This window comes from Aricia agestis, chromosome 8, assembly GCF_905147365.1.
Source record: "Aricia agestis chromosome 8, ilAriAges1.1, whole genome shotgun sequence".
Lineage (NCBI taxonomy): Eukaryota > Metazoa > Arthropoda > Insecta > Lepidoptera > Lycaenidae > Aricia > Aricia agestis.
Genome location: NC_056413.1, coordinates 1,674,080 through 1,797,658, shown reverse-complemented (window position 1 = coordinate 1,797,658; position 123,579 = coordinate 1,674,080). Strand labels below are relative to the sequence as shown.

Here is a 123,579-nt window from a genome sequence, read left to right as displayed (position 1 = left end):
AACCCCGAGAGAGCCCTGACTGTATACAGAACATCATCATCAATCAGTCTCTGGACAAGTCATGCAGCCCCACGAAAGTCACCTTAACGAGAGAAGCTATGGAGCAGCTTGATGATCAACATTATACCATAATTTTCCCAAGGCCGACTAAGATTCAACTACAATGCGAACGAAAGGAGTACAAAACGATATCCGGCAGCTTCCTGGCTACGATACCCCGTGGATGTTCCCTGCGGACAGATTCGTTCAACATCATTAACAATAACGACGAGATCAAAGGACAACCCCTGAAGATCGCCGAAGTTCGAGACAACCTTGCAGTCGCAGACAAAGATATTCCCCATATGACCCTCAATTCTTTCGACCTGAAGAATCTACATAGCCTGGAAGACCAAATAATTCTACAGAGCCCTGTCCATCTAAATCAAGTATCTTCTTCACTGTACCATACAACGTTGCCCTTATACACGTTAGTACTTGGTATAGTTACAATTTCCCTTATTCTTATCATCCGACGTCGCCAGTTGCGTCGACAAAAGGACAGTGGTCTAAATGAGGGTGTCACTCCAACCAGCCAAGCTGATCAACCAGTCTACGCAGTTCCTGTAAAGAATCAAGAATCTCTGCCAGCAACTTTCTCGCTCAAAGTCCTCAAATAGTTGCTGCTCTGGGGGTGGAGGAATTACGCACGGACCCCTAAAGGGGAATGCTGATGCAGCCACACGTGCCCGGTCAACGCCATCGTCTTCGAGGAAACACATCAGCAGTTTCAGCATAACCGCGTTTTCGTAGTTATTCCGATTATATCAAAAAATTGTCATTCCATTCCGGTCTAGGATCGATCGCGGAACAATTATTGTAAATTAAATATAAGTTAGTTTTAATAAATTTCTTAAATAATTTTTGGTTTTTTTTGGAAGCCCAGGCTGCCGAATTCGTAATTCGCTACGGAGACATCAACATAATATTATTGTCAATAACAAGTGAATCTTACAGCCACTAAAACGATTTCATTATGGTAACAACACAATACTTATCTTCCCAAAGCAATAATCCTGAAATATTTTAGTACCAAGCAAGTACGGTTTGTCAACAAAATATGGTGTATTATATCACCAAATAGGTACGTTTTATCACCAAAAGGAAACAAAGAACAATGTTAAGTACACAATTAATGTTGACTCGATACAAAATTGTGACGATTTTACAGCCTGTTTATGTGGCTTTGATGTTCAGTATCTTGTTTGTAGAACTTTAAAATGTTTCACTGAGAAATTTAATGTTGGTTTCTTTTAAAAGATGGCGTGTAATTTAATGTAATTATATGACAATCAGTTAGAAATTAAAATTCAATTTGTGAAAATTCACTTTATAAACAATTTGTTTTAATTATGGGGAAATCCACTTAGATGAAAATATGTTGAGAATAATTTTAATAGAATTTGATGTAGATTAGACGGCTTCCCAGGTTTAAAGTTTTTTTTTTGCTGGAAAGTACATGGTTCCTTTGGAATTTTATTTTAAGCGCACGTAGTCTCAAGCAACATCTACTACAGCGATTCTCAATGTGTGCTTCACGGACATTTGGGTCTCCGCAAAGCTTGCATAGCGGCTTCGCGAGCGGTTTATGCATTGGTTTTAGATATATCATTAAACACCAGTATAGACTATGGTGTCCTTTTTCGAAATAATGCCACTTAATGATTTTTTTGCTGAATCCGAGATCAACATTTATCTACACAGCTAATTCTTGATAATATGGCTTTTATTTTAGGGTTCCCCTAAAAAAATACTTTTAAATTGGTTCCGCCACGAAAAATTTTTAAGAACCGCTGACTTAATAAAATGATTATTCACTTACTTGTGAATCAATGATGGTCATGGACGATCTCAAATGATTCTGTAACAAAAACCTACCGTCCATCATTTGTGACGAAGCACTCTCGTTAATAACGAAACGGCGGCAAATCCCCGGCGATCGTATAAGGTACAAGCGACTACAGATATTAAATACCAGATTTGAACTTTAATCCACAGAGATAAGATCCAAACATGGTACACTTCCATCGGCTGTACAAACGGCGAACAATTCCCAACTTGGATCGACGCATTTATTTAACTACGTACATTTTACATGTCTATTTTGTTGGGCCATTATCGTTCTGTTGGGCTTTTCTTAGGCTTGAAAGAGGAATTGTCTTGGAAGATGGAGCATGCTTCGCTTATTTTAGTGTCCTATGGAAACACTTTTATAGTTTAATGTTTTAAATGTGTTAGTACGTTACAACTAATATACAAATTAAACACCAATATTCAAACAAAATCTTCCATCTCCTGAGCAAATAACCTTGACCATACATTTGCCTCATTGCCGAGATCGCGCCATAATCCTATTTTGTTACTTATCTTAGTTCAAAATTGACCTAAAAAAATTCAAATGGGTATATTTGTAGTTAATGAAATTGTCGATTAATTAGCGTGTGTTTCAAATAAGTAACCATAATTTGTAAATAATAGGGAGATACTGAATATGTTATGCTTAAATTTAAATTATTTAGTATTACTTTGGAAGCTGATATCATGAGCATAATAAAAAAAATTAGGAAATTATTAAATATGAAAGGAACGTTCATATACTGAAGATTATTGCTGTATTTTTATTATAATTTTGTTGCTTTCAAATTATGAGTTCATAAGGCTGTAAAAACGGTAAATTACGGCATCTCCGTATGGGGAGCGTCTTAATCACAGAACTGACGCAAACATCCACTAGTTTGGGGCGTAAAGTTTAAGTCACGATGAAAATAACATTATAAGAAAATCGGTCAAGTGCAAGTTGGACGTGCACGAAGGGCTCCGTACGACCTAAATATTGCTTTTTAGAGATACCGAGCATTCAAACGTTTTTGGTGGTATAGACATGACCTTGTGAAAGAGACAAAAAGTCATGTAGTAAAGAAGTCGACATATGATAATCCCAAACAATATTTTTTCACCGTTTTCGACGACAAATGTCGGAGTCTGTCCCTGATATATGAGTTGTTCCGCGCGACATTACCATTTCCCACACAAAATCCAATAACTTACTGTAAGTACCTTGGCTTTTGTATTTCTGCGTAGATATTGGGCCTCAATTTGAGTTTTACTACAAATCCGTTGCGCCAAATTAGTTTATCGCGTGAAATCCTATGTCCATTCCGGGGACTTAAAGTGTTACCTACCATACATAATTTCAGTAAAATTGGTTCAGCTATTTTGACGTGTGATAATAATAATAACTCCCACACCGGTTTCGGTGACGGTGGCCGGCTTCATTGAAACCAGGCCAGTTACGCAGGAGTAATTATATAGTGCCCAAATATGTGCGCAGTACACAAGAGCACTCTCTGTTCCTTTTACTCTCATAACCCAGTGGGACGGAAGACCGACACGACTGGCGAGAGATCAGGCGCAGGACCGACTTTTTACATGCCCATCCGACGCATGGATCATTTTACTTGTCAGACAATCAGGTGATCAGCCTGCATTGTTCTAACCAAACTTAGAAACAATATCTTTCCAACGCGGGAATCGAACCCACTATTTCCGAGTCAAGAGCCATGACCTGGCCACTGGACCACGGTGTCATTTGACGTGTAAGTGACAGACAGAGAGACAGACAGACGCACTTTCTCGTTTACAATATTATTAGTACTTATTTAAATTTACGACAGTGTACTGTCTGGGAAGGACGTTTTATTATTACTTAAATTGGTGTAAGTCTGATCAAGGTTGTATAATGGGTAGGTATAAAAAGTTAAACCGGGCGAGTTATGATATAGAAAATATTTTACTTGTAAAGCTATAATAAACTGCTTCCATTTGGAATTACCGCACTCAAAATGGAATGTTAAAATGACAGTATTTATCTACGAAACTAATTTAGAATGTGAGCACGCCATTTGGACTAATAAACCGTTCGTCATTTGCCAACTACTTAAAAAAAATTAAATCGGTGAGAAAAAAAGTTACCTTAATTTGTTCCATAATTGTGAAAATTGCACTTTATTATGTAACTCGAGACGAAAACGTTTTAATTGCTGTTTTACAGCACACCCCGACGTTAAATGTAATAATTAGACTACCCAATTACTAAGAATTTCGCTAAAGGATTATTATTTTCATATTTCAGTATTATATCTTAACTAGCTATTTGACCGAGCTTTGCTCGGTATTCGATAAAACAAGAATATAATGACATTTTCTAAAAATGATTCCTAGCTAGATCGATTTATCGCCCCCGAAACCCCCTATACACTAAACTTCATTGATCATCAGAGCCGATTGCGAGATTCCAATAATTTATAATATATATATATACTAGCTGTTGCCCGCGACTTCGTCCGCGTTAGGAAAATGTGATAACAAAGACAATGAAAAAGAATAAATTTTCCCTTTTTAAACAGTAGTTTTTCCGGGACAAAATGTATCCTATGTTCTTTTTCGGGACTCAAAGTATCTTTATACCGAATTTCAGCAAAATGGGTCCAGCCGTTTACGCGTGATATCGTGACCACGCGAAATATAACGTTCCGCGCAGCTTCGCCCGCGTAAATTAGATATTTCACAGACAAATTAGTCCACAAAAAATAGCCTATGATCCTTCACGTGGTCTAATTCTTACCTGTGCCAAATATCAGAAAAATTGCTCCAGTAGTTCATGAGATAAGCCCTTTCAAATAATTTCTCCGGTTTTTTCCACATTTTTCTCTATTTCTTCGCTCTCATTAGTCTTAGCATGATAAAATGTAACCTACAGCCTTTTTTGATAAATTGGCTATTTAACACTGAAAAAACTTTTCAAATATAAGCCATTTCAAATAATTTCTCCCGTTTTTTCCACACTTTTATCTATTTCTTCTCTCTTATTAGCCTTAGCGCAATAAAATATAACCTATATTTTACTCGATAAAATATTTTCTCCCGTTTTTCCCACACTTTTCTCTATTTTTTCACTCCCATTAGTTTTAGCGGGATAAAATATAGCCTATAGCCTTCCTTGATAAACAGGCTATCTAACACTGAAAGAATTTTTCAAATCGGACCAGTAGTTCCTGAGATTAGCGCGTTTAAATAAGCTCTTTCAAATAATTTCCTCCCGTTTTTTCCACACTTTCCTCTACTTCTTCGCTCCTATTAGTATTAGCGTGATAAAATATAGCCTATAGCCTTCCTCGATAAATGGGCTATCTAACACTGAAAGAATTTTTCAAATCGGACCAGTAGTTCCTGAGCGCGTTCAAACAAACAAACTAACAAACTCTTCCGCTTTATAATATTATATTATAGTATAGATGATATTAAATTGCTATAGTATGAAGATTAAAATGTGTTGTATTGAAGTAGCTGGTAGTAATATTGCATTATTGATTTAAACTTTTCAGAATCGTAGCTCTGCTACGAATTTGTAGACATAAGTTGTGTTCCCACTTTTGTCCACAGCCGCCGTCACCAGACCGTCACCGAGAACGAGATTATTTCGGGATGATAAATATAGCGACTGTATGTCGGGTGAGGCCAAACTAGCGTAATTTTGTGAGTCGTGAGTCGCAATACTTCGATCGCGTAAATTATTATTTTTCATACTAATCACAAACTCACTCACAAAGTTACGCTATTAATGAAGTAGGATTTTTTATGAAACTGAATGCAACAGAATTATATGACTCACGACTCACAAATATAATATAATATTATAATACCCTCACACGGGTTTCGGTGACGGTGGCTGGTTTCATTGAAATTAGGCCAGGTACGCAGGAGTAATTTTATAGTGCCCAAGTGTGGGCAAGGTATAGAGAATATACAATATACTCTCTATACCTTTACTCTCATAACCCACTGGGACGGAAGACCAACACGACCGGCGAGAGAGCAGGCGCAGGACCGACTTTTTACATGCCCATCCGACGCATGGATCATCTTACTTGTACTCTGGACCACAGAGGCGTTCAAAAAAAGGCGGACACACAAATTACGATCGTTTGGCTTCACTCTTAGTGTCTAAACACACTAGGCTGAATTACGCTGGCGTAATTTCCGCCGCAAATATCAAACGCATACAGAACGCGACGTAATAGTGTGTCACCCCTCCTATTCGGCCCGTATTTTGTATGCAATTTAAACGCGGCGTAAACGCGGCAGAATTTACGCCGGCGTCATTCAGCCTAATCTGTTTAGAGCCATTGGCTACAGATTTCATTTTTTCGGCTGGACATTGGTCCAGCGACCCATGCCGCCACTGCATTGTAGTGGCGTAGAACAAAATTTCTGAATCTACAAATTGGTATTCTTTTCTGAATGTCATACATAAAAAGCCGTGTCCCTGTTAACCAGGGAGTGAAAATATATTAAGTGAAATTAAAACACATATAATTTGGTGCTAAAATTCGCTATCATTGACCAGCAGTGATTAACATAGTTTAATTAAAACACGAAGCTTTAAATTACTCCAATAAAGCCCCTCGATTAAAACGAAAAACAAAATCCGGCTGACCGACATTTTGTAAATCAATGCATAGGTTTGACTGTGTGTAATTTTTAGAAAAACACACGAGTATTTTATATAGTAAATGAACCGGTGGATTTCTTGAAGCTTAGACTTCCACGAACGGAATTGTCGGTCTGTCTGCCTGCCTGTTAACTCTTCACGCTCAAATAACTGAATCCTGAAACTGTTGTTTGGCATCGAGATACTTTGAGTTTCGGGGAAGGATATCGGATACTTTTTATGCCGGAAAAATATAAAGATTCCGCGCGATACATGAATTTTGGTGCAATGGAGTTACGGCCTAGTTATCTAGTTTTAAAATATTTTTCGAAAACAAAACAAGAAAGTATTAAAAAAAAAGTTAATATTAAAAGAAAAAAAATCTACAGGTGAAAATGGGTCAAAATTAGAGGTCATAGCTAATTGTATAAATATTAACCTCGATAACTCCGACCAGCGGAATCGACCTCAATGGGCATGCATAAAATATAAATACTCGAATAATCTGATTAAAGATACCGTCGATGTTGTATAATATACAAGATGTTCCAAAAAAAAAAAAATACTTTGGGTGTGTATGAATCCCCTTAATATAGAGTTCACTTTCAATGAAATGAAAGAAAAAGTTTTTAAATTTTTAATGGGCAAATTCATGACGCCCTCTGGGGTTCTTGCCAATGGTTTCAGAAATAAAAATATATAATAAATTGGATACTGCAAATAGACCTATGATAAGAGGCTATTCATACTGATATTATAAATGTTAAAATTTGTTCTCTTCTCTTTTACCTCGTCTAGCCCAAACCACTGAACCGATTTTGTTGAAATATGGTATGGAGATACTTTGAGTCCCAGAAAAGGACATAGGATATTTTATTTTAGAAAAATGTGTGCTTCGTGCGCGAATTTTGGCGCAATAATGTTGCGGGCGTTATGTAATTTTAAAATATTTTTCGAATATAAAACAACAACTTTTTATTGGCATTTAATCAGCATCTAGTATCTGACATCATGATGTCCACCGCAAGCCTTTATCAAACCAAACGACGCCTACCCAAAAATACCCCGACCTTCGGAAGGGTTGTAATGTAAACACCGAAGGTTTAGGATTAGCACATGATGGAATGTTATGACCTGGAAGCATCTTTTCATTGATAGGTTCACACATAACATTATTTTATGTAGCATTTGTTTTATGAATGTGTATTGTGTACGCTTTTCAATCCATATAATATTATAGCTAATAATGTTTCGGAGAACGGTATTCGGTATTTGGAAATATTATTACGTAGATCGATGTCAAAGCGTGTGGTCTATGAGAGTAGCTTAGGTATTTTATATTAGGAGCAAAATATCCTAGAAGAGTATAATATTACAATTTTTATTTCAACACGATGGTATTTTCAGGCGTAACAGAAATTGCCTTGAAAACAGACGAACGGACAACCAATTCATGATATTATATACTTTAGCTCCGTTTTCCTCTTATGTTTGAAACCCTACAAATTTAAATCCATTTTATAACTCCTGTACTACCATTGCAAGTCAGTATCATTATACTAAGGGGCATAACGTCGTAATAATTGCAACCAAGTTTCTCGGCGGACTTTCTAAATTTTCGACCATCGAGATCGCAATCTTCGGAATTAAGAGCGCATTACGAGCGCGCTGAATCCAAAACGCCCTATTAACCTTCCTCCCAATTAAGCTGGACGTTTTAACGACCTCGGCTTTGAAATATAATTCTATTGTTTACTTTTAAATGGCGTTAATTCTCGAAATACATTCGGCCCTTAAAAGTTCGTCTGACCCTTTCGCGGTTACACTTTGGCAATAAATTTATTTAGCTTTTATGAGAAAAAAGATTTTTTTAGAAAGCACCTCGTGTGATTTTTCTGAGGATGTGTCTCCTTTGTCTCATCTAGGTATGTCATGGAAATTTCTTAGCAGTCCGAATCCGTATACGCGTGGTGGCTGCAAAGGAATATCTTCCGACCGAGGGAGGTAGTATGCTCGGTTGCTCACGTGCCCACGCACTAGAAAAAGTTGGTAGCACGATGCAGGACTATGGCTCTAATTATAGGTACTGCCACAAATAGGATTTAGACACTCACTGCGCTTTCAAGCCACTACAAGCTGCAGTCCAAGTATACAACAGCTACTTCTCTTCTGGGTCATTGTTTTGTTTTAATTGCAAGTTTTTAAATCTGGTCGATGGATTACTTTGATCTTATACGCAGGCGGTTTTTCTTTTGGTCTTATATGAGTCAATTCGTTCGTATTTATTATGCCAGGAAAGTCCTAATTCATGTTTTAAACTTTTTCACTGACTGTGACTAAATACTCAATTCAGAATGCAAAGAAAAATATACATTTTTCTCTACACTTTTCCACTCATGATAAAGGATGCAAAACGCATATAAAATAAGAAAATAAACAAGACAAATCTGCACTAGCATTTGCATACAGTAACAGTGTATTTTCACAGCAAAAATGCTTGCCACCCTAAATTGTTCGTAGAAATCTCGACGACTACACAACGCATTTTAGAAATAAAGAGTCTCGGTGATTTTAACTTTTCATGGATATCATATTTTTAATATCAAAAATGTGCAGTTTTGGTGTTATTAATGTTTTGATAACTTTAATAAAAATGACTAGTAGACCCAGTGAACTTTGCATCAATTTTAATATAAACCTTTTCTGGACTTCCACAGACTAAAATTAGTCAAATCGGTTCAGCCCTTTTCAATTTTCGAGGAGACTTACAAAAGATACAATTATTTTTTATCAAAATAGATAACAACAGCCCCGCGATCCCTTCGCAAAAAAGTCGTTATTTTAATCACTTACTTAGTCACATTTTAAAATAGATATTTTGATGTAAGTTGTAACATTTATATTTTTTTTGTAACGGAACAGTGCACTTGAAACTTTTCTGATATTGCGGGTGGGTGTCCATGGACGACGGTAGTCGCTTTCTATCAGATGTTTGCTCGTTTGCCCCAAATTTTATACAAAAAAAAAGTTTTGGACAAAAGAGACTTCTTTAAATTTTACTACATTTTGCTCACAATATAATATTATCCTTACTTATCTCAAGTTATTTTAAACAGTGATGAGCATTACAATATTATATAAATTGAAGGTTTGGCTCCATCTGGATCACTAAACTTGAATTTTCATTCGCGGAAAAGTCCGACCTACTCAGAAGGATAAAGTCGAATTTATTTAACAGCTCATATTTGTTATTATTTTAATATGCTAAAATCGTTTCTTTTTAGCTGCAATTTTCAAATAAAACATTTGAAATTGCTGCTACTCAAAAATCTATTGATTGGTTTTGGGGCTCTATAATATTTATTTATATTTATATTATTTATTATATTATTTATATGAAGACCACGTGAAAATATTATATTACTAGATAACGCCCTCAACTTCTTTGCGCCAAAATTATTTTATCGCGGGAATCGTACATTTTCCGGGGTAAAATGTATCCTTTATCCTTTCCCGGGACTCAAAGTATCTTCATACCAAATTTCAGTAAAATAGATAGATTTAGCGGTTTGGGCGTGAAGAGGTAACAGACAGATTGATACACTAATTACTTATAGTATTAAGTATAGTAGTATAATATAGTATGGATTATTCTTACGCCCGTAATCAGAGAGTTTAATGAAGATTTTGATGAAAATTTATAGATTTTCTGCATTTTAATTCATCAATCACCCATATGGTCACCGGTGAACGAGACACAATAGGGTCAATTCAGACCGCAGATGCGACGCGTAGATGCATTTCTATTTGTACTGAATTGACAGATTTCGTGAGCGTGCTGACGTCTTGCAAACCTGTCAAATCCATACTTTAGAAATGCATCTAACGCATCGCGTTGCGGTCTGAATTAACCCTAATAGAATATCTATTGTATATCGTTTTCCCACGATCGACGGGTTAATTATAGTTAAGTTTTCGTTAAATGCAGAGACATTTTAACCCATCACAAGTGAAAACGTATTTGGGGTTTCACAAGACCCCAAGTTCTGTGGGAACAAATTATACCCTTTTTAGGTTAGGCATGTTTATGTATTGTGATTCCCCGTCCTTACTACTATCGGCTTATCAATAATTGCCTGCCTTAGGCTATTGAAGATTTTGTTTATGTTATAGAGGGTTAACATCACCCACGATACCAATCCAGTTATCAAATCCAGCGACGGATTGGTACGGGAATAAAACGGGCACTGGAATACAATTCAGTGCTATTCAATGCATTCCAGCGTCCGTAGACTTTATTCGAGTACTGGATTGGAATAAAGTAAAACAGGCATATTAGATAATAATTTCAACTTATAAGGTTCCAGTTCCAATTTAGTTTAAGTGTGATTTAATATTACATCACTGAAACGGTTTTTCGCGATAAAAAGCACGAACCAAAATATGTCTTGATACAATTTCTGAGTGATCCGCGGGCAAAAGCTCGTATTACATAATATCTACTACAGCTACATCTAAAGTCTTATTTTTACTCTGCTTTGAGATGATCTGGCAGTGAGAAGCAACTGTTATAAGTGTCCGGCAGCGGGAGACGAAATTCCTACAGTGATCTCGAAGAAAATACGATTAAAAATTTGGATTTTTACTTGATCGAAGGTTATGTAGACCTTCAGAACTGGAAACCTCCTAAAGTAACCGCGACCGAAACTCCATAGTTGCTAGTCGTTCTTACCTTTAAAGAGGTCATATAAATGAAAACTTTCAGCTTTTATAAAATGACGAAAATCTGGCTGTCGTTGGCTAAAACTTATAATACTAAACTCGAACTCAAACATTTTTATTCAGAGTAAATTTTTTTCAAATCTTTTCTGAACGTTGATACTACTGGTGCCTACCACCAGGTAAAGGTAGAATACTTTATTTTACTATACCTAGTATAGTTAAGGATTGCTACTTTTCATCAGACATCTTCAATATATTGTATACAAAGTAGCGGGTAAAAGCTAGTTATTTATATAACAACAATGGCGTAATTTCCACTCGTAATTCTAATCCCGCGGCTCCCTTTGAAGTAGTTAACAGGGATATTAAGTTTAATCACTTTTCCCTCAATTTTGGTACTATTCTTGAATCGTGACTTCCTTCTTCCTTATTGCCTCTCAGCTTTGGAGTGGATTTGGAGTGGCATACATCATCATAATCGATACACTATTACGGATTGGTGAAGGAATTGGAAGACATTGTAATGGAGGCAAGACTGAAAACTGAAAAGCAGCTAGCGCTCAAAATAAAGTGTTTATTTCGGTGGCGGTCACTGGTTTTATTTTATCCAGTCCAGTTAGTTACGCAGGAGTAATCTTAAAATGTCAAAATGTGTGCGCAATGCACAAGAGCATTCTCTCTCATCCTTTAGTACCTAACCCAGTGGGACGGAACACCGACACGACTGGCGAGAGATCAGGCGCAGGACCGAATTTTTATATGCTCATCCGACGTAGGATCATCTTATTTGATGAGCATTAGGATTCACATCTTCATACGTACGTGACAAATAACGGGTTGTCATTATAAAAAAAAGTGAACCAAGTGACTAACAAGTTCCACTGTTCCACTGATTCACAAGTTGATTATGGTCTGAAAATTCTGAATCGAGGCATCAAAATAGATTGAACTGTCAGCTGCGAACATAAATTAATAGACTGTCTGTTTGGTAATTAAAATTGATCGCGTGAAGGTTTTATTAGTGCTGTACATGGGCACTTAATATATTACATTAAAAACTCTTAACTAGCTGATCTGGTAAACGTGTGAATATGTCACTGCTTGGTCAAAATACGTTCGCCAGTTTGGATAGGAAAGTTATGCTGGCTTCTCACGGCGCGTAATATCACGAGCGGCGAGCCGCGCCGATTTGTACGAGCGAGCACGAGCAAACAGGCGAATTCGCACTACCCGTAGCTCTACCATGAGTTTACAGTTATAGTATTTATCGATACTCGTTACCGACTACATACATTTTTAGTATGGCAAATCTTACAGCGGCTCTAGCGGTCACTTGCGGAACTAAAATCGCCATACTAAATATTTACGTAGTCGGTATCGAGTATCGATAAATACCATAGCTTTAAACTCATGGTAGAGCTACCGTTCTCACGGCACGTAATATCATGAGCTACTCGAGCCGCGCCGAGCCGCGCTTTTGAAGTTGCCGACTTCAATCGGACCAGACGCGCTTATTCGAGCCAGCCCGCTCCACCTCGAGTCACCCTCCTTCACACGGCGCGTGGCTCGAGCTGGCGCGGCGTGGCTCGTGATATTACGCGCCATGAGAAGCCAGTATTTGATGTAAAAATATATTATGGGATTTGAGATAACGCATGGCAAGCCCATGGGCCATGACACTTGGCGATACGGTATGTATACGGTTTCTATGGTAATTTCGCTTTCTAAACTAGCGAATACGTTTTGTCTAATAACTGAGAGCCATTATTTCTGACTTTGTCGTGTAGGACATGTTTGAATTGTCAAGCCGATATTGATACTTCGATATCGATTCAGTATTGTGCTCTGGGGCCTTACTCCCGAAACTGATATCGATTTCGATTTTCGATTTCAACGGTTTTTTGACATTTTTTAGACATATTTTATATATACACCTGATTAGCTACAAAAATATTTCGAGGATGGAAAATTGATGTTAGCCGAATCTAAGACCCTCATGACAAGCATAATAAATTAAAAAATTATCAGGGAATATTACGAAATGGTCTGAGCAGGGGACATACAAAAATAAAACGACCAAAATTCGACATGTTGCATGCGTCATGTCGTGTAGTATTGACGAAAACGTTGTCGAAGGTCAAACAAAACTTTTTGCTTGATGTCTATGTTGATGCTGCCTCTAGTGTGAAAACGTTGCAGTAACATATCGTATCGATTAGTCAGATTGTACATGGGATTCTATTAATCGTCACCTTTAAAGCCCCCTTTTCTCAGACAAATGGTGACCTCATTACCCCGATTTTTCCATCACAGGTAAATCTGGCAATCAATAGTCGACGTTGATGGAACAACGACTATTACTTAGTCCCGGTATATTAGATACTGACATATTACACGTATTTAGCACCGGGACAAATACGCTACTTATGTTAAGGTGCGTACATGTTGGTGAATGTCGGAACGATATATCGTATACTACATGTCGTTGAATCGAAGCGATATTATGTCGTCAGTGTATTTAGCGATTGGATTTCTAATTAAATGAAACTTAATTTGAGAAATATAGATTTAAGGTTTGCACTACGCTTTTAAGATACTTATAATCCAAAACCCTGAATGCTGGTGACAATTTTCGACATAAAATAGAGATGTATATCCATACTTTCATAGAAATATTATAAATGTGAAAGTGTGTATGTCTGTCTGACTGTTACCTCTTCACGCCCAAACCGCTTAATCGATTTTTCTGAAATTCGGTATGAAGATGCTTTGAATCCCGGGAAAGGACATAGACTTTTTATTCCGAAAAAAGTACGGTTCCCACGCAATAAACGAATTTTGGCGCAACGGAGTTGCTGGCGTCTTCTAGTCGACAATAAAATATCTCAATTTTGATTTTGGCATTTGGATCAACACTCAAATTGTGTTAAATTTTCAGCTGTCAATTTTTAGCATCAGACCACCAAATATCCAAAATACCTACGAATAATAAAAAATAAGGAAACGTAACTCCCATACTATTACCGTTTTTTTGGTTCCTTTTGAATTGTCATGTAACCTCAGCCTGATAACTGAAGGCCACCTAAATACCTATCTATTGCAAATGTATTGAAAATGTGTACCTAGGTACCTACACATTTTTGACAAGTATTGTAGAATAATATGTTTTTTGACGGAGTTACTTTTCCTTAGTTTTTATTATTCGTAGCTCCTAGCTAGAGTCTAAATGGCGCATACGGACACAAAACTTTAACAAAATACGAGTTTCAAAATTCGCATATTTGCATGTGCCCAGTCTTGTCATTTTGATAGGAACACCATGTATAGAATATTTACCACGAAACTCCCCGTCATTCCTTCATTCATGGTACAGCAATCAGCGTGAATGATCGACGATTGTGCCTTCATTGTGGTCGTTAATGACGAACACTCAAAAAGACTCACCTTGAACTAAAGCTTAAAGCGACTGACTAGTCTTGATATTTGAATATTTAGTGATTTTGAAAAACCTGGTTAATAAGGCTTATTGTCAAAAGATAAAAATAAACCTTTTACAATCAATAATAAAGGCCTATGGGGGATTTTGTATGGACCCCGTCCCTTCCCCGACCCTTCAACAGTCATGGGTTGCATCTCGATTTGTTCACTGTGACCCAGAAAAGTCTTAAGTACCAGTGTCAGTTTCAAAATCAATGGGGTTTATTAAAAAAATTAACTTTTCTCCGAAAAAAAGGTGTTTATTTTTGAACAAAAAAATACTTTTTTCTACAAACAAAAAGCATATCAGGGTTCCGTAGTCAACAAGGAACCCTTATAGTTTCTGTCTGTCCGTCCGTCTGTGTGTCTGTCGTTCTGTCCGCGGTTTTTCTCAGAGACTATAAAACTGTAATTGGGCATGTATGCATATTATCTTAATGATGGCGACAAAATGGCATATATTTTTTTTTTATGGTACCTCCCTATACACATCAAGCTGGGGTGTTTTTTTTTCCGCGTCCATCCTATCGTGTGGGGTATCGTGGTGTACGTTTTTAAAAAATATTATTCAGAGTATTCAAAGGTCATTTTTCGATTTGGGGATCCACTTGACAATATTTACACTACGCGACTTTGTTTGATAGGTATTTTACATGACTCGTTTAAGTTTGGAACGCCATTTTTCGGAAGTTTCACCCTGAATAGGGGCGCACGGTGCACCATTCGCGTCACCGGGACACTGTGCAGCGTCGCACCGTGTCAGGGTGGCGGCGTCGTGTCATGGCACGATGACGACGCCGCGCCAAGTTTGATGGAATTGCACTGTAACCCCACATATTTGACAGATGTCGCCATAGTAAAAAATTCTCTATTCTAGTAGATTTTTCGAATCACACCTGTTTCTGCTCTGTTGGTTGGTGGGGACGTTTCTTCTTATAGTCCTTTGACATCATATTATTGTAGTAAATGTAGTACAGGAAAAATTATAATATGTCTTCAATAAACATGTTCTAATTATTTTTTTATTAGTTTCAATTTTAACCTTTACATTGTAATTTCTTAATTTAAATAAAAATGTTGGATCACCGAGAGGAAGCATTTAAGCGAGCATTGTGTAATAGTTGTAAAATAACAAATACATCAATATTTGGGCAAAACATTTCAATTTTATATTTTTTTTGTTGTTTCTAAAATTTTTAAAGTATCAAGATTATTCAGTTCACAAACCATATAAAATATAAATAACACCCTGTACACTGAAAAGCTGAACTCAGTCTGATTCACCACACTCCAGTAGTTAGTATCTAGTACGCACTATAGCTGGTAGATGCACGATGAGTAGTGAAAATCGCTGGAAAAACCTCAAAAGTGTAGCGCAAAATGTGGAGAAACTACGAAGCGCTGTCGAAATTAGTGTATGTAGTAGTAAGGGTGAGTTTATTTTTAATTTCGAATCGTACAGGCTGGTTATAATTGAAATGCTAAAAATGTTGTTAGTATATTTGGTAAATTATTGTAAGTTATGGCTCTCCCACGTATATCATACGTGGGAGAGCCATGCTTCGGCACGAATGGGCCGGCTCGACCGGATAAATACCACGTTCTCACAGAAAACCGGCGTGAAACAGCGCTTGCACTGTGTTTCGCCGAGTGAGTGAGTTTACCGGAGGTCCAATCCCCTAACCCCTACCCTATTCCCTTCCCTTCCCTTCCCTACCCTCCCCTATTACCCTATTCCCTCTTAAAAGGCCGGCAACACACTTGCAGCTCTTCTGATGCTGCGAGTGTCCATGGGCGACGGAAGTTGCTTTCCATCAGGTGACCCGTTTGCTCGTTTGCCCCCTTATTTCATTAAAAAAAAAAAGTTGGTCACAATGAGTCGTATCGAGATTTTTTTAATAAGAATTATGTGACAAGTGTTAATTTTTTTTTAATAAATTAATCCTTCGATTCGAACATAGCGTGCAGTGACGTTACAGGCACGATATTCATATCGTCGATATAAAAGCGTTGCACATTGATTAATTAGTCTGATAATATGTCAGGTATAAATGGCAAAAAAACGGGTACAATATGTTTTTGTTTTTGGCACATAGACCCTTTTTTATTTCCAGTAATCAATTTAATTATTGTCAATGAAATACGTCAAAGCGGGAGGGCGGGGCCGCACATGGCGCACGTATCCATGTGGAGTTTGGTAGGATAACTTTCGCAAGCTAGTTCTCAACATTTTAGTACTGACTGATTATAAAATAAAAAATACGTGTATTTTTATTTTTAACAAGGATCAATATAACCATATTTGGCAATTGGCCGGAAGGTTACATTGCACCCTGTATAAAGCATAGCCTCATACTATTACGCTCTACAACGTGTAACAAACACAGTGATAATACTTTTGGGTGTACGAGTCCCCTGTATGGATTTCATTGTGAAAGCAGCAGCGCTGAAAGGGTAACTATTTTTTAAACGTTTCTATGGGAAAACTCATCGCGCTAGGGCGCTTGCTCATACAAATCCCAAAAAAAATTTTTGTCTTTCAGCGCTGCTATTTTTACAGTGAAATCTATACAGAGAACCCATATACACCCTAAACTCTAAAGTATTATCAATTATCATTTATCACGTAGTTTTGTTACACCTTGTTTATGCGATATCGTATCGCATAATATGAAAACGCCTCCATCTTTGAAATTCTCCATATTTTAGCATACGTCAATATTTTATAAAGGCAGTTACACATGTCCACCAGTATGACAGGTATGAACAACGTAACTGGTCAGTAAAAAGCTATATAAAAGCTCTGACGTAAAACGGATTTCCATTTATTTTATTAGAGCTTTTTCGTTCCAAATTTAAAAGCTGTCATCAAACGTCTCCGAGCTATAAAGCTTTATCTATAAAGATAAGGTCTTGCAAATGCGAGTTTTAGTACGTTTTGACTTCTAAGAAAAATTTTAAGAAGCCAAGGCTGAAGGCTTTTAAAAACACATGATCTCAAACTACTAGTATATTTTATAATACAATTCTTGATGACATTACAATATATCCATACAAGGAAGTCCAAAATTGGAACTAGCGCCGGCATTTTTACTGCCACTTGCAAGTCCTTCTGTCACTGTCAGTTACGTACCATTTTGCATGTGGCCAAATTACTTAATTGTTGTAGCTGGGCTTGATTTGCGTGACATCTGTTCCACCCATGTATTTATCATTCAGGTAAGTGGTAAAATAATCCTTGTAAGCCTGTATTGACCACTTTAGACAATATGTTATAATATCAGTCAGTAGACTGATGGGCGCCGAAAAAATGGTAGTGCTAAAACCAGCCCTGTGTAGTAACACAGGGCTGGTTTTAGCACTACCATTTTTTCGGCGCCCATGGTGCTGATTTGGCGCCCCCTTTTGTTTGCCTTCAGCGCGCCTTTTGTTCGACCTCGGCGCCCGGGGCGCCGGATAAACAGCCCCTCTCCCCCCTAACGCCTCTACTGCTACTACAGTCTACAACGAATTAGGTTTTAGCGCATCAAATCATTCTCGTAGGCCTACATTGACTACATGAGACACGATATAATATACTAGACGACGCCCGAAACTCCGTTGCGCCAAAATTAAACTGTAAATCGTACATTTTTCCGGGATAAAAAATATCATATGTCCTTTCTCGGGACTCAAAGTATCTCGATACCAAATTTCAGCAAAATCAGTTCAGCGGTTTGGGCGTGAAGAGGAAATAGACAGACAACCTATTATGTTTTAGGCTCGAATCTCGATTTATAAAGGTCCGCGCGATAGAGCGGATCGTCTGTTACACAGCGAAATCACAAATATTTAAATCGCGACCGCGGCGCTAGTTAAATAAATCTTTACATACGCATAGCATCGCTTGTAATCTCGTTGTGTAGCGGCCAAACCTCTCTATCCCGAGGACGCATATCGAGCTCGTTAAAGGATCCGCGTAGACGTAGACGTTTATTATACGTAGGAGAGCCATGCTTCGGCACGAATGGGCTGGCTCGACCGGAGAAATACCACGTTCTCAAAGAAAACCGGCGTGAAACAGCGCTTGCGCTGTGTTTCGCCGAGTGAGTGAGTTTACCGGAGGCCCGATCCCCTGCCCTATTCCCTTCCCTACCCTCCCCTTCCCTTCCCTACCCTCCCCTATTATCCTATTCCCTCTTAGAAGGCCGGCAACGCACTTGCAGCTCTTATGATGCTGCGAGTATCTATGGGCGACGGAAGTTGCTTTCCATCAGGTGACCCGTTTGCTCGTTTGCCCCTTTATTTCATAGAAAAAAAAACCATTGACCACTTAATTTCATATCAGTCCGCTGCAACTAATTGAATTTATGTTTTAGCTCGTAATTCTCAATAAGCCCTCGACCAAATAAGCAATTAGGTCGACCTATAAATTGGTATTATATATTTTATCAAATTTGGTTTATGCCGATGCCTGCGGCTTTACTTAAATATAATGACGGTGAATATGAAAATTTATATGCCCCCGATTAATACTGAACTTTTAGAGACTTGTGTAAAACAACGATGACCGCGCGTTGACGTATATTTATTTTTTTATAAAATAAAGGGGCAAACGAGCAAACGGGTCACCTGACGGAAAGCAACTTCCGTCGCCCACGGACACTCGCAACATCAGAAGAGCTAAACTCACTCACTCGGCGAAACACAGCGATCCTTCACGCCGGTTTTCTTTGAGCCCGTGGTATTTCCCCGGTCGAGCCCGCCCATTCGTGCTGAAGCATGGCTCTCCCACTGTAACTATAGGCAAAAAGAAAATATGTAATGTGTCGAAGTTAGGGCCATGAGTCATGAGTCATGACCGACGTCATAGCCGATGTCGTCTGCATACTGCCTCATGATGACAATCATAGTTATTCATCGCGGTCCAGAAGACAAGAAGGCTTTTGAGATAGTAATGATACTAGAAGTATATCATAATATAAATTATATTATTATTGTGTTATCTTGATATTACGTAAGCTATAATTTTGTGAAGTTTCATCTAATTCTATTTAGCAGTTTTTAAAATATAAAGCTATAAACATCGTTACAAACTTTTGTCTTTATAATATTAACTAGCTGTGCCGGCAAACTTTGTGTTGCCATCAAATGATTTTCCCTGTTTTCCTGCTTTTCTCTTGAAGTTTTTTCTGATTTTTTTTTCTATGGACCTCACGGAGCCTGAGACCTTTCCAACGAATGCAAAACCGCGGAAATCGGTTCGTGCGTTCTGAAGTTATAGCGTCAGGAAGAAAAACCCTAATCCGACTTATTTTTATACATTAAGATTTTAATATTTAGTTTTTACACGATAATTATAATTTCACAGTCACAACTATCAGCTACTTACAACACAAAATAGTTTTGATACCAAGGTATTAATATCAAGCCTACATGAAATGGAATATTAAAAAAGTTTTCTGGCTAGAAAATATTAATTCGCGAAAATTCATCCCGTATTCCAACTTTATCCACCTTATTGTAGCAATCAAAGGCAAATGTTACGGAATGCCCTCTATATGACCACAATAACAGAGACGAGTATTTTCGGTTATAAAACCTTTGTTGTAAAGCCTAAAAGGTCACTTCGGAGGACTGTTTGAATGAGAAAAGATGTCCCAAAGCCGGGCTAAACTCACATCAAACGTACGAGAGCGCCACACATAAATGTCTTTGTAAAATTTTATTAAAGATTTTTATCGTCGAAGAGATGAAATTCATCCTTTTGTTGGACGTTTTTCCAGTTAAATGGGGGTCCTATTTTATTTTTACTTCCGGAAAATCTCTCCTAGAAAGTTTATACAATAGGTACACAATACAAGTACCTACCTAGTTATTTTAGGATCCATGGTTCAGTTTTGAAATTCTTAACTTCTTAAATGCCGCACTCAGAGAATTGTAATGAACACTAAACTTTAAGTTAATTAAGAGTTTGGCAGAATGTGCATGGAGTTTAACGTCAAAATTTTTATTAAAATAATTTTATGTCCGTGAACGCGGCTGTAGGAGGCATAATATTATAGCTGCCATACACGCTACGGTCTACCGGAGAGGTCCACCTGTGCAGGTATGCCTGCCGGAATGTGTGTGGGAATAGACCTGTGCAGTTTACATGCGCAGGCAGCCGGCGCAGAATCGAAAACCAATTCTTTCGAGTGACACCTGCGCAGGCATAACTGCACGGGTGACCTCTCCGGTAGACCATAGCGTGTATGGCTTACATAATATTAGTCACTTTTTTAATACTTTAGCCACATATACTTGCCACTATGTAAAATCTATTTCGTATAGTAAAAAGGCCCAAAAAAGCGTAGGAATCAATTTGAAGGCCACACCTGCCGTCCCCGCATGCATGCCTGAATATTTAGCGGGCAAAATCACGATTTGCATAAGCATTTTGTGCCACAATGTGTTTGCTTTCAGAATTATTTTACCATTTGCGGTGTTCGCACCTTCATTGTTATTTATCGTTTTGCATAATGCATGCATGCAACTTCACATATTAGTCAGGCGTTTCCGAAGACACTGTTCTAAGTTTAAATGGATCAGCTGACGAGGTTTCTAGTGTATAATAAGACGCCGTCTTCGGAGACCAAAATGAGCCATCCGAAAGAGAAGAGAGAAGATGAGAAGAACAAGGATAGCGATATGGATAAGCATCTTCTGCTGCTTTCACCGGTGATGATGAGGTCTTCGGAAGGTAAGGTTTTATGCATGTTAACTCACGAGTAAATTGTTTTATGCATGTTAATTCTAACTTCACAAACTTTGTTTTTAATACTAAACTAGATGATGTCGCGCCAAAACTCGTTTGCCGCGAAGGAACCGTACATTTTCCGGTATAAAAGTATCCTATGTTCCCGGGACGCAAAATATTTCCATACGAACTTTCAGCAAAATCGGTTTTGTGGTTTGACTTTTGAGTGTGAAAGAGGTAACAGACAGACAAACGCACTTTCGCATTAATAATATTAGTAAGGATAGTAAGGATTACCTCTACTGGGAATTTAAGTTTAGCCATTCATTATTTGAATCCTTACGTCGCTTACGACTGATTTTAATTTGACCCACTTTTGCTAGTCTGGGTATAACTTGATCATGACGTGTCCTTTTGTAATTTTGGAGGTGGCGGTAATGTTGTGGACGGCCGCGGTAAAACGATAACATATAAAGTAAAATGTATGCAAATAAGTATATTATTATGAAGAAGCTTTTAAATTTCCGTCGACGATAACAATTTAACGTGCACGTTAGAGGACATCACGACGTCTACACTCTTCTGAACCGGACAAAACGTCGGCGGTGCGTAAAATCAAAAGGGCATTTAACGTACCCAATGTTTAAAGTCGGCGTCCACGATAGCGCGACGCCCGAAATTATAAAAGCGCACAATCGTGGATTAAAAATTATGTTATGTTTACAGAAAAGGTACAATATTTTAACTCAGGTGTAACTCTGCTCGGTGCAAGTGGACCTAAGAGAACCTAAAAGCCACGCAATGCATCAATGTATGCGTCATCAATCATTATTGTCACTTTTATAACAAACACAATTTAGAACTTACTTTTTCAGAACCTACAGCGACGTTTTCTTTGTCGCTTCTTTATAGAATCGCCGATCAAAATGTATGGAATTAACATTAGACGAGTCGAACGTCAACTTGATATTGACGAACGCTTATGTCAACACCATACATTTTGATCGGCGATTCTAAAGCCGTATCCACACATGGCGCCGGCTTATACCGCCGGGTTTGCCACCGGCTTTCAGACTGCCTTGCCGCCGAAGCCGGTGGCAAGTGTGGTTAGCCGGCGGCCGCGCCACCGACCACGTCGCCGTGCCGGTATAAGCCGGCGGCATGTGTAGATACGGCATTAAAAGAATCCATAAAGAAAGAGCCAGCTTTCATTATATTACACATTGCATCAAGTAACTCTCATGTCACTTTCAAAAAAGGTTTGGCATCCTACTTACATTTTCAGCTAACGCGAATTCTCATAAGCTGTGTAATATGTATAACCGTTTCGTAATATCCGCGTACATCGCTTGCGGGCGCAACAATTACCGCCGCTTATCAACGCGATTACGTGCCAGCTATTATACCTTAACGTTTGGTGCAAGTTACAAGTAGATTTTAAGAGGATTCCACACCGCCCTTTTTTCCATACAAACGTTGTCCCCTGTTTCCTCCCTGGATAATGCTAGTAGAGTTATAATTTTTTGCCTGAATATCTACGGCCACTAATACAATGTCCCTATGTTTTCTTTTTTTTCATAATTTATTTATTAAATAAGATATGAACGTTCAAAAACCCAAAAAAATGGCCAGATTTTTCACTGTGTTCAAACGTCCAGAAAACAGATTTGGCTAGATTATACAAAAAAAGCAAAACATAGGAACACAGCTCAAGCCTTTTTTTAATCTTTAATGAAAAAAGTACTTAAATCGGTTAAGTTTTGGAGAAGGAATCAGGGGACAACGAATCGTTGATTTTCTGGATTTTCTGCAGTTGTCTCTATCGCGTTCTGCGGTATAGGCTTGAGGTAAGGGAGACAGCTATAGATATTACACGTACTTTTTTTTCATTTCTCTAGCCCCTGTTGTATCCTCTTAAGCTATTGGATAGCTTATCATCGTAGACTTTGAGTGCACTTTTAGTGAGGAGCAAGAAAATCCGTAACGAAAATAAACCTAAGACGGGGGGTCTTAGGTTTATTTTCGTTACGGATTATTTTGTTACGGAGACTCCGACTCCGGCGGCATTGCCATGCATCGTCTATTGCAAATGCCCAGGCCACACCTGAGTAGTGCTTCGTGCTTAAAACGATACCATTGGACGATCTGCGTGTATCGTCCAATGGTATCGTCGTAGCACGAAGCTTCGTACGATAGACGCATGTGCAGCCGCGGCATTAGACTAAACGTATGCGAATTTTAATTGCATAAATTGGTAAAAAATGCTATACAGTGTGTTTGTGTAAATACCGTTATCCTTGAAACCATCAAATTAGACCGTCAAAATGAACAACTTTTTCTATGAGAACAATGCCGGGAACTCAAAAAAATCCGTCTTCATACCCATACAAATTGCCGATTCGAGCATCCGTATGGGTATGAAGACGGCATTTTTTTTTTAAATTCCCAGCATTGTTCTCATCGAAAAAGTTGTTCGTTTTGACGGTCTCACTTGATGGTTTCAAGGATAACGGTGTTTACACTAACACACTGTATAATAGTTTTACCGTGGCTGCCCCCGAGTTTCTTCTTGAAGGTTTGCACTTTGCATGTCGTGTTGGTAAGACTGCAGGCTACCCGCTATCGAAGCATGCACCCGGCATGCACGTCATGCATATTGCCTTCTTCTTGGTGCAAGTAAAAAAATTGGCTGATTTGACTTGACTAGAAAGCCAAAAATGATTTCGGCAGTTTATATCGCCAAGTGGGGCTTTACAACCCACCATGTTTTTACAAAATATTAATCTGGAGTCCTACAGGCTACAGCGAAACCGTTTTGAGACCCAAACGATCGAGTTCTACTCTAACAACGTCTATTCACGTTTGTTAGCGTAGGACGCGGCATTCCGATTCGTTCCATTGAGTCTCAAAACGGTTTCGTTATACGACCCCTGGTTTCAGGGTTGACTACACAACATGAATTGTATTTTTCGTTAAGAGGATACACCAGGGGCGAGAGAAATTGAAAATAGGTATTTGAAAATGTATTGCTGTCTCACCAATCTCAAGTCTCCCACCGCAGAGCGCGATAGAGACAATACGACAAAAGTTCTAATAAAAGAACAGAAAATCTTCGATTCGTTGTCCGCTGATTCCTTCTCCAAAACTTAACCGATTTAAGTACTTTTTTCATTAAGAATTAAAGCAAGGCTTGAGCTATGTTCCTATGTTTTATTTTATTTTTTGTATATCTAGCCAGTTTTGTTTTCTGGGTGTTTGAACACAGAGGAAAATCTGGCCATTTTTTTTGAGTATTTGGACGTTCTTATCTTTTTTAATAATAAAATTATGAAAAAAAAAAGAAAACATAGAGACATGCTAATAGTGGCCATAGATATTCAGGAAAAAAATCATAACTCTACCGGCATTATCCAGGGAGGAAACAGGGGACAACGTTTGTATGAAAAAACGGTGGTGTGGACTCCTCTTAAGGCCATCCCCTGAGCAAACGACCTTGACCATACATTTGGCGCGTTGCCGAGATCGCATCAAAATCCTATTTTTTTTACTTAACTTAGTTCAAAATTGACCTAAAAAATTTCAAACAGCAAAATATATTATGTACTTAATGAAGTTGTTGATCTATTGGCGTGTGTTTCAAAGAAACGTAATTTGTAATTACTGGGGAGATACTGAATGTATGCTTGAATTTAAATAAACTGTTATATCTTTGGAAGCTGATATCATGAGTATAATAAACAAAATTGGAAATTAATAACGGAGGAAGGAATGTTCATAATTATGCTGTTGCTGTATTTTTATTATAATTTTGTACCTTTCAAATTATGAGTCAATAATACTCTAAAAACGGTAAATTACGGCATCTCCGTAGGGGGAGCGCCTTAAGTAAATCGCGTCATAGTAGGTCTAAATTAAACCAAAATTTCCAGAGTTCTAGCTGGACCTTGTGTGCGCGATGCAGGAATGTTAGGCTGTAATTGTGGGTACAACTTGTTTGAGGTAGCCAACGTATTATTGTTACAATATTTTCTAATTAAAAAAGTTTTTTTTTACATTATCACGAAAACAAACAGAAGTTATAACAGTCATAAAACTAGCTCATTATAAACAGGGAACTGCTGCAGGGTAGCTGTGAATTGGTGAGCTGAAATATTAAAAAAGTTCGCTAACAACTTTTAGTTACCAAATTTCACGAAAAATTCATACATGCTTACAAAGGTCAAAAATGTTTTCTGCGAGAATCGTGCTTTTCAAAAATGTTGGATCCCTAGAGGATCGTCGGAATTAATATTGTGTACGTAACATAATCGTTGTGAAGCGAGTAGCTATACAAAATACATCCTTACTAATATTGCAAATGCGAAAGTATGTTTGTCTGTCTGTCTATCTATCTGTCTATCACTTCTTTACGCCCAAGCCAAATATTATAGTGGAACTGACAGAAAAAAGGTTTTTTTGTCAGTTCTACTGTTTTAGCATTTAATTCTATATACAAATTATACTTATTCTAACAATAAACAATAATAGACTACAATAAAAGCGAAAAATTTAAATTCTTAGTCGTCTCATAATAATATTATCAAGAATTTCCCTCTCAATTCTCATGTACAAAAACATTCAACCGACTGATTGCCTTTCAGAATACCAATTCTAGCCAAATAGACATCTCCAAATATCATTTTTGCTTTATCTCATTAATAAGCTTCTAATGTGCCAGGCTCCAGGCTCCTGTCATCTCGTGTTCACATGAAGATGGACGCTGGCAACCTTCCAAATATTTCTTTGTATCAGCAACTTTTGTTCCGATGCTAAGTAGTCTGTCAAATTAGCAAAGTATTGAATTATCTTACTGATTAATTTGTTGTTGTTTTATGCTTAAGAAACTTTTTGTGATTTGAAGTTATAGGCTTGTTTTAATAATAATAACTGTAGATAAAAAGAATTGTTGAATAATATTATTTATTGTTGAATCTTGAGGAGCTGTTAAGTACCATTGTAAATACGTCTATAATCACGGTATTATCCACGTAACAAAATATAAACAATACTGTAGTCTGTACCTTATTTTGTTTCTCATAGACTTAAAATTCACAATTCTCGTAGAACATGATACGCTCTGGAAAAAAGCAACCGTTTAAATTTAATTTTTTTATGAAGTAAGGGAGCAAACGAGCAAACGGGTCACCTGATGGATAGCAACTTCCGTCGCCCATGGACACTCGCAGCATCAGAAGAGCTGCAGGTGCGTTGCTGGCCTTCTAAGAGGGAATAGGGTAATAGGGGAGGGTAGGGATGGGAAGGGAAGGGAATAAGGGAGGGTAGGGAAGGGAATAGGGTAGGGGATTGGGCCTCCGGTAAACTCACTCACTCGGCGAAACACAGCGCAAGCGCAGCTGTTTCACCTCGTTTTTGTGTGAGAACGTGGTATTTCTCCAGTCGAGCCGGGCCATTCGTGCCGAAGCAGGGCTCTTCCACGTCTTGTTATTATATATAGCTAATTGACCGAGATTTGCTCGGTATTTGATAAAACAAGAATAAAATGACATTTTAAAAATGATTCCTAGCTAGATCGATTTACCGCCCCCGAAACCCCCTATATAAACCCCCTATATAAGAATTGCTCGTTTAAAGATATAAGATTCGGTTTAGATTAGGATTCCACATAGAGGTTAAAAACTTGAAATCGCTGGCGCCTGTGCATTAATTGCGTAAGTTAGGTTAAGTCATCGGCTTAGTGTTACAGTGTTAGACTCACGCCGCGCCCGTCAAGTCCCAGCCATGGATGAAGAGTATATGGAGATAAAACCCAGGGGTTTGTGTTTTATTACGTGTGTTATTCCGGGTGTAACAACTTAGGGTGTGTATATTGTGTTCCTTATGTTTAGTTCAGTGTGAAAGTGGCAGCGCTGAAAGTGCATTTTTTTTGTATGAAAAAATGCACGACGCTTGGACGCTTGTTCATACAAAATGTAAAAAAGTTTGTGCTTTCTCAGCGCTGCTATTTTCACAGTGAGGTCTAGGGGACATATACACGCCATAATTTTTTAATTATTATCATTAGGTTTTGTTACACCTTATATAATAAAATACTTGAATGTTATGAGTATGTGTAGTATAAAAATATTATGGTGATTAGCTATGTCCACACTATGCGCTTTCGTCTTCAATTTTCGTCATCTTCTTTCATTTAACTTTCGTTTTAGCGCATTCAATAATTGAATGCGTCAACGAACGCAACGCCAACTGTAATTTTTAATAACAAAGCGAAAGTTTTGGATACGGTCAGAGGGAATGCGTCGCGGGCATGCCTCACGTTCGCTGTTGACTGCGCTATAACGCATGCCCTTGACGAACAGAAAAAGGCACAGTGTGGACAAAGCTTTTCGTCTTCAATTTTCGTCATCTTTCATTTTGCCGTATTCAATAATTGAATGCGTCAACGAACGCAACGCCAACATTGTCATTTTTGTTTTTTTGAAACGGTCAGAGGGAATGCGTCGCGGGCATGCCTCACGTTCGCTGTTGACTGCGCTATAACGCATGCCCTTGACGAACAGAAAAAGGCACAGTGTGGACAAAGCTTTTCGTCTTCAATTTTCGTCATCTTTCATTTTGCCGTATTCAATAATTGAATGCGTCAACGAACGCAACGCCAACATTGTCATTTTTGTTTTTTTGGATACGGTCAGAGGGAATGCGTCGCGGGCATGCCTCACGTTCCCTGTTGACTGCGCTATAACGCATGCCCTTGACGAACAGAAAAAGGCACAGTGTGGACAAAGCTATTATGATGCCCGCAACGGAGTTGCGTCAAAATTCGTTTATCGCGGGGAAAACTTAATTTTTTCACTACAAATGTATCCTACGTCCTTTTCCGGGTTTTAACGTATCTCCACGTTAAATTTCATCAAAATCGGTACGGCGCTTTAGGCGTGAAGAGGTAACTGACAGACGGACACATTTTCGCATTTATAATACTTAAGGGTGTATATTTGCCCCTTATATTATTATGTATAGAGTTCACTGAGAAAGAAGCAGCGCTGAACGAAAAAAAAATTGGGTTTTTTATCGGCAAGCGCCCAAACGTTATGAATTTCCCCATACAAAAAATTTTAAAAAGTTTATTTTTCAGTACTGCTACTTTCACTGGGGACTTTGTACAGAAGACTCTTACACGCCCCTTAAGTTTTTTTGTCACATCTTGTTACTGTATAGTAAAAATCTTAAAAATGTGCAATATAAAAATACCTATTATTGGTAAAAAGTCGGACCCGTGCGAGTTTCTTATGCCGGTTCTTCTCGCCGGGGTAGTTCCCGAACCGGTGGTAGGCATCAGGTAGACATTCTGAAAAAAATTGATTCAAATTTACTCAGAAATAAAACATTTTTTATTTTATTTTATTTTATTTATTTTATGTATTAGCGTGGTCTCATATTCGTAACACGCTTTCTTCGAAAAGTTAGCTCTGTTAACATTCGATTTTTTGTTGTTATGTTGTTATTTCACTTATAATAATTATTATAACAACTATAATTGTATGTTTTGAACGTATGCATACTAAATAGCACGAGAAAAAAAAACAAAAAACGTCGGAATAATTTACTGAGAACAATGTTCAAAAATTTTATACGTAGAATTCATTTACAATATTAAATATGCACGAACAGTCCAACACTTTTGAAATAGATTTTTTCATTGAAAAAATATTTAGTCATCAATCAAAACCCTTTTTAGAGCAATTCAAATGAAAGATTATAAAATATTTGGAATTCTAAAATTCGTTAACATTTCATTTATGTCACAGCTGTATATTGCTGTGTATGGTATACTTATTATAATTTAAGTCTATCTGACTATGGAAAAAGTATAATATTTATTAAACTGAGTGTAATCCAACCAAAAACATGAAATGTAGACAGCCAAGTCTCTCTATGCAAGCCTCTAATTTTAACGTAAAAAGTTTTCAGATAAAAGGCAAGTCATGTTAAGTTGAATTATTTTATAATTTTAAATCACCATTCAGTCACAGTATCGACCATTTTTTTAATAATTATAGTGACTTGGCAATAAGCACTCGGACAGAAACAAACATAAAAGTGCATTTTTAGAGGAGTTGATAGTACACATACCGAACACGTAAATTATTCTAAGTATGTATTGGTACATGTGGTCGATGGTGCCCATAAAAACCAATTAGTAGTATGAAAGTATTATGAAAGTAGTGTGAGCTTCTTACACTGGTTCCTTTCGCCGGGTTAGTTCCCGAATCGGCGGTGGTAATAGTTTCTGAACGTCGTTACTATTGTAACGACATTCAGAAAATATTTGTAAAAAATATTTTGGATAAAAAAGTTTGAGTTTATAAACCTCATAAATATCAGCCTCATAGATAGGTTAGGACCTAAATTTTTACAATAACTTTTATATACATCAAATTATTTCTAATTCACATCGCTAATTAAACAGCATTAATCAAGCCAAGCTCAAAGCAACTATCAATTAATCCTTCAATTCGCTCCTTGATTTTTGCCACCGACTCCATATGAAGTGTCGACAGTTGCATCGCGCCCATCATATCCGTGATCTCCAGCTGGTCTTTCAGTGCCTCTTTAAAGTTAGCTGATTCCTCATTCTTTCTAAGCAAAATACTTAAAGCCATGACTGACATCGTCAGCACTTGCTTCGCGTATCTCATCAAATCGGAGTCCAACTTATCCCTCGGATACACGTTGTTGACTCTGAGGCCGAAGTTGAACAGTGACTTTTCGAGCTGGGCGTGGTAGTGGTCGAGCCACTCATGGTAGTGGCTAGCCCGCATCTCGTAGTCCGTGCACATGAAAATCAGGTACAAGATATCGATAACTGGCATCGACTCAACCGCTAACTGATAATCTATAAATATGCAGTCAGTCGTTTTGTCACCCTGCAAATAAATAACAATAAATATACCTCGTACAGGGATGTGTATTGTATAATATAACACGGTGAAAAACTTTAGGGTATTTAAGTATATAAAGTTAACAGTTAAAAATAGCTGCACTGAAAGAGTTACTTTTGACTTTTGTTTGTAAGATATTATTATACAAAGTCGATGTCATGAATTTGCCCATATTTTTTCAAATATATACGATTTTGCATGACTACTTTCACAGTGAATCCTACTTTTTGTTACATTCCCGTTTAAAATAAAACATTACTTACATCTAGTCTGAAAAGGATGTTATTAGTCCACAAATCACCATGAATTATAACGGAATATTTAGATCCGGCATCCGCTTCTTTTAACTTCTTTATTTTCTCCATACTTTTCATAGTGAACAATTGTTTCACAATATTTTTGTATTTTTCTATATCAAATATTTGGCTGAAACCTTCTCCCAACATATTATATCCAATCATATCTTCTTGGCCCATCACGTCATTCATATCGATTAGTCTTTCAGTATACTTTTTAAACTTGTCCGGTGATTCATTTTTTAAAGCATAGGAAAGTGAGTGGTAATCAGCTAGACTAGTCAGCACTAGTTTTATTATTTCGTTTGATAGGGGCTTATATTTATCTAGCATAGTATATCCCTCTTTCGATAAATCTTCTAATAATATGATTTCTTGCTGACTCTCATTACTGAATCCGAAGCAGGTCGCGAATTGGTAGGCATTCTGCAACGCGACGCCTGCCTTCTCCTGAAGTTCCGACATGGTAGGCAGAACTTCCACATACATTGTAATCTCATTGTTGAAGAACACTGGAGTGAGACTACTCATTTTACCATGTCCGGGATCACCTAGCTTCGTAATGATTCTGACGTCATTTTTTTCATCTTCATCTTTGACCTTGATAACTCTCACATCGGCAACGTAATTGTCTCCAGCTGCCCCTAACGGCTCAATGGTCACTTCCTTCTCTTTAAGTTTTAAATCTTCTAACACAATATAAATAAGATTTAATCGTGATTCACTCAGAAAACTCGCATCACTTAAACTTACGGCCATTTTCAAAGTAATAAAAAGGCGTTTGTGTAAATTTTGTTTTATATAAGGCACGTTATCATTTATATCTATTATTTTAAAACCAATGCTATCAAAGTGCAATTACTATACCTGTATAGAAAGATAATATTGATATACTAAGATTAAAAATAAAAAGATAAATTATTAATAAGTATGACGCTATCTCAATATTTTCGACCAGAATAATAACATGTAGATCAATTCAGTTTTTACATTCATTAATTATTAAAAACTTAAAAAAATGTGTAAAGAATTAATGGTGCCATTTAGGGATCAACTAAATGATAAATAAAATTAGTCTTTATTTTACAGCAAAGGGTCTAATAAAATCGAGAGGCCAAGATAAAGTGTTAGACATATTGGATTAATGGCACATTTGAGACTAGCATTGAAAACATTTCAAATAATGTCGATCGTTGCTATTGGTGGTTTTGGAGGACAAAGATCGAATGATCATTAGTCACACAAGATTTTCGTACATTCTAACTTCAAAAACACAAAATGCTGCAGATTTCATTAAGTTAGTAAAAAGTTCTGGTCACGCAAAAAATTGAGATATTACCAACAGACCAGTACCCGGGATTGAATTAAAAAAAATTCAAAGACTTTTTGGCTGATAATGAAGTAAAAATATTTTTTACTGCTGTTGATACTCCGTTTTCAAACGGTCTCAATGAGAGATTGAACCAAACACTTATAAATAAAACAAGAGTGAATAGATAACTATAAACAAGTCAGAAACTGAACACTCAGTGACTGGCTTTGCACCAGTATAATTATTAGAAGGAAACGTCACTAGTATCTTAAAACAAGAATTACAACATCCAATAAATACAGAAACTTGAATTAAAGATAGGAAAGAAGAATTAGAAAGAACAATAAATGAAAGAGGAAAAAAATGGATGATTAAAGAATCGGCCCATTTGAAATAATAGACAAAATATCAATTACAATTTACAATATACAAAATAAACACAGGTAGAACAAAAAAAGAAACAAAAGTTATACCATGTGACAAAACTTATCTGGATGGAAGACAAAATAAATGATAAACATGATAAATAATAGGTGTACGTCTTATAATGAAAATTACAGGAGTAATCCTCAACCCGGAGGAGGGAGATGTAAAGAAAATGCTTTCGTTAATTTGAATATACGCGCGCACCATTAGTTCAAGAGTAATCCGTTATGCGTGGCGCGTCAATCTGGCTGCCCTTCTCAATATGCCGTCAATGAAAAAGACAAATTATGCTGAGTTCATTTGATTTTTTTTATAATTTTTGAAGTTCCTAATTAATTTTGTAGTTATAGGTCTACCAAAATCTGACGGCAAAAAGTGAAAAATAAATTTACTCTAGCAATACTGGGGTAATTGGAATAAACATTTTGATCCTTTTTTTTCTTATAGCCCTGCGGCTGATTCTGTGTGTTAAACATGCATACCTAATATATAAAAATTTATCCAATGATCAAGGATACAATATTTTGAAAGTCTGCTGTCAAAAATTGCCATCAGATTCTGGAAGACCTATAATAATTAAGCTGTGTCAAATGAGAAGTGAAAACAATAAAATTTTGTTGTCGTTTCTTTGTTTACAGGTAAAATGTGTTAGTTATGTAAAGAACTATAGTGTTATGATTCTGTAATCCAGTGTTTTTCAATCTTTTTAAAATTAAAATATACTGGCGACCCCCTCGTATCATAGAAAGCCAAAGAAATCATTTTATATATTTATACCTTTTATATATATATATATATATATATAAAAGGCTTTTTATTAAACCTAAGTCAGGTAATGTTTTTTTTTTCTAGTTTGGTATATGTATTTTATATATAGTACGTCAGCTTTTTCTTTTTGTCGGCGACCCCCTGAGTAAGGCTTCACGACCCCCCTAGGGGTCGTGACCCACAGATTGAAAAACACTGCTTTAATCTATTTGATAGTTTTTTTTTTTTTATTATTATTTTTTTGCATAGAATGTTTTTAATAAAAGATCTTAAAGTATAGGTGCAGTAGCAAACATTCTGCTTTTGAAGCATGCAAAATATATTTTAGCTTATACAACTATTTTACATTTTAAGTTCACTAATTAAATTATTTGAAGACAACCATACAATAATAATTTAAATTAATGAAAAGGAATAAGATAATTAAAAAAGTTCACTGTCAGAATATGATGAGGAAAAAGAAAAGAAAAAAAAAAACTTGTACATCATGTGTCATTGTTTTGAGGTTATGTCTTATCAAATCTGCAATGTCCATACTACTTTATGTTACTGGCCATGTGGCATTATGCAAGACAATGTTTATTTTTACGGAGAAACACATTGAAGTTAATATTATTAAGAGCTCACCTGACTCTAAAAATCAAACATCGTCCTTCTCTCTTCACACTCACGCCCGTCTTTCATATGCCAGGTGAAAAAGGACGGCGCGGAATCATCGTCGATTTAGTTTTACTTGAATAAAAGACGAACTATAATGATTATGAAAAAAGTGTTTTGAGCAAATTTAGGTTTTATCAATACCTTTTTAGATATTAAAAAATATTAAAGAAAAGACAGCAAACTTCGAAGATCCAAGCAAAAATGTGTCTAAAACAAGGTTTTTTGTAAAAAAGAAACTATCGAGCATTTTTTGAGTAATCGTGTTTTCGTCTTGAGCATTTAATCTTTATGAACTGAAGTTACTTGTGTCAAAAAATCAGTTTTCTAGACCTTACAGATTTTGAGATCTAGGTTAATGTATGTAGTCAAGTTAGGGTCATATGGGCTCTTAATTAATCTCTTGGTACCGTATTGAATCACAATTATTAATCGTCTTATAAATGTATTTCTTTTTTAACAAATTACTCATAATATTACAACTTCGACAATTCGAGTCCCCAAAGATAACGTTTATCGGTTACGTACACTTTACATTAGTAAGTACCTATTTTATCGCTCATTATCTGACTCATAAAATATTTAGATTAAATTAATAGTAATATTGATTATTGCTTCTTTGAATGACCTTAACTTTTAACAACGTATAGAATAAGTATAAATAAAAATTGTTTTATTTCTGAGTAAATTTGAATCAAATCTTCTAAGAATGTCGACGTGATGACTGATGAATGATGATAGCTACACCTACTAACTAACCCGGCGAGAAGAACTGGCGTAAAAACTCGCACGGGGCCTACTTTTTACCAAAAGGGTTGGAAAAATTAGTCTTATATGAAAATCACAATGTAAAAATAATAATAACTTTTTAGGGTTCCGTAGCCAAATGGCAAAAAACGAAACCCTTATAGATTCGTCATGTTATAATGTCTATCTGTCTGTCTGTCCGTCCGTATGTCACAGGCACTTTTCTCTGTTACTATAAGAGCTATCCTATTGAAACTTGATAAGTAGATGTAGTCTGTGAACCGCATTAAGACTTTCATAAAAAAATGGAAAAATTATTAAAAAATGTAGGTACAACTGAAACAAAAAATATTTTTTTTCATCGCACCTATGCATGTGGGGTATCTATGGATAGGTCTTCAAAAATCATATTGAGGTTTCTACTATATTTTTTTCTAACCTGAATAGTTTGCGAGACAGACTCTTCCAAAGTGGTAAAATGTGCCCCCTCCCCCTCTAACTTCTAAAGTATCTATGATAATTCTAAAAAAAATATATGATACTATAAAAACTACAAAGGAAAATTGATTTGAACGAGATCTAGTTAGTTACTTTATAGTACGTCATAAATAGTAAACATTAATTTAACTTTCATTAAATCAACTGAAATATAAAAATAAAGGCTCATCTTGGCGGGGGCACTACCGCGCCCCCAGATCAAAAGCCTTTTAATTTCATAAATAAATAAAATAGGTATATTTTTATTCAAAATGGGTATCATGATACACTTTTTGAAAGTCGAACGAAGAAACTACGTTGCCTACCACCGGTTCGGGAACTACCCCGCCGAGAAGAACCGGCGTAAGAAACATAGAAATAAACCCTTCATGGGCGGGCCCAACTCGCACTTGGCCGGTTTTTTTGACGTATGTTTCTGTACTATGTACAATATATTTTACTAACGCGTTTAGCTGACGTCAAAATTTGTTGGCCAATCAACTACGCAATTGAGTAGATAAACTCCCGTCAGAAACCAGCCATTAATAAAATTGATGTTCGACAAAAGGTTTGCAAAATTAAAGGTATCAGAGTGATATTGCTTGCGGTATCAAATTAAGGGCCAATACATCTTTTTAATAGGCCCTAGAGGCCTTAGGGACTATCCCAGGAAATATAATGCAAAGATTTGAAACTAAGGGCCCATTATGTTTCGTATTTCAAGTTAACCCTTTCTTATGAGGGTGGAATGTAACTTAAAACTCTTGGGGTCCTAATGACCCATAATCTTAATTTTAATGATTCGTATATTTGGGTATAATATGGCTAAATCTCTTACGCACTTGGCGGCTTTGTTGCCATTGCCTCTGCAGCCAGGGAATATTTGAAGACATAAGTGGTTGGTTACTTACAATTTGAAGTCGTTTATTTTGCATTAATGGAGGCTTTAAGACTACGAAAATTATTTGAAATCAAATAAATGTGGACATTATGTGTAGTCCAGATACTATTATATAAGTATATAATGATGAGGAATAGCTATAAGTTACAAAGTTTTTTTTTCAAATTATAAGGAAAAAAAGTAATTGTTCCTGTCAAGCCCCAAGCCGTCAAATCCGACCGCGATAACAATAGAATAACAATAGATTTCCAAGAATCCGCGATCGAGGGATAGTTATAAATATTTTATAATGTAGCATTTATGTATCTAATTTAAAAAATTATAACATAACATCCATTTACGTCTTCAGTTGCTGGCAGTTGGCACAGACAGATTGACAGAAAGACAGACAAACAAACCGGTCGTGTTTTTATCTTTATAATAATAAATTTAATGAATATAATGAAAAAAGTGCACGTAAATTTTTGTTTTAATTGTGCTTAAAATTAATTTCCACCAAGAACCGACAGTACATTCAATCTATACTAATATTATAAATGCGAAAGTATCTCTGTCTGTCTGTCTGTCTGTCTGTCTGTCTGTCTGTCTGTCTCGCTTTCACGCCAAAACTACTGAACCGATTGTAATGAAATTTTGTACACATATAGTCTAAAGCCTGAGAAAGGACATAGGCTACTTTTTAACTGGAAAAGGGGGTTGTAAGGGGGTGAAAATGCGTAAATTTGGTCAAATTATGTTAGTTCCAAAAACTCAAAATAGATGGCGCCAACAGTCCCCTAGATCGCGCTATTGCTTGCTCATGCGTATTTCTATAAGAGGTGGTACCATGTTCAGTTACGCTTTTCGATTCTTTCGATTGTTATACACGTTCTATACTAATATTATAAATGCGAAAGTATCTCTGTCTGTCTGTCTGTCTGTCTGTCTGTCTCGCTTTCACGCCAAAAGTCAAAACTACTAAACCGATTGTAATGAAATTTTGTACACAGATAGTCTAAAGCCTGAGAAAGGACATAGGCTCTCTAGATACTATAATCTATACTAATATTATAAAATATTAAATAATTATACACTTTCCTTGCACTTATTCCACTTTATTTTAATATATTTATTACAAAATTGTTAAATACACGATCGGTTTCGAAAAAATCATCATCAGGTGTTTTTTCGAAACCGGTCGTGTATTTAACAATTTTGTAATAAATATATTAAAATAAAGTGGAATAAGTGCAAGGAAAGTGTATAATTATTTAATATTGAAGATGAATTTCCACCAAGAAGTGACAGTACATTCAATAGCATATCTAATATTATAAATGCGAAAGTATCTCTGTCTGTCTGTCTGTCTCGCTTTCACGCCAAAACTACTGAACCGATTGTAATGAAATTTTGTACACATATAGATTAAAGCCTGAGAAAGGACATAGGCTACTTTTTTACTGGAAAAGGGGGTTGTAAGGGGGTGAAAATGCGTAAATTTTGTCAAATTAAGTTAGTTCCAAAAACGCAAAATAGATGGCGCCAACAGTCCCCTAGATCGCGCTATTGCTTGCTCATGCGTATTTCTATAAGAGGTGGTACCATGTTAAGTTAGGTTTTTCGATTCTTTCGATTGTTATACACGTTCTATACTAATATTATAAATGCGAAAGTATCTGTCTGTCTGTCTGTCTCGCTTTCACGCCAAAACTACTGAACCGATTGTAATGAAATTTTGTATACAGATAGTCTAAAGCCTGAGAAAGGACATAGGCTACTTTTTAACTGGAAAAGGGTAAGGGGGTGAAAATGCGTAAATTTGGTCAAATTAAGTTAGTTCCAAAAACTCAAAATAGATGGCACCAAGAGTCCCCTAGATCGCGCTATTGCTTGCTCATGCGTATTTCTATAAGAGGTGAAACCATGCAAAACTAGGGTTTTTCGATTCTTTCGATTGTTATACACGTTATTAACTAAGAACTCACCTACCAACTTAGATTAGATATCAAATTCAAAAACAACAGCGCCAAAACTACTGAACCGATTGTAATGAAATTTTGTACACAGATAGTCTAAAGCCTGAGAAAGATAGGCTACTTCTGACTGGAAAAAGGGGTTCTAGGGGGGTGTTTATGCGTAAATTTGTTCAAATTAAATTAGTTCCAAAAACTGGAACAGATGGCGCCAAGAGTCACCTAGATCGCGCTATCGCTTGCTCATATGTATTTTTATAAGAGGTGGTACCATGTTGAGTTAGTATATCGATTCTTTCGATTGTTATACATATTATTAAATAACTCACGTACCAACATAGAAATCAGAAACAACAGTCTACCAATAATAAAATATACTAAATAGTTTATGGCCTATGGGTATTGGCTATTGGGCAAAGCTAAAGTTGTGTAATGCATTATGCAGATAAGTTGTGTACCGCTAAATAAGCTTTAAAAGGTATAAAAAAGTTTAATTTAAAAAAATCATATTATGTGCACACTACACGGCTGTTTTGGGTATTTTGATTTAAGGGGTACCAGAGTTTTAAAAAGCTTTTGACACCAATTTTATTGACACCGCGCGCTATAAACTGAAGTCCACGCGGACGAAGTCGCGGGCAACAGCTAGTTACATATAATATTATAGATCTCATTTCGAAAAACTAACAAAATTCGTCCGCCAGAATGAAACTTCGGCCCCTACGTAGAATCACACGCTGCGAAGTTAAAGAGCCTTCTATAATTTGTCTTGTTCAAAACTTCAAATAAAGATAAAAGCTTGTTCGAGCTCCGAGCGAAGTTGCAAGTGTAGTTCCACTCTTATCTACAGATGTATTAATAGTGCCTTTAATGTGAGTAGGCTTTGAATAAGTGTCTAAACACACTACTAGGCCGAAGTTACGCGGCGGAAATTCCGCATGATCACGCCCGCATGTATTTTAAATTACCGATGACAGACTATTCCGTCGCGTTCCGTCCGTATATTGTATGCGTTTGACATTGCGGGCGTAATCATGCGGAATTTCCGCCGCGTAACTTCGGCCTAGTGTGTTTAGACACTAAACATTAAAGAAGTAGGACATTACTAGATGACGCCGAACCGTACATTCTTCCGGGATCCTAGTATGTCCTTTCCCGGGACTCAGAGTATCTCGATACCAAATTTTAGCAAAATTGGTTCATACGGTTAGGTGTGAATAGACAGACACATTTTGGTATTTTCGCACCGCAACAAAATCCGTAAATTCTTAGTATCAAAATCATTATGAATATTCGCATAAACTAAAAAAAAATAATTCGTTGTAAAATATTAAAACATTGTAAAAAACAATAAAACGGTGAAACAAAATCAATCGTTAACAATTTTCAATGAAAACTTCGCGCGGGAAACATTTAAAAATCGAACGCCGCCATGTTGCATGCCTGCTTATTGCAATGGCGCACGAAGCTTCTAAAAATAAAAGATTAATTTCCTATAAGGTGTATGGTAAGTGTTCAATATTTCGAAATGGTTTCTGCCTCGAGTTTCAATGGCAAGTTTTTGTTAGCACAAAATATTGCAAGCTACTTTTATACATCTTTTACATAATAATATTACTTATACACAATAATATCAATTGTGTAGAATTAAAAACCCTGTAATAAAAAAAGTAAAATTAAACTTTTTAATTTTCTTTGTGATAAAAACTATCGTTAGGTACATTCTTTCCCGAGACAACTATCTTATCTTATATCTTTAAACGAGCAATTCTTGTATATATAATTGGAATCTCGGAATCGGCTCCAACGATTTTCATGAAATTTAGTATATAGGGGGTTTCGGGGGCGATAAATCGATCTAGCTAGGAATCATTTCTAGAAAATGTCATTTTCATCGGATACCGAGCAAAGCTCGGTCGAACAGCTAGTTAGATATTATACTTATTATATTCTGTGCCCTTGACTCAAAGTAATACTTAAAATAATAATGCCGATACCATACCAAGATTACTTCAACGTTTTTAATATTTTTTCAGTTACATTATTATTATTATTATACTTACGCAAAATTTTATGACATGATTATAACAGCCAAAAATATATACTAAATCAGACGCCATTTTTGTCTAGCAGTATAGTTTAAACTTTGGACAAAGATCGTTTAATTGTTTGCAGGACTTATAGTGTCATTTATCTAAGGCGACACGTCTTGGGCGACCGCTGGAGCGTGCACTAAGACATTATGCTCGTAAAACCCGTTATATAGTCGCACTTGACATATTTATTAAGAGGATAAGAAATAAAGTACACTGTCCCATAATATACAATAGTTGTGGCTATCCCATGAGTTATACTGAGTATGTTGGCGACAACTTTGTTTGGAATGTGCTTTAAAAATAACCGTAAGTACGGTTTAAGGAGTGAGCACACTGAGACGGGCCGTGCCGGGGCTCAGCGTGCCGGGGCTCATCGCAAAAATCCGCCTCCATACAATTTGTATGGAAGCGGATGCGCGTATCGCACACTGTGTCGGGGCGAACCGGATTTTGAAGTCGGTACCAGATAGCTGAATCTTCAGTCTGCCAGAATATTTGAAACTTTTGGAACTGGCACCGACTTCAAAATTATGAAGATTGAGTACAGAAATAGTAGAGTTTTAGCCGAATTCGGAAAAAAGCACTATTAGATAGGAAAAATTATTTAATACTTTTTAGTTCATATTATAAGGACGTTATTATTGTTTTTACCTTGGAAGTCGGTTTTAATTTTTTGTTAAAAATAATAATTTCACTCTTTTTAGTTACCTAGTAAACTATCGCGTACTATACGTAGAATAATGAATACACTATATTATTCTACGTATCTTATTACAAGCTCACTGGTGAGCGAGACACAATAGAATAACAATAGATTTCCAAGAATCCACGGTCGAAGGATTAATAGAAGTATAATCAGTAAAACCGTTTCGGAGAAGTAAGGAGTAAGGACACGATAATTTTAAATAATTTATGAAGAAGTTAAAAATATATATATAAATGGCACGTGTAATAACTAGTTTAGCAGTTAAAACTAAGCAGTAAAGTAAACAAAAATGAGTTTTAAAAAGTAATGAAATGGATCATTGAAACTTGAAAACATTATTGAACAGTAAAATAATTAAATGAGCGGTAAAAATTAATGAATGAGCGGTTACGGAATTTGTCAGTAAGAAATGTGTGCCTTACGCTTTGGAGTTAAGGCTGAATTTGTTATGTTTAATTTTGGTGACATTGGTGACCCTGACGTGGTAATGATGATGATGATGATGAATGTAATTTGCATAGTAGCATATGCTTTCAGTTCTTAAAACAGCGCCTAAGCCCGCGAACTTGTATTTATAACGAATCCGGAGTTCTCCTAGTATCTTCGAAACCATAGTACACCTCGGTGCAAAATGTTGCGTTTTGGTAGCATATGCTTAGGATGCTTCTTATAAAACCAAAATCACCATATGTTTCCATATGAATTACGAGGAGTTCCCTCGATTACTCATAGATCCCATCATCAAGTCACCACTTTCGTGAACATGGTACCTACCAAATTGGAGTGAAACCTAATACAACAAAACAAAAATTTTGAAAATCGGTTCACAAACAGCGTAGTAATCGTTGAACATACACAAATAAAAATAAAAAAAAATAAAAAAATATCCACAGCCGAACATATAACCTCCTCCTTTTTGGAAGTCGGTTAAAAACTGGACAGTTCTGGAAATATGATATTGAATGTACTGTCATTTCTTGGTGGAAATTCATCTTCAATTACCTATTTAATTGAGTTCTGGAAATATGACATACATACGCGTCGATTTGACAACCTCCTTTTTTAACTTTTTTGGTTGGACTTTTCCTACATTTTTAATGTAGGAACTAGGAAAAGTCCAACCAAAAAAGTAGGATTTTGATTACATAATATTAACATTAATTTGAAAAATATTGACAAAATATACAGCATGCAAAAAATTGCGACACGTCACGTTGCCTCTTTTATTTATCTCAAGTAAAAGAGTCTCAAACTCTACTTGAAATTACTGTGGTAGAGGCCAACATCATAGAGACTGTTTATTTCTTAGCCGGATATGGACTCACTGTCGGCCCGAAATCATCATGTAATCAGTAATATTGTAGTGTCATCATTTGAAACTCTTCTCGCTATTTCGAACCATACACCTGACTGTCGTCTTCGCTGTAACGTTCGTTTAAAACCGCCAAGCTATTTCGTTTGTCGTACATCTCAAATACACGATTCGGGCCAATAAAATTGGACTTTATGGCCCATGAAATAGAGTTTTTTATGGCTCTGCAGACACCTCGGTATCACACAATTGGATGCGGTTATGATGTTACGTAGCGATGAGTTTGAAGGCTGTGGTGATAATAAAGATAGGAGTAATACGCTTTAGACACGGGAGGCCTATTTACCTACATTTTGCTAAATTATTAACTTTTGAATAAATCTTCAACGTTGCTTTAGTCGAGTGATAAGTCAAAATTGAGAATTACAACGAATTACAGAGCAACAGTTAGTTAATTAAGATTTATTAAGATTTAAGATTTAAGACCTTTGGTGAAACTAAACTACATGCGGAAAATTTAATGGAGTCGACATTCAAGCGGGAACCGTTCCGGGTTTCAAACTATCGTATGTCCTTTTCTTGAGGAAATTAAGGATTTTGTATAAATTTTAAGTGCCTAGCTTTTACCCTTATTGATTACGAGCGAAAAAAACAAAAAAAAAATACGTTTGTTGTATGGGAGCCCCCCTTAAATGTTAATTTTATTGCATTTTTAGTATTTTGTTGTTATAGCGGCAACAGAAATACACAATCTGTGAAAATTTCAGAAGTCTAGCTATAGCGGTTCTTGAGTTACAACCTGGAGACAGACGGACAGACATCGAAGTCTCAGTAATAGAATAAGAATAAGAACATTTTTATTTTGTCACCACACAACACAATATGTAAAACACAATACATACATAATATTGTGTGATGTCAAAATTGGCCCAAGCTCAGCTATACGCAGCAGCCAGCAAGCTAGCTCGCTGCACTGGTATTCTGCAAGGGCCAATGAGTGACTTCACCACAAAATAAAGGGAAAAACTATACAATACTCTTATAATTAACTTACAATAAAAGCTAACACTAATTTAAACAAAAAACAAAAACACTAATAGTACTTATATACAAAATCTTTGAAAAATACACACTCAGTCCTGTTGGCTCATTACTGGCCATTCTGTCAATTGGCAAATTGTTAAGGCCGCCATGATGAAAGGAAGAAGAAGAAGATCTATATGGCGTCTAATATTTATAAACATACACAAACTGAGGATACATATATTTTATGGAAAAGAGCATAAAAATAAAATAACATATAAAATCTTAAATACCTACCGCATAGATACAGAACTTAATAGGGTCCCGTTTCTACCCTTTGGGGAGTCCAAAAAACCTTTATTAATTTTTTTCTTTTATTCGATTTATTCGAAATCATATTTATTCTAAAACTTTAACAAATCATTGCATTGTCATTGGCTCATACGTATGCAAAGTTTCAAAAGTTTCGAATAAATTAGACTACTGCACATAGGTAAGAATCGTGCTCAAAGATTCCGTTACATACAGCCCAAGCATATAAAAGTGTGTTAATACAATACTTACCGTATAAAGTTTCATGAATAACTCCCACGGAGACCAATCATGTGCACTTTCCCTTTGACACAGACTAGACAGCCGGAGACCCTGAACAGATAGAATTCGCAAGGGTGCGGTCACATTGTGATGCGCTTGTGGATTTCCCGACATGCAATTTGAGATTCGATCTAGATGCGAATTCTCGTTTGAATCTTATGCGAAAAGAAGTTTACGGTTGGTTGGACTGTCCCGGTGTCCGTGCGTATTTAATAAAAATATAACTAATTTAGGAACACCAAAAGGTTTAGATTTATAACCCTTCTAGTGTTGCGGGTTGAGATGGTACAATTGTTAGAGTATAAGAAAAGTTTAAGGAGGTTTATTTCTGGTGATCTTTTTGCTCCTTTCATATAGGACGTATTTTGCGATAGACTACTCCACTAGTTTTAGTATACGAAAATTTTGACAGACGGATATTGTGCATTATCTGCTGTCAAATCCCTGTTGCTTACCTGTTTAGAGTGTCTCCCTGGGGCCGGTTTATTTGTAAAGCCCGCAGTGTTTTGTAATTGGACCAATGCATAGAACCAGCGCTTTGGGCTAACGGGTAGCCTACTTGGCCATCATTATTTATTTATTTATTTATTTAAATCTGGCATCTTGGGCCATATTATATATACCTAAGTTGGGAGGAGTAGCGACATTCCAAACTCTACACGTTGAACCAATACGCTGGCTGCTGTTCAATGAGTTGGCTCCATATACGTAGCTTACATGATCAATCTGTCGTCAATTTGGCGTCAATCTGTTATTGACGACAGATTGATGGTTATAAAAAGTACATATTAAAAAATATCAGTCCGTCAATCCGTGGGTTAGACGATCAGTTTCCCGTCAATCTTTACCAGACTGATGGATCAGATTGATGAGACCCTGATCGTGTAACCTACGTCCTGGCGGGTTTCAGTCTAATCAATTTTGTACAAGCGGCAGCGATCGCGTTCTCCCACACCGTATCATATCCCCACATATCGCAATACAGTTTATAGGCACAATAGCTGAGAATTGATTCGTTTACACTTCAATTCAATTCCACAACACTTTTGTTGTGCTCCGCGGGGAAAGCGGTACCGTTATCGATATTTTATTGAAAAAGATTCAAGTATTTTGCATTAGTATTTAACTGCAGTTAGTAATACCTGATTTGCTCTTCCTAGATAAAAACGAGTAAATATTATTGAAGACCACATGACCCGGTGAACTTCATATCAATAACCTCCTAATTTAAAGTTTCAAGGGACTAGTAAGGATATTTCAAGTCTAAAATTAGCCAAATCGGTTGAGCCGCTCTGGAGTTTTAGCGAGACAACATTAAAAATTCATTTTTAATTAATTTTTATAAATAGATTGTAATTTTTTGTTTTTATACTATCTAACATGTTTGGTTTCCAAAACCAGTAAAAGCACTTATTTAAATTGCTTTTATAACATTATTGAATAGCTTTTTGAATCAAAGGATTTTATTTTAGGATAGTTTTTCAAATAAATTGGGGATGAAATCTCAATCAAAGTCAATGTATCGCAAAGGTAATTAATACTGTGTTGCCATACTGAAACCAGTTATTTGCTATCAAGTTTTATTTATGCAATTGTTGCCAGCTTTTATTTGGAATGTTTAATTCTATTTTTATATACACAAAACAATCATTTTTATTTTTTACAAAAAAACTTCAGATTAGGAAGGGCAAGTTAGCGTTGAAAATTACTAGTCAGTGAAATTGTTTAAAATGATAAGAAAAAGTGTGCTGGGGACATCACAAGAAGAAATATATGGTTAGACGATCAGATACATAAAAATTGTTGCGTTCTTCGACGTAATGTTTCTCGCGTAGAAAGTCCTAATAGAAACTAGATTTTTCGTAAAAATAATAACAGTATTCCTTTATAGATCGGCTATGAAAAACTAGGGAAAGATATACACTTTTCCATTTCTAATATTATAAGGATTAAAAATTAATAACGACTTAGATGAGAGTTGAGACCATTGTTATTTTATCTCTGGACTCTGAAAAACTCCCAAACATCTATATTTAATGCTAAAATTTATTTCAGAGAGGGTCCTCTACGCGAGGAACCGCCAGCCCGGATCAAGGCCTGCTGTTGTAGGCGGGAAGCCGATCACAGAAGAAGCTGCTATAGTAAGTAATAGCTAGCTAGGTCGATAATAGAAATGAGAAGAAAAAAAAAACGTTTTTGGACCAATAATGTCCATATAAATTTCATAATTCTACTACTAGCTGCTTGGAGTACACCTTAGAATCCTAATGCTAAGTACTCACATATGGTTTTGCTCGATCGAGCAATAACGTCGAGCAAAACCCGCGGCTCGGGCTTTCGTCCACACATTCAGCATTGCTCGATAGTTTTATTCGAAATCGATATATTTAATTCCATCAATCCGGCTCGATGCGAGTATTCGAGCGGCTCGATGCGAGCCTTCGAGCTGTCAGTTTTGCGGTCCACATAGTAATTATTGTGGAAATTATTACTCGATTTGGAGTAAAACTATCGAGCAAAACTGCATGTGAGTACTAAGCATATGACATTCAAAACAACGCAAAAAGGGATGCAAGAAAGAAAGGAAAGAGGCATGGCAAGACATGAAAGTTTCGTCACAAAATCTAAGTCAAATAAACTAGCCTGTTGCCTAAACTAGCTCGTTTCTTTCCATACTTCTTTTCATTTTGAAATACCCATGCGAAGCTTCTACTTATGGATATGAGTAGACTAAATATGGATGGATGTAACGCAACAATGGGAGTTCTGAGACAACATGGAGGAGTTAATTTATACTAGCGCAGAGTCGCAGCGCATCGAAGCGAATTGCCAAAACTGATCATATTATAACAAATTAAACCATAACTCTAGCGTTAACGCACACATTACTTCTGAGAATTTAAAAAGGCGCGCACATTCGCTCATATTCGCGTGAATGCGCCCGACCAACGCTAATTAGCCCCGCAGAAGGAAAGTGCGCGTTACGCTCTGGAGTTAAGGTTTAATTTTTTATGTTCAGTTTTTGGGATTTCGCTTCGATGCGCTTCGACTCTGCACTAATATAAATTGACCTTGAGCGTGTTAAATAATTATTAAAGTAATAATATGATAAATACATTTATGTACTAAAACCATATTTAAAACGTTAGCGGAAATAATTTAGAGTTAGAAATTTAAATGTAAATGTAAAGAATATTAATTTTGATTAGTCTAATTAATGTTAAATCTAAAGTGACATATTTCACTGAGCTGTTTCATTTTTCTACCAGGTTTTACAAATTGTTTTAAAATACTTCCGGTATAAAATATTTCCGCTAGCCTGATTAATGTTTTACTAAAGTTATTTATTGTTTTAATAATTTATTTACTATACATAAAATTAGATTATTATTATGAAATATTATTATATTTTACCGATATATTTACTAGTTTTTATAGTATTGTTAAAAATACTTCCGGAATAAAATATTTCCGGTAGAATACCGGAAATATTTTATTGATTCTGAAATTATTTAATATTAAGACTGTCAACTGTTAAGATCCGTTTGGATGGTATAAAAACGAGAGTCAATAGTGAAAAAGATCAGTTTTTGTGTCGAGAGACAGGAGCCATCAGAGAAATAAGTTAAGTATTGTACTTTACTGTTATTTTCTATTAATTTAGATTAATTTAGATACTTGTTGCTATGTTTTAAGTTTATATTTGTCTATAAGCAAATAAGTAAACGGTTTATTTTAAAAGTTTGATTATTATATTATTATTTGTGTTAATTAAGAGTTGAAAATAATTTAAATAATAAAATAATAATTTGGGTCTTATGTCTTATGACTATTAATGAAATAAAAAAATGAATTTAGAAATTTTAATGGTTTTATTTTCCTATTATTTAGAAAAAAATAAAAAGGCAAACTTAACTATTTTTATATTTATAGCTTTAATTTTCTAATATCAGAAGTGGGATGGAATCAAAGTATTATTTTAGACGTTTTTTTTTTTTTTTTTTTCCCACCCTTTTATAGTTTTTTTTTTTTTTTGAAGCTTTCAATAGCTAATATCTATTTAATGTTTTCAGGATGGATGCTGAAACTGTTGCTAATCTCCTCAAAGCATTCCGCGATGTCGTGTCTGCCACACAGCAGAAAGATGATGATATTGCTCTGCCACTATTCGATCCTGAAACAAGCGACAGTGGTGCAAAGAGTTGGTGTGACAGCATCGAGATTCTTCGAGAAGATTTCAACTGGAGCAGCATCAAGACAGCAGCTAAAGCCGGTAAGGCCCTGAAGGGATCTGCCCGGACGTGGTTCGAGTCCTGGGAACCTACGGAAGGCAGGTCTTGGGAGAAATTTCGTACCGACATCATAGATGCTTTTCCAGAAAAGAAGAACCTATCTGAAAAACTCAGTAGAGCGGTTTTATATACTTCCGATTCGGCAGATTCTTATAGTGAATATAGTAGGGAAAAATTACGTTTGCTCCGAAACACAAAAATTAATTTTACAGAATGTCAGTTGATCGAATTAGTTTCTGGTGGTATATCCGATGTAGATGTTAAAATGGCATCATTAAACAGTAATGTTACTACAACAGCTGCTCTTATATCTCTATTATCGGTTTATGTTAAAAGTAAAAAGAGACATTTGGAAAATGCAACAATTGGATCTTCAGAGGCGAAGAAATCTAAGTTCAATAATGATCGCAAATGTCATTTATGTAAGCAACCAGGACATTTTCAGGCTCAATGTAAGCAAAAAACGAATAGTATTACAAATAATAATAAGCCTATTAGTGATTATCGTATGAAAATTTGTACCTTCTGTAAGAAAGTAGGACACACTGAAACTGTTTGCTATCATAAACAGAGAGCTGAATCTTCGTCTTCTGTAAACACTGAAGTTAAAAGAGAGATTAATTTTTTAGAAAAAACGAACTAAACCTAACGAGGGTTTACATAAATAATACTCCCATTGATTGTCTCATAGACACGGGAGCTAATTGTAGTTTAATAAGGGAATCAATTGCAAGGAAATTGCAATGTCATTTTTCACCTACGTCTATTTACTTAAATGGGATAGGAAAAAATAGAATACATGTTTTTGCACAAATTACTGTAGCTGTTCAATTTGAATCTGTATGTTTAGAATTAGATATACATGTAGTAAGAGATAATGATTTTAAATATAATTTATTAATAGGTCGAAATGCAGTCCAGTATCCAGATATAGAAATCGTAACAAATTCTTTAGGCAGTAATTTGATAAGAAAGCCCGTTCCGACTAAAACAGAAGTTAATATTAAAGGAGTTGAAAATGATTTTGAACATTTAATTTTAAAAATTGATCATCTTAATTCTGAGACACAAAATAAAATAGCAGAAATATTCCGAAAATATCCTTCTGTCTTGGATGGAACTACACAAGTCACAACTGGCGAGCTTAAGCTACGCTTAATCAGAGATACTGTTGTTAATTATCGACCCTATCGATTGGCCCCGATAGAGAGGCAGAAGGTAAACGAAATAGTTCAAGATCTTTTAAAAGAAAACATTATTCGTGAGAGTGATTCGCCTTTTGCGAATCCAGTTATTTTGGTAAAAAAGAAAGATGGCAGTGATCGATTATGCATCGATTATCGAGCTTTAAACAAAATTTTAGAAAAAGATCGTTACCCTCTCCCTCTCATCGAGGACCAAATTGACAGACTAGGTCAAGCAAACTATTTTATTTCACTTGATATGAAAAATGGGTTTTATCAGATCCCAGTAGCGCCAGATTCGATTAAATATACAGCTTTCGTGACTCCCGATGGCCATTTTGAGTTTTTACGGATGCCATTTGGTATTAGTAACGGGCCTTCAGTATTTCAAAGGGCTATTACAAAAGCAGTGAAACATTTAAAATATCTTCTTGTTTATATTGATGACATACTAATTCCATTTTCATCTATAGAAGAGGGTTTGCGATATTTGGATGAAACTGTTGAGGCATTGAGTAATTCAGGATTTACCATTAATTTAAAAAAATGTAAATTTTTCGTGAATAGTATAGAATACTTAGGCAGAACTATATCCCGAGAAGGTATAAGACCTAGTGAGGCAAAAGCAAAGGCTTTAATTAATTCGCCTATCCCTTGTAATATCAGGGAAGTAAGGCAGTTTATGGGTCTCGCAAGTTATTTCAGAAAGTTTGTTCCAAATTTTGCATCACGAACGGCACCAATAACTAAATTAACAAAAAACAATCAAAAATGGGAATGGGGCACCGAACAGGATTTAGCTAGAAATTACGTCATAAAACATTTATCATCTAAGCCATTATTAACTGTATTTGACCCAAAATTACCTACAGAACTTTATACTGACGCAAGTTCGTTAGGATACGGAGCTATTCTATCACAAATAAAAAATAATGTCCAAACTGTCGTTGCCTATTTCAGCAAAAGGACGTCTCCCGCTGAATCAAAGTATTGCTCTTATGAATTAGAAACTTTGGCGATATTTAATGCATTAAAACATTTCAGAGTATATCTTTTAGGCATTAAATTTAAAATTTTTACTGATTGTAATTCCATAAAGGCCACAATGAATAAAAAAGACCTTAGCCCCCGTGTAGCAAGATGGTGGACGTTTATGCAAGATTTTGATTTTCAAATTATTTATAAAAAGGGTCAATACATAAGACATGTGGATTTTCTCAGCCGCAATCCAGTAACAGATTCTAATATTGTTAACATAGAAACATCACCGCATGATTCCCCTGAACTGTCATATTCGACAAACCTTATAGAAGAGCCTCGGTCTTGGTTAGAAATTGCCCAGCAAAATGATCCTGAAACTCAAAATTTAATATCTAGAGTTGAAAGCGGTGAAATTGATGAAAATCAGTACTTTTTACGCAATAATTTATTATTTTATAAAGTACAACCTAATGATCCAAAATTGTATGTACCAAAAGGGTCTAGATACAATCTGCTAAAATTATTTCATGACGAAAACTGTCATGTCGGATATAATAAAGTAATTAATAAACTTCGTGAACATTTCTGGTTTCCCCGGATGTCAGCTTTTGTCACAAAATATTTAAAACATTGCCTGATATGTATAGAACGGAAAGGGCATGCTGGTCCTAAACAGGGATATTTACACCCGATTGATAAAACTCCAATACCCTTTCATACTATCCACTTAGACTGTACAGGTCCTTTTTTGCAAACAAGCGAAGGGTACAAATACATATTGCTTATAATTGATGGCTTTACCAAATTTTGTCTATTGAAACCTCTCAAAAGTCTTAATGCAAATGAATTAGTGCCTATTATAAGAGAAACGGTAACTTTATTTGGAACCCCATCTACAGTTATAACTGATAGAGGAACTAATTTTAGTTCTGGCCAAATCCGAAACTTATTTGGAGAGCTAGCAATTGAACATCATATGATAGCTACAGGGACACCAAGGGGTAATGGCCAGGTAGAAAGATACGTTTCCACAGTTATTGATATGCTAAGTACCTCTTGTAATGGCTCGTCAGATTGGCCGAACGGATTGTGGAAGGTCCAACAGTCAATCAATACCACAATTCAAAGTTCTACTGGATTTACACCCATACGTTTACTTATTGGTCGTAATGCTAATATTCCCCCAATCCAAGCCCAACTAAATGAGGTACGATTAGATTTACCCGAAAATATAGATGTTAGATCTGATCGCGAAATAGCTTACCAGCGTCTTTGTTTAGAAGCAAACAAATTTAAAACTAGATTCGATTCAGTGAGACGGGATACGAAGGTATTTGAAGTAGGTAATGTAGTATATGTAAGACAAGATCACAGACGACATGATAAGCTTTGTCCTAAGTATAGAGGTCCTTATGAAATAACTGCTCTTCTTCCAAATGATAGGTACGCCTTACGGGGAACAGGTAGATTAAGAGCGATAACTGTAGCTAAAGATAAATTAAGATTATGGCCGGGAGAATGGACTGATCATGATAATGTGTGAAATAATTGTAATAATTTTGTTTGATTATTTAAAAAAAATATTATAAAATATTTAGATAGTAAACTTGTAAGTTTGTAAGAACTTTGCAATATATATATTTTTTTGTGTATGAGATAAGACACATAGATTGTAAATAAAGGAATGTTATATATGAACTATTTTGTTTTCTTTAAATCTCTTAAGCTTTATACAAATGTATTAATTGGAAATAAGGGTTAACATAATATTAGTGTTACACAATAATTATTGGTAACTGCTGAAAGTCAGTGCTCTGCTTTAGGCTCGTCTCATGTGCAGCAGGTGTGGAGCCAGGAAATTGAAGTTAGATCACTGACCGTTGCTATGTCCACTTAATGTGAGAAGTAGGATAGTAGCAATGTATGATGTACATATTATACTTAAGTTTTTGGTTGAATCTGAGTTGAGTTGAGGAAATTAAAGTTAGATCACTGACTGTTGCTATGTCCACTTAATGTGAAAAGTAGGATAGTAGCAATATATGATGTACATATTATACTTAAGTGATAAGTCTTTAGTTGAATCTGAGTTGAGTAAAAGTTATGAAATAAAAATGAATGTACTTCAGAGAACGAAGTACAAGTCAGTATGGCCGTGTTAAATAATTATTAAAGTAATAATATGATAAATACATTTATGTACTAAAACCATATTTAAAACGTTAGCGGAAATAATTTAGAGTTAGAAATTTAAATGTAAATGTAAAGAATATTAATTTTGATTAGTCTAATTAATGTTAAATCTAAAGTGACATATTTCACTGAGCTGTTTCATTTTTCTACCAGGTTTTACAAATTGTTTTAAAATACTTCCGGTATAAAATATTTCCGCTAGCCTGATTAATGTTTTACTAAAGTTATTTATTGTTTTAATAATTTATTTACTATACATAAAATTAGATTATTATTATGAAATATTATTATATTTTACCGATATATTTACTAGTTTTTATAGTATTGTTAAAAATACTTCCGGAATAAAATATTTCCGGTAGAATACCGGAAATATTTTATTGATTCTGAAATTATTTAATATTAAGACTGTCAACTGTTAAGATCCGTTTGGATGGTATAAAAACGAGAGTCAATAGTGAAAAAGATCAGTTTTTGTGTCGAGAGACAGGAGCCATCAGAGAAATAAGTTAAGTATTGTACTTTACTGTTATTTTCTATTAATTTAGATTAATTTAGATACTTGTTGCTATGTTTTAAGTTTATATTTGTCTATAAGCAAATAAGTAAACGGTTTATTTTAAAAGTTTGATTATTATATTATTATTTGTGTTAATTAAGAGTTGAAAATAATTTAAATAATAAAATAATAATTTGGGTCTTATGTCTTATGACTATTAATGAAATAAAAAAATGAATTTAGAAATTTTAATGGTTTTATTTTCCTATTATTTAGAAAAAAATAAAAAGGCAAACTTAACTATTTTTATATTTATAGCTTTAATTTTCTAATAAGCGTAATAATTTAGTCTACTAGAATCAAAAACCGCAATCCCCAATAGAATCATTATTGGACATTGCGGTTTTTGATTCTAGTAGACTCAATTAACCAGCATGTCTCTAAAAACCAGCTTGTCTTATTGATCTGAAACTCTTATTTTCAGGAGTTACGCGTAACCGCCTTCGGTACCGCTGCCTGTCCTCCGCGCGGGGAATGGATCCACACTCCTCTCATCATGAGGCCGTGCGACCAGCTCGGGTACGGGCTCGCTGCTCCTCGGAACGGCACCAGATCCCTGCTGTCAGCCCTCCAGGCGCATATCATCAAGTGGCTGCTGTTCGACTCCCGCCCTATGACGAAGGACAACAAGAGTATTGTGCCACCGGACAGGTAATGTAAGACATACACCACAGAAATAAATCAAGATAGAACGGCTAAGCGGGTGGAGTACGCGTGTTTCAATCTTGCACAAGTGAGCAAGATTTGTTAAACGTTTATTTAGTCAGCGCGCACGTCTCGACTTGATTATACCGGAGCGGTTGTGCAAAAATGCCTCATTGTGCAGTTTCTAATTGTAAAAACAGATGTACGAAAGTGAATCGGTCAAAAGGAGGTATTTCTTTCCACGGGTAAGTTATTTGTTCTAACTAAATGCAAAGCAAAAATTGAATACTAATCAAACACTATTTTTCGTGCACTTTTTCGTTAGTGTTTTATTAGTATTCAACATGAATTTCCACCAAAAACCAACAGTACAATCAATTACATATAAAAGCAAAAATTGACACGATCGATTCCTTAGCAACGCACGCGCGTCGATGTTCCATCTTGATTTATTTCTGTGAAATACATGCTACGATCTACCGGATAGGTCACCTGTGCAGTGCCTACGCAGGTGTCACTCGAAAGAATTGATTTTCGATTTTGCGTTTTGCTCTGATCGCCTGCGCAGGCTCAAAAAACTGCACAGGTCTGTTCCCACACACTTTCCGGTCTATCTGCACAGGCATACCTGCACAGGTGGACCTCTCCGATAGACCATAGCATGTATGGCAGGCATAAGAATATACAGGGTGTAACATTATCTAAGGGATAATGCTTTAGAGTGTGTATGAGTTCCCTGCATAGAGTTCACTGCGAAAGTGCAGCGCTTTTTGCTTTAACATTTGTATGAAAAGACTCATGACGCTGGGGCACTTTGTCCATACAAATGACAAAAAAATGTTGCTCATACAGCGCTGTTACTTTCACAGTAAACTCTATAACTAAGTGATAATACTCTAAAGAATTATCACTTAGTTATGGTTACACTCTGTATATTCTTATGCCTGCCATTTGTTACCTCCTGTATTTAAGACATAATGAGAACTAAGTCAAAATTTGGTTTCTTTATTTGGTTTTATAAATTGACCTTTAAAACCATAATATCTAGAAGGTAGATTCGGACTTTTGTTTTTGTGACTACCAAACATGACGAGATTTGCTATTTTGCTATCTGCCATTTTTACACAACCGACTGCGCAACAATCTCGCGGCATTACTGGATAGGCCATAGTAAAAGGAGGGGAAGTAAGTTATCTTCATACAAAGGCACCGCGCGCGTCGCCACACGGCACACAACAAAATCTCGGCGAGTACCAGCCTCTAAGGCCGGTATAAATAGTCAGTACTCAAGATGCATCTCGGTCTCAAGACACCGTTCAGGCTCTGTGATTGGTGGGCTGTCAAAATTTGGACCAATCATAGAGCCGAATCGCGTCTTGAGACCGGGTCGCATCTTAAGTACTGACTATTTATACCGGCCTTAAACTCACCAAGATTTTGTTGTGGCAGTGGTAGTGGCGCACACATACAAGGCGCGCGGTGCCTTTGTATGAAGACAACTTACTTCCCCTCCTTTTACTATGGATAGGCTGCCTAATCTGATTTCGGCAATGGTAGAAAAATATAAATATGCCTACGCCCTACACATCACTGAGTATTCGTCACAGAATTAGTGTGAAAATTCAGTAGAGTCTGGGATATAAAAAAACATAAAATTATTATTAAGAAAGAATTTTAGCTTTTATACGAGACATTGCCCTCGACTTAAGTTGCTCGTAAAAAACATTTATATTTTTTATTCACATAGGCATTTTAGTTAATCCTTAGCTAAAGGCTTTTGCTCATTTTTCTGCCAACAAATGATATAATACTTTGCTCCTTGAATTTACGAGAGAACCTAAACTTCTAAAGATGTAATTGTTGTTTAGAAATTTGAATACGTTATTACGCGTTAGAATGTCTACCTTATTAAATAAATCCATACTTATTATAGAAAATGTATCTGTCTGTCTATAATATGTATGTCTGTCTATCTGTTACATGTTCACACCCGAACCACTTAACGGATTTTGATGAAATTTGGCATAATATTATGACAGAGAGATAGATTTGAGGAGGATATTTTTTATCCCGGAAAAATTTACGGTTCCCGCGCGGCACGGACCAAATATTTCGTCTATGGTTTATAAGTAATTCTAGGAAAAGTACATTTTAGTAACACGTGCATGGTAATAGTCGGAAATCGGAATTGAAAATCTACCGCATGACAAGGTGATTTGAAAGACAATATCCAACAACTCGTTCGAAATTCGTTGTGAATCGTGAAATATTGACTTCGGTTTTCCTTGAAAATTCAATATACATATTACGTTTTGAGCTTTCGGCAAGAAAACTGGAGGTATTATTGAAAACTTCTCCACAACTATTGCCACGTTTCGTATTATTTATTTCCAATTTTTTACGTGGTAGAGCCATGCTTCGGCACGAATGGGCCGGCTTGACCGGTGAAATACCACGGGCTCACAGAAAACCGGCGTGAAACAGCGCTTTCGCTGTGTTTCGCCGAGTGAGGGAGTTTACCGGAGGCCCAATCCCCTACCCTATTCCCTTCCCTACCCTCCCCTATTCCCTTCCCTTCCCTACCCTCCCCTATTACCCTATTCCCTTTTAAAGGCCGGCAACGCACTTGCAGCTCTTCTGATGCTGCGAGTGTCCATGGGCGACGGAAGTTGCTTACCATCATGTGACCCGTTTGCTCGTTTGCCCCCTTATTGCATTAAAAAAAAAAATATTTCCAGTTTATTACGTTAAGGTTTTGAAAGTATAATAATAACTATGTTAACTATGTTAACTATGTATTGCATACTATAATATTACTAGATGTCCCGCGCGGCTTCGCCCGCGTAAATTAGGAATTTCACAGAAACCGTACATTTTCGAATAAAAATAGCTGTAAATACTCCTTTCACGTGGTCTACTCTATATAATTACCAAATATTGCTCCAGTAGTTCGTGAGATAAACCCTTTCTAATATTTTCCCCGTTTTTACCACATTTTCCTGAGTTTTTTCGGTTGTATTAGTCTTAGCGTGATAATATAATATAATATGCATATGCTTTCCGTTCTTAAAACAACGCCGAAACTCCCAAACTTGTATCTATAAAGAATCAGGAGTTCTCTCAGCACCTTCCGAACCACGGTATACCAGGTATACCTCAGTGCAAAATCTTACTTGTTTGTAGCATATGCTTAGAATACTTCTCACGAAACCGAAGTCACCACATGTTTCCCCATAAATTGTGAGGAGTTCCCTCGATTACTTATGGATCCTTCATCAGATCACCACTTTTGTGAATATAATACCAAATTGGGATGATACCCTACATACCAAAAGAAAAATTTTGAAAATCGGTTAACAAACGGCGGAGTAATCGTTGAACATAAGAAAACGAACATAACATCTCCCCCATTTTGAAAGTCGGTTAAAATTGTAGCCTATGTGTTATTCTGATGTATAAGCTATATTATTGTAAAGTTTCATTAAAATCCGTTCAGTAGTTTTTGCGTGAAAGAGTAACAAACATCCACACATCCACACATCTATACATCCATACATCCAAACAAACTTTCGCCTTTATAATATTAGTAGGATTATTATGATTAAATTAGGAACAGAGTCTAATCAATCTAAGGTATTGATTGTAATTTGCTCTTACGCCGGTTCTTCTCGGCGGGGTAGTTCCCGAACCGGTGGTAGGCCTCATGTAGACACGACGTTCTAAAAGTGTTAACTTTGTTAACCTATTTAGAAATAAATATTTTGATTTTTTTATTATTTTTTTTTTGCTATAATATTATGGCCAATAAAGTTACTACTTTCAAATTGTTGTGACAGTTCAATAAGGTGGTAACGGAAGGTACCATACCAAGGAATTGACTATTATTGAACCTAAAATTAGAGAACTTATTTCCAATTTTTAGCTTTATTATTGCAAATTAAGTCGCTTATTTAAAACCGTGCTACTCAAAATCAAAATATTTATTTCTAAATAGGTTAACACAGTTAGAACGTTGAGTCTACATGAGGCCTACCATCGGTTCGGTTACTAATCCGGCGAGAAGAACCGGCGTAAGAAACTCGCTCGGGGCTATATTTTACTAAAAAGATGGAAAAATACAATAGTAACTTAAACTAATTTACAAAAGCATGTAAATATGTGTTATATTTATATAGAAGCAGCTTACAGTCAGTCAGCTTATTTTTACAAGGGTGTGCTATTATGGAGAAAATCAGTTAGCCTTAGCACACAAACGTTCCTTAACAACTTTTTTAAATTGATTAACTGAAAGATTTTGGACATTTTCTGGGATTGGATTCTGGTCACCACATCGATGAAATTCTTTTATTATCGCTATTTATCTCTTCACCCTCTTTTTAAAATATTTTTTCCATCACGTAGGTTTTACTTGTAAGAACGTAAAGCCAATGCATTTGTGTTCTATCAGAGAAGTTGCTTCATAGGCAGATGGCGGATATATGTAATTGGTCGCTTTGTGTCGAACCTAGCCAACAGCTCACGATCAACATTGAATTGACATAATTCGACCAAATGGCGTAGGTTCGTAAACTGCCTTTCCAATTTCTTCAATGGTACATGTAGAAAATACATGCAGTAATATTTCTCGACCCGTCTTAACTTCTTTCTCCAACCATTCCAACTTCTTGTTCCAGCTACCTCCGCCCCACCGAGGAGCGTCAGGAGGAGGCTCTGTGGCGCGCGTGCAGTGAGGTGATATGGCGCTGTGGATCCAGCAACCAGCCGGAACCCAGGGCGGTGGTGGCGCTGCCGGCCACACAGATATACGTGCTGCACAGCTCGCAGTACTACCAGGATGGGATCACTGAGATGGTAAGTTTAATGGCTTGTGAAAGGAAGATAAGATAATGACAATTAAATGCAGCCATCAAGACACAACTAGACGCCAGTGCGTGAAAGAGTGTAGCACCAATTAAGCGACAAAAGTAAGATTCAATTGAATACTACCTTAACAGTAACTGTGTAGTGTTACTATGCTAGTAGCGTATCGGAGTCATTACGTGGGAGAGCCATGCTTCGGCACGAATGGGCCGGCTCGACCGGAGAAATACCACGTTCTCACAGAAAACCGGCGTGAAACAGCGCTTGCGCTGTGTTTCGCCGAGTGAGTGAGTTTACCGGAGGCCCAATCCCCTACCCTATTCCCTTCCCTACCCTCCCCTATTACCCTATTCCCTCTTAAAAGGCCGGCAACGCACCTGCAGCTCTTCTGATGCTGCGAGTGTCCATGGGCGACGGAAGTTGCTTTCCATCAGGTGACCCGTTTGCTAGTTTGCCCCCTTATTTCATAAAAAAAAAATTGATTCTAGTAAATCTTGAAGAAGGAGATACTTAACACTTCAAATGACTTGTTTGATTGATGATCTCAATGTCAGTTGAGGTTGAAACGGATGAAAAGAGAATGGTACTAATGGGCCTAAGTAAGTTTTTGGGTCGAAATTAAAAAGGAGACTAATATGTTTATGAAATCTATGAAATATACATATTACACACTTTACTGTTGTTTCAGGCCGTTTCATAATAAAATGTTCTGTTTCAAGCTGCACATTTTTGACTTCAAGAGCTTGGAGGATCTTCAGATATTTATCAAACGATATCTGTATTTGGTAACTATTTAATTTATTTTTTATTGGAGCCAATACAAACTATTTTATTATTAAAGCCGTGCTCAGACGACATAAATATTTAATGGCGGTAATCGGTGGATCGGAAAGGAAGGCGCAAATCCCTTAAGAAGTTCCCCGCTAAGCCCTGCCCAGACAACTTCAACCATTAACGTACAGCTGCTTGAATCATAAATGATTTTGACGAATGTAGTTTATTTTAAATGATATAAGTTATGTAATTTTTGTCACAAAGTACACAGTTGCTCGCTTTGTTGCGCTGGAATCTGTAATTCGATAAAAAATATCCTATATCTTCTTCCGGGATTGAAAATATCCATAGAATATTTCGTCAAACTCATTGCGGTGGTGTATTGTTCAAAACAGTTACAGATAGAGACACTTTTGCATTTAAATCCTCAAGTATGAATGTCATTATCTTATAAGCACCATTTTGTCAACTTTTTAAATTAGTTTTATTGTCATCTATTTAGTTTCAGTCTGAAGAAGGTTCTGGTGCTCTACTTCTTCTCTACGCTTGTATTCTTTCTAGAGGTTGTGAGAAGTAAGTATTTTATAATATTACTAGCTGATCCGACAAACGATTTTTCAATATATAATTTTGGGAGTATATTTGGGATTATACTTCAGAGCAGACCTTGTTATTTAGTCTGAAGTTGTATAGTAATGTCACGCCGGATAGGATTCGGTGACGAAAGCGCATAGTGTGGACGTAGCTCTATACTCTGTTTGGTTTGCTACAACGTTAAGTTTCAACAACGACACGACAGTTTTATACCAGGTGTAATAAAACTATAAATGATAATACTTGAAGGATTGTATGTGTCCCTTATATTATTATAGAGTTCACTGCTAAAGTGGCAGTGCTACTTGTACTATTATCTATTCTGTGGCAGTGCTGAAAGAACAATTTTTTTTTCGCGATTGGTAAAGGAAAGCGCCTGAGCGTCATGAATTTTTCCATTCAGAGGTGAAAAAAAAAGTTCCTCTTCAAAATGTTTATTTTGATTAAATAATATTATGTACTCCTACGGCTTGACATCTGCTGTACTAACATAAATAAACACGTAAAACGTAAAGCCTTACCTTAGGAGGTTGTTAGGCTTAGGATCCTAACCTTGTTCTTGATTCCAGCATAATCAAAGACCTGGACGGTAAACTGACGTATCTGCTGTCGACGGCGGCGGAGGGCTCCCTCAACGTGACTACGCTACTACTGACCGGCCGCGCCACGCCGTATCTACATAACGGCGTGCAATATGTTGGCGATGAGGACCATTATGTAAGAATATTCTAGACTAACGTGGGAGAGCCATGCTTCGGCACGAATGGGCCGGCTCGACCGGAGAAATACCACGTTCTCACAGAAAACCGGCGTGAAACAGCGCTTGCGCTGTGTTTCGCCGAGTGAGTGAGTTTACCGGAGGCCCAATCCCCTACCCTATTCCCTTCCCTACCCTCCCCTATTCCCTTCCCTTCCCTACCCTCCCCTATTACCCTATTCCCTCTTAAAAGGCCGGCACCGCACCTGTAGCTCCTCTGATGCTGCGAGTGTCCATGGGCGACGGAAGTTGCTTTCCATCAGGTGACCCGTTTGCTCGTTTGCCCCCTTATATCATTAAAAAAAAAAAAACAGATGACGTAACTCAGTTGCGCCAAAATTCGTTGATAGCGTAAAGCCGGGTCCAGACGAGTGTAACGTGTAATGTAAGATTACGTGTAATTTAGCGTCAACAGTGTGGATGGCACACGAACTCCAAGCGAATTGTCCAAACGAGCCTTTGTGCCCGCGCGAAAACCGACAGCCGAGGGATAAACCCCGAGCGTTACATGTAATGTTCGTAGTGCCGTCCACACATAGAATTCGTGTTACATTACACCGTGAATTACATTACACGTTACACTCGTCTGAACCCGGCTTTAGAACCGTACATTTAATCTCAACTTGCTTCTGATAACTCCTCTAAAATTATGCTAGTCTCAGATAATATTTCAAATAACATTTTTATAAATTCTCGAATTACTTAATTCATCTGAAAATACATTTTTTTAATACACCGTCAATTAGTAAAATAAGATGATCAGTTTAACGTTTGATAATTACATTAGATATAGTTGCATGATTAAATTAATAAGCAAGTAATAAAGATATTAATTGATACGCTTGAGTTAAAATTAGAACAAAAGGATGGAAAATCTATGATGAAATAACTAAGAATATCCATAAAGGCATCATAAGGACAACATGAATAGTATCAATTTAATGTTATTTATAGTTCCTAATAGAATTATAATCTGTAACTTCGGTAGATAAGTTTAAGACACACCTTGCTCTCTACTAAGACTTTAGACTGATCTCATATCTTTAATGTACAAAATTAAGTAATTCTCAAATATTCTAGTAGTAAGCTTGATACAAATATTTGATGGGATGGGCTATTATTTTTTCTGGATTTTTAACGTTTGGTTGTCTTTTGAAATGAAAACTTCCTTAGCGGCTTCGTGCACTTATAAGGGTCAATTCAGACCGCAACGCGACTCGTAGATGAGTATGAGACATCTTGCAAATCTGTCAAATCCATACAAATTTAGAAATGCAACTATGCGTCGCGATGCGGTCTGATTTGATCCTTAGGATGAGTAAATAATCCTTAGGATGAGTAAATAATGTTAAGCTAGCGTCTGGCGTACTAGGATGCATGAGCTATTCTAAATTCACAAGATGGAAGTAGAGTAAAGTGCAGGCGCGTTGCAAGACAGAAAAAAAATCCTACCACTTGGCAGGATTTTTTTACGCTTGCTCTGCTGATTTAATTACTTCTGCCGGCACGACCAACCTTCTTTTCTAGATTAATATTATTGTTTTGACTTCCAAAAAGGAGAAGGTTTTTTTTCAGGCGATGCCACAATTCGGGGTTCTTGGACGCAGTGCCGTAGGGCTACTCGTCTGGTATGGAAATGATGACAGTCATACTCCCAACTTCTCCAACCAATACCCTGGATCCAGGTTGAAGACACCAGCTCTGCCGATTTGGGTACGCCTAGTCTTATCTACTTCTTCTTATAATTTGTCGATGTTGATGACTGATAGTGGTGCAAAGACAAAAGTTTTCTATAAAAAAGAAAACAATGACTGGACTCGTGCATATAGACGGGATTGCATAACACAATCAGGTATGCGATCAATCCAACTGGACTCATCCGGTTGAATCCGATCTTATTATGAAAGCCTAAGCGACGTGATGCAGTGGGGCAGACCGCAATTTTCATACAATTGTACCAAAAACGCAGCCCGCTCCTCTGCATCCCGTCTCGATCGACGCAAAACTTAAAGCCCCATCACCCATTATCTCATTCACCATTCACTAGATTTTCAAAGAAACTAGGCTATATCGTCAAAATAAATAACGAAAAGTAGAGAATTCTTGTTTGTTGAAAATAATATTTCAAGGGTCAGATGCTTGGGCTCGTTTTTCTTCATTAGCCTCTCGCGTTTTTAATTAAAAAAAAAAACTTTTACAACCTTAAATGCCTACAAAAGAATTCCGAGAAGAATTTTGATATAATTTGTGTAAGCATAAAAGTATTCCCGTGTTATGCAGGTATGGATTTAAGTAAATTATACTTCCTTATAGCAGTACATTAATTTGTGTTATTTTAAAGGGTAGCATTTTCCTCATAGGTATACCTTGTATCAACATTTCCAATTTTCGCTCTCTAACATAATATTATTTTATGTATTTCTATATTATTTATGGTAAAATTAAGGAATGAAAATTTATTTACAATCTGTGGCATATTATACAGTTGTTCCGGCACGTGGCGTCCATTTTTGCAGTTTCGATTTTATGTCTTCATCAGGGACCCAATTCTCTCACTCCCACGCATTCATAATTTCCACACGAAAGTGACTTTAGTCTGAGATAGAATATATACGACGCGCAGCGCAGACGTGTGCGCTACTGCATATAATTGCATAGGTTCTATTTCCACGGACTAAAAAGTGCGTCACGGATAGTCTGTCGTCTGAGCTGCGCCTAAACTTGATTAAAGCAACATTCGAAGTACGAAATTTGGGCACCTGTGCTTTTATTTTCGTGCCTCGAATATCGCTTACGTTTCAGGGTGACACACTCTCAAGTCTCAAGCAAGCGGAACTGCGCTATTCTCGTACGTAGAACTTCAATGTGCTTTTGAGGAATAGCCTCAAAAAAAGGTCTCAGGCTCAGTTGAAATTATAATAATCACCAGTGTTAAATAATTTTTCAGGTGACCGGCTGCTCCGGACACTATGGTGTGCTGTTCAACACTAACAGGGAGTTGCTCAGAAATTATCATGCTGAAAGGAGGTAAACTTACTTATTTATTGAATTAAATTCATATTCATAAAACATTAAGACATGTCCATCTAGCTTTGAAACGCTGCAAATGAAAATTAGATAGATATTTTCATGACACAACTAAGAGAAATGAATACATTGCACCTACATAGAGCACCGTAAAATACCCCGTACCCCTTAGATATTTTTGTTGAGAAAATCGCATTTTGTCACGCCCTACCCAACCTTGGTTGTTATTGCATTGGTTAATAACTTCATAAATTGGCATTCTCTAAATTCCCTATATATGGAAAGGCTGATCAACTACGGTCTGACCAAAGACATGTAGGAATATGACCTATTTTTTGGACATTCACAAGCTGCACGAGTTAGTTCAGCCTTATGAGCAATTTTTTCCCAATTCCAGGTTCGACATCCACTACTATACTTGCGGTGGCTGCCATGTGCTGCTGAATGTGGACACGCGCGCCCAGGAGGACCAGGGTCCACTACGGAACGATGACATCAGCGCAACACCGCTCGAGAAGCTCATACTTACCAAGTGAGTATCCACTTATAATGCAATAAAGTCCTAAGTCTAGGCCTGGTCAAACTTAGGGTGATCAAGTCAGACATCGTACTATAGCTATAGACCAATGACTCTGACATGATATTATGTATATCAGCTATAGACATGCGGGAGCGTGGTCTAGTACTAGTTCAAAGGGCTAACTATAATAGCAGTGGCCGATTGTAGTATAGCCAATTTACCGGAGGCCCAATCCCCTACCCTATTCCCTTTCCTACCCTCCCCTACTCCCTTCCCTTCCCTACCCTCTCCTATTACCCTATTCCCTCTTATAAGGCCGGCAACGCACATGCAGCTCTTCTGATGCTGCGAGTGTCCATGGGCGACGGAAGTTGCTTTCCATCAGGTGACCCGTTTGCTCGTTTGCCCCCTTATTTCATAGAAAAAAAAAACAGCGGCGGCATATGTGTTGCTAGACCTAGACCTATAGACCTATAGTCTAGTTCAGAGGTTCCCAACCTGTTTTAGCCTGTGGCGCAGTTACACGTCACAATATTTTGTCACGACGCCCTACTCTACCTACCTATTAGAAAAAGATAGGTACGTCGATAAACACTTTTAATGATTTTAGTTAGGTTAAGCATGTAAATAAGAATAAACAAATATTGAATCATCTACCTGCTGTACATAATTAATACTTTAATTTTACTCATGATAATATTTGTGGTTTTGAATTATGATGGAGTATCGACTTACGGCGCGGCGCCCGGCCCCTCATGCCTTTCCACGATGCACCAGGGCGCCTCGGCGCACAGTTTGGGAACCCCTGGTCTAGTTTATAAAGTGGCATTTTATTTAAAGCTTGGATCGGAAGGTTACCTTTAGTTGTTTAGCTTAGACTCACTGTATTCTTAACGAAAACACAGTTTAGATAAAATGCTCTGTTAGCAAAAACCATGTAATATTTCTGTCACTGGTTCACTGTAAATCTTTTCATATTTCAGGTGGCAAGACGCCAAGATCACTTGGTCTGGTTCCGCGCCCTTCGCTGGAGACTCGCCCTAAACTTCAGCTTATGGCCCCTCTACACGAACAGACATGATGGACAATTTGACACCAAGATTGTGCAGCTAGCTTAAGCTCCCTATACGTCGAACTATGACGGGAAATTATAGATTGGCACCAAGAATGTACAGCTGCTGCAATACGAACTATCGATGCGAATTTTGGGAATCTTTAGCTTCTTAAATTTAGGCCATGATGAATTATGCCTTGGTGAGGTTGCCTATAGCTGCATTCTATAGATAAATATTATGCACTTTGCTATAATAGATATAAACACAGTTAACGTTGATTCCGAACAAATAATATTATGCCCTTTTACATGTTTCACGTAACCGCCTGTACTAGTCCATTATTATTATAGTCTTAGTTTCAAAGCAGAAAAGCTGCAATAGATGTTTTTTCTAACTATACTACAGATATATTTTGCCTGTAATTGTCCATCGTGGCAATCGTGTAGAGGCAGTTTTTTACTTTTCCCGCTTTTATGACACCTGAAGTCTTATTTATCAAATTAAACCTTCACAAAGAAATAGAAACAACTAGGAAATTCATAACGTATATTGTGCTCAACCCCCTAATCACTAAACCTTGCTTCACATTACTTGAAATTAAACAATGATTAGGTATTGTCGAGAAAATTTAAGATATCAAAATATATTTTTGTGCAATCTAAGTTGTATTTTAGTTCTAATAGGTCAATAAATGATGTGCTTAGAATAATAAACATCAATAAATATGATGAAGTAATTATTGTAATTTTATTTACAAGCATATCACTTTTTTAAACATTTTTTTTAATCCATTTGCTTAAACTTAAAAATGTAACATTGTAAACTCAAACTCAAAACTCAAAAATTTTTATTCAGAATAAATTTTTTCAAATATTCTCTGAACGTCGGGGCTACACAGATGCCTACCACCGGTTCGGGAACTAACCCGGCGAGAAGAACCGGCGTAAGAAACTCGCACGGGGCCATCTTTTTCTAAAAAGATGGAAAATTACAAAAAATATATTATTATAAAATAACAGTGTCATTATGACTAAATAAAATACAACGAATGTACAATTATTATACATATTATAATGAAACAGCTCTGCAGGGGGCGACCTTATTCCCATGGTGTACTATCATTCATGAAATCAGTAACTTTATAGTACGCTTTGGTACACAAACGTTCTTTAACAACTTTTTTAAATCTATTAATTGAGAGATTTTGAACGCTTTCTGGGATCTTATTATAAAGGCGTATACATTGACCTTTAAAAGAATTTTTGACTTTAGTAAGTCTAGTCACCGGAATTTCAAGCTTATGTTTATTACGAGTATTTCTCCCATGGGTATCACATTTTTTCGTGAATTGATATATATTCTTTTTAACATATAATACATTTGATAGGACATATTGAGAAGCAACAGTTAAGATTCCAGTTTCCTTAAATTTTTCTCTAAGTGAAGTATTACGGGCCAACTTGTAGATTGCCCGCACAGCTCGCTTCTGCAGCACAAAAATTGTATTTATATCTGCAGCATTGCCCCACAGCAAAATGCCGTAGGACATAATACTATGAAAGTAACTAAAATACACTAGACGTGCTGTTGTTTCATCTGAAAATTGTCTAATCTTACTTACTGCATATGCTGCTGAACTGAGTCTGTCGGCCAACCCAGCAATATGAGGGCCCCACTGAAGCTTGGAGTCTAGTGTAATACCTAAAAATACAGCTGTATCCACTAGCTCCATAACATCACCATTTAAAAGCACATTGGTTTCCGTTTGCCTTACATTGGGCAATTTGAATTTAATACATTTTGTTTTTTTACTATTAAGTAAAAGATTATTAACACTAAACCAATGTACAATCTTTGAGAGAGCATTATTTACTTCGTCATAACACGCATTAAGCCGTTTGATATTGAATGTAAGAGATGTATCATCAGCAAATAATACTATCCCATGTTTATCTTTAATTAAGAATGGCAGGTCATTTATATAAATAAGAAACAGGAAGGGTCCTAATATAGACCCCTGTGGGACCCCCATTTCAATTTTTGCACCAGCAGATTTTTTACCATTTATCTCAACCCTCTGAGTTCTATTTGACAAGTACGATTTTAGGAGGGCGAGTGCTGTGCCTTTTATGCCATAGTGACAGAGTTTCCTGACCAATGTTTTGTGTTGCACGCAATCAAAGGCCTTTGAGAGATCGCAAAAAACTCCTAGAGCATCCTGCGACGTCTCCCAGGCATTAAAAATACTACTGATCAATTCAACGCCTGCGTCTGTAGTAGATCGTCCCTTTGTAAATCCAAATTGTTTATTATGTAAAATATTATTTATATTAAAGTGCGTTAGTAATTGATTCAGTATTATCTTTTCATAAATTTTACTCAATGTCGGTAAAATAGATATAGGTCGGAAATTAGACGGGTCCAACTTACTACCAGATTTAAAAAGAGGTAAAACTTTACTGTGTTTCATTAAATCAGGAAATACGCCACTTTTTATACAATCATTAAATATAGTCGCTAAGTAGGGCGCGATAACATCGATTATAGATTTAATAACTTTCATTGATAGGCCCCACAAATCAGTAGTGTTCTTAATATTTAGTAAATTGAAAGTTTTTAAAATGTCTTCAGGACCTACTTCTTTAAATCTAAAGTCGATATCACATTCATTTACATTTTCTTTAAGTAACAATATAGCATCATCAGGAGAGTCCTTTAGGTTACTTGTAATTGAAACTGGAATGTCAGCGAAAAATTTCTCAAAAGCAGTCGCAACATCATTGTCGGAAGTTATATTTTTGTTATCTATATTTAATTTAAAATCTGAGTTGTGACTGGCGACTCTTCCAGTTTCACTTGCTATTATTTGCCACGTTGTCTTTACTTTATTTTTTGAATTCTTAATTTTATTTCTAATGTGAATAGATTTGGCAGCCCTGCAGACTTGTTTAAATATTTTTGAATATAATCTTACATAGTTTATAAAGTGTTCACTTTGATTTATAGTCCTTTCATTATAAAGGTCATACAGTTTTAATCTGCTTTTCATAATACCTGGTGTAGCCCATTCACTAAATTTACTCTTATTGTTTTTTCCAACTGTCTTAGAGGTGAAGGTAGTATCAAAATGGTTTTTAATTAATTTGAAAAGATTACCAAATGTCATATCTGGACTACTATGATATTCTAAATTTCCAATCTTAGATATAATTTCACCCCTAAACTTCTCAATACGTTTATCATTAATTGGAATACAAGTACTTTTGTTTTTACATACTTTTTTGAAATTCTTGTTCATGGGGAAAATAGCTCGTTGTCCACAGTGATCAGAGCTTAGTATGTTTAAGACTTCTTTCTTTAAGGAGTCTATATTGGTAAAAATATTATCAATGCATGTAGCAGAGTTGCCACTGATCCTTGTGGGTTCATAAAACAAATTTGTCAAATTATATGATCTTAACAAAGAAGTGAATCTAACAGTGGTTGAATTATTGTCTAAAATATTTATATTAAAATCACCACAAAGTAAAATGTGTTTGTTAGATGCACTTATTTTTGTTAATAAAATCTCCATGTCCTTTTCAAATATATCATATAATCCTAGTGGAGGCCTGTATACACATATAATAATAAAGTTTCCCACCTCTACGCAGGCTATTTCAGTTGTTCGTTCTGTAGAGAGGCTCACTAAGTCCTTACGTTCTTTATATTTTAAATTCTTGTTAATTAGTATGAGTGAACCACCTCTTATGGCTTTTTCTCTGCAGAAAGAACTTGCCAGCTGGTGCATACTATAATTTAACATTATTTCATTTTTCTTGAACCAATGTTCAGTAATACATAAAATATCTACATTATTGTTATTTAAAAATAAATCAATTTCTAGTTCCTTATTTGACATTCCTTGTATATTTTGATGCACCAGCGTAAGTGAACTAAGTTTACTATTTTGAATTAGATCTACAGTGCTAGAGACATCCTCTGTTGTCTTATAGTCTAATTTAAATTATTTTTATTTGGAACATATTCCAAGCTGTCATTAGATGTCATATCATTATGACCAAACTGCTCAACAGAAGCAGTTATCGTCCTACTAGCCAAGTTCTTGGCTGAATTTAAAAATAAAAAATTGAATAGCGTACTTGCTATAAGTCGTGTAAAGTAAAATGATAGAAAATATCTATCTAATGTCAACTTACATAATTTATAATTAAGAATATTATTAATGTCAATAATGTTTATCTTATTCTCAGTTTCATTCAAAAATATACAATTATTATTAACAGCCTTATACAATTGGCTATTAAGCTTATATCTTAATTTGTTTTCCCATGGCAACCGTTTTATGTAGGGAAATGTAAATAAGATAACTTTACTTACATTTTTAAGTAAACTTAGTGATTCTATATACTTTTCCAATTGATCTTTATTGACATTTCCCCGTCTCCCTGACAATATTATTAATGTAGTATTCGGGCAGTGAGTAATGCTTAAAACTTTATTTGATATTTGTTCAAATGTAGCACCCGGCATACAGGTATTGCATACTGACTGTCCTTCGTACAACTTACTCAGTTGCATTCCGACACCACGACCCAGCTCATCGCTGTAAATATTGATTGAGCCTGGTCTTGAGGCCAATGATGCATCTAAGTTTTCTATATTAGAGGGTTTGGAATGAGTCTCCACATCCATAGTAAGATTAATGATATCCGATGAACAGTTTACTTTACATTGGCATGATGAGTTTAGTAATAGAGACTTAAGTCTTTCTTCATTATAATGGGACTCCTCAAGCAAAGTGTTCAACGCTGATATATGACTAGATATTTCCAGTTGTGCCAGTTCATATCTTTTAGTAACAGATTGGAGGGAGGCATGTAAATATGTAATTTCTGATTGGAGACTGCATACCTCTGCCTCATATGAACATATCGTACTTTCCAATTCCTTGGTACTAGCTAAATATTTGTTCCTTATTAAGATTTTGTCTTTTGCAACTTTCGTTAGTTTAATAATATTTTTCTTATTATTTATTAATAATTTTCTGGTTTTTTTAATGCATTTATTAATTTTTATATATTTTTTTAGTTTATTTTTGCTTTGAAATGTGTAGGAAGGTATGCTGTCATCACCCGTTAAATCTATTATTGGTAATAAAGTATTCTTATTGTTTGTGACATCTTTCTCTATAATACTAGGATCCCTCCCAAACATTTCTTGGAACAAGTTTTGTGTTTGTGAGGATTTGTGTTCATGAATTTCGGTTTCAAGTGACTTAATCTGTGTATGGGCTTCATCGAGTTTCCTCTTCCACATGGTAGTGTTGCTCAGGGCCTCCTCATACTCATCCCTACACTGGTCGAAGCTGTCCACCATATTTTGTAATTGAATATTCTTTTGACACAATTCCTCATAATTTATGTTTAACTTATTCAATTCAATTTTTAAGTCGCTATTTCTTTTAATAATATTTAACATTTCTTTTTCATGATCCTCGCGTTCAGAAAGCAATATTTCATTTTGATTTTTACACTCCTTAAGTTCCTGAAGTGTCAGACGGAGTTGCTCCTCAGTCTGACGAGCCAGGGTTCCTCGAGTCATCATAATAGCTAACAGTAAACTATAAGATAGTCAGTTAATTAATTGACTTATCTGTCTATCAATGAACCAACTATCTATTAGCTTGCACACCTGACACTTTCCAATATCTTCAGAGAGACCCAACCACTCGATATCTTTAGATGGTGAGATATATGCTCGGTGTAGAGGGGTCACGCAAGCTAGAGTGGGGTGTGTAAGATGTTAAAGAAGATACAAGTCTATGCCAGGCCTACAAGCTAACCTATCAAGAAATATAGCATAAAGCAAGTGACAACGAAATGTGTTTAATTTTCTAAATAACTACAATGGCAGTGGAATAGATCTAACCAAGTCCTCCTTATATGATCCTGTCACTCGATATCTTTAGATGTTGAGATATTTGCTCGGTGTAGAGGGGTCACGCAAGCTAGAGTGAGGTTTTGAGGGTTGTTAAAAAGGAACGACAAGGTTCATCAGTTCCACGGACCGGCCTAAGTAACCTATAACGAAACAGCTGATATATTGCTTTCCTCTAGCGGTGAATTGTGATATAATGGTGATTATTATGGCCTATCATCAATTTATATCAGCTCGTAATAGTAAATAATAAAATTATAATCCAATTTAAAAGATTTCTGTTGAGTTTTGAGCGTTTTTAATACAAAATTTAAATTACCTTGACAGCTGATCGCCGTTGACGTAGGTCACTTTCAATTTTACACAAAACTTGTTCACAGCACTGAGATTTATTATTTATCTTATTACTAGTACCTATTATAACTAACTTATTAACTATTTTTAACAGTTTATTAAAGATTTATAATTATTTTACAATTTTTAATCGGGAGATATTACAATGACAAGTTAGTAGTAGGGTTGCCAGCGGGAAAAAAAAAAAAGATTAATGAAAATAAGAAGATGTAATATTTGTAATGATGTAGGTTAAACTGAATTTCTGCGAGCAAGAATATATTGTTTCCAAGTTTTGTTAGAACAATACAGGATGATCACCTGCAGGCTTAGAATGGTCACCATAGAAGTGGTTTCTTTCTATGGAAGGATAGTAAAGTGATAGACAAAGAAAACCCGCCATTTTAACACTAGAATCTGTCAGTATGGGAAGAATCGCTTCCCATTTCTACTGTTGTTATGCTAAGTCTGCTGATTTGTCTTGTGTGTCGTTTGTCCCGCTGAATAATTATGTGAGCAAAGAAAAAAATGCCGTTGTGTACTGCGCACACACATTAGCATCAAAAAATTACTTCTACATAGTTTCAATGAAACTGGTGTGAAAGTCATTTGAATCGTTTTTACTTAATGTTTAAACTTGAAAATGTGCACGGCGCAGTATATCACAGGAGTAGCGCTAGGTGATTCTCAGGAGACCTAGGTCGTGCTAATGAATCTTTTACAGATTTAATTAAGATATCACAGTCTGGAGCGGCGTAATTATCTCACAGCTGATTCATCTTAATTTGGTCCGTTGGCTATTATTTTAAACCTACTCTAGTTACTCCGAAAACGGTAAGAATATTTAAAAGAATAGGAATACTTTTATTTACAGCATCACACGAAACATCATAATAATAAAAAGTATTCAGTGGTATGGAGACCAAGGCTGGGAAATCGGGGCGGACCTCCAACTGGGTGGAACGACGATCTCCGCTTAGTTGCAGGCCCATGTTGGATGCGAGTAGCAGGAGATCGGTCATCTTGGCGTTCATTGAGAGAGGCCTATGTCCAGCAGTGGACGACTATAGCCTGATATGATGGTGATGATTCAGTGGTACAGTTATTATGATCTAGTTACATTTATTATATTATAAATATAATGCTGTATGATGCCAAAAATTGGCTCCAGCTCAGCAAACGCAGCAAGCGAGCCCGCTGCACTGATATTCTGCGGGGGCCAATGAGAGGCTTTACAACACTGATAAACATTTAAGTCAACGGACATTTCTATGTTGTTCTGTTAATATCATGTGAAAGATTAATGGGCAGTGGTGACATGATAATATTAGTGCAATGTTTTCACTCTAGAGGCAGCACCAGCATAGGAACAAAAAGTTTTGTGCGAGGTTTGACAACGTTTCCAGAGTAGACAGAACGATAGAGTATGTCGACTTAGAACTGATGTTGAAATTTTTAAATTTGACGTATTATGACGAAAATCCTCGCTAGGGTTGTTAACTTGTTACCTACGAATTTAAAAATATGACATATTCGATGGACGTGTTCCTCTTTGGTCGTATTGTTGTTTGTGTTTTGGCACATGCGATTAAAATTGTCAGAATCCAATTTTGAAATCTTTATTTTAAATATTTAAAAATAAATTATATCAGCCAGCGCGAGGCACATTCCGTTCATAATCCTAGTGAAACCCGACGAATTTGACAGATATTGAAACCTGTCCGTTTCTTTGCAGTCGAACTACTGGTAGTTATGTCTATTGTGACGTTTCTGTCGAAACTCTAATAATGATGACGTCTGCAACAACGGATTTTGGTCGGAGTATTTACTGTATGTGCTACTGCGCCGTCTGCTGCAGTTGCGTAATTCCAATTGTATGAAAATTATAACAACCCCCATTACCCTTCGTCTCAAGGCTGCAGTCCATCATGTGTGCGTTGCGATGACGCAGCGCGCCGTGTGAACACCTTGGTTATTTGTATGTGAAACAACGCAACGGCAGCACCGCGTGGACGTAACGCTGACGCAACGCGCCGTGTGGACTAGCTCTAAGTGCCTGTCCAGATGAGGCGAAGAATACCGCGTTTTACGAGAGTTTTTACGCTACAAATCTCGAAGTTATCATGCTCTAATCAAATATGTCCATTCGCAACGGACTCGCGCATAATTTTGGACGCTGCAATCGCTCCCGAGTTTTACGGGCGAGTCGAGAGTCCCGCTCATTGCAAGCGTTTTACGCGCGAGTAAGAAAACGCGTATCTCGGATACGCGCGTCATTGGACAGGCTCTATGGGTCAATTAAGACCACAACGCGACGCGTAGATCCATTTCTGTATTGAATTGACCGCCTTCAATTGCGTGAGACGTCATGCAAGTCTGTCAATTCGTTGCGGTCTGAATTGACTCTCACTGCAACTTGTTCCTATTCAAATTGGGATTTCCGTTTAGCCATCGACCCAGTAATTACAGCTAACACGGCTCTTATCTAGCACTAGCTCGCAGTCGAACATGACGTGCCAGATAGTGAAAATGGCCACCGGACAGCCAAATCTGCTGAAACTTTATATGCAATTTCTCGATTTGCGATTTTACGATGCCCGTTTTATGTGACGTATTTGATTACTGTAAGGCTGGCCTCACACAGCCGGAAATTCATATTCTTACAGATCGATCTATGAAATTCATAATCTGAAAAAATCAGAACGTGCGTGATTCAAAGACTATATGATGGACCTAGACCTAAGGAAGCTCTTACTTCGCGCGTAAATGTACAATTACTTAATAGATAACTACTAAAATAAATATTCGATGTAAATATATAATTTTTTGATACCGTAAACTAGCTAAAAGCCGAGCTTTGTGAAGGCTTGCGTCTTCACACCTTCTTGACTGACTGATGATAATAATTGATAATATTAACACATATTATCTACATAATATAAATAAAATTTACTATGAGAGCACAAATCAATAGGCGTGATATAGTATGATATAGTATTAGAATATTTTTTTCGTAACGTGTACCACAAAATGTTTTGTTTGTGGGACATACTAGGGCTGGCTTCGCTCGCCCTGATAAAATTCAAAAGTACCCTTATTTTTTAAATCAAATAATAATATTATCAATTATCATGTATATTTAATAAGAAGACGTATTGATTTGATCCATTATTTTTTTTATATTCCCGTAAATCGCATCAGTTATTGCTCAGCATATTATTTCAAAATTATTAAATACAATTCATTCTCTTAAAAACCGATAAATAAATTAACAGTGGAGTGGACGGGAACAGAAGCCAATTATATTGGAAACAAAATCCCGTACAATTAAAACTTGATGCGAAATAGCATTACCGAAATTACTTTTGAATTGAATTGGTAATGAAACATTTTATATATTCAGAAGTGGCTTACCCTACCATGGTGACAGAGAATGAAGATTTTGGCAGCCAATTTGTACTCGTAATAGTTATACGTTTATTTCACTTTAGCGCCTTAAGTAATTATAATAGTTTAAAAGAAATGACCCTAGTAGTTACTAGTTACTAAACTTACTATATACTAATATAATAATAATAATAATATCTATGGACGCTTCACACCACGTCAGTCTGGCCCCGTGCTAAGTACCTAAAGGACTTGTGTTACAGGTACCAGACAACGGAAATATATTTAATACTTTTTATACTATACATATATTTAAGATGTTTGTTATATCATACACATATTTAATACACATCCAGACCCGGGAACTTTGAAAACTCTTTGTTCCATCGGCGGGATTCGAACCCGCGACCTCCGGCTTGAGCTACCGACGCGCTCACCACTGAGCCAAAGAGGTCGTAAAATTAAAAAAAACTAATACAACACAGGTATTAATTACAAGTTTAGGCTTATTTCATAGATAAAGTCTTTACTAAATGTAAAGACAGATCAGGTAACATTATTTATTAGTATAGGTCTCTAGACATATAGGTCTCTAGACCATAAAGTTAATATACCTAGCGGAATAGAGGAACAACCTCGAGCTGTCAAACGAAACCGAAATTGATTTACGTATGTGTGCAAAATTTTGTTTATGTATACACTTACACAAGCATCTTTTTAAGAGATTAAATTGTCAATGTGCCGATAAGTGCCGACTGGACGTCAAACAGATGAAAAAAATTGGTTCTTGTCATGTATCCCACGTCTCTTTTTAACACGCAGTGTTATTGATAGTGACATCTCGCTTGCTCAGGCCTTTGTTTCTCTATTCCGCTAAGTATATTTATTTTATGCTCTACACGTAATCTCCCTATTTAAATTACGTTTAAGTTTATGCGGGTAGAATGTAAATCAAAATAATATTATCAACTTTTAAAACTAGTTGTCTGAGCGGCACCAACTTCCCAAGTTCGGTCCATTTGTTTACAAAGTATATTCTTAAACAACTTAAGTTCAAAGTTTAAACTTACCTTATTTTCTTCATTCGAGCCATGTTTAACACGGCAAGTTTTATTTCAATATATTCATTCACATTCAAAGCTTAAGACGCTCCCCCTACGGAGATGCCGTAATTTACCGTTTTTAGAGCCTTATTAACTTATAATTTGAAAGCTACAAAATTATAATAAAAATACAGCAATAATCGTCAGTATATGAACGTTCCTTTCATAGTTATTCATTTCCTATTTTTGTTTTTTATCATCATGATAATATCAGCTTCCAAATTAATACCATTTTATTTAAATAAAAGCATACATTCAGTATCTCTCTAGTATTTACAATTGCGGTTATTTGAAACATACGATAATAGATCGACAATTTCATTAACTACATACTGGACGTTTGAAATTTTTTAGGTCAATTCTGAATTAAAATAAGTAAAAAAATAGGATTTTGGCGCGATCTGGGCAACGCGGCAAATGTATGGTCAAGGTCGTTTGCTCAGGGGATGGCTTTAAGTTATTATCATCTTTTCTTCGCTTCGTAATACTTGGATATTATCTATTTTATCATTATAATTTCGGGACCTTCAGTTTCTGTTTGGTGGCCTTGCTTGAAAAAAAAACTAAAATTATGTTTTTATTGGAACGGTTTTATGGCGCATTCGGCGTTGCGAAAGGAGGCTAGACAGAAAAATATTTGACCGTAATTTAAACATCTCTTAATGCTAAGTACTCACGTACGGTTTTACTTTTACTCTAAATCGAGTATTACTGTGTGGTCCCCAAAACTCACGGCTCGAAGGCTCGCATCTAGCCAACTCGAATGCTCGCATCGAGCCGGCTAGACGGAATTAAATATTATATCGATTTAGAGTAAGACTATCGAGCAATGGTGAATGTGTGGACGAAAGCCCGTACCGTGGGTTTTGCTCGACGTTATTGCTCGATAGAGCAAAACCGTACTAAGCATAAGATAGTGAAACAAATATTTATCGTCTTACGGGTAAATAAAGACAATAAAATATAACTTTAAATTCGTTACTAGATGACACCCACAGGCCACAACTCCGTTGCGCATACATTCGTATATCGCGCGGGAACCGTTTATTTTTCCGTGATAAAAGTATCCTAATAATATATGAAGTATCCTGTCCCGAGACTCAAAGTATCTTCATAGCAAATTTCATCAAAATCAGATCAGCGGTTGAAGCGGAAAGAGGTAACAGACAGACACACTTTCGCATTTATAATATTAAGGGCCTGTTTCACCACTTACAGATGAAGTGCCGGATAGGCTATCCACAATTTTTTTGACAGATAGAATATGGAGAATCTGTCAAAAAAGTTTTGGATAGCCTATCCAGCACTTTATCAGGATGTGGTGAAACAGGCCCTAAGTAATTTATAATCTAACCGTAAACTAATGATTTATACTTGATCATTTACGTTTAATACTTTTTTTCTATATAATTTAAGATGTCAAATTTTTATTAAGTCCCGTCCAAAAGTTTTTTGCAAGCGTATGCAATGTTCAAGCGGTTTATAAAATAGACTAGATTTTCGTCTGATGGATAGCGCTGCTGGGAAAACGCTTCGTTCGACCTCCTATCGGATCCGGTATTTTAGTTATTCTAAACTCTTTCATTTGAATATTTTATTGACGTTGTCGGACAAAATGTAAGTTTTTTATGATCGTCCATTGTTTGCTGTTACCGCGTGTTTTATACACTTTTATATGTTTTACTTTTACAACCATAATACATTTATATTGTATAAATAAATATAAGAATTTAGTTATCAGAGGGCGAAATTTTTGCTTAAATAAACGACCAAGTGCGAGTCGGACTCGCGCACAAATTGTTCCGTACGAATAAAGAGCAAAATTAAGCAAAAAAAATGTTTTTTGTATGGGAGCCCCCCTTAATTTTTTATTTTATTTTAATATTATTATTAACCCTTAATTCGACGAATTTTTTCTGTACATCTTTTCAGTATTTGACAATTTTCGAGAAAATGATAGTATAGTATATTATACATTGCCGGGTTCGTACAGAATATACTTCCAATATATACGTATAGCCCGCTATGCAACTCTGATTCAGAGCACATTACATTTAATTATTTTTTTAGAAATAAAATAAATTAAGAAGAAATAATTGGTTTCTGGGCTAAGTTAGGACAAATAATAGCTGTTCCTTTAGCCTGTTATATCGTTTGCTAAAACAGTGACATTTATTGGGGATGAAACATAGGGGTAGTTATAAGTTTCTGCAAAAGATAATTATAAGTGTCCTTTTTTAGGATGTTAAATGTCCACAGAGAGTAGTAGCTACATTACAGACTAAATTTAAAACGTAATATTCTACAAATTGGAGGTTTTCTTTAAGGATTTGAAAATGAATCAAAATTTGACTACTAAGAGCATTCGCAGATGAAAGCTTCTGAAGCTTCGAGTAAAAGTATTTATCAACTGGCTGATTTCAAAAAGCATTTAGGAGATGCTTTTAAGGTTCTGATCTATAAAAAATAGAAATTTCAATAAATACAGCTATATAACTTACTTATGGCTGGTTGGTAAAAGCGCAGTAATGACAGAAACTATGAAAGCTCTAACACAATGTTTCATGACCTATAATAGAGTCATATATCTAGAGAGCCTTAGTATAAACATTGGAAAAGATAATATAATATCAAAAATCAATTTAATAGCCATCTAAGTGCCTAATAAAAATGCTTGAGTCAAGGTGGTTGGTGAGGATTTTCATCTAGACAGTAAAAGTCAATTAGTTAAATTTCACTTGTAAGAATACGTCAATTATCGTGTCCAGTTATACTTTTGGGCCTTTAAAAGGCCTTTTACGTATTTTTTTTTCAAAGAATCATTGATATCTAAAAAGAAAAGCCTCAAAATACAATTTACCAATTTTTATAAAATTATGAATATCAGAAAAACTTTTTTTCATTAAGCTTCATCTTACTCAATCAGGAAAATAAAGCTTTTGTAAAAGCTTAGAGACGGTAGAAATATAAAATTCCTATAATAACCAAAATATTTCTCATAGAACAGTACAAAAGTAAGCTAAGACTAAAGGGGCCGAACCATTTTTATATAGATATTATCAAATCTGAGACCAAATATTGAAATATTAAGTTTAATGAAGACCATGTACGAAGTATAAGTCCAGTTAATCCAACAGCTCCAGCTGCAGCAGTTAACAAAAGGTCCAGGATGGTATTACCTACTTCACCTTTAATTCGACGAAGTAAAACCCGCTATACATAGAATTTCGTAGTGTGATTTCAGAGAATGCGGCAATGTATAATCGGCTAAACGTATACTTCAGGCATAATTATAGGTACAATATGAAAGCAGATTTGTCCAAATTATTATTCAGTCGCATGATTCAGATAGTTGGCAATAAATAACTATTGCTAAAGTATAACTTAGACCATTATAAATATCTTAAATGACATTATTTTATTTTTCGATTTTTTATATTATTTTTCTTTGAAACATATAAAATAGTATTTTTTTATTAAATCTAGAATAGTTTTTTAATAGTATAATACAGAAAACTCATTAAAATATGGAATAATTTTCGAGCTAGAACTTTTTAAAGTAAACGTATAGCCCGCTATTTAGGGTCGAATTAAGGGTTAAATATTAAAGTACATATATAACTAAGGACTTTGAGAAAAATTCAAGTACCTATCTAATGCCATTATTGATATAGAGAAAAAAGGCCAAAAATTACGTTTGTTGTATGGGAGCCCTTAACTATTAATTTTATTTTGTTTTTAGTATTTGTTGTTATAGCAGCAATAAATATACACAATCTGTGAAAATTTCAGAAGTCTAGCTGTAGCGGTTCTTGATTTACAGCCTGGAGACAGACGGATAGACGGACAGATGGACAGACATCGAAGTCTCAGTAATAGGGTCCCGTTTTAACCCTTTGGGTATGGAACCCTAAATCTCAAACATCGTCCTTCTCTCTTCACACTTAGAACGACCCGGAATCTGCGCCAAGTTAATTTTTTCTTTATAACTCGATAAATATATCCACAACTTCTAAAATCCGCTACATATAGTCAATTGGTAATAGAATTTTATGTTATGTAACAAAATATTGACTGCTTTCTATGAAGAAAATTTTAAGATATCGTGTTTTCGCTAGTACGGACCCTCGCAAATACAATGTATAGTTATTATATATGTTTAGAAAATTAAACAAATCGTAGCTTATTATCAAGTATAATTTATAAGATCATCTTTTTTGATTTAGTCGCCCCCTGAGTATTATTATATTATGTGTTGCAATATCCAAGAGTCCCAAAAATTACATAGAATAATCATTTTTGGGACTCTGTGATTTATATACGTGGAGGTAAAAGACACTTACTAATTTAAAATACTAGTAAAGACACCATGTATTTCACTGTGTTTCTAATCAGGTATTTTGGTTTACTTACTAGTTTTAAGAGTAACCCAAGAAATCAAACATCATCCTTCTCTCTTCACACTCACGCCCGTCTTTCATGTGCCAGATGAAAAGGACGACGCGGAATCATCGCCAAGTTAGTTTTTTCTTCATAACTCGATAAAGATACAACATTTTAAAAAATCCGCCAGTTCAGTGTCTCAGTGATACAATGCACGGTTATGGCAGTATATGAAAAATTCGTGAAAATTAGATGCATCTTTGTGATTATTTTTTTTTGGGGAAAATTTTAAGATATACCTTGTGTTTTTACTTAGATCAAATTCTTGGAAATATAATATAGTCTATGTTTCGAAAATTATTATTATAATAATTCGGGGCTTATTTTCAAGTATGAAAATGAATTATAAAATCGACAATTTTGGGTTAGTCGCCCCCTTAAACGCCCACAATCAGGAGCGAGCTGATCGTTTAAAAATGCCAGCAATCAGCATTATATCACGCTAAAAGCCTGCGAACCTCGGTATCCAAAACTTTACCAATTACATTGGCTTAAAGTGTATCAAAGTCCAAAGCCGTGATGGTCGCGGTCTTATATCTTAGAACTTGTTTCTGTTAATTGCTTCGCCCCTTTTACTTTAAAAGATAAAGATTAAGTTGGAATAACTAAAGCCTGAGAAGGTGAAACAGGCTGTAGCAGAATACTAAAATAATTATACCCCCACACCATAACTAAAGCCTGAGAAGGTGAAACAGGCTGTAGCAGAATACTAAAATAATTATACCCCCACACCGGTTTCCTTGACGGTGGATAGTTTTATTAAAACCACGCCAGTTACATAGGAATAATTGTATAGTGCCCAATTATTAGGAGAACCGATCACCCATAGCTTCAGATATAATATGAATGTTGTCAACAACCATTAATATATAATAATATAAAAATGTAAAGTACACTTACTTTACTTTTTCACTGGATCCAGCTGTAAAAGTAACAAAAATATTATTGTTAACTTTGAAATATCTTAGTAAATTCGAGCCCCTCATAGAACATTAGGGTTAACAATTTATATTAATTATTTGAATAATAAACCTCCACATTAGACCTTTGGTTTCCCCACGGATATTATAAACCATTATTAATACAAGTTATACAATATAACTTTACAGTTTAACAATAATGTTTTGTAGGGTCCGTTCACACAGAAACGTAATCGCAGCCATTATAAAAGCATATTTGTATATCTGGATAATATAATACAATCAGCGAGAATACCAGTAATATTGAAAAAAACATACAGACTTATGAATTAATGTATCAGTGTCCCAATTTAGTTTTATATACGTTCGATTACCCCTATATCTAGCTAAAAGCCGAGCTTTGTGAGGGCTTGCGTCGTTTTTCGGCGTGGTAATAATCCTTAGGGCAGTTTTTTATTAAAATTTAGTTTTTTATTATTTTCAACAATATTCCGCGAAATAAACTTCCACCTTTAGGTAAATGAGTGGGATACGCATAGGCATGCGTACAGCACCTCCCTCCTCCCACACTGCCTATGCGTACACTCGCATGCAAGAACCTGCAAACACCACCACCACACAAGCAATAATGTTGGCAAATCCGTGCAAGGCCCCTCACTACCATGCAGGTTGAAAACCTCGACGCGCGTTTCGCCCCAACACCGAAGCATCCTCAGGATGTGAACTCAACGAACAACGTCCGTCAAGTTTTGTCTTGACGGACGTTGTTCGTAGAGACTAACTGAATATTAAGTGAATATGTTCATTTTACAATAATTAAATTTTATTCTTAGATAAAGAATGCACGTAACTTTTATTCTATGGTTTCCTAAGATTGATATTGATGGTTCCGTCAAAAATTTCGCTACACAAAAGGCTTCCGCTATCAAAAAGTTTCAGAACCACTGGCCCAGAGTATCTATCCGGTATATTTGTTTAGCTAAGCTTTGAATTATTCAACTTTTCTATTAAAACAGTAGGTAGTTTTAAAATCTGAATCAAGAGCTCTTCCAAACTTCTGAAGGTTTAAACCTGGTGCATTCTTTAACTTTTCTATAAGAGCATTTTCGTGTTTGTTTTTTTAGAACTTCAGTTTAAAAATTGAAGGATTTTCTTTTATTGCAAAGGGTTAAATATTTTTTTGAAAATAGTAATAAAATATTGTTGGTAAAATTTAAAAAAATAAAACAAGGACTGAACAATATTTTCACCTATAATAATAATCTAGATTTCTTAGTATTTTGTGAAATTTCTCCAATAATTATTCTACTGTACTGCGGGCCTAAAATGGTCACATTTAGCAATTCCCCTCAATCAATTCAGCAAATTAATCTCAAAACTGTCAAACTGACAAATGTCAAATTAGTACGAATTACTAGACATGAATTGCAAGCAGACTTGTATTTTGCGATTTTAAAAGAATGAATCATATTATGATTCATAATAATATGATTCTCCAAAGCGACCATTTTAGCCCCGCTGTACATAAGTTTTTAAGCTCAATAGCTTAAAAACTTATGTACAGTACAATACAATAGAATAATTATTGCATAGCTTTCATCGCGGGCTTAGAGCGCAGCGACCGAATCTATAAAATCCGTAACGTAAATAAACCTAACACCCCCACTCCGACGTGACGTTGCGAAGCGGCGTTGTCGTGCAATGTCTAACGTCGTTTCAGTTCGGCAGAGTTCGGCACGGTGTTTGCGTGCTTGCGACTAGAGTCTAGACTCTAGACGTATGCAAATTATAATTGCATAAGTTGGCCAAAAACGCTATGCAATATCTACCGCGGCGGTCACCAAGTGTCACACGTATTTCTTTTTTTATGGAAAATACTATTTTTGGTCTGAAAGGATCCGGACTGAATCGAAGTTGTATAAATAATAGAATACAGTTTCTGACCGAATCAAATATTAAACAAGTAGATTAAATCTAGGGTATTAATTACATGGCAACATAATTTATACAAAAAGGTATGACAAACTGGTATACTTACTCCTGACTCCTGAGGGAGATACCCGGCCTTAGGGTTTCTCATTACAAGTAAAATTTATTGCTAGACGCGGGATCATCATCGACATCTAGCACTTGAAAAGCAGTATTTAGGGACAAATACGACCTGAAAACCTTCAAGAAGAGAGCGTATTCCCTCTTAAAAGGCCGGCAACGCATTTGTAAATCTTCCGATTTTGCGAGTGTCCATTGACAACGGCTGCTTTCCATTAGTTGAACTGTTGGCTCGTTTGTCCCTAATTTTCATAAAAAAGGCCTTATTATTTATACTAGCTATTTGACCGAGCTTTGCTCGGTATTTGATAAAAGACGAATAAAATGACATTTTCTATAAATGATTCCTAGCTAGATCGATTTATCGCCCCCGAAACCCCCTATATACTAAATTTCATGAAAATCGTTGGAGCCGATTCCGAGATTACAATTATATATTTATATACAAGAATAGCTCGTTTAAAGAAATAAGATTTCGGTCGAACCAAGTTCCTTTTTTCACAAAACGCGGACGATTCCTAGCGCGGCGTCAGCGCTATCTGTGGATAGTTTTCGAAAACATTTCGAGGACACGTTCATCACTTTTGGACTTAGTTCAGTAATTAGCGCCATCTAGGTACTTTCATTTATCAAGGAAGCGAAAAGCGCGACATTGGGGCAAGTTGGTAAAGTATTTCAGAAGCGTTTCTGTAACGTAGTTTGTTTGTAGAAGTAAAGATGGCGCTAATGACACCAAAGTGCGTTGGTTTCTTAGGGCCAAGTGCAACCGAAACACTTAACGGTGCTTAAAAGTACTTATTAAAAATGATTATTTTAACATTCACAGTTTGAAGCATCGCTGTGTGTGTCATATTGTAAGCAGCCCGTACCTGTTGGTTCTGGCCATCATTGAAAAAAATTGAGCATAATACAGCTGTAATTTTCTTGTCATTCTTATTTTCCGTATCACAACGGTAAAACGATCGTATAGTCTCGGTGTCTTGGCGGTCTGTCCGTCACCGGGCATAGCCAAGAATTTTGACGAACAGAAGACGAGACAATAATTTAATTTTAATTTTAATTTATTTATTTAATTCAGACAACTTGGCCCATATTATAAATACCTTATAGACTAGCATACATACTAAAACACTAAACACGTATTGTCTGCGACGTGGGGCGCGACGTGTTCGGAAGTCGTCCTCGTCCTCATAATATGATCAATCTTGTTTACCGTGTTAATTATTATCGTAGCTGTATAATAATATTATAATATTTGATTACTATTGCAAGGGAATAATAATAACGTAGTGGACCTCCATCAAGAGGAATTATTTGGGGCAACATAAATTATAATAGTGGACTGTAAGGCTGGTGTTTACCAACATTTAAATGGAGTTCAAACTTTGATTAACCCTAATATTTACTGTTAAACATAAATATCCAGGCATTTTATATAAAAATGAAAACAATATTTAGAACCTCTTAAGTATTTTATGTGAAAATGTAATAACCTATGGATCCTTTCACGATGTTCCTATATTAATTAATTAATAATTATAATATAACTCTTCATTGCACACTAAAATACAGTACATAATATTATGAAAGATACAATAATAAATATTACTAATAGTACTAATTGATGTACAAAAGGCGAACATATTACTATCTACTAAGCAATCTCTACCAGTCAAACTTTTGTACTTAGATACGATTGAAAATTGGAATAAAATAAAAAAAATGTGTAGGTGCGCAAACTTAACTAATACAAAACTGAGACAAATTCTAAAACTATTATTAACTTTTACTAAAACCATTACTATAGAAAAATCAAGCGAGGCAAATAGTCGCTTATCATATTTTGTAATATCTAGATATTATATCTATTTAATTAAGTATATTAAATATCTTGAGGCAGAAAAATAATTTACTATGTGAAAATATATCCCGAGTTTTCTAATCTTTGTCCCTCACTCCACACTTATAATTTAATTGAGATAATAACATCAGTTACGAGTGCTACGACTAAACGATGATTAAGTTTTGGTTAGCACGGGCTTCACTCTGTGCGGACAGAACGGATTATTCCTTTTGTGCTATAATTTCATATCCGACTTCGCATTAACACTAGTTTTTGGGGCTTTCGTCAGCAGTTTGTATCACAAAGGACACGTTTGCAGTCATATTAGTGTGTGAAACGAGGTTAATCTTATAAACTGAGTTTATTCTCACAGTTAAAATCCAGTTTCAAAATAGTATACTTTTAGGTAGGGAAACCTTAATTAATATAAAAAAAATCAACACCAATTCTATAAATCTAATTTAACACTTTAAATAAAAATTAAATAACAAAACTAAATCACTAAATTGCTAACAAACTAATTAATTACAAAATTAAACAAAAGAAAATAACAAAACTAATAATTAATTACAAAATAACAGACACAAGCAATGGCACGTCTATCTCGCACGAATTCTCAAGGGAAAAAGAGAACGAGTCACGTGGCGAGGCAGTTTTTATACACTCTGAGAGGTAGGGGGGTGGCTAGGTGAATCAGCTTCTGGTGTTGCCGCTAACACGGCCTCTCCTGACAGTCTGACGTCCTCGTCAGGCTTCGATGATGGACCGGGTTGTTCTTGAGTAGGATCGGACTGAGCAGTTACGGCATCTGCTGAGACGTCATCATTCTCCTCTCCTGGAATTACATAAAAATAGCTCTAATACAGTTGTAACAACATCAAAAACTAGTCCGATTTTTATAAATGAGTAACAAGCAAAAATGGTACCGAAGTGCGCATTATATAGTCAACTACATTATTTAGCTAGCTAGCTTTCAGGCATAGGCTCCACTATTAAGCATACCCGTCAGAACTGCCGTCAATAATCATATTGCTCGGACTTCACGTCAAGGCATAGGCTCCACTATTAAGCGTACCTCCGACGGCTGTTCTGGCATAGGCTCCACTATTAAGCGTACCAAACAGACTTGTAAACTCACCCTCAAAGAATGCTGCGCAGGTCTCCGGGGTCCACTCTCCTCTCCAGGGCACCAGGTACTGCGCGGCCGCATAAGTAACCTTGCCGTATGCTCCGCTGACCAGCTTCAGCTCGTAGCGCCCATGATCGAGCACTCGGGTAATTCGGTAAGGTCCACGCATTCCTGGATCCAACTTGCCCTGTGACTGGGAGTACTTGATCACAAATACGAGATCATTCAATTTATAGATGCGGGGAGGCTCACGATCTTCGTTCACCCGTCGATCTTGTTCGGCTTGATTTCGTGTCAACCGTTCGGTCGTCCTCTGTCTTCGTAATTCGCGTAATGACTCACGATTGTCAGTAGAATTTTCTAAAGCCACATCGCGTATTAACGAGCGGACTACCGGTAATGCATTTTCGGACCCGATCAACAAGTTTAAGGGAGAATACTGCGTTGTCTTTTGTTTTGTGATATTTAAAATTAATTGCAGTCGCCACAACTCCTCAGCCCATTCACTTTTCTTTTGATTTGACTCGATACGAAGCATATTGAGAATCGTGCGGATATAGCGTTCGGCCTGGCCATTAGCTTGATGCATCTCAGGAGTGATGTGATGCACTCGGCATCCTAACTCATTAAGAAAAGATAAAAAACTCGAAGCCTCAAACATTCTACCTCTATCACAAATTAAAGTGTTGGGAGTACCGAACAAGGAAATAATTAATTGCATGGCTCGCTTCAGCTCAGTTAAATCTTGTCGGTGAATAGGAATTAAGTGACAAAATTTGGAAAAAGAATCAACTGCAACTAATATGTGCTTAAAACCTTGTGATTCTGGTAACGGTCCCAAAACGTCAAGGTGTAGAGTGTCAAATGGAATATTAGGCTTGGCCCATGAAGTAATTGGCTGTAATGAGGATCGTGGCACACGTTTATGAGCTATGCAGGTTAAACAATGCTTAACATATTTGGAAATAAAGGTCCTTAGACCAGGAAACCAAAAATATCGTAATATGAGATCGGCAGTCTTTTCGACATCAATATGGGCATGTTCGTCGTGAAAAATACGAAGCAGACTAAGTCGATACCCCTTAGGAATAAAACAGAGGAGGCGCCCCTCTTCGCCCGTAGGTGTATAGCGATAGTACAAAAGATCACCCTTTTTGACGTATCTCGAGGCGTCCAACTGTCCCTCGTCTAGGGATCGCAACAATTGTTGCGTTTCCTCATCACCCGATTGTGCGATTTGTGCCCAATTGCGTGGTTTGGTTATGTTGTTTACAGTTGCAACAAACATGATTTGGTGGAAGCCGGTAGCCATATCCAAAGTTGTGAACAATTTCGCTTTCCCTAGTCTGTCAAGGTGGTCATCTATTAAAGGAAGTGGGTATCGATCTTTTACGGTTATCTTATTTAGTGCACGAAAATCCACGCACATCCTATCTGAGCCATCCTTCTTTTTGACTAACAAGACCGGGCTAGAATAAGGCGACTCCGACTCACGAATAATATTTTTGGACAGAAGGTCTTTAATGATATCCCGCACCTTTAGTTTTTCGTTAAAAGACATTTTGTAAGGTCGATAGTATATCGGAGTGTCATTATTCAAGCGAATTTGCATTTTACCGGTGGTAACGGTAGTCATGGCGGTACCCGAAATCATAAACTTAGAAAATTTATCAAGAATAGACAATAAAACTTTCAAATCATCGCCCACTAATGTTGTTTTAATTTCATTACACTCGATATTCGCTTGAACATTGCACACACGATTAACTGAAAGCCCGCGAGTCAAACGTTGCAAACTTCGTGTACGGACGTACGTGACCCCGTCTCTATTCAGTACATCTGTACCGATAATTATAGGCGCATTCATACACTCTCTAGGCACAATTAGCAAATCAACTTCCAAAGTTATTTCCGGGAACTCGATTGTCAGTGTCACGTAAAATTCAACAAAAATAGTTGTGTCACTAATACCCTTTAACTGACTGTTAATAGGTTTCTTACAACACGAAAAATGATTTACAACATCCGAGGATATTAATGACACATCTAATGCACCACTGTCAATAAGTATATCAACCGGAATCCCCTGAATGATACCAACCATAACGTCATTATTTTTACTAAAGTCGGGGGTAGAACAAAAATTAACTTTGTTTTTATTACGTTGTGCATCCGAACGTTGTTTAGCAAAACACGAAGTAATATCGTGCCCACCCTTCTTGCAATAAGCGCACGACAAATTGGACTTAGAACTATTATCACTCGAACTAGGTAATGCGAGTATTTGAGAGTTAGTTTTTTGTTTAGGTTTCTTTGGACAATTAACCTGTTTGTGTTGAGTGTCGCCGCAAATAAAACACTTCAATATACGTTTAAAAGTCGACTTGTGTCGAGATTGTTGAGAAAATGAAGACATAGGTAAAGATTTAGAAGTAGGCTTAGTAAACGTCGACAAAAAGTCGACCATATTGTCGATAGTGAGTTTCGCATTAGTGGCACACGCCTTGATATGTGGGTCTCTAATGCCACGAATTACGATTGCGATCATAAGTTCCTCGGACAACCCCTTAACAATTCGTAATCGTAATAACGATCTACGTACTCCGCATAAGTGGAATATTTTTCTGAATCCGTATTCATAACTTCGAAAAGAATATTAGCCACATCTATCTTTTTTACACATAACGATCTAAAATCATTTTTAAAGGTACTCCACGAACGATCGTTGGTAACCCACTCACTAAGCCATTGTTTCGCGTTCCCCTTTAAACAGTTACCTACCCGCGACAGGCACTCATTATCTGACCACTTATTTACAAGCTGTGCCCTATCCACCTCGGAAAACCACTGATCTATATCGTTTACATCGGGATCAAAGTTAGAGACGTAATAGTTTTGTGTATGTACCGACCTTAATGATTGAATTGCGTCCACAATTCTTTCCGTAGAGCAGCCCATGGAGTCTCCGTTAGCAGCGCCGGGCGTATTCGACCACCCCGATTTACCTTCCAATGCACTCAACCGCGAGGCTATCGCCTCGAGCGATTGTGCGTAGTCTCGATGCAGCGTCTCGTCCCTCGGTTCCAAGTATGATCGACCTGGACTCGAACGCTCCCGGCCAGAACACCTCGATCGTGAACGCCGACGACGACACCGCTCGTGCTGTTCACGCGAGCGATCACGGCTCCATCGTTCCGAGCCCGAACGGTCACGGCGAGATCGCCGCCGCTCCTTTGTGCGTCCCCGAGACGTGCTACGAGACAGCCTGCCGTGCGAGATTCTACTACGCGAGCGTGCAACGCGCTTCCCCCGTGTTTTTGACCGTGAACGATTCGATCTACCCATGACTATTCTAAATTAGCAACCTTGTTGGAAAATAATAATTGTGGGAGTGTTTTCTTTATCCCACGCCTGATTTTAGGTAGGGAAACCTTAATTAATATAAAAAAAATCAACACCAATTCTATAAATCTAATTTAACACTTTAAATAAAAATTAAATAACAAAACTAAATCACTAAATTGCTAACAAACTAATTAATTACAAAATTAAACAAAAGAAAATAACAAAACTAATAATTAATTACAAAATAACGGACACAAGCAATGGCACGTCTATCTCGCACGAATTCTCAAGGGAAAAAGAGAACGAGTCACGTGGCGAGGCAGTTTTTATACACTCTGAGAGGTAGGGGGGTGGCTAGGTGAATCAGCTTCTGGTGTTGCCGCTAACAATACAATTTCTTTCATCTGGAAAGTAAATTTAGCAGTTCATTTTTACGCTACAGCTGAACTGATTTAGACTTTAATTTGAGAAGACAGGCGCGCGGATTCAGCACGGATTTAGTGCGTGCCGCACGTGTTTTTTCCCAAACGCTACAGCACAACACGCGCACGTCTGAACGCACCCTTAGTTCGAAGCTTGTATCCAGGGTTCATTATAATGTTGTACATTATCATTAATCAATAATCTCATACTTACTTCAAACGCGACATCTAATATATAAAAATAAGTCGGGTTTTCCTTCTGACGCTATAACTCCAGAACGCGCGAACCGATTTCCACGGTTTTGCATTCGTTGGAAAGGTCTTGAGCTCCGTGAGGTCTATAGAAAAAATATTTAGAAAAAACTTCAGGAGAAAAGCAGGAAAACAGGGAAAATCATTTTATGGCAAAACTCATCATTTTATATTTTTATACAATAAAATCGATGTCTCAGGAGCAGCATCAAAGATTTTGATGAAATTTAACACGATCTAGAGATGTTTCATCCGTTGGAAATTATTTTTGCAATATGCCATTTAAAAATCAAAGAAAAACTTTTCTTTTACTTCAAATTGTACGATTTGTACATAATAACGTTTTCATACGCAATGTTTCGGGCAAAATCGACGGCAAATATTGAGTAACAAACACAATTATCATATTAAAACCGGTTTTAGACGCGGAACCATTATGATCTGAATTAACAATGTTATTGTAATTTGTTCGACATAATCGGCTTTGTACATTACGGGGCATTAACAGATAAAATCGTCCGGTTATAAATCAGTTAATTGCATTAAAATATTCTACGAACAATGCTGAAATTAAAGAGTGAAATGTTTTGTGCGAAATAAATTATGATAGAAGTGAACAAAGAAAATAGCAAAAATAGCAAGCACCCATGCAGACACTTATAAACGCACACGATATACGCAAGAATGCATACATGCACGCAAGCAAGCGCGTTTTGTACGCATGCACACACAAACCATAACGGCACACGTCACGCATGCAGACACGATCTCAAGCACGCAGGCCATGACGCCACACAAGCACGCACGCTACGCTCGCATGCTACGCACGCAAGCACGCTACGCACGCACGCTCTCATACACATACTTACACGCTCACATACTAGCTGTAATTCGGTGTTGAATGTATGTACAAAAGTCAATCAATTTAATTTATGTTTATTTATTTTATTATTTTAATATGTTTAATTAATTTAGTGAGGATATCAATAATTGACTCATATATTTTATTCTATCTGTCATTTTTCGTTTTGCACTTGACAGCCCGCCATTGGCCCGCCATTATTATCACCGCCTTTAGTCGACTCAGACGTTATTACTTTCTAGTGCTATTACAAGTAATATACTACATTTTAAAATATCAAAAACGTTGTTTTAAGTCCATAGCCTTATTTCAAAACTCGGATCCAATTACGCTCATATTGATCGACCATTTAGTGGATTGCATTTTTGAGCGACCAAATTTGGCAGATCTCCCACTTCCCAGTGATGTCACTGTGTCTATTTAAATAGCAAAAAACACAATCCATTCCCATTGGTCTGCTGGCTTTTTCGTGTTTGATTTGTGTATCTGTTTGTTTCAGTAATTCTGTCAACACAGAAATTAGGTTAGTGTTGTAAAATGTTGTGGATGGCATTGTGTTATTAGGGCAGCCAATTTGATCGCGAATGAATCACGATGAACTTCTGAGAGAGCAAGGAGAAGTGCCGATTAGAAAGCAGTTTATCCCCATGTTGCTCCTTGTGTCGTCTCGTTTCGCTGTGTACTGTAACATAATAATAATATTATAATATGACCCAGTTTTGGATCAACTTAATATATGGCTGCACTCAGAGATATTTAATGGCGATTAAACTTCTATTTAATAAAAAGTTTGGCTGATAATATGTATGGGGCCTATATCAAAATCTGCATAAAGTTGTAGTTAAGTTATTAATATTGAGAGTGCGGAAGTGACACATAATACTTATTGCACCCAGATGAATGCAGCATATCACACGGTTTTTCCCCCAGCAGAAAAATATATGGGTAATAAGATTAAAATAAGCCATGTATCTTACAGGGAATTTAGAACATTTAGATATCTTTATACTAAAAACCATTTTATATTTCTATTTGCATTCCGGCACAGAGATACGCTCGCTCGAGCTGTCACAGAACTCCGAACTTGGCGGCCATCTTTGTTTTAAAATGTCGCACAACTTTTGTGCATAAAGCCTTATGCATTAAAATATTTAATTTCGTTTCACAATGGAATATGTAATTCGATACGTGGAAGTAACTTTGGAATTTATTTTTGACTTGAATTTAGTTTAAATATTTTATTTATATAGAAAACAGTTGGTAAGGTTTCAAGGAAACGAACGAAAATTATTATAAACTAAAATAAAAATAAAATACCAGGAGAATAAAACACATTACTAGCTCGAGGTTGTTGAACTGAAAATAATATATATAGAAATAATAATATAGAAAAAATACAACAGAACGAACACGTACGAATAAAAGAAAAACTTCCAAAGATTTTTTTTATTGAAATAACAAACGAGCAAACAGGTCATCTGATGGAAAGCTACTTCCGTCGCCTATGGACACTTGCAGCATCAGAAGAGCTGCAGGTGCGTTGCCGGCCTTTTAAGAGGGAATCGGGTAATAGGGGAGGGTAGGGAAGGGAAGGGAATGGGGGAGGGTAGGGAAGAGAATAGGGTAGGGGATTGGGCCTCCGGTAAACTCATTCACTCGGCGAAACACAACGCAAGCGCTGTTTCACGCCGGTTTTATGTGAGAACGTGGTATTTCTTCGATCGGGCCGGCTCATTCGTGCCGAATCATGGCTCTCCCACGTGAAATTTTCATCTTACCTTATCAATTATCATACATCAGTAACTCAGCATTGAAAACGTAGAGCTAGGAACATTCTGTATAACTCAAAGTTTTTGTATTTTTCGCAGGAATTTCATTTTTTTTTAACATTTTTGGTATAGGTAAAAAAAAATACTCGTCAGGAGTCCTGAAACGGGAACTGACCGAAATTTGTAAGACGGAGGGAAAGTAGACCTCGCACCCGGAGGCTACCTTTGTTTTCTATGAAGTCTATAAACGTTTAGATTTAAAATAAAACAAATCGTTGTTAAATCGATTCATTTAATTGATTAATTATTTAACTACTATAATTGAAATTTGCAAAATGCAATAAAATATAATATAACACTAGATCTACGTGGGAGAGCCATGCTTCGGCACGAATGGGCCGGCTCGACCGGAGAAATACCACGTTCTCACAGAAAACCGGCGTGAAACAGTGTTTGCGCTGTGTTTCGCCGAGTGAGTGAGTTTACCGGAGGCCCAATCCCCTACCCTATTCCCTTCCCTACCCTAGCCTATTCCCTTCCCTTCCCATCCTTACCTTCCCCTATTACCCTGTTCCCTCTTAAAAGGCCGGCAACGCACTTGCAGCTCTTCTGATGCTGCGAGTGTCCATGGGCGACGGAAGTTGCTTTCCATCAGGTGACCCGTTTGCTCGTTTGCCCCCTTATTTCATAAAAAAAAAAAAAAGATGTCCCGGTGAACTTCGTGTTACTAAATAAGCCTTCGCTGGACTTCCACGATCATTTTATTTTAAGACTAAAATTAGCCAAATCGGTCTAGCAGTTTATTTTATTTTTATTTATTTATTTATTCGTTTATTTTCATAAATCATACCAGTTATAAAATATACTCTCCATAAACCACGAAGGTTTGTCCGGAGTGTATTAAAATAATAATAAAAATTAAGAGGATACCACAGCGGCTAGAGAAATGAAAAAAAAGTACGTGTAATATCTATAGCTGTCTCCCTTACCTCAAGCCTATACCGCAGAACGCGATAGAGACAACTGCAGAAAATCCAGAAAATCAACGATTCGTTGTCCCCTGATTCCTTCTCCAAAACTTAACCGATTTAAGTACTTTTTTCATTAAAGATTAAAAAAAGGCTTGAGCTGTGTTCCTATGTTTTGCTTTTTTTGTATAATCTATCCAAATCTGTTTTCTGGACGTTTGAACACAGTGGAAAATCTGGCCATTTTTTTGGGTTTTTGAACGTTCATATCTTATTTAATAATTAAATTATGAAAAAAAAGAAAACATAGGGACATTGTATTAGTGGCCGTAGATATTCAGGAAAAAAATTATAACTCTACTAGCATTATCCAGGGAGGAAACAGGGGACAACGTTTGTATGGAAAAAATGGCGGTGTGGAATCCTCTTAAGTACATTATCATTAAGTACAATATTTTAGTTATCGAGTTATAGCGTTACTAACACAATTGAAAATCCATTTTTATATAATAAATAGATTCATTATAAGCTTTATTGCGTTAAGAAGATATTTTTAAATCCTTTTTTGTAATTTTTTCGGTCCATACTTTTTATAAAGCTGTTTCTCAGCATAATAATAACTATAAAAGTTGTTTAACAGCACAAAGTAAAAAGAAAAACGGTTAAAAGTTTGAAATTAATACCCATTTTAGATAAAGGCCTGTCTCGTTAGCCGGCAACTTTTAAATTCATGTGGCTAATTAAAAATTGTTTTAAATTTTTAAATAATTATGAAAAATATAAAAAGTTTGATGACCGAACAAGTCACTTTTTCACTTTGTTTCAGCTTAATAATGGTATTTAATTTTAAAGTTTTAGACTACGCATTTTTAAAGCGTACAAAAATTTTGTGAATGCATTTTAGTAAAATTGGTGCATATAAATTATAATATTACTCCCCACTCCGGTTTCAGTGACGGTGGCCGGTTTTATTGAAACCAGGCTAGCGACGTAATAGTAATTTTATAGTTCTCAAGTTTTGTACGCACACACACACACACAATAAGAATCTCTTTTCCTTTTACTCTCATAACCCAGTAGGACGGAAGACTGACACGACTGGCGAAAAATCAGGATCTACTTGTCAGACAATCAGGTGCCTGCATAACAACGAACGTACGTTTCTAATGGGAATCGAACCCATGACCTCCGAGTCAAGAGATACGCACTAAATCACTAGACCACCAGGCGTTCGTCACATGTTTTATATCTACTCGTATTATTAAAGTATTATATTAAGTTATTTTGTTTTTCTACTCAGACGAAGATATCGTTTTACTTTGATATTAAGTTTTTACTGGCGAACTTTTTATTATCTACCCTCAAGATATAAATATTTATGTATGGTATTTTACAACCGTCTTTATATTAGTATTTGCAATTTGTATAAACTCGTGTACGATTGTAGTGATTTTAATTTGTGGGAATAATGTGTGGAGGCCAAAGGAAGATCTTCCGACCGAGCGAGGTGTTATGCTCGGTCAGGCCGGAGCCCACGTGATACATCTCAGCTGTCGTATATATACCGACGCGCTCAGAAAACTTCGATAACGCGATGCAAGAATGTTAGGCGAATTGTGAGTACCGCCACATCACTCCCCCCCGAAGACCGGAGGTCGAATCTTGAAGTCTTGTCGCTTGAGTCGCCAGTGCCAGTGAGTTCCAGTGAGTCGGAACTGTTGCAGTGAGTCCCAGTGAGTCGGAACTGTAAGCTGCTGCACGGGATCCAGTGAGTCGGATACCTGCCGTGCGGGGCCGATGCTACGTGCTGACCAGGAGAGATGTGCTCTGCTTGCTGACCGGTCGGTGTAGTGAGAAAGCCCGATGATGCCGATGCGGAGTCGCCCAGACCGCGGTACATTGCGGCTAGTGGACGATGTACCCGATGAGGCGATGCTGGCTGGCGCGGTGCGGAGGGTCGGGGAGTGATGATGATGAAGGAGGCGTGTTCTGTCGAGGGTCACCAATGTGGGAATATGGGTGGCCACCACAAAGGAAGATCTTCCGACCGAGCGAGGTGTTATGCTCGGTCAGGCCGGAGCCCACGTGATACATTTCAGCTGTCGTATATAATTATACCGACGCGCTTAGAAAACTTCGATAGTGCGATGCAGGAATGTTAGGCGAATTGGCTGCTGTTAAGCATTGGTGTTTCATCCCACATAAAATCGGGTTTTGAGTTAATAATGCAGTTTTGTTCTTTATAACATAAGGTTTACGACAGTGAAATCCATTTTTTTGAAAACCCACTGTAGCATATTCTAGAGTCCTAAAATGGTTAATGCTTATTCCTCTTAGTGAGGTTTTGTATACAGCATTTATGTACTATGTTTCTAAAATGATGTGCGCTTAAACCGCTGAACCAATTTTGATAAAATTTTCTATGCGGATACTTTGAATCAATTAAAATGACATTAGATACTTTTCGTCCTGGAAAATGTACGGCTCCTGCGCAGTCAATAACAATGAATTTGGCATAAGATATCGATATTGAGTACATGTAGATTGTAGATCTTACGTAAGCCTTTGAATAAGGACATAGGATAATATTTTTTATCATGGAAATTTTATTTATTTGCGTTTAAGCTGCTGAACCGATTTTGATTAAATTTAGTTAATGTAGAATAATTAGTTTATCACGTGCAGAGTTGGGCAAAAAGTAATTAGTAATTTTAATCAGATTACAAATTAATCAGATTGATGAAGTAATTGTGCATCTGAAATTACCCGTAAGTTGATTAATAATAATATGTATAAAATGTATTCTAATTAGTTTAGTTTGCAATTAGATTAATAATTTAATTAGACTAACGAGTATTTGAATAATTATGCCCAATGTCCAATGCTAGTAATTATAATAAATAAAAAAACTCCCACGCCGATTTCGGGGCGGTGGCCGGTTTCAACAAAACCAGGCTAGTTACGCAGGAATAATATCATAGTGCCCAAGTGTGTGCGCAATACACAAGAGCACTCTGGGTTCAATGAAACCAGGCCAGTTACGCAGGAGTAATTTTATAGTGCCCAAGTGTATGCGCAATACACAAGAGCACTCTGGGTTCAATGAAACCAAGCCAGTTACGTAGGAGTAATTTTATAGTGCTTAAGTGTATGCGCAATACACAAGAGCACTCTGGTTTCAATGAAACCAGGCCAGTTACGCAGGAGTAATTTTATAGTGCCCAAATGTGGGCGCGATACATAAGTGCACTCTGCGGGAAGCGCGGGAAGGGAAGAAGAAGCGGGAACTCTCTGTCCTTTTCCGATACATAACGTATCTGCATACCAAATATCATCAAATCAAATCAACAAACGATTTGATTTGATTTGAAATTTCCGAGACAAAAAGGATCCTATGGCCTTTTCCGGGACTCAAAGTATCTCCATACTAAGTTTCATCAAAATCTGTTCAGCGGTTTAGGCGCAAAATAGGAAATTGTTTAACGCGGTAACCGTACATTTTTCAAGACACTAATTATATTATGTCCTTTCACGAGAGTCAAAGTATGTGCACACCAATTTTCATCAAAATCGGTTCAGTGGTTTAGGCGCAAATAATTTTTGTTTATCATACGGGTACCGTACCTTTTTCCCGGATGTAAAGTATCCTATGTCCTTTCCCGAGACATAACGTATCTGTATACCAAATATCATCGAAATCCACGAAGCCGGTAGCGGTATAAGCTGAAATAATTTTTATTTAAGTAATGACTGGGAACCGTACATTTTTTTTATAAAAAGGACCCTATGTCCTTTCCCGGGACTCAAAGTATCTCCATACCAAATTTCAGAAGAATCAGTTCAGCGGTTTGGGCGTGACAAGGTAATTTTATAACATTTTGTTAAAATTAAAGCACTTAAATTTGTATTGAAAGCATATGTGAAATAGCACAAAGGACATTAATGCTATGTAATAAGCCCTATAGCAATATTGCATTAACCATTTTTATACGTTTTCTCTTAAAACTGAATGTAAAATTAAAATGTTTTTTCATAATCATAATCTACGCATTTCAACAAAAAAAATGATACCGCACAATAACATTTTTTTGCTTAAAATAAGCAGAAAATAAAGGTTATTCCAAAAAAACTTAAAACACCGATTACTCAAAACTAGTCCGATGTGGGATGACACACCAATGCTTAACAGCATCCAATTGTGGGTTTCGCCACAAATTTATATTTCATTTTATAATGCATATCCATACTAATTTTATAAATGTGAAAGTGTGTCTGTCTGTCTGTTACCTCTACACGCCAAAGCCGCTGAACCGATTTTAATAAAATTTGCCATGGAGATACTTTGAGTGCCGGGAAAGGACATAGGATACTTTTTGTCCCGGAAAAATGTACGGTTCCCGCGCGATAAACGAGTTTTGGCGCAACGGAGTTGCGGGCGTCATCTAGTAAGGAATATTACGCAAAGGTTCTAGCAAAGGTCACTACTAGCACATACAGTTAAAACATTCGACCAAAATCCAGAAAACCGGCGTGAAACAGCGCTTGCGCTGTGTTTCGCCGAGTGAGTGAGTTTACCGGAGGCCCCTCTCCTATTCCCTTCCTTTCCCTACCCTCCCCTATTACCCTATTCCCTCTTAAAAGGCTGGCAACGCGCCTGCAGCTCTTCTGATGCTGCGAGTGTCCATGGGCGACGGAAGTTGCTTTCCATCAGGTGACCCGTTTGCTCGTTTGCCCCCTTATTTCATTAAAAAAAAATTCGACATGTTTAACACGTCATATCAAAATATTGACAGATACGTCGTCAAACGTCGAACAGAACTTTGTGTTTACTATCCATGCTGGTGCTGCATCTTGCATGAAAACATTGTAGTAATAATATTATTAATATATTATCCTATTACTGCTTAGTTGCGTATCTATCTGTCTGTCACCTTACACCAGTGTTGCCAGACGGCCAACTCGGTTTCTCCCCAAGTGTTCCCCGAAATCCCCCCAAAATTCGGGATTTCAAGAAAAATCCCCCCACAAATTATAAAAGAAAATTTTTGTTCATTATGAATGGGAATTTCACAAATGGATACGATGAATGTACACTATTTCTGCAATAGCGGCCAATCTTTATAGAATCAGCATCTTCGCGAGCTCCTTGATCATTTTTATGGTTCCGTAAGTCTTAACCAAAGGGTGAAAACGGGCCCATAGTACTTAGATTTCGCCATCTGTTCCCAGATTTTTTCCTCCAACAATCCCCCCAAAAAATTGTTCCCCCCAATTTTCCCCCCCAATTTTCCCCCCCAATTTTCCCCCCCAATTTTCCCCCCATCACCTAAAAAATCCCCCAAATTTGGGGGGATTCCCCCCAATCACTGCCTTACACATGGGGGTGGTGAATTAAAGCGCATAACAGATTTCGAAAAAAAAGTAAAGGAAGAGTAACTAAATGTGTCAAAAAAATTGTCTACGATTCTGTAAAATGTGACCCGAATACAATATGCATACTTTGTGCATGTATTCGGTACACAATTTTGTGTAAATACAGAAGTGACAATTAATGTCAACGGCTTTATTTAGTGAGTGTAAGACGTCAGTGTTTCGTTGCTATTGCCATATTTTAGTGTGCGAAAAGGAACCAAATTCAAATCGGTTGAAGTATGAGACTTACGTTTCCTTAGTTTTTATTATTGGTAGGTTTTTATCATGTAAGTTTATAAATTCTCGCATAATAAACAAATGTCTATTTGGTTGCGGGCAGTCTCTAGTGTGAATATGGCTTATATCATGTACATGCCTCAGCGGTTATCAAGGACAGTATACTAGTCGTAAGTGTCCAATATGGGTGAAGCTATCGCCTTAACTAGGCTTACGGAATAGGCTGGATTTTCTGAATAATATTCAAAATTATAGTCTAGGGCCTAGACAATTCAGAATAGGCTAGTGTCTCAGTACAGTTTAATTTTACAGCTTTTAACGTAACAGTTAAATATCAAAGATGCTCGCGGCATTCACGTGTAATGTAACATTATAGATTCGACTTTGAGCATTACATTACAATACTATCTCCCTGACTGACGAGCATTCGCGTGTAATGTAACATTCGACTTTGAACATTCCATAGATAGTTGATGTTACAAGTTGTATCAAGATATTACACATTGTATCATCACAAGGTGCGCATTGCAATGCTCCACCCTGTAACGTTACATTACAAGCGAATGCTCCCGGTGATTATCGTATTGTTTTAAGAAATAAATTTTCATTCTTAAGGAATAGGGTAGGGAATTGGGCCTCCGTTAAACTGACTCACGCACTCGGCGAAACACAGCGCAAGCGCTGTTTCACGCCGGCTTTCTGTGAGAACGTGGTATCTCTCCGGTCGAGCCGGCCCATTCGTGCCGAAGCATGGCTCTTCTACGTATAATATTATTATTTCTTAATAGCTATGAATTCGTATACTGAGGCCAAATTATCAAACACTAAATGTCATTTCGATCACTAGCAGTATTAATCGCGCGTGAGGCTCGTCGTGAGATTCTCGCATGCGATCAAACGACATTCGAATCTTGAGGATCGGGAAATGGGATATCGGAAATTCCCCACACCGTATCGACGTCCACATTTCACAGCTAATGTTGTTCTCCGTGATTAAAGCCCGCGGGGATTGTAAGACTCTCAACGTTGCACTTTATTTAGGTAATCTTAATTACTGTTCTAAATCCACTGACCTAATTTATCTCTGACGCGACGAGATTTAAGCTTTAGTTTCGCCGAAACTTCATCAGTTTTTGTTTAGCATCAGCAGTAGTTTGAAATCAAAAACAAAAGACACCTTAAAATTTAAAATATTAACTGTCAAGGATGCATGTCAACGTATTGCTATTAAAGAAAAGTGAAAATAAAATTTTAACGATTTCGGAAGTTTCTGATCATGTAAGTACATCCATACTAATATTACAAAATATGCGAAACTGTCTGTCTGTCTGTCTCATCACGCCCAAACCGATGAACCGATTTTGATGAAATTTGGTATGGAGTTACTTTGAGTCACGGGAAAGAAACTTTTAAAATGTACAGTTCCCTCGCGATAAACGAATTATGGAGCAACGGAGTCGCGGGCGTCATCTAGTCGAATTTAATAAAATAATATATGACACATACTATACGTAGGTACATATTAGTAGTGACTACTTGACTAGAGCCCGAGCTCCTGGCCATTATGCCGAAACTTTTTCGTTTTCGCTTCGTTATAGAATCGCCGAACAAAATGTAAGGAATTGACATTAGACGAGTCGAACGTCAACGTCATGTTAACGAACGCTTATGTCAATTCCATACATTTTCATCGGCGATTCTATAACGAAGCGAAAACGAAAAAATTTAGCTCACCATTCTTTATTTGTTGTAGCAGTTTAGAAATACTGTGTAGCTGTTTAGAAGTACTATAAAGGCGCCCCCCCTTCGGAGATACGGTAATTTACCGTTTTTAAAGTCTTGTTGACTCATAATTGAAAAGCTACAAAATTATAATAAAAGTACAGCAATAATCGTCAGTATATGAACGTTCCTTTCATAGTTATTAATTTCCTATTTTTGTTTTTATACCTACTCATGATATCAGCTTCCAAAGTACCTAATACCAATTTATTTAAATTCAAGCATACATTCAATATCTCCCTAGTATTTAAAATTTACGGTTATTTGAAACACACGCCAATAGATCGACAATTTCATTAACTCAGTACATACTGGACGTTTGATTTTTTTAGGTAAATTTTGAATTAAGATAAGTTAAAAAGAAATAGGATTTTGGCGCGATCTTGGCAACGCAGCAAATGTATGGTCGTTTGCTCAGGGGATGGCCTTAATGTAACTAAATTATTATAAAATTTGAAAAAAAGAATGATGATCTACCGCTTAGGTGGTAGATTATCATTCTTGTGACCATTTTTTTACAACTTTTACATAGGTAAAAGTTGTAAAACAATGGTCACATCCTTTGGGTTTTCGGCGTTTGACAAAACCGAAATTCAAAGTTTAATCAAACAAGTTCCAGCCGCAGCGGATCAATATCCGTAATTAGCAGGCCAGTTCGTAACTGTCGAGAGCGGTCCGGCGTCGTTCTTTTTTACAGATGTCGTTACGCCGTGATAGTGATGTGAGATTGTCAATTTTTTTATCGATAAAAACGTAAAATGTATAATGTGTCCCGACACGAGTGAAAAAAATTACCTGGGAAAAAATAAAAAGGGCTAACATAACATTAAAGTCACACTGCTGTAGGGTCTCATTGTACTATATGTAAACAATAATATATACTATAAAACAAAAAACGTCGTATTTACCTCTACAGGGTGTAACAAAAATAAGTGATAATACTTTAGGGTGTGTGCGTGTTCCTTGTAGAGAGTTCACTGTGAAAGTAGCAGCGCTGAAAGACCAAATTTTTTTCAGTTTTCTAACATGGGGAAACTCGTCAAGCTCGGGCCCTTGCCCATACAAAAGTGTACATTTTTTTTCATCTTTCAGCGCTGCTACTTTCACAGTGAACTCTCTAACAAGGAACACGTACACACCCTAAAGTATTATCACTTATTTTTGTTACACACTGTATATTATTCATTATTTATATTTAATAATTAAAATTAATCAGTAACAATGTCACACTCATTAATTTGTAATGTACCTCTTTCTTAATGGAAAGTGTGGTTTAGAGACTATATAAGAAAACCTCATTTTTTATAATGTTATAGTCCTAAGAAAGACACTTTATTATGATTAATACATTTCCAAGAATTGAGGAATTCTCGGAAACTTATTAATCTCGTTCAATCAAGGAGACCCCAATTTCTCAAATCGTATTAGAATTTAGAATGCATCTTAGAATTCCGAATAATTCCGACGTTTGACGTTAATACCACAATTGATATACGTCTATCAAATGTCACTGTCACATAATAAATGTACTCCTCTCTACACTTTCAATCTTGATTGTGATAAGTTCGCCTCCGCTAGACAGCTTCCGAGAAGTCAGTCTAGTATTAAAACTTGGTTAGAATATCAAAGTTACAGATAAAATTTAGATTTTAAATGGAATTGGAAATGTTTATTTTCTTCTTGAAAACGTACCTCAGCTATGAAAAATTGGTGTTATTTTAAAAACTAGAGGAACGTTAATTTTATGTTTATCACAGTTTACAAAATATAATTTTATATATTATTATTATGTCTGTCGATTTACCTGTCCATATTTTCTCAAGAAATTCAAATTTTTCAAAGTTATATATACTTAATAAGAATTATATTCTCCTAAAATAATAATCCGATGGTGTAATAATGATTAATATATTACAGTTTTTATGAATCAGTTTTCTTTTCTTGCAGACATACAAAATAATAAATTGTTGAACAATATTTAAAATAATTAAATTTAGCATTTATAACGATTCATGTTATTGAAAGATTGTAGGCAAAATTCTTAAATCGATAATCAATTATTTTCCCCTCCCTTAAGTTCAGTAGCCTCACTATGAACTTTTTTGATCAATTGACTTTTTTCTTCTAAGTGATATAAAACTATAATTTTGTTTCAAAATCTTTCGTCTCAGTTATTAGCTATTTTAAATAAAAATTTATTGAAGCTCGAGCAGTCCTTAAAATGACTTTTCTCTATGTTCATTTGCTCTTTCAATTATATTTAACCCTTAAGTAACATCGTGGTGTAAATTTTAACACCACTCACATAAAAACTACATTTTTTTTCTATTGAAAGTAAATTTAATTCTTTTTAGGTGTTCTTAGTATAGCGCAAATTTTGAAAGGTACACGGGTCTCGTAGTAAGAGTAAAAGTCATCCGTTTGAGCTGTACAAACCTATGGCTGAAACCTAGTTAAACGTTCACAAAATATGGACAACACACGTAACTAACCGCACCTAATCCCCGACACTTAAGCCTCCGTCCACTGAACACAAACACACTCCTTGCCAGCTACACTAATGTCTCAATCCAGATTTAATCCAAAATAAATCCTAGCTGCAGTAATTAAAGTCGAATTTTGAACAGCTTAGAATTCGTTGCATACTCGGGTTGAAACTTTGAAGACACAAATTCTACTTTATCACGTTTATTTATGGTTCGTTTTCGCTTGTGGCGTGCGTGCATTAGCGACACTAATTGTTCCTTCGCTATTAAGATGTGATCCGTGGGACATTAACCTCCATTTTGTATTTGCATTCACACTAGCCTGTTTTGGTGACGCTTAGAGTTAATTAAGATCTATCCTGAGAGTTATCAGCTCACTGTTGCTTAATGAATGGGGAAAATGGAAGCCGATATCTAGTATGATGAGAAGACGAATCTTCAGTGAGGAGTTTAGTTTAGAGAAAATTAAATGCATCTTGCATATTTTGATTTCCGACTCCTTTTTAACTGTTTTCCAAAAAGGAGGAGGTTCCTCAATTCGACCGTTCCGTCTGGCATCAGACAGTATCTTAACTACCTAAAAGATAAAATATTCCCAACTTTTCATTAAGTAATTTCTAAGATAAAATAAAATTCCCTAGCTTTTTTTTTAAGAAACAATTAATCTTGTAGATATGCGAACATTCGGTGATTAACTTTTAATTGTGTACGTGAGAACGCTAAATTTCTTCGAATGCTGCAAAATTTACTTTCTTATTTAGAAGTAAGATATTCAGACTACGCATAGAGCTTGAATCGTTTAGATATGATGCAATATAAATAAGCCAATATTATTTATTGGCTTATTTAAATTGCATCATATCGCTTCGTCGCATGATTTTATATTGAAATTTGAACTGACACTGCTTGCAACGTTTTTGTTTAATATTTGACCGTACCGTGGGAGAGCCATGCTTCGGCAAGAATGGGCCGGCTCAACCGGAGAAATACCACGGGCTCACAGAAAACCGGCGTGAAACAGCGCCTGCGCTGTGTTTCGCCGAGTGAGTGAGTTTACCGGAGGCCCAATCCCCTACCCTATTCTTTTTTTTTTGCCTCCTTATTTTATTAAAAAAAATATTTTAATTCCGCCTAATTCGAGTCAGATTTGTCTTGAGAATGGGAAAAGGTTTTTTTCTCCGGCAGAACGTGGAAGAGAAAAAATTTAACACGAGTTCAACTACGAGCAACATCTAGTTTAAAATGGCGACAAAATCATTATGGTACAAAATAATAGACGATTTGTTTACTCTCCATGGTCCTTCCTATTTAACTCAGAAGCCTGTTAATCACATTTTACAATCAAACAAATAAACTAACAATTTTTAAATCTTTTTAACATTCGCAATGATTCCTATTCTACCATTTCAAGTCTATGGCCGACGTAAATAAACGCCAGCATAAATGTTACTTTTAATTAGATTGCATCGTTTTGTTTCGTACGAATTTACTCATGATTAAATTCCTCGACTTGACTCCAAGTTCACCTTCCTTCTTAAATTCGCTATCGAGAATGCACCTTAACTAATAATTAGTTAAGGTGCATTCTATTAATTACATAATTATGTGTAACTTGAAATTTAATTTAAAATAATCAAAAGAAAATTGAGAGTGATGAAGAAACAATTTTTATTGAATTATATTTTAGTATAATTTAACGAAATAAAATTTCGTGATCGATTTTTTAATTTGAAATTTGTCGATATACATTTTTGGAGATACAAAATTTATTCAGTATGTCAAAATTATATTAAGAAAGCAATTAAGTGTCAGACAGTAAGAAATATATATGTCGCAGGGAAAAGAAGATATCAGGGATATCCCGAAATCCCTAGGGATATCACAAAATCGCGGTAGATACCGAATATTCTTGTTTCTTACGTCTTCTTACTAAACAAATCTAGTGATATGTCATTTCACTAAACTAAATCTAGTGAAATGTCAGAAAAGCGGATACCGCCGAATAAAAATCGAGCTACGCATTTCTCTCGCTCGCTCTAATACCCTATCACTATCTTATGGGGGCGACTAACCCTAAATTGACGATTTTATAATTCATTTTTATACTTGAAAATAAGCCCCGAATTGTTTCATTTTGTAGACATAGATACTACATTATATTTCCGAGAATCAGACCTAGCAAAAACACGATATCTTAAAATTTTCTCGATCACAAAGATGCATCTAATTTTCACGAATTTTTCACATATTGCCATAACCGTGGAATAAACTAAGTTAATATTTTAACACATTGTATAAAATTCTATCATTGAGGAACTGACCTAGCGGATTTTTTAAATGTTACATATTTATCGAGTTATTAGGAAAAAAATAAATATTTTTATTTAAATGAATCCGCGTCGTCCTTTTTCACCTGGCATATGAAAGACGGGCGTGAGTGTGAAGAGAGAAGGACGATTTTTTGCGTTAGTCGCCCTCTTAACGCGAATGGGGCATTATCAGCGTGAAGGGATCTTATTATCGGTATTGAGTTATTAATATGCCCATAATATACATTTAACAGGCTATCGAACGATGCAAGTAACTTGCGCGTAAGTCTGGAAAATATTAAAAAATGTTAAAACTCGAGAGTCGTAAAAGGTGATATTTAGAAAATCGCATTGAAACTTAACGTACACGTAATAATTTAACGACTAAAATCACACGAGCCGCGCCAGCTCGAGCGACGCATTTGTTTCACTCCCACTAGTGCCCGTGTGGGTATTAGAGCGAGCGAGAGAAATGCGTAGCTCGATTTTTATTCGGCGGTATCCGCTTTTCTGACATTTCACTAGATTTAGTTTAGTGAAATGACATATCACTAGATTTGTTTAGTAAGAAGACGTAAGAAACAAGAATATTCGGTATCTACCGCGATTTCGTGATATCCCTAGGGATTTCGGGATATCCCTGATATCTTCTTTTCCCTGCGACATATCGAAGGATATATATCCTTCGATCGTGGATTCTTGGAAATCTATTGTTATTCTATTGTGTCTCGTGTGCTTATGGGGCTTGATGGGTTAAACTGAATCCCAAGGAATAATAATTATTTAGAACTTACATATTCATATGCATTAAATCCAAAGAATTCATATTCACGCGTGATTCCGAAACATTGTGTCCGCAATGGAACTGAGTTTGAAATAATTTTACATTTCTATTCATACAACCATTCTCACTCACCCATTCAACCACACCTAGGCGTGTTTGCACCGTATTGCATAAAATCTATAATTTAATAGAAGCCTTGCATAGAATTATGTTGTAGTGTGGTGGAGAATAGAATTTCATTGTAATTATACTGAAGAGAGATTTAATTAAATTGTTGTATCTCCTTGTCGTTATATAACAGCTTTATTTAACAGTTAGAAAAACAATTCGAAAAGTATATTTAAATTAAAATTTAGGTACAGAAGAAAAAAACTTATGTTACTATATCAGTAAAACAATCATCACTTGTCGCTCATCCCTCATCACCTATCACTTATTGCTCATCACCCATCACCCATACCTCATCTTTTTACTAAAAGCTGTCACTTATCGCTGATCGCCTATCGCTTTTCGCTCATCGCTTGTCGCTCGAAGCCACCTACGGTTCATCGCTTCATCACTTATTGCTCATCACCATCACCCATACCTCATCATCATCGCTGATTACCTATCGCTTTTCGCTCATCGTTTGTCGCTCAAAGCCACCCATCGTTCATCGCTCATCACCTGTAACTTATTGCTCATCACTTAACGCTCATCGCTCATCGCTTACCGGTCATCGCTCATCACCTATCGCTCTTCGCTCATCGCGCACTCTTATCACTCGCGTGCGTCATTGTCCCGCCGGGGGACGTATTGTTCAACTTTGATTTACGGCCTCGGTGAAAACTCCGATCTTAGATTATACGGAGCGGATCCCTTCACCTTTGATATGTTTGACACAGTTCCCGCTATCTGTTGGGTAAGTGCCATAACAGAAAGTTTTACGGTAAATATCGCTGTATTTTTTGATATAAGGTGGCTTTTGAATGTTTATGTTTTCAAGTTTTGGGAGTTAACGTAGCTTATTTCAAATCTTACTGTCAAAATTGTGGAAAATTGTAGGAAGTAAATCTTATATCTTTAAACGAGCAATTCTTGTATATATATAATTGGAATCTCGGAATCGGCTCCAACGATTTTCATGAAATTTTGTATATAGGGGGTTTAGGGGGCGATAAATCGATCTAGCTAGGCATTATTTTTAGAAAATATCATTTTATTCGTGTTTTATCGAATACCGAGCTAAGCTCGGTCAAATAACTAGTATTAATTATACTAAGAACTCTATGTATGGCTGTTATTTATAGTATAGCACAGTAAAAATCTGTTACTGTTACGACTTAGGGTTGATTCAGACCGCAACGCGACGCGTAGATGCATTTCTAAATTTGTATGGATTTTACAGATTCGCAAGACGTCTCAGGCAATTGAAATCTAACAAATCCATACAAATTTGTGTTGCGCCGTACCACACCTCGCCTCGTTGCGTTGCGGTCTGAATTGACCTTTAGGGTGAGGCCAAACGAGCTAATTTGTGAGTCGCAGAATTTCGGCTGGTAGAAATTCTGCTGCATTTAGTTTCATACAAAAGTCCTGTCTGATTCACACGAGCGTAATTTTGTGAGTCATGATTTGTATGAAAATATATTTACGCGACCGAAATTCTGCGACTCACAACTCACAAGTTACGCTCGTTTGGCATCCTTAAAGGGGTGACAGACGTGCGAGTAAGTACGCGGACTTATGGCTCGATGATCTTAATCGCCTGTGTCTCAGCAAAGTTAAGACCCGCGAGTCGCGAGCCACGGACCGCGAGCCGCGAGTCTGGGGGCATGGCAATCCAGTGTGAGCGATTCTCGTGTCACCGACGCAAACCGAGTAAGTTCGCGAACATAAAACCCGCGTACTTTAAATTCGTACGTCTGTCAGCCCCCGTAGACAAGTGGCAAAACGCTAACGCGAACGCTAACGCTAGCGCTACAAAATGTATGGATTTGACATTAGTAATCGCATACATTTTGTAGCGTTATCGTTAGCGTTAGCGCTTTGCCACTTATTTACAGGCCCAGGCACCTTATACTATAATAGCGCTTTGAACTACGTAGCCCCGCTACGCGCTACGCGCTTTCGTAGCAATCGCTACGGCATAGCCATTTCGTAGAGCTTAAAATAGTTCGTACTCCGTAGGGCTCAATATCGTATCGGTGTCGCGGTCGTCTCGTAACATCAAAGAGATCTTAAAACCAATTGTTTTGACTCGTAATAAAAAATTACAATGTAATTAGATAATGCTAAATTTTATTAAGTAGGCTTTATTATTATTATTATTATTATTAATAGCCGATGGTGTCCCACTGCTGGGCAAAGGCCTCCCCTCTCTCCTTCCACATGTCTTTATCCTTTGCTAAATTTTGCCACTCTTTATCAGCAGCGTCTAGTTTATCGCGCCACCTTTTCTTGGGTCTGCCCCTGTTTCGCCGACTGTTCGGTAGCCACTCCGTAACTAGACGTGCCCATCTGTCCGGGTGCATGCGAGCGACGTGCTCTGCCCAGCTCCACTTCAAACTAGCCGCCTTTCTGCCCACGTCCATTAGCTTCGTTTTGGAGCGCAGAGTAGCGTTTCGGATACGATCCGTTCTTTTGGCACCTATAATGCTGCGCTCCATAGCTCTTTGACAAACTCCGAGCCGGGACCTCTGTTGGTCGGTCAAAGACCAAGACTGAGCACCGTAGGTTAGGATGGGCAGGATGCTCATGTCGAAAAGTTTACGTTTTAGGCAGAGTGGAAGGTCTCCTTTCATAAGTTCTTTCATCGACCAAAAACTTTTCCACGCCTTCTCAATTCTTTGGTCTACTTCCTTGTCCTGTCTATTATAAAAAGATGTTATTTGGCCTAAATAAACGTACTCGTCGACATAATATATTTCATACCCATCTATCTCGACCCTGCGTTTCGTGCTGTTAGTCATGATCTTGGTCTTTGATCGATTCATCCGAAGTCCCGCCTCGAGGCTCGCCGTGCTAAGATCTTGTAGCATGGACTGTAAGTTTTGAGCTGACGTGGCAAGCAGAACGATGTCATCGGCGAAGCGGAGGTTTGTTAGCCTCTTCCTGTCAACAACAATACCCTTGTCTCCCCAACCTGTCGAGACTTTCTTGAAAACCTCTTCTAAGGCGCTCGTAAAGAGGCGTGGGGAGATAGGGTCACCCTGCTTGACACCCCGTTCAATTTTAAATCTTGGGCCCGTGGTTTCCAATTTGACGGCGGCTAAGCTATTTCGGTAAGTTTTTTTGATTAAGTCTATATAAGTGGTTTCAATATTTTGATTAATGAGGGCCGAAAAAATATTATTATGAAATAAACTGTCGAATGCTTTGTTGAAATCGATAAAGGCTATGTATGAAGGTAAATTAAATTCATTTGACTTTTCTATTACTTGTTTTAAGTAGGCTTAATACAATTAAATCCCACTAAAACATTAAATTTAAAAGGGAGCCAAGCAAAATATTGCATTGCCATGCAATATATCTATGAAAAAAAGTTTACAGATCACATTCAAGCCAAGCTTTCAACTTATTTTGTAATTTAAATCAACATTCAGTGAATTTATCAATAGTTTTCTTTATTTTATAATTATTATAGTGGGTCGGCAATGAGTACAAGAAAAATAAATATAAAACTTCATAATTATTTGGGGTAGTTCATACTTACACAAAAGTAAAGTGTTTTTTAGTATGTAACGACGCATGTGGACGATGGTACCCAATAAATCCAATCAGTCGCAAATTATTTTGTCTAGTTATTTGTTTTACATTTAATGTTTTGGTGGGATTTCAATTCTTTTTTTAAGGTTTCTTTTCTTTTCGGGGTCACGTTAAAACTTTTCTGTACTTAGCTTAGCACCCATTCTCTATCTCTAGATGTATATTCTAGGTCGTAAAATTAATTGATAATAACAGGTAGGTACTTCTACAAAGTACAAATTCTATGACGATAGCCCAACAACTTTTGAACTTTCAGGAGGTTATTCGTGCACCGATGTTACTTTCGATTGAGTATTACGACCTATCCCGGATTTTTTTTAACCATAATAATTATACTACGCAAACAAGCGATACCGCGATATAAAGGGAGTGCTACACCATCTATCGAGCGAGTATGGACTATGGAGTGTATTTCATTAATATTTTAATCGAATTTAATTATCATAGTTTAATTGTTAACTTCGTTAACACTATTTTTCCTTTTGTACGTAAAATAATTATTATGAAGTCGAAACTCATTTTTAATGTTCTTGCAAAGCCACAAACATAAAAATCTTTTCTTTTATTTAATTAAGTTATATTATACTTTTCAGTTTTTAGGTTCCCTTGCCCAAAGGATGAAAACGGGAGCCTATTCCTAATGAGTCTAGACTTCGCTGTCTGTCTGTCGTCCGTCAGTGTGTCACGAGGCTAGATCTCGAGAACCGCAATAGCTAGATATTTTATTTTTTACAAATTATGTACTTTTGTTGTCGCTATAAAAGCTAATAGTCCAACTAAAATAAAATAAATGATTAATCGGGGTCTCATACAACAAACACGTTTTTTTTTGCCCTTTTTTGCTCTATATCCATAATGGTAAAAGTTAGGTTTTTGAAAATTTCATAAAATACTTAATTGTATTTCAACTTTAATAATAAGTAATAAAAAGTGCATAAACTTGTGATTTAAGGGGGGCTCCCATACAAATTTACTGTACGGAACCACATAGGGTTGTCCAGTCCGACTCGCACTTGGCCAGTTTCATAATTTTTCCTTTCATTGTGGATAACGACCTACCTTGTTGCCAAATTTCAAGGTTCTAAGTCTGCTAGAATTACCTTAGAATTTTGATGATCTGTCAGTCAGTGAGTGACAAAATGTAGTAACTTTGATCATCCGTAACTATTAAACTATATATCGAAATGTTATGTAATTTGGAGGTTAAGCTAGTTTTAATACTTGCTCCTAGTCACCGAAATTCTAAATCCCCAGCTTTGTTAACATCGAGGATAAAGGGGGTGTGAAAAAGCCGCGAACCGCTTTGAAAAAAGTATGCTATGGCCTTTGCTAAAAAGCTTGACTGGAGCACTGCCGTGCTCCCAGATTATTTTCCGTGGTGCTTCCCTCTTTACTCGGACATTAATGTCACGAAAATTTGGCTGTCTCCCGCTTTGCTTGGGGAGGGAAACTGGATTTCTCCTACTCCTCCTACCTTTCTTCTGATTAATTTCATTGCGGGTCCCAAGACAGATTTAGCTTGTCCCTTGGGCATCCCTGAGATCATCTCAAAGGGTTTTCGTGGTTGGTTACCACTGTTGATTCTGGTGACACAGGAGTTGCAGTGGTGGGAATGTGTGGTGGGCCATTTGCCCTTTAAAAAAAATGCTATAATCATCATCGCCATTTTGTCTAAGCATTCAAAGTTATTTTACACGTTGTTTTCAATTCAACTTTTATATACGTTAAACTGGACTTGTATGAATTTATAAACGCGATGTTCAAACTTGTTCGAAGCCCACATATCATTTAAATTGCGTTTTAAATCGTGCTCCTACGGCAGCGGAAACTCAGTCAAGTCAATATAAATAATTGCTTTATTTATAAATAAATATAAATTGTGCAGTAACTTCGTTGTTATTTATTGACTGCCGAATAAAGTTTATTTTAATGTAAATTTTAAAATGCCCATATAATTTAAAATTTATATGAGCAATTAGTGGTCAAAGATAAACGATGAGTATAATATTTCCATACAAAAACTATCTCCATCAAAAAATAATGTTAAAGTTTTACCCCTATATAGGATTATTGGGCTCTTTTTTAATTTTGTTGTATTATTTCTGTCGATGTCATTGCAATTGTATGGTGCTCCAAGGCTTTAGATGAATATGTCAATGTGCGCTGCTGGTAAAGGCGAACTGTCAAAAATGACGTTTTTGTATGATAGAAGCGTTAGTTCCTTTTCTCGCCACGTTACGCGAGTACTCTGTAAATATGACGTAAGGAAGATCTTCGCTATGGTCGGAGCAAGGAATTTATTGGGTCGGAGTCCCTTAGATTGATTTCAGCTGTCATAATAATAATAGACGTCTCCGTTGTCTAGTCGTGAAGAGCGTGGCTCTCAACTCGGAGGTCGTGGATTCGATTCCCGCGTTGGAAACATGTTATTTCCAAGTTTGGTTAAGACAATACAGGCTGATCACCTGATTGTCTGACAAATAAGATGATCCATGCGTCGGATGGGCATGTAAAAAGTCGGTCCTGCGCCTGATCTCTCGCCAGTCGTGTTGCTCGTCCGTCCCACTGGGTTATGAGAGTGAAGGAATAGAGAGTGCTCTTGTGTACTGCGCACACACTTGGGCACTATAAAATTACTTCTACGTACGTGGCCTGGTTTCAATGAAACTGGCCACCGTCACCGAAATCGGGAGTATTATTATTATTATTGTATATTATACCGCTGCTTTTAGGAAACTTTTATAGCAGGACTACACGATATTGATTTGGCGTTTACTGGTCTGCCACAGCCCTTCATAATAATATAGTACAACCGCATAAATTATAGCAACTACAACTGCATATTATTATTATAAGCCTAAACTATCCCATTGCTGGGAAAAGGCCTCACCCAAAGACTTCAATCTGTCTCTCTCCTGCGCCAATGCCAGTCTGGCTGGTATGCCTCCAGCTCATCACTGCATGAAGCATGCTGTCAATTACTTCCAGCTTTTGGAAACTGAAATATCAATATGATCTCAGCCTAAACTTCACATTCAAAGAAGATAAAATCGTTAACGCAGAAACCAACCAACTAAAGCCAACTATATATTAGATCTCTATAAAAATTCCATACCGCGCGACATTTATAGCTGTATTCAGTTATCTATAGAACAAGACGGGCGAGCACATTCCCGAGCTGCACAAAATTTACGCTCGTTTGACGCTGACATAACTGCCGCTGCGGGAAGTGAAACGGGGAGTGAATGATGTACTGGTTCATCATCAGATCCGTGGTGAGGACTTCCATAAGCCACGTGGCAGAGATGGCATTAGTTGTGGATATATTTCCATTCAACGATAGATGTACTTATTAACCGTTAATCCAGGAAGCCAAAATCCATCCAGCCATCACAGTAAGTAATAAACTAAGTGCCAACGACAACGAGGCTATCGTCATTATATATAAGCTCACAGTTTACCTGTTTATGACTCTTATGGAGGTAAGAACGACCACCAACTATTGTTAGCGGATGTCAATGGACAAGCTACATGATATTATATTTATTTATTTAAATCAGTATATTATGTTAGTCACTATATATAATTTTAATAAGTGATTATTATATTTTAAATATTAATAAGTAAGGTACTTGATTTTGACAATTAGTTAGTTATAAATGGGCGGGAGGATTATTTACTTCCGTTATAACTTCCTCTTCTCATATTATCTAAAATATGAGAAGTACATTAATTAATATTTAGAATTATGTAGGTACTTAACTTATTCTTAGCCATTCTTAATTTTAATGTATTTCTTTATGATTTTGCTATATTTGAATTGTCAACGGAAGTTCGTTTCTTTTGTGTAAAATGGTATAAAAGCCAGCCATATTGCATTGATTGATTCATTCTGTAATTAACTTCGAGACATGTAAGGTGAAACTCTGCTCGAATAAATATCGCTCAATGTATAATTCAAGACTTTTAATATTCTCTAACATCTCAGAAGTGGGATTATTTCAAAAATGTCCGGTCCTTATGCTGCGGGACTTGGCAACCGGAGAAGAACGCCCAGACTTGCTCAGACTCTCTGCGATTGACAGCGAAGAAAGTGATTTTTTTTTTCTTTTTTTTTAACATAAACAACAGTGATTGTGATATGTGAACCAGTGATAAAACGACGCAGAATTACTCAAGCTGATGCAGAAGTGATACCAAAGTTTGAACCAGAAGACGACGCTTGTAATGTAGCTACATGGCTGCATAAAATCGACCACCTAGAAGAGGTTTACGGAACAGTACCTACCGATCGACAGTTCATCATGCAAATGCGTTTACGTGGGTCCGCTAGACAATGACTGCCTTGAAGCTATGATGATTCAAACGAAGACTGAAAGCGGGCTGCGGGCCGATGACCAAATATTACCACGATAAGTCTCTCTGCTTAAGAAATGCAACATCCAGGGCGAGCATTCAATATCTTGCGTCATAAGAGGGTTACCGAATGAACTACAAGCCAATGCGAAAGTCTACTTGGAGGAAAGGTGCAAGTGATGGAAAATCGACAGCAGCTCTCCAGCCAAGAATAAACGCTGCTACAATTGTCGAACTTTTCAACGCCTCTGTCATGCGGCGGCTAACTGCTGGTTCGCGAGTACAGCAGGAACAACTCGGCAACCGCAGATTTCAACACAAGTAAGTAACACTTTTTATACTTCAAGTAATATCTTAGTAAATAATAATATTTGCAAAAAAAAAAAATGTGGGTAGGAGCCAATGAACAAGAATAATGAAAATGAAATCTAAAGTTGACTATAAAATAGAGCAAGTGTGTCTTAGTGACCATGTAGAGACTGTTCAACAACTGCCAAGTGACAGACTTAATTATTGGCCAATCAATGATCAACCAGCTTGGTATTAGTTACTACAGCAAATTCTGCCACTTTTACTGAGACTTATAATTTGTTTGACAGTTACAAACAGCTGACAAATATAAGTGATAGATTTTGGTGATAGATATAACTAAAATGTTTTGCTGAAACATGATACAATTTCACCTAAAAATAGTTGCTGTAATATTGATGTAATTGTAGATATCGATCCAAATGAGAAACAATTCAATGGAACAAATCCAGTTTATGTACTATATAATTCCTATATTTGTGTTATATAATTCCTGGAGGAGCTGTCATTTAAAGGTTATAAATATTGATGTAATTGAAATAACTTGGCCTGCAATATACGTTAATTGCCCGGGCTGAAATTATTAATATTATCGACTCGAATACCTCTACTGAAAATATGACTTTATCGATTGAAACACAAATAGCATTGAATCGGGAATTAGAGGGTTTAGGTAAGGTAATTGGTGAAAGTTTAGACAAAAAAAAGATGATGATATTAGATAGACAAAAACATTTATTCACTAGGGATACAAAAGATTTAGGGTACACAGATTTATTACAAATAAAAATAAAAACTAATAAAGTCGTACTTGGTTAGCTCTATAGGATATGTCTTAAAAAGAAAATGCAATAGTTGATGAAAATATTAACGATCTTTTGGAAGCTGTTATCATACGTCGCTCTATATCTGAATATGCTAGTCCAGTGATTCTAGTTAAAAAAAAGGTGAAGGTTACAGGCTGTGCATTGATTACCGAAATTTAAATTCAGACACTCAAAGATACTCATATTGAGGACCAAGTGACAAAATTGTGTGGCTGTGGTTTAGGGGGTATACTAATACAAATACAGCAGGCCGGCACATTTAAACCTACAGCCTATTTTGGTAGTCACATCTAAAGAACGGTTTTACTATAGTTCGAGTTAAAAACATTAGCTGTTGTGGAATCTTCGGAATTTGCAGCGTTATGCACAATCCTTAGCAAAAGATCTTGCTCCTTGTATTGCTCTATGGTGGCTTATCATACAAGATTATGACCTGCAAATTGAGTATCATCCAGGGAATAGAATGAGACATGTAGACGCTCTTAGTAGGAATCCCGGTCACGAAACAGTATACTTACGTCATTAAGGAAACTGATTGGTAACTAACATTTGGATATTAATTTACAAAATATTATTTCTCAGTTAAAGGGATACGAACCGATACCCTGATAATATAGTGATTAATTTTTAGATAATTAAAGAGGATATACTGTTCCGAAAAAACTCAAATGGAGAACGATTTGTTGTTCCCAAATTGGCAAAATATGGCTTATTGCAGAAGTATGACCCCTGACATGAAAGACCATAGAATTAGAACGTATTTTGATATCGTTGTGAATGACACCCTGGGTTCGACATTTTTGGTTTCCTAAAATGACCCGATATAATAAGGAAATTCATCAATTCCTGTATTCAATGTGCTTTCGGTAAGGGTAAGTATGGAAAATCTGGAGGAGAAAATTTACATCCTATAGGAAAAGTACCTGTACCTATGCACACCGTTTATGCCGACCACTTAGGATCATTTGTAAGACTAGGACAGCTGTGTGATCAAATTCATAGTAATATTATTATCTATAAAGGATGGCTGTGTGATCAAATCCTAAAAATCAACACAATAATAATATTATCTATAGGATGGCTGTGTGATCAAATCCATAGTAATATTATTATCTCTTTAGGAGGGCTGTGTGATCAAATCCTAAAATCAACACAATAATATTATTATCTATAGGATGGCTGTGTGATCAAATCCTTAAATCAACATAGAATCTATAGGATGGCTGTGTGATCAAATCCTAAAATCAACACAATAATAATATTATCTATAGGATGGCTGTGTGATCAAATCCATAGTAATATTATTATCTATATAAGATCAAGAATGGCTGTGTGATCAAATCCTAAGATCAACACAATAATATTATCTATAGGATGGCTGTGTGATCAAATCCATAGTAATATTATTATCTATATAGGATGGCTGTGTGATCAAATCCTAAAATCAACACAATAATAATATTATCTATAGGATGGCTGTGTGATCAAATCCATAGTAATATTATTATCTATATAGGATGGCTGTGTGATCAAATCCTAAAATCAACACAATAATAATATTATCTATAGGATGGCTGTGTGATCAAATCCATAGTAATATTATTATCTATATAAGATGGCTGTGTGATCAAATCATAAATTCAACACAATAATATTAGGCTTTAGAGAAACCCAGTCCGCATAATAACATAGACTCAAAGCATATCTTATCCGATACCTTAACCAATTTGCAGAAGACATGCAACTAAAACACTTTCTTAACGCTATAGCTAGTCCCAGATCAAATGTCTAAATATGAAACTGTTTCGGTTGGTCTACTACTTCCTTCCTTTCAGCTTTCGTTTAAACTTATGTTTAGCTATATAAGCTCTAAATTACCAGCTATTCCATCCAGTGGTCCTAGTGACCATACTTCGCAACGACAGGCATTAACTGAATGAAGGGCAACAGCAACACTCCGAATTGATAGATATTATATGACTGTTACGAAAAATAGACAAAACTCACAAGAAATGTAGGAAATATTCAGTCGGTGATCTTGTATTGTGGAAAGGGGGAGCTACTAACGACCCCAATGCCAAAGTGTCCCAAAAATTGAAAAGTAAGAAGTAAGGGGTGAGGTATTAAGGCCTTATAAATCAGTGACTTCTGATACTGCTCAACTAGCGATGCTGAAGTAGACACGGATGATCTAATTGATTGACTTATAATTTTTGTAATAAAACTAATGCGATTAGAGATAGTAATTTAATATGTATCATGTGTACAGAAAACAAATTTTATTGATATTAAATTTTAATTTTGCAATGGTTTTACAAAATCGAATAGGTACTTTTATACAAATTTAATAACTATTTTATAATAATCACACTTTAGCTTTTCTACTTCTATAATCTTAACAATTGATATTAATAAGAAACTGGTTCCGTAGCTGCACCTAAAAGAAAAAAAAAATATTAACATAATTCAAGTCTCTGTGACCAAACAGTTACAAAAATATTAAAAACATAGTCAAAGCATCAGTTCAGTTCTAAATTAAAATAAAGTCTATGTGACTGGTGTCTATGTGACTGGTGTCTATGTGACTGGCGTCTATGTGACTGGCGTCTATGTGACTGGCGTCTATGTGACTGGCGTCTATGTGACTGGCGTCTATGTGACTGGCGTCTACGTGACTGGCGTCTACGTGACTGGCTACGTGACTGAAGTCTACGTGGCGGACGTCTACGTGACCGACGTCTACGTGACGGACGTCTACGTGGCGGACGTCTACGTGGCGGACGTCTACGTGGCGGACGTCTACGTGACCGATGTCTATGTGACCGATGTCTATGTGACCGATGTCTATGTGACCGATGTCTATGTGACCGATGTCTATGTGACCGATGTCTATGTGACCGATGTCTATGTGACCGATGTCTATGTGACCGATGTCTATGTGACCGATGTCTATGTGACCGATGTCTATGTGACCGATGTCTATGTGACCGATGTCTATGTGACCGATGTCTATGTGACCGATGTCTATGTGACCGATGTCTATGTGACCGATGTCTATGTGACCGATGTCTATGTGACCGATGTCTATGTGACCGATGTCTATGTGACCGATGTCTATGTGACCGATGTCTATGTGACCGAGGTCTATGTGACCGAGGTCTACGTGATCGCTGTCTACGTATCCGGTGTCTACGTGTCCGGTGTCTACGTGACCGGTGTCTACGTGACCTACTAAGTCTATGTGACCTTACAAATATTCTAAAATTGAACTAAATTTAATTACTACAATAGTAAAGTTGTCTGCGTGACAAAATATTATGTAACCGATAACAATACAACAAAAATAAAAATGCATAAATTACCTTTAGGCTTCAGAAATGCCACGTGTTGGCTGGAGATGAGATGTGATACTAGTAGATTTTTCTGAGATCAATGTATTATATTTTACTTCTTTTTTACAAAATACTGTTTCGATGTCTTCCGCTGTTTCAGACCACTGGCAGTTCTGGCACTGGTACAGCACAGGGGAGCAAACCATGGGAACGTCGTGGGACACTCCTAATGCAGGATGGCCGAGTGTTAGCGGATGTCAATGGACAAGCTACATGATATTATATTTATTTATTTAAATCAGTATATTATGTTAGTCACTACATATAATTTTAATAAGTGATTATTATATTTTAAATATTAATAAGTAAGGTACTTGATTTTGACAATTAGTTAGTTATAAATGGGCGGGAGGATTATTTACTTCCGTTATAACTTCCTCTTCTCATATTATCTAAAATATGAGAAGTACATTAATTAATATTTAGAATTATGTAGGTACTTAACTTATTCTTAGCCATTCTTAATTTTAATGTATTTCTTTATGATTTTGCTATATTTGAATTGTCAACGGAAGTTCGTTTCTTTTGTGTAAAATGGTATAAAAGCCAGCCATATTGCATTGATTGATTCATTCTGTAATTAACTTCGAGACATGTAAGGTGAAACTCTGCTCGAATAAATATCGCTCAATGTATAATTCAAGACTTTTAATATTCTCTAACACTATATATAATTGGAATCTCGGAATCGGCTCCAACGATTTTCATGAATTTTAGTGTAGAGGGGGTTTCGGGGGCTATAAATCGATCTAGCTAGGAATCATTTTCAGATAATGTCTTTTTATTCGTGTTTTATCGATAATCGATAAACTGAAAAATATGACTCTTCCTGACATCTATTGGCGAATAATAATACTATTTTCTATCATCTACCAGCAGATGGCGTTATTAGTAACACGAAGTCAATGACTGTTTGCTATACCGAGCAAAGCTCGGTCATCCAGGTACTTAATAGTAATGTTATATCAGTTTTGGGTAGGTTTTTGAATACGGGAGTAATATTATAATAAGATATAAATAAGAGTAGATTCAGCTGTTCAGTGCAAAAATAGTAAAAAAAAAATCCTTGCATTTTATTTTACAGAAAAAGAATAGTAACTCCCAGAGAATTTTCAATTTAAAAGCAATGTAGCTGGGAGCGTTCATTTATTAACGCTAATCTAGAGATTTGAAAAGACGTGTATATCAACCCATGCGGAAACTACCCACTGAATTGAGAGGAGTCCCCGTGGATATGCATAACAGTATTCCAGGAGAACTTTACAAAAGGCTCCATGTAATCATTATGGGCTTGCACACTGGAGTGCGATTGCGGTGCGAAAACGCAGGTAAGTGCGGCGCAGTAGATGAGATTATAAGCTTTTGATTTTTTTTTAATGAAATAAGGGGGCAAACGAGCAAACGAGTCACCTGATGGAAAGCAACTTCCGTCGCCCATGGACACTCGCAGCATCAGAAGAGATGCAAGTGCGTTGCCGGCCTTTTAAGAGGGAATAGGTTAATAGAGGAGAGTAGGGAAGGGAAGGGAAGGGAATAGTTGAGGGTAGGGAAGGGAATAGGGTAGGGGTTAGGGGATTGGGCCTCCGGTAAACTCACTCACTCGGCGAAACACAGCGCAAGCGCTGTTTCACGCCGGTTTTCTGTGAGAACGTGGTATTTATCCGGTCGAGCCGGCCCAGTCGTGCCGAAGCATGGCTCTCCCACGTATAAATGGTAAAATTTGATGGTTTGAATACCTTCATCAGTAAATTTTTTGGTATGGGTGTAGTAATTTTATTTAGCTCTAAAGAACATTTCACTCTTATTAACTTACAAAAGACCAAAGTCCAAGTGTACAAAGAATATATGTGCCATGTTACGTTCATAATTGAAGACGTTAGTGAAAGAAGCAGGTAAGTAACAGTTAAAAATTTGCCGGTTTTTTGCATAAATGTAGGGCCGGAAAAAGTATTTGAAAACAAAAAACTGTGGATTTTATGTGCAGCCAGATATATTTTGCCAGATGATGAACGAGGTAATGTTACAAGGTTGGTAAAAAAAGTTGAAAAAATTGTCATTGTCCTTATGTTATAAAATGTTAATTTTTAGATTCCTTCTTACTCACGTCTTTAACTAAGTATAAACAAAATTTTAAGGCAACAAATAATATTATTTCAGCAACGAAACATTTTCAGGTCAAACGCTAGGTACAAGTCTCTTTCATAACACACGAATCTAACTTTAATTTATTCCCACAGGTCTGTCTAAGCATTTATGCGTTTACGTAGTGCAGTGTGAAACCCTAGTTTAGGTAGAGCTATGTAAAGCTACCTAGTACGGATATTGTTTAGATGAACTCATTTTAGTAAGCCTGCGCTGGAATAGAAAACTGAATGGAACAAAGTGTGGAATAGAAAATAAAAATAAAATTTGAAATGTTTATGTACGTGGAGCTAAAAACGCTTAGGCTATTCAAAGTTTTTGTTTTTCAAATATTTTTATTTTTATTTTCGCAATTCGCAAAAATATTGAGGATGGTCCCGTTATAAATTTCGATTGCTTTGTTATTGTTTTTTTGTTAGCATTAAAAGTAATTGCTGCGTATAAAATATATTTTATACGCAATACGGTTATAACCTAGTGTTTAATCTGTGAACTATATTCTATACTAATATAATAAATGCAAAAGTGTGTGTCTATCAGACCTGTCTGTATATCTGCCGGCTGTCGGTCTGTTACCTCTTCTCGGCCAAACCGCTGAATAGATATTGCTCAAATTTGATATGGAGATACTTTGAGTCTCGGTAAAGGACATACAATATTTTTCATTCCGAAAAAATAAACGGATCCCACGCAATAAACGAATAGTGGCGCAACGGAGTTGCGTTTACTTTTAATAATAAGGATGATGACAAGGTCAAAGATTAGCGAATTTCGTTAATAAAATAAAGAAATCACGGTAAAAAATAAGTGTTCCCAAAATTTCAGCTTGATAGCATTTGTATTTTTGTTATGCGCCTTCAAAGTTGGATATTCAAGTCGAATTTTTTTTCCATTAAATTTCCTAATATTTGTATACCAATCGATAACTTATGCAATTAAAGGCAACTTTTGTTATGAAACCACTTTCATAAACACAATATTTAATATACCTGTCGAACAAAGTTGTCTCCCGATGCGTACAAACTACGAAAGACTGACGTCATACTTTCGTAGCACTTTGTATGGAGCGTTTCGGGCAGGTCTTTTTTATGAGATATTTGAATTGTCATATCTTGGTTCATTTTTAAGCTATCAGAGTCATTCTTTCAACGATGTTTCTATTTTTTAAGTGTCTTTAAATTACCGATAAGAAAAAAAAAATAGTCATCATGCCTATTATTAATTTGGAATCACAAAACCATGGATAAATAGTATAGCGAGTATTCCCCAAAAAAAACTTTCTTAACAACTCTCCCATTCGGGAACTTTTGTTCCAAATGAGGGTTCTCCACTTCCGGGTTCTGGGGAATCGCTAAAATTGTTTTTCCATTACCATCATTCATACACACTTTCGGGAATTGGCTGGAGCTGGAGTTTTTATCCAGCTCCCTTGAGCTTCAACAAATCGAAGGCCACTTTAAAATGTAGGCGATTGAAGGAAGAAAAATGTGAAAATTTGTTTAACATTGAGTAGGGTCCTAGCAAAATGTAACGGCAATAGAATTTCGTATGTGGAAACTTTGTCATATCTAGTGTATTTATACGTGGGAGAGCCTTGCTTCGGCACGAATGGGCCGGCTCGACCGGAGAAATACCACGTTGTCACAGACAACCGGCGTGAAACAGCGCTTACGCTGTGTTTCGCCGAGTGAGTGAGTTTACCGGAGGCCCAATCCCCTACCCTATTCCCTTCCCTACCCTCCCCTATTCCCTTCCCTACCCTCCCCTATTCCCTTCTCTAGCGTTTCCCGTAGTTCCACCTCCAGGAGCAGGAACTCCGTTGGGGTTTTAGTGGGTAGTCCCGGGTGCGGATATTACGTCCGCCCCGGGGAGTCCCGAGTCCCACATACCCCAGGCTCCGGGGATGCGTAAATGCATTCCCCCAACGAAAGGTTTCCT

At 36.5% G+C, this 123,579-nt stretch overlaps 3 protein-coding genes and 1 long non-coding RNA gene across 5 annotated transcripts; 1 reads left to right on the top strand and 3 right to left on the bottom strand.

Annotated features, from left to right (window-relative positions):
• Positions 1 to 27,213: 27,213 nt before the first annotated feature.
• On the top strand, positions 27,214 to 65,668 carry LOC121729610 (inactive ubiquitin carboxyl-terminal hydrolase MINDY-4B). 2 transcript variants are annotated; one of them, XM_042118183.1, is made up of 11 exons: positions 27,214 to 27,258; positions 45,708 to 45,793; positions 53,286 to 53,512; positions 58,180 to 58,357; positions 59,086 to 59,151; positions 59,643 to 59,713; positions 60,304 to 60,451; positions 62,067 to 62,204; positions 63,439 to 63,518; positions 63,916 to 64,050; positions 65,022 to 65,668. In XM_042118183.1, exons 1-11 carry the CDS (start codon positions 27,225 to 27,227, stop codon positions 65,080 to 65,082), a joined length of 1,224 nt encoding a protein of 407 aa, XP_041974117.1. In that variant the 5' UTR covers positions 27,214 to 27,224; the 3' UTR covers positions 65,083 to 65,668. The 2 variants fall into 2 exon arrangements, with proteins under 2 accessions (XP_041974117.1, XP_041974115.1); XM_042118181.1 differs by lacking the exon at positions 27,214 to 27,258 and adding an exon at positions 45,383 to 45,428.
• Positions 65,669 to 85,737: 20,069 nt separating this feature from the next.
• LOC121729843 lies at positions 85,738 to 87,514 on the bottom strand. The gene is made up of 2 exons (XM_042118488.1): positions 86,250 to 87,514; positions 85,738 to 85,946 (listed from the first exon to the last, which is right to left on the bottom strand). The coding sequence occupies exons 1-2, from the start codon at positions 86,959 to 86,961 to the stop codon at positions 85,768 to 85,770; spliced, it is 891 nt and encodes a 296-aa protein (XP_041974422.1). The 5' UTR covers positions 86,962 to 87,514; the 3' UTR covers positions 85,738 to 85,767.
• LOC121729479 lies at positions 87,164 to 88,826 on the bottom strand. The gene is made up of 2 exons (XM_042118002.1): positions 87,380 to 88,826; positions 87,164 to 87,170 (listed from the first exon to the last, which is right to left on the bottom strand). Exons 1-2 carry the CDS (start codon positions 88,786 to 88,788, stop codon positions 87,164 to 87,166), a joined length of 1,416 nt encoding a protein of 471 aa, XP_041973936.1. The 5' UTR covers positions 88,789 to 88,826.
• A 17,769-nt stretch (positions 88,827 to 106,595) lies between these two features.
• On the bottom strand, positions 106,596 to 116,045 carry LOC121729617. Its single transcript, XR_006035986.1, has 3 exons — positions 115,921 to 116,045; positions 107,031 to 107,045; positions 106,596 to 106,605 (listed from the first exon to the last, which is right to left on the bottom strand). It is a non-coding gene; the product is annotated as an uncharacterized LOC121729617 (long non-coding RNA).
• Between the last annotated feature and the right edge of the window lie 7,534 nt (positions 116,046 to 123,579).

Coding starts and splice junctions, on each gene's coding strand:
- LOC121729610 (XM_042118181.1), top strand. CDS start 45,383: ATGATAAGAAAAAGTGTGCTGGGGACATCACAAGAAGAAATATATG. Junction 45,429..45,707: donor ATCACAAGAAGAAATATATG/GTTAGACGATCA, acceptor AATTTATTTCAG/AGAGGGTCCTCTACGCGAGG. Junction 45,794..53,285: donor TCACAGAAGAAGCTGCTATA/GTAAGTAATAGC, acceptor TCTTATTTTCAG/GAGTTACGCGTAACCGCCTT.
- LOC121729843 (XM_042118488.1), bottom strand. CDS start 86,961: ATGCAATTAATTATTTCCTTGTTCGGTACTCCCAACACTTTAATTTGT. Junction 85,947..86,249: donor CTGCGCAGCATTCTTTGAGG/GTGAGTTTACAA, acceptor ATGTAATTCCAG/GAGAGGAGAATGATGACGTC.
- LOC121729479 (XM_042118002.1), bottom strand. CDS start 88,788: ATGATCGCAATCGTAATTCGTGGCATTAGAGACCCACATATCAAGGCG.